Source organism: Columba livia, chromosome 2, assembly GCF_036013475.1.
Source record: "Columba livia isolate bColLiv1 breed racing homer chromosome 2, bColLiv1.pat.W.v2, whole genome shotgun sequence".
NCBI lineage: Eukaryota > Metazoa > Chordata > Aves > Columbiformes > Columbidae > Columba > Columba livia.
Genome location: NC_088603.1, coordinates 22,982,385 through 23,126,563, shown reverse-complemented (window position 1 = coordinate 23,126,563; position 144,179 = coordinate 22,982,385). Strand labels below are relative to the sequence as shown.

Genomic DNA, 144,179 nt, shown 5'->3' with positions numbered 1-144,179 from the left:
ACAAGACATGGAAAAAAAAGATGTAAATTCAGAAATTGAAAATCTAGATCCAGCACTTGATATTAGTTCCCTAAGACTTTAACACTACTGTTTCATCTGCTAGTTTTCCCAGTATATCAGTGAAAAGCTGGGAAGAGTGTGCATTAACAAAGCTCACATCTTGAAACAGCACTGTCTGAGCCTCAGCTCTTACTCTGGGCAGTGCTGGGCTGAGCATTATTAAATGGTGGTGGCTTTAGAGAAGACATCAGCCTCCTGATCTTGCAGCTACTACCCTCAAGCACAACCAGAAGGACCACGAGCAATACCAGTTCCTGGCCCGGGAAGTACATTGTCCAGAGCAAAACTTCTAAAAACCAAAACTAGTGATTAGATGGAAACAGCTCTCCCATGGTGGCATCTGCAGAACTGGATTTCACATGTATCTGTATCTTCAAAGACTTAAACAATGATTAGTGTCTGGCTTCACGACTATTTTCATGGATGTTTTATAATTCAGACACTGTTCCCCCAAGACCCTGTCAGATGGTGATCATGGAAACAAGAAGATGTATCTAAAAGCCTCTTTCTTTGTAAAGCACTGAAAATCATGTTCTGTGCCCTATAGCTCCTTTCAAATATTTCCTGGTCAAGTAAAACACATGTAGCAAAACCAAACTGGGTATGCACAATCACCTGTAGTTTCTTTAGGCAAGGCCACCTCAGAGAAGCAAGAATAGTAGTCTAGGAAACGCTTAAGAGACTTTTTTTCCAGCCAACATACACAAATCTACAGTTACTTTGTTCCCAGGGGCCAGTTTTCCTGTACCACATAATGAATATGGTTGCTTAATTTGGCCTGAATTTTGGCATATGTTTAACACTGCTTCCCTCGTGTTGCTATTCTTCTGAGCCTAATATAAAACATCACTTCTAGCTTGTTTCATCACCTGATTACATTCACTTATTTTTCATAGCACAGTTTTCTACAACAATTCAGGAGCCACCAACCTGCTAAACTAGACTGACAATCCAGCATGACCCTCCCCATCCTAATAGTCTTGATTTCTTTCTGTAGGGTTTCACCATCAGCTGTAACATTTGCAAATATTACCTATCACTGTTTTACGTAGGGAGTATTCAAAAAACAGATTCACATACATAAAATGTATTTTTTTTTGCTTGGCTTTGCTGCAGTTTCTTTCCAGTAGCAGAGGTAGCATTGATACTTCTCACAACTCTAAGTTCTTACGTCATTTGGAAACCATGCATTTGCAGATGGATCAAAAGTATCTCTATTTTAATTACAGTGTTTGCAATGCCTCCTGTGCCCCAAGCAAGTAAGTTTCATCTCATGGTATGTTCCCATAAAGAAGTGACGTTTTCATACCTATAGATCAGCCTTTACTTACTTGAGTTAATTTCTGATAGCACCTCCGGCATACACACTGTTGATGCCCAGTTTTTACCTCGCTACTGTAGGATCTGTATTAATGGCATTACTGGAGGCTACGTCAGACAACCCGGTTTTGCCCTTACCATTGCTGATGAATCCCAACAATTTTGCCAGGCAACAGTCCCAGATTTTCTGCAGTTACTGTCATTTTGCCACTTCATACTACCCTGCTTGTTTTAAGAGACCTACCTTGAGTTTAAACCTCAAATCCATTGGCAAAGCTCTTACTAGATCCAGGAGCTTGGTGCTAGGACCTTAGCAGCTCAGTTAATCAGGCAGCTAATACCAGGCAAGTCTAAAGCTAAGGATGAATAGATTGAATAGATGGGACACTAAGGGGACAGCTGCAGAGGAAAGACTAAGCAGAGGCCACAGTGGGCTGGAGAAGGAGCTCCTGGTTGTGGGCTGTCTGCAGCTCCTGGAGCCCTGGCCTTTTGTGCTTGTTGAGGAACTGCAGCTGCTGATACTGTCAATGGGCCAGAAAAAGGCACAGCTGCAAGGGAGGGAGGGAGAAGGACTGTGTAGGACCTCCTGACTTGACCCCACACTTCTCTAGTGCAATTTTTTCCTCCCTCTCCCTTGCCATATTTCACCCATTAAAAACTTGATTACTATGATTTCATGCAGGTGAAGTGAATTTCACTTTTAAGGCTTGAGAGTTGTTTCATTTTCAAACCCTAATGGTTTACAGTGAGGGAGTGAGAAATGAGCTCTGAGAGATCACGGGTGTGATTTTACATGTGTGGGTTTTTTGGGCACTCAGGCTCAGGAGCTGAGTTTTAACACTGAAAGAACCCCAAACTGGGGATTGCAAACTATCAGGTGAATGCCATAAAATGAAACACAATCTTTGCAAAAGGTGGTTTGTCTGTGTTAAATTTCACATCTGCCAGTTGTAATAGCACCCCTGTAGATCTAAAAAATTCAATGTTCATATTATTTTGTGTTTAAATACAAAACACTCATTAAAAACCTATTGTAAAGCCTGTCATTTCTTGATTCATGTCTTACAGAATAAGCTATGAAATCTCATCATATAGAGTAACTATAAAAGAGAAACTAATTTCCTATGTAGTTAAAATTTTTCCTGAGACCATATTGCTCATCTAATATAGTTTGGTCATCTAATTATTACATTTCCAAAGGAATGTGTTGTTTCAATAACTGAGCTCTTTATTGGAGGCAATTCAGAGCTTTCTGTTCTATATTTTTCCCTACAACATGCAACTGCATAGGTTGGGCATATAATTGGATGTATTCATGTTTTAGAAGACAAAAAAAATATGGATTTCAGTTTTTTCTCCAAGAAATTAGTGATTATTTTTATTATTTAAAGTATATGAAACATATTTAGTAGACAAATTTCCAGCTGATTTAGAAATGCCTGTAAAAAACACCTGTAGCCCTTTATGACAGCATTATGCTCTGGGGACCCCGTGGGAGTCTGGGGAATAAGAAGACCTGGTTGGGCTCAAGACTGTGGGTGACTGGGACTACAGGGCTGCTTGGTCAGACCTTGCTCCCACTGCCAAGTCTGTGACTGGCTCTTTGATGTAGGAACCCTACCAGCAAGATGAGAAGAGCTCAGTTTTGGTAGCTACTTTATGATCCAAAGCTAGATCAGGAGAGATGGATGAGTGGAGGTTATGTATCCCCTGACTGTGGAATTGGCTGGCATGCTCTAATATGGGCTTTAGTTTTCCTTCTTGCAAAACACACGGCGTGTGTCAGGAAAAAGAGGACAGTTAGGACATATTAATACATACACAGCTCACTCTGGTAAGAGACCTACCAGTCTGGATGCAGGAACTTTTTCAAGTCTGACTGTTCAGCTGTTGCCTAAGGACTATGAGGTCCTGGTGTTTCTTCCAAATTCTTCATTTTGCCCTGCATCAACAAGTTTCAATCAGACCTTGAAAATACATGCTGGAGTCTTTCACCCCAAGCTCTCCTGTGGCTCACAAGGGATGGCCACTGCTCTCTGGCTCACCAATTCCTTATCTAGAGGGAAGCTGTCCTGAAAGCTCTCTGCTTAATAAAAACATGCCATCTATCACACATCGTAAAAATGAAATAGAGGGATGTCAGGCAGCAAATATAAACACTCCCACAGACCTCTTGCCACTGTAAAATAATTGATGGGGTTGGAGCTACACTGGCATACTGTCCCTGACAATTTCCTACTGGCTTACCAGCACCTATAGTTTCCTCGGCTGTTTGCAGAACAATCCCAAACCTAATTCCAGGTCAATAAACGAATTTATTTGGGCTTGCCTCTTAATTAAGTCTCAGATGTGGCCAGCTCACCCTCACTGAGTGGGAAACTGTGTTCAGTTGTTTCACAATAGCCATAATTAAGCTCATTTTAAGCATTGTGGCTTTTTATAGAATAGTCCAAAAAGAAACAGTCTAACTGCTACCACCTCATTTTTTCCCTCCTCAAATGTCTCACAGCAATTACTATGAAAGGTCTAGGCAACAAAAATCCTTCTTAGACAAATAAGCCAAAGCAAAGCAAATAAAAATAGGCTATGCACAAAATTTAACACAAAGCCCAATACTCTTCTACCCTAAAACCTGTAATTCTGTGAGATCATGTGTGAAACTACCAACATTTCCATCTCTTCTCCAACAGGTAGCAATTTTCAGTGGGGGCCACATTTTTCTCGCCTTATGAGATCTTAATAACATTTTTATGGATCTCATATTCACAAGAACTTTTGTGTTAAGAATGCTAATAATAGGTCCCTAAGAAAGTCAAGTCTATAGGAGAAAACTTGAATGGAAAAAGCAAAGAAGAAGGTCTTTCATTACTGTAAAACCCTCCTCTGGGGAACAGCTCTGAGTCCAAATGAGAAAGCCTCAAGCAATAAGTAGAGGAATGAGTTTGCTTATACTGACTCCTATGAAAAATACAGCTAAATGCAGTGCCAAATATATGTCTATTATTTTCTACCAGACACGGGAAAAATGATGACAAAGAATAAAAGGGAGAAGAATGATACAGAAAGAAGGTGCTGGTGGCAGACTGGCACACCAGCAGAAGAACACTGGTGGTGTAGTCAGGGATTCAAAGTTGCACAGCAGGATAATACAAAGTATATCAAATTTTTATGCTAAATTTCTCTTCTGCTGTTTTTTGCGACCATCATTTCAATAGCCTTTTTACTCCCAAGGGGATGCAAAAGCATAAAAGGACTTCAGAATAAAAGGTCAACAGAAAGCACTTTTACAATTAAGTGGTAAGTGCTCTATGCTGAGACACAACTGAAAGGTAGTTCTCCTATGCAGCACAACATTGGGCTTTTATGAACACAAATCTGATGGATATATAATGCAATGTTAATTACAAAATCTACATCACATGAATGGGCTGTGTTTATCTGAATGCTCTTTCCTAGCTGTGCATTTCTCTTTATTTCACTATTAAAACAAAGTGTGTGGCTGCTCTGAGAAATGCTCTACTGCTGAAATGAACTGCAGTGTGTATATTACCTACTGCTGTATCATTGCACATTTTTCCAGCACCAGCAAGAGAATGCTAAAATACGAGTCTGAAAGGAATTTTGTTCCATTATAAACTCATAAACTTAGAAGCTCAATTAGTTCTCCACTCATTGAACTCTATTGCAAAAATAGGGCTGGATCCAGCGTGCTTTGGACAGAGGGGGAAATGCATGGGAAACAAGTAATTGCAGGGAGTGTTTGCTGCATGAGAACAGGCTGAGGTGGGAGGTGAGAACCACACCAGGTAAAGGGTCTAGGGAGAGGGAAGTATTTAAAGCAGTCACAGAAGTAATGATCAGCAATCTCACTACAAATAATGAAGGAGGTATCTTCTCAGTAAAAACTCCCCTAGTTAAAATCACCTAAGCTTGAAAGGAAAAAAAAAATACTTACTACATTCTTAATGAAAGCCAGGAGATTTGAGTGTAGTTACCTGAAATTTTGAAAGCCTCTGGTGCTAAATATAAAAGTCAGCTTGCAGTGAGCCAAAACCAGACTTTCTTGCTGATAATACAGTTAAACAAAGTAATACTTATTTGATTAAGTGTGGCCTGGAATTTTTTCTGTTTGCATCTCTCGAGTCACATAAAAATACACTGTAAGTTAAAAATCAGAATAATTACAGTAATGGCTTTATTTATAAAAGCTGCCACTTCTTTTGCCAAGGCATTTAGCATGTTTTGCAGCAAAATAAACATATGTTGAAAATATAAACACAGTAATATGAAAACAGTCTCTTGACATTTAAACAAGAGCCATTTGAGAAAAACCCCAAAAATAAAATAAAACATCAGAAAAAGGGAGAAGACAGAGGATAGAGACAAAAAATGATAAATCATGGCTCAAATGTGACGTAAGATCTCTGATGCAGAATGCAAGGACAGCCAGAAATGTCTTCTAAGATGCTGGTTTATGACAATGTGTAGGAGAGGGGGAGGGCAGCTACTGGGACCAATGCAGATGCCATGGAGGGCTAAAACTCATGAGAAAGAAACACCACAAGCACCTCCTTGGGGTGTTTCACCTCTGTCATTTTGAAAAGAAATGAGAAAAGATGATGGTTCTCTTCCTTGCAAAGTAAGCCCTGGCACCTGCTCTGCCTCCAGCCCACTAGCCTGCTCTCCAGGGATGTGTTGCTGCCCCAGCATGTGGAGAACCAACCTTTACAGGGCAAACTAGTCCCATCTATGTCCCATCTCCAAAGGAAAAAGATACCTCAAGAAAGGTATCATGACCCGAAGGGGACTGTTGGGCCCCTTAGTGCCATCTACTCTCTGTTCTTTCCTTGCCATAACCTGTGAGATGTAAAGCTGAAAGAGGGATCCAGAAAATATCTGATACGAATTCAAGACTACAAGGGATTTGGACCAGGTGCCAAAAGGCCATAGTACCCTCAGCAGGTAGGAAATCTCCACAGCTCCTAAGGCTGTTGAGGCTCTTAAAACAAGGCTGGGCTACCAGCCAGCTTAGCATTGTAAACTGCATGTGGAAAACCTCCTATGACAGGGAGCTCCCAGCATGACAGGTCTACCACCAGTCATGGTGGTGCCCTGGAGCCACCTCTGAACTACTCAAGAAACTACCTGAAATTTCCAGCTTCAGATGTCGGACTTAAAACGAGAACAGAAAACAAAAAATCCCCAAATTAGTATTTTCTCCTCTTACATAATTCTTTGGTTCTTTCCTCCGTATCTTCAAGGCTTCAAAATTAACTACAGAAAGTTCCTGTCCAGGAATAAGCACCAAGCTCTTTCATGACATTAAACGCCCTCAGCATCACTCATTCACCTTTCTTCGAAAGAGAAACAACACTTGTTTGTCTCTGCACTAGTTCTGTGAGGCCTGAGTGTCCCATCTTGCAAAATATTTATGCACTTGCTTTACTTTAAGCATTTAAACTCAGGGCTCACAGCAATAACACAAAAATGAGTGTGCAGAGTAAAATGCTACCCTTTGTGCAACAGATAAAACCCATGTATTGTTTTGGTAAAAACTCTGCTAAAGAATAAATTTTTAAAAGGAAAGGAAGGAAAGACTAATATTTTGAAATTAAATCCAAATCTGAGCTTGTTCAGATACACTTGTAAAACTCTAATGAAGTGAATAAATGTAATTAATGTAACACTGAAATTAAAAGACTGTGAGGAAATAATTTAACTGTCTCAGAAGAGAAATTGAGCAAGTGCTTCCTGGCTTTGCTCGTCAATGTGATCATTGACTAAACACAGATATAAAGTTATCCTCATCAGTGGTAATATTATACCAAAGCACAACAGGCTGTTGGAAGACGTCTGAGCTACAGGTAGAAAAGCCTGATCAATGACATTTTTATGGAAGGCCTTCGAGCTCTCATTAGAAGAAACACCAGGCACTAAGCATACTGAGGCCTCTACTGAGTGCAGAACTTCTGGCTTCAGAAATTTAACTCTTTATAAATAGTTAACAGCACTTTTTTCATTGGCAAGTACCTGAAAGAAACCTTGGGGTATTCAGAATAGTGTGCAGTATCAGAGACATCATTGTACTTTTTAAAAGCCTCGCTAGTCTGAACACACAAATTAGGTTTTCTTCCATTTACGCAATGCCCGAAAGATATGGTATTTAAATTTAACACAGTAAACTATCAATAAGAATTCTAGGAACACTGGGTGCTGCATATTCTTGACTGCCCTCATTATAGTTTTGCTTCAAAATAATTTCTATACCTTAATCCCTCTCCCCCTTTTAGGATGATCTATTTTCTCTCTCCACCCCTCCTAGATAACTATGGTTACCAAACATGTTGAGAAGCAGTGAATTATCACACAGTCTGAGGAGGCTTTAGCCATGTGTGAGTCCTGGGGGAGGAGCAGGGGGACACAGTTAACGGGGCTGTCCAGCCTCATCCCAGCTCCATGCCAGCTTCACCTGAAAAAGCACTCTCAGCTGTGGAGCTCCTGGACCCCAGGGCAGTATCCAACCGTGAACTGGTTAGTTTTACATACAATCTCTGCTGAAGAACAGTTAGGTGACTCCAAGAGATCGTGCTTTTCATGGTTTGATACAAATAGTGACATGGACTATAGAAGAGTCACCACACACAGGAATCCTAAAATCGTGTGGCCAAATTTATTCTCAGTGTAGCTGTATTGGCACTAATGAAGTTACATCTGGGATGAATTTGGCCCTTAGCCTGTGAAAATGGAAACCTTATGAAAATCTATTACTGAGTTAATGACAATGCTGAGCAGTAAGTAATTTTCCAGTAGGTTCCAATACACAGTGGTAATAAATTTCAATGAGGAAATAGTTTTCCTTCTTTATTGGCAGCCAGCCCTGTTTAATCAGACTGCTAGAAGGTGGGAAGTGTCCAGAAATCCTAGTTGCTCTTTGCTTCTTGAACACACTATCTTTTAGGGCTAGAAAACCTGACTATGTGCACCTGCAATGCACCAAAGGAGCAGCCTCCCCTGACAGGTCTGCTTTGCACAGCAGCATCCAGCCTCTCCCTCTGCTGTTTCCAAGAGGAACCCCAGGGACTGGTGGAGGAAACAAAACTGATGTCCTGGCAGAAGAGTGGAAAGGGATAGCTCCCTAATGCAGTAATTATTACTTGAACGAGATATGACTGCAAACAACTTTCAGAAAAGTCTGTAAGAAGAGTCCCACTGAAACATCACCTCTGCCTGAGATGGCAAAGCCTGGCAGAAAACCTTACCTCAGCAGGCAGAACAGGTGGAGAAAAACACCTCTTCCAGGTACAGATCCATTTTACCCTGCACTCTTGAGAGCAACAACAAATGCAGAACTAGCTTTGCAGAAGGACTGCACGGGGTACATCCCTGTTCACTATGTACTCACCTCCCTGCCTCACATTCTCAGTTCTGGTTTCAAGGGGATGCATTACCATGTCAGTGGACATTGTCACTGAAATTAATTTGCTCTGACTGCAAGACACTAGGTTTCATTGTGTTGCTGCAAAAAATACCAAGGAAGGAATAAAATACTTATTTTTAAAATGATTTAATGTAATGTTCCCAAATGTTCCCAAAAACACAATTTAAAAAAGAGAAGGAAAAAAATAATCCATAGAAAAAAAGGTATTCTAATAGCTTTTGCTTTCTAACCTCTTTCCTATCACTGAGAACAGTGGTCTCTGTCTAGCTTTTAACCTTTCTTGCACCTCCATGAAAACTTCAGCTAGAGGATGGAAAAGCTGTAGTCTGTGCTGTCACTTCACACTAACCATACTCACATTATGATACATGTGAATGTATTTCATTCACAGCAGTCATCATATCTATAAAGAACTCCAATAGCAGTAATATCTCTAAAGACCTCAAACAATATAATGAATTATAAACCATCTAACTTTCTTTAATCAGAGTGAAACCTTTCCAGGTGTTTTTTAGCCAAATCACTTAAGCAATGTCCAGATTTCTCTACAAACAATGTTCCATTTGCTAGTTTATAGTTTCCTGTCCTTTGCCCTCTTTAAAACATGGGATTCAAATCTGCTACTTCTTAATCTTCAGGAATCTCATCCTGACCCTTGTGAACTTCTAGAAAATGTCAGTGAAAGGATTGCAGATGTGCCACTCCTAAAAACTTATGGATATACATTATCTGGACTTCAGGATCTGTCTGCTTTTAGTGCATCAAGAATTTTTATAGCTGGTACTGCTGTTATCTCTGACATGAGGGCAGACTCTCACCCTCCCTTTCCTTTCTGCAGACAGCTACAAATGAGCTGTTTAACAAATGTGCTCTCTCCCATCACCCAATATCTATTCCTCATTATGATTTCTCATTGACCCTATGATTATCCTTTGTTGTATACATATATAAGATCATTTAACATTTATCACACTAACCACATATAAATTCCAGAACTGGACAGTTGTAAGAGATTATTTTACAGGGAACCAAAGTCACTTATCTGAATGCTTTGCAGATGTGATCTTGGAGCTGCCTCTGAGTGCAGTAGGAGGAATGTTTACTGTGATCAAGAGCCTTCCACTGCATGCTGGAGAGTGACCACTCTTTGCAGGATGACAGTCAGCCACGGCCTCTGTCCTAAGTGGTACGATAAAAAAGTTATGCAAAGTGGGCAAAAAGATCTTTTGATGAAGTAAACATGAAAACCTATTTTCGATTCCTTTAGGAAAAACAAATGAACAAATGCCTATTCTTAGACGACTGTACTCAGAAGAATATGGTGGGTTTAAGAAGCTTCCATTCATCACTCCTCTGTCACTTCACTTTGTGGTTCTCCATATGATTTCTGAAGCACTTTGGAAGAGCTGACAGTACCCTAATGGCTCAATAGATGATTCCAACGATGCCAGTGGCAATGGGGTTATTGTTTGTTTGCTTTTGAAAAGGTCTGGCATATTTTACTTTCCTCAATAGCTTCGTGGAATTCTACAGCCTGTGTTTTTACACAAAATAAAGTGTACTTTTTATTTACTAGCACCTTTTCTCATTTACTCTCAGCGTATTGCGTTCTCTATAACTATAACCTACAACATACAATGAGGATGGAGAATGCAAAAAGCGACCAATAAGCCTACTACCACTTAAGGCATTCTTTATGTTGCTTAACAATGTGCTGAAAGCTCCCCAAAATTTTGCCTATATTTTAAAAAGGTATCTTAAGATATAGTAGATATATTTAGTATACACTATAGGAATTAATCAAAAAATCACAATCAACAAGCAAAATCACTTCCGCTCATTGTGACATCCTTCTTTGCAGTAACCAGGCCCCAAACATCCCCTGTACTAGAACTACAAGTAATTATTTTCACAAAGGAATAAGCACCAAAAGCCAACACCTTTGCATTTATGCATTTATCACTCTACCTTCAGCAATGGATGTTAATTTGTGCCGTAGCAAACCAGAGTTTGCCAGTACGGAATGGACTGATCAATGCAACTTGTGCACAGCTAAACAGCTGCCACAAAGTAAACCCCAGGGGAAACGCTGTTCTGAAATGACTGACATTCACAGGGAAAATACAGCCTGTAAATGTTCAGTAGAGGTAAGGGGCGATGTCATCACATCTCTTAATTTTTACTTTTTTTTTCTCCATGGTTCTCCTTTGAGGTGCCCTTATATTGGGTTTGCATCATAATTGCAGAAGTGTTAGTGTCTGCTAAGTGTCCTGGTTTACAAATTAAGGGAAAGAGATTAGAATGTAGTAAAGTCAAGAGCTTTTGAAATAAATTGTTCTTAAAATTTTCTTATTATTTGATTTTCTGCAGCTCATCCAATTTTATATTCATGCAGTAAGCCCTGACTTTTTCCACAGCAAAACAGAGGCGAAACTGGTCACAGCCTATCAGATAAATGTATTTTCTCACCAGAAAAGCACACCTGCAACTTCATGTGGGGATGGCTGTTTTTCCCTTACAAATGTCACGTTAAGTTTGCAGCCTCTCAGAAACCGTCAGTTTATCTATAATGACAAAGATGAACTGAGATTTACGGTGTCACTGACCGATGGCGCGGGGCATCGAGGCCTCCCCGGCTGTGCAGCAGCTGCAGGTGCGGCGGTCCTGAGGGGGATCTCCGCCAGGACCGGGCGAAGGTTTATCCGGTACCGCTACACAACGCCGCCCCGGCAACACTCACCTCAGTGCCGCTCCCGCCGGGCGCGGCCCGAAAGCACGCGGGGGCAGCGGCGGTTGGGCCGTTCCCGCTCCTCACCGGAGCAGCGGCGCGAACTCGGCCCCGGGGCCGCCGGGGGGCGCTGCGCCACAGGCTACGCCGCCGCAGAGCGGCCCGGGGAGGGGAGCGGAAGGGAGGGCGGCACGCCCTTGCCCGGCCCGGCCGCCGGAGTCCGCGGGAGGCGGCTGCTCGGCGGGGCTGGGCTGTTGAGCGCCGCAGGGTTCCTCCGCTCCGCTCTACCCGGCGGCCACAGCCGTGTCGCCACGTGTCCCCGACCCCTCAGGCGCTCAGGGCGCCTGTAAGGCTCGGGGGCAGTCCCGCAGCCGCTGGCGGTCACCGGGGCGGTCCAGCGCTTCTCTCTGGCTTCCCCAGCCGCTGCGGATACCCTGAGCCCCAGCCCGGGCCATCCCGGGCAGGGCCCCACGGTGGCCGCTGCGTGGGGCCGGGGCCGTGTGGCTGAGCGGCGGCCCAGGGGCCGCCAGGCGCGGATCCGCCGCGCCCGGTGCCCACAGCCCGAGCCCCCGCACAGCGCGGGAACGGCGGGCTCCCGGCGCCAGGGCCCGCAGCCGTGCGGTCGGTTCTGCTTTACAGAAAAAAGCTAACTCTTTGGGCTCACTTGATGCTTGTTTTGTTTTGTTTTATTCCCCCTCTGCGTTTTTATACCTCGCTCCAAGCTTTCTGCATTTTTATTTCTACTCGCAAAGCAAACAGAACAAGTGCTTTCTTCTGGTTTGTGCGTAAGCATAAGTACCCTCTAGATATCATTCTAAATATGTTTATTTACTTTTTTTCTTTTACTTCATCAGATTTCATCTGCAACTTATTCGTAATGAAAACAAACGCTTTAACATTATGACAGCTCTTCTCAGCTCTGCTGCTTGACCGTGGTTACGCAGTGCTACCCGGAGCCCGGAGGCAGACAAGTGTCTCAGCAGAGCTGGTTACAGCCCCTGGCTGAGGCCCTGCCGCTCTTCCAGCTCCACAGCTCATAAAAACAACCACCATATGAAACTGAGTTTGGGATCGTTTGTGCTAGCACGTCTCATTCATCCTGGTCACACTATATTTGGTCCAGAATTAGGGAATTCTGACTTTCTGGATGCCGTATTCACCTCTGAGAGTGAGCTGAGAGACCCACCAGTTGTGGGCAGCTGGCTGCAGCTGGCTGCCTGACTTTTGGCCAAAGCTGTTGTGTAGCTCTCCATTTTAAATGTAACAATTAAATTATATATGTAAACATTTACTAGTTGTTTTTTGGTTTTTTTTGCTCAGTCTTTTGAGATATCATAAGCAGGTAGAAATGAGACTATGTTTTGCTTGGTATTTCTAATCTTTAGGAAGTTCTGCTGAGTCTTTTTGCTGTGCCAAGGAAGCACTGACTGGCACACCCTATCTGAGGCTGTGCTCACCTTAGGGGAAGACAGTGTCACCTACAAGGGAGATCTGTGAACTTTCTGTAGCTGAAATTACCTTTGATGGAAATAAAACATCTTTATTCATATTGTCTGTCAGCCTTGAATTACACTGTCAAGAGAGGACATGCTAAATCAGAGAAATAATTTAGAAATATCCAGTTCAGTGGTTCAATTCTGATTATTTTTGTTCTTCCACAACAGTCATAGTATAAAATAGGGAATCGTGAGAGCTGTCCCTTGAAAGAAATCTGAAATGTCCTGTAGCCACAAAAAGTTTTCTTCTCTACTTGTGTTTGACCTCAGAACACAAAGCTATATTTGCTCTCTTTTCATGGGAGGACTGCACAGGTGACTGGAGAGTGAGTAGGACTAAGCCTTGATAGGCAAGTGAAGGTGAGTCAAAAGAATAACCTCAAAGAGGTTTTTATTAAAAAATATTAAGACCTTTTTTCTTTTCCTAACTGAATACTGGCATACAATTAACCCCGTGATGCATGATGCTCATTTAGTTGATGGCCTTGCAAAGAAGTTGTAGCCATTTCCCACATTTGACTGGAGTCGTGGGACCTTACAGTGAACAGTATGTTGGCCAACAGGACCGAGCGCGGGCTGAGGGTTCACGTGTGGTTCGGCACAATGGCACGGCAATGCCACGCTGCAGCCTCTGCATTGGAGCTGGCTGCTTGCCTGCCAGCGCTGAGTGGGGGCAGAATAAACACGTCTGTCTGCACCCACCTGCCCTGAGTCCCCCTACGTCCCCAGAAGGTAAGAAAATGCACTATCGCACAGCACATGCAGATTGCCCTATGATTTCTGGTTCACATTTGTGCAAATGGAACTGATTTCCATGTATTCCTGATTAATCTTTAAAACAACAAATCTTCAGGGTTTGCTAGCTGAAGCTAAGCTTCTAAAATCAACTGCCTTGCTGCCGATATACTAGAGTTCATGTGTAATTTCCCTTATCCTGTAGAGTGTGGGGAACTGGTACTTAAGTTGTTTTGAAGAGGCTATTTAGGAACTGAGCAATAGTGCTATGGTGCTGGGTGCTTGAGCAATGCAGCATACGGGTTATGCCGTCTTGTGCAATGCACAACTACTTACTACTTTACACAGAAATAATCTGAACTGTAATTCCAGTTCCCCACACTCCCATCTGAGACACACAAACAAAGCTCAACACAAGAGGGTTTTACTCTCCTGACTGTACCAATAACCATCCCACACCCTCTGGAGTGTTCTTTCATAGTGCGTTTATGGGACAAAGTTTTCCCACTAAAAATGGCTGCAGGAACATTCTCTGTCCATCAAAACATGAAACCAAGTGGCTGCTGCTTCTTGAAAAACATGAGGGTGTTGTTGTGAACACTGCTCTAGTATTTACAGGGCAATGGAAAAAATAGCAGCCTTTTAGGGAGATTTAACTCAAATCCCCATGCGCAGCAGCATTGCCTACAGCCTAAAGCCAATGTAGTTTTTCATCCAAAGCCTTGCAGCCTGATGCTATCCTGTGGTTCTGCAGTTGTGTTTGGAAGATGCACAACAAATAAGAGGAAGGATATATGAGGTATCACAGAGAGCTATAGGGAAAGGGCTTGCAACTCCAAGGAGGGGAAAACTTTGTGCGTGTGGCCTCTGAAAACTAAAAAAATGTCTGCAGATAATATTTGCTTTTTCTACACTCCCTTGGGCAAACAAAAATAAAGAGCAGAGGGAAATGATGTGGTTGTTTTTTGGTTTTGTTTTTAAGCTATAGCCTTTGGTTACAAAGGATCTGATACTGTTTTAATCAGTTGATCTACTGAGGAGGGGAGCAGAAAGTTTTAGCCTCAAACTCCTAGAGAAGGTTGTAGAGCAGGCAGGAAATCTGCGCAGTGAATGGGAATCTGCTGTGAACTGGTTGAAGTGCTCAAAAGTTCTGGTCTGGGGAAGAAAAATAAGAAGCCATCTGAATTTGCTTTCATCTCCAGTTGGACTGAAAAGTCAAAATTCATACTCCCCTGTATACCAAGTATTCCCTGAAGTTGAATTTTGGGAATTCCAAAGTGGACTTGTCAGACCATTTCATTTGAGTGAAGTCAGAGCATTTTGTCTTGATAAAGTCAAAGGACTTTGTTTCAGCTTGTGATTTGGAAGCTCATTGACAGAGAAAATGCTGGAAGCCTGTTCTCCAGAGGGTGTGTTGCTCCCCGAAGAATCTCATGGATTATTTTGCCAAGCAAACTGGGGCAGAAGATGTTAAGTGGAATTTAACTCTGCAACGATGGCCAGCTTCATAGTAATTCCAAAGCCACTACAGCATTCCAGTAAGGGGCAGCTTAAAAATCCTCAGCACCTGGCAAGGATAATGGAATGTATCTCTGAAATTCAGTGAAAAAGATAATCTGAGATATTTGTAACTGAGGTAGAGGAGGACAACCCCTCATTGGGCACTATGAGCAGCCTGCCCAGTCTTTGTTAGCCTAAGACAGTGATATATCAAAAATGTTTTGACCACACCAAAATAAATGGCCTTAGTATAGTCAAATTTTCTTGTGTCCTTGGGAAACTGACAACATAGTTGAAGGCACTGCAAAATACTGAAGGCTCCTCAGCATTTGCACGTAGTGATGATTCAGATTAATGTTTTAACAAGGCTGTTTGAACAGCCAGCTTATCATGGTGAGAAAATGACTTGTCTTTACTGTGGTTTCTCCTACTTCAGGAAGTGGAGTACTTACAAGTTTACCTTGGCAACTAGTTACAACCTTATAATTACATATTAGAGTACTAATGGAGCTGGTAATGTCTTTTTTTTTCTTTTTTCTTTTCTTTTCTTTTTTTTTTTTTTTTTTTTTTTTTTTGGTGCTACAGTATCATGAAATCTATTGAAAAACTTCTGTAATTTTCAGTAATATTTAAAATGAGCAAAATTAGAGGACAAGGTCAAAGAAGATAGTTGTTAGTAACTGGGCACTTAATTGTGACTGGTTGTTAGTTTATAGTTGTAACTAGCAGTTGTTATCCTGAGGTCGGAATCCTTTGGTAAATGTCAGGACAGCCTTGCCAAACAAGCAACAACCCAGGCTTTGGAGGTAAAATAAAAGTGTTACAAGAAATAATGATGGAAGCTTTACAAGCAGATTAAATGTTTACCAGTCAGAACAATGAAAGAGGAAAGAGGAAACATTATCATTAGCCTCAAGGAATTATAAAGGAAGCAAACTAACCAACCTGCAAGCAAGGAGGAGCAGGATTTGGACTAAGGACAGGTGAAAACAAACACATTATCTTTGCCCAAGAAGTCCATCGCTGCTGACTTTCATGAAAATAAAATCAGATGCAGATTCCAATGTTTACTGATTAAAGAAGAATTTTTAAAAGTTATCTGACTAAATGCAAGCAAAATTTCACAGGTGAGTGGGTAAGGGAGGAGGGGACTATTGGCCACAGCTGGCAAAAAGCAAAGTGCACAGAACAAGCAAAAATGAAGAGGAGGAACAATAGTGATTAACTGCAATTGAGCTCTTAATGGAAACAGATTAATTTCAGGTCCTACAAGAGAAAGGCATGAAATATGTACTCTGTTATGTGATCTGATACTGAGGAGGAGGGCAGTTATTTTAAAGCAGATTCATATGGTTGATAAGGAGGAAGGAAATAAGGACAAGTTTAAATTAAGACATGGGAAACCAGGGAGGAACAAAACAACAAACACTATCAAGGAGATGGACTAGATGACCTTGCAGGTCTTCTCTGTCTCATGCTTCTTTGACTTTTTATGAAGACAGTGTGGGCTCAGTAGTGGATAAGTAGGATACCATGTCAATGGCCAACTTCAGCAGACTTGTCCAACTACACAGAGCCTACTTTTCTGCAAACTCTTTGTAATTTTAGAATAATGAAGTTACTAAAATGCAGCTCTGAGTTTCATCAAGTCACTTCTTTAAAATACAGGCAACTAGTAGAGGTGCAGCTTTTCTCCTCTTGCAGTCCAAGTCTGCTGGTATCTGCATTGTGAATTATTTTGGCATTTTTCCAACTGCTTTGTACTCTGTTGACAATAACCAGGATATTTGGCTGTGCTGATCTGTAGTCACTTCACATAGAGGCCACTCTGTTCCTATGCTGGCATGAATCCAGTTTGTATTTGTGGGTTATACTCCAGTAGTTTGCCATAGCCTTGTACTGGACCATACCATTGCATGGCACTTCATAGAATCATCGAATTACAGAATCATAGATGGTTTGGGATGCAAGGGACCTTAAATATCATCTGGTTCCAACCCTCCTTCCAAGGGCAGGAACACCTTCCACTAGACCAGGTTGCTCAAAGCCCCGTCCAACCTGGCCTTGAATACTTTTAGGGATGTGGCTTGCACAGCTTCTCTGGGCAGCCTGTTCCAGGGCCTCGCCATCCTCATGGTGAAGAATTTCTTCCTAATATCTAATCTAAATCTACCCTCTTTCAGTTTAAAGCCATTACCCCTTGGCTTGTCACTACACTTTCTGATAAAAAGTCTCTTCCCAACTTTCCTGTAGGCCCTTTTTAGGTACTAGAAGGCTGCTATAAAGTCTCCCTGGAGCCTTCTCTTCTCCAGGCTAAACAGCCCAAACTTTCTCAGTCTGTCTTCACAGGTGAGGTGTTCCAGCCCTTTGACCACCTTCATGACCCTCCCCTGGACCCCATGTGTCTCTTATGTTGGGGGCCCCAGAGCTGCATGCAGGACTCCAGTTGGGGCCTCATGAGAGTGGGGTAAAGGGGCAGAATCACTGCCAAGTCTCTCAGTTTTAGAGACAAGAATGTTGTGTGGGACAGGTAGATTTGAACTGGGCAGTCCTGGTTTTCCCAGCTCTATGGGGAAAAAGAATGAGAAAATACCAGTCCTTGCACTTGGAACCATAGAAGTGTTGGAAGGAATTGCTAAGAGAATGGCTTCCAGTCACAGGAATGCCATGCAGGGTTGAATTAAATCAAAAGGTACTAAGATGATAAACCCATATTTCCAGTGGCGCCCCCACTGTATTTAGATGAGTTGGACAGGATTTTTGCACTGGATACCAATATATTGAATCTGATTCTTGCAGAAGACATAACTGAGTACTCTCTGGTACTGGACAGATGTATATGGGAGCCCAGCTGAGAACCAGTGAAACTGGGTATAGCCAGCCTGCTCGAGTGCCTGTCATCTCCAGCCCTCACTGGCAGTCCTCTATCTCTGAGGACACGCAAGCTGAAGAAGCATTTCATTGGAGATAATTCTCTAGTCATCAGTCACAGAATTACAGGTTATAGTACATGTCTAGTGCTCATCTAAGTCCTTTTTTTTGGGCAGATGCAAGGTTGTTGCTTTCTGAGTTCTCCCTCCCAGCTGAACAAGAATGACCACAATGGTGGAGATGATGGTAAGGTACTTTCTAACAATCCATACACCAGTGACTTCCTTCCTAAGCACTTATTTTTTTTTCCTGCTTGCCTGTAATGTTCTATTTTTATTTGCAGTCATGCTCTGACTGTTAAAAAAGACAAGCAGCTGCAGGGTGGTGTAACAGGCATGACTTGTGGAAAGCATCTTTGCCAGAGCTGCACTTCATCCTCTATTTTCCTTCTCTCCCGGGGAACCCTCTCGCTCATACCTAGCCCCCAGCCCCTGCATAAAAGGCATTTGAGAATCCCCCGTCAGGGGTGGTAGATGGCCAGAAGGACCCTTAGCCAACTCCTTCTGGCCATGGTATCTTTTGGGAGCCAGAGATCCTTCTTCCTCCATCCCTGTCGCACATTGTGGTCAGGCCATTTCAGCCTCCAAGAGTTACTGTGGCAGCAAATGATATGTGTGAGTGGAACCAGATGTCAGAAGCTTTTCCACTGGAACATCCCATGTCTTCTCTTTCAAGTCTGCTCTGCTGAAAGAATATCTCTGTGTTCTAGGAAAATCATGGTATTTTTTTTTTGTCTTTTATTTTCATGCAAAGGTCAAGGTGCTTCCGTACAGTGGGAAATAATCACAGTCTTATTAAAATTCATGTCCAGCTCTGCACATGTGTGGATTCATCAACAGTAAAGAAAATGTTCTCTCTCATCTGCATTTGCACCAGCCAGAGTGAGGAGTGATTCCATCTCATGGGACATGGTCTCCCTCCATTTAGAGAGGAGATCAGCTGTTACAAATAGATTAGGTCAAAGGCTTTCAGTAGCCAACATAGCCCAATGGAAGTGCAGCTCCCAGACTGAAATTCACTGAGGTGAAAAAGTATGCAAAGCAAACCCTGCACTTCTTGGCCTGTGTTCTCAGAAAGCCATGCTCTTAGCGGTATCGGGCCTATGCTACACCTACATGACTCACACAGTGAAAGCACAAGTATGATATCAGTTGACATCAGCACTGCTGTGTGTTATTAACAGTACAGCAACTGTAGTTACTGAAACCATCCGCAGCAATTCTCTGTAGTTTTGCTAGTGTCAACATTGTCGTTGGAGGATCAAGTACCATAGATGCTTCTTAATGAAGGAGATCTGGGAAGTGTCTGACCACTGAAGGCCAACAGATCTGTAGTGCCATTTTCCCTCAGGAGCCTGTCCGTATTTTGGTTTGAGCAACAGACCTTGATGTTTTGGAAGCTGTATTTTTCTGAACCCTTTGGAGAGGGAGGTTGTGTACTAACAAACTCCAGACACTGACTCCAGACAATGTTTACTAGTCCTGAGAAAACTGAGCTTTCATTAATATTAGTGACTGCTTTGTGGTGCACTGACTTGCTGTTCAGTGTTTGTAAACTTCTCAGTCTGTTCTTCCTGGGTCTGTGGGAGCTGCTACAGGTCCCCCAGGGCAGCGATGCAGTTGACACTCAGCTCCTCCCGTCTGTCCTTTGCTTGGGCAAACCTCAGTAGCAAACAAACTGGAAAAGCCAGGATCAATTATCAGAAAAACTGTGAAAAGGGTGGAGGCTCAGGGTCATCAAACTCTCTGTTGAAGCTTTAGCTTTATGAACTGCATGTTCTCTACTTCCTACCTCTGTGTGAGCCTGTGAGAGACAGCGTGTACAAACACAACTGGAGAAGCCCACGATACATACTGTCTTTTAATTGAGCATATCCTAGAGAGGGAAAGAATAAACATTAGCAAACAATTCTGACTTTCCCCTAACCTTTGTAATGAAATCATCCTATAATTTATGGTTTGATTTTTTTAAAATGGCTTTTTATTGCATGAACAAGCTCGTGTGAGCTTGAAAGAGTTCATCAGTCAAGAGCTTATATACACAGCCCCTAAAGACTAGGCTCCTTCGTCCTCCCCCACCAAAAAAAGAGGAGGGAGTCAGGAAGAATGCCTTGAGTTGGAATCCAGATAAAAGTGGAAAAAACCTGCCCTTTTTGTGTTTTATGGCACTCCACTATCTTTTTAAAGTTATGTTTTCTGTGTCAGCACTCAGCAGATTTAAGGTGAGATGAAGTGTCCATTCTTTTTTTTTTTTTTCCCCCTTCTTTTTGCCCCATAGCATCTGGGATCTTAAAACCAAAAAAATCCTTGTGATTTATCAGCTCTAATTGTTTCACAGTGGAGTTTCAGAGGAGAGATCATTAGCACACCCAGACATAACGCAGATGTTCCAGTGATGACATGTCAGCAGAAAGAGTGTGTTTCTCTTTTGCCTGCTCCCTCCTTCTGATTCCTTATCTAATCTCATTCCCCTCAACACATTTGTCATTTCTGTCGGTGTGATGTTTGTTAGTGGTGGTGATGGGGAAGGAGCAGCTCCTGCAGCATGGCAGTGCCCCTGGGCAGGGCTGGTTCCAGCTGCCAGGGCGGGCAGGTCTCAGGGGTGGCTCCTGCACCCCTGTGCACTTTGAAACCACCTCATTTACTGTGAAGTGTCCTCTGCATGGCCATGGCTATCAGGACACAGCAGTGTGTGTCAGGATATGAGTAGGGTTAGCAGGGATTAGTAGGGCTGCAGGCAGCCAAATGGCTGTATCTGTGCGTCACACTGAGAAAACCATCCCACCATCATTACCTGAGTAAAACATCTCAACTGCTGTCCTGGCTTCATGGCACAGTGACGAGACCCTTTCCGTGAGGCTCTTCATTTGCAGGTTGCCTGGGTGAAAAAGGCTCACAACATTTCAGTTTCTGCAGCACGCTTATTTAAGCACAGTATTATTTATGAAGATTTTCCTTTAAAAATAAATGACCTCTGGCCTGAAGAAAAGCAATAAATGCTCTAAATTATGTTCTCAATCCAGAATTAATCTGGGTGACTGGACAAGGGAGTAAAGAAGGGGTGAAACAAGGGCTTAAATTTATAAAGAAGCAGTTTTCCCTCCAGCTGCCTGGCAATCTGTGCTGAGGAGTGGAGAACCTAGGGCACTCCTGAGCCTCAAACAGTAAAGAATAAAAATTGTGATTGTATCTAGAATTTTTAAACATTTTCTTTAAGGAAAAACCCTACAGAACAGAAAAGACAAGAAAGGTCCCAGATAGCCATCTTGATAAGAAACATTTCCCAAAGAAAAATGAATAGAAGCTTTGCCAAATCAGAATACTTAGTGCATGGTTATATATAAAGTCCTCCTCCTTTCCCCCTCAAACCTATGCTGCATGCAAGATTTATTTTATTCTTGTTATGGCAAATAATTCCGTGGCTGTTTTCCATTTTAGGAGTAAAGGCCAAACTGTTTAAGTACAATTGCACCCATTTTAAGTTTCAGTATATCTGTTATAACTCTTAACACATTTGCAACTGAAACGTCATACAGGGGCTTCATATCTCCTTCTGTATTTACTGTGTTTCTAATATGAGGAAGCCAGAAATGGGGTGAGAATGCTCATCAACTTCCAGCTTCCAGTTTCTCTTTCTGCTTTCATTAAGAAGGCTGAGAAAGACCTTGAGAAGGGCTGAGGAGATCACAGCTGCTGCTCTCCCACCCTGGTCAAGATGTCCATGAAGACACGATGCCCTCCTCTTTTCCACACTCCATCATTCTCCATCTGGAGAAAAGAAGGGAGGTTTTGGTAGCAGCTCTGACTTTGCAGTTGCAAAGGGATGCGATTTGGGCTTCAGTGCTCCTGAGACTTTTATAGTTGAGAATTACCATTAAAATCAGTGCCTCCAAACAGGAATTCAGTTTTACAACTGACTAACAAATCCAGAATTAACTTCTTGTGGCACAGATGCTCACATGCTTTTCCTGCTCTATCTGCACATCACACCACTTCCCTGAATTACGCTCCTCATACTGCACTCAGCATTGGTTTCAGAGCAATGCATTTCATGTCTAAGCACATTTCTTTAAAGCAGAAAAGACACCTACAAACGCAGGGCCCACAGATGACTGCCTTGGGCATGGGAACGGAACCAGAGAAGGAAACAGGGTTGTCTTTGTCACTGGGGCTGAGTGAAACCACTGCTGCCAGTGGGACGCATTTTGTTAGTGTGGGTAAAATATTAATGATTTGGGGTTAAATTAGTCCCTCAAAACAAAGTTGCTGTGAAATACTTCTGTGTGGAGCAAGTCCTATAGTTTCCTGAGTAACCCTGTGTTCTGCATGGCTAATGGCTCTGGCTTCTAAGCTGCTGCTAAAGAGCGCATTGTGTTAATTGTGCAGTGGAGTAACAGATATTTTATTTTGCCAGTCAGCATGCATTGGTGGGAAATCCATTCTTGTCTACCTGTATCTTGAAAATGAGACTATAAACTTGTTTGAGAAAAGCTGCAGCACTGATGGAAGGCAGGCTTCTTTAAAACATTTGATATTGTGGGATACTTCGGTTGCAAAGCAGCTTCAGTCAGAATCAGCATGGCCCACATTGAGTGGATTACCAACTAAATAGCCAATATGTGTCGAAATATGATTTGGAAGCGGGAGAACATTGGCAATGAAGTGTCATCACTGAGCAGGTGTATTTCTAGGAGGAATCCAGTTTTGCTCCCGTGTTATTTAATGTTTTTTTATAAATAATCCCATAGGAAACATGAGCATTACTCTAATATTAACATATATAATATAAAGCATTGATATTGATGTAGCGTATTGATAACTAACTCCCCATCCAAAGGAGAGGCATAAGAAGATGTAGCAATTACGTGCTGAAGATAAACGAATTTGGACTGCAAATGAGGCACGGATTTTCAACAGTGAGAAGAGCTAAATAGCTGGTAAATCACCTAATCAGAATATCTGTCAGATGAATTTAACATAGTGTGTAATTAATTGCCAGGTAACTAGATGTTCAGGAGATGCAGATAAGCACTCGAGTACGAAGAATGACAAAATCTGAGGCACAGTATAGTCTTTAGTTTTGTGATGACGAACTGTCAGGCCAGTGCGTAGCTGTCATGTCGGGACCAGTGGATTTGTTTCAAGAGTGAGCAAGGAGATCTCTGTGTCTCTGCCCAAGCTTTTACACAGTGTTTTTCATAATTTTTAAAACACAGTTGCTCCTCACATCCATTCTGGTGACCAGGAATAGTTACAGGACGTGGTGCAGGAAGAAGTTGAGCACACATGGGAATGTGTGGAAAGCCAGTTGCTAGATGCACTGCAGATGTTGCTCATTTGGAATACTGGTAGCTGTTCTGCTCACAATTATTTCAAAAAATACAATAAATACTGATATGAATAGCAAATTCCTTTCTTTATCAATACTTACACCTTTGTAATAGTTTTGTTCTATGTTAGACAATTGAGAAAGGAAAGAAAAAGTGACTGAAATAGAAGCTAGAATACCTCAGGTGAAAAAGAAGATCCATGACGGGGAAGGGTAGTTTCTGTTCTCCACTGAATAGCATTTTAAAAAACAAGTAGAGTTCAATGTTTCTTCACAGAACCCTGTCCTGACTCTGGCATGCTTGTGGGAAAAGCAAAACAGGATCAGTGTGCAGGATATTGTACATTACAAATACTTCAGGCATTATGAATGGAAAAAATATATTTATGACTATAGATGTTATTGCCTCACAGATTGTTTTTTCTCTTCTGACTTTCATTATTTCAAAATTAGTTTGTTTATAAACTAACAAACTTATAAATTGTCATTTTTAAGCATTTAAGTATCTGGGCAAGTTTCTGCTTTTTAAAGAGGGATTGAAAAGTAAAACCAGATGCAGATAAACACTTGAACTTCCGGATCAGAAAGTTTTTGTTTAAAAAATATTTAATGACAAACAACATCAGCCTGAGAAACAAGTGGTTTCTTGCCATTCACCTTCATCAAACGAAAAAAAACAACCAAGCCTTGAGAACTGCAGTCAGGCAGATATCCTGAAGAGATGCAGGCTGGATCCTCTGTACTTGTATTTCCCCAGGCTTCACATCACTAATTTACACCAAAGCAAAGTATTTTCTTTTTTTATCTCTTTATCCAATATAATCCTCAAAATTCAGAGTTGAGCATGAAGGTGGAATATGTCACCCTCCAAAGTAGCATCTGTAACAGATGAATGGATCTGTGAGGCTGCGGCAAACTCGGTACTTCTGAGCTCCAAGTCACCATTTATGCAAAGGGTCATTTTCTCTGCCAAGCACCCCCGATGCCAGCTGACTTCAGTGGGGTCTGCTAGCACTCCACTTGTCAGAAATGCATACCAAAAAATAACAGAATTGGCCAATTATAAAATTTGCTGCTACTATTATGACGGTGGCTTCTTATAATGAGCTTCAAGGGAGGTAAAGTTTCTGATGCTGAAATGCTCCTGCTGATGCTCATGAGGCTGAGTGGGTTGTACCGACGTAAATCACCATCCATGCTCTCAGCAGGGACGCTGTTGCAGTCCCTCACTGGAATTTGGACTGGGGTCTTGAACAGCAGCAGCATGTACCTCTCCTTCCCAAGAAGAGGAGAAAAATGGCTGAGAGGAAGAAACTTCCGCATTACAGACATTCCAGTTGTTCCTTTGAGCCACAGCCATAACTCTCTCCAGATGTAACCCTTCACTTCTCCCTCTTTACAAGTTTATTTTCCTTGTAAGGAAGAAAAACATGGGAAAGATTTTTGATGGGTATAAACCAAACTGAGGAGTACTGAATGTAAAGAATGAAGAAGGCTTTTTACAACATCTGACTGCAGACAGTGAGCACAGTCACACACACAAAGCCGTAGAAGTGCTAAACCCCATCAGCTGCCTCTGTCTGGGTGAAATTCATCTTCTTGGCTAACATTGCATGGGAGAGGAGTGTGTGTGTGCTGGTGCTTGCACAGGGAGGGAAATCCTTGACTCAATTTATGGCTTAAGTAAGAAGCTCTGTGGCCTCTGTAGCTCCTGCTGCGAACTCTTGGCCAGATGGAAGCCTAAAGGTGCTGCACATATCCTGCCTGCGAGGTTTTGATCACAGCAAACATGTACATACAAGGCTGGGGCAGCTCCACATCTCTCATATGTCCCTGTAGATGCTCTCTGGTGCAGGAAGAAGGTACACAGTGAAAGCACTCCATTTTCACATTTTTTAAGTGTTCTGGTGGGAGTACAGTCATCATTTTGGATTTCACTTTGTTTTGGCCATAGGCAATGCTCTTCCAGTCTTTGTGTGAAGAACACTTCCCACTTTTCATGGTTAGACAGTCACTGCAGCTAAACTTCTGCCTAGGCCTGACAAAACAGTAAAACACCTTTAGTTTGACAGCCTGGGAGCCCTATCTGACACTATGACTAAGGGCAATGGTGAGGGGACCACAGTCAGGTCTGCTATTTTGGCCTTGTAGGTAACAGCATCATGGTAAATATGAAGTGCCGATTGAGGTACGCTGTCTTTTAACCAAAATCACCAGCCTCTGCTCTCCACCCCAAGGAGTTGTGTCCATACCTGCTCAGGCACGTGTGCAGCTGTGCCCTTCCCCAAAGAACCAACCAAGCCAAGAGAGGAGCTGCAAGAAGGAAGCGTAAGCCTTTATACAGGGGTAAAGCACAGCTTGTCAAGGGACATTCAGGCAGATATTTAGCTTTTCCTGAGGTTGCAAGTGAGTCAATGAGCCTATCACATTGGTAAATTAAACAAAAACAAAAAACCAAAAACCCCAACAAACAACATTGACATGAAATAGCTGAACCAAGTAATTTCTGCTGCCACTGATACCTGACACCTCCTACATGTTGCCCCAAATGTGGCACCACACCATTAACTTTTTCTTCTCCCAGAAGCCCTCCTGAGGCTGTCAGTTTGCAAAGTGGGGCTGATGCTCAGAGATCACCTCTGCCCTTGGGCTGCTGCTCCTTCACCCTTTGGTGAAATGAGCCCCAAAAGGAAGCTTTAGAAGATGTGGACACACAATTCTCTTGTCCAGAAATAGTTAGACAATAGCATAGGAACATAAAACATGAAAACTTTTACTCATCAGCGACACCAAACTTCATTTTTGAGAAGGCCCAGGAATAGAAGTAAGGACATGGGAGCAAGTGAAGACCTTCTGGTGAGGTGTGATGGACACCTGAATTGCCACTGCAAAACATCTCAGTCTGGAGCCTGCTGGTTTGGTAGGTGTGAGGTATGGTAAATCTCTTCCAAGGACAGTCTGAACTACTGATTCAATAATTCACGTTTGAAAGACAAATCTGCATACACAGATGCAATAGGCAGGCATTATTCCATATTTTATGTCAACACGTAGATATCCTACAGAGTATTGTTTTTCTTTCTTTCCCCCCTTCTCTTTTACTTTGGTCTGGTTTATGTTTAGATTCTTATTAAAAACATGTGAAAGTATCACAAACATGAATTTGGCAGCCAAAAGTTAGGTCCCTAAAGCCGTGTGTAGGTATCTAGAGTGGCTGATTTTCAGAGTGTGGCAAAGCAAAGCATTGATTTAGGTGCCTACATACAAATACAGGTGCTTATTTTGAGCAGTCAAATCGGAAAAATTTTGGCCAGTATGTTCAGGAAAGAAACACAAAAATCGTGAACTTCTGAGCATCTGACAAGTTAAATGCTTAAATGATTAGTGGAACACAGCAAGGCTGTAAACTTTCCAAGGCATTCACTGGGAATCTCAAACAAAATATTTGTAATTCCAGGCTTCTTCAAGTTCATTTGTTATTGGCAAGGGACCACATGTAGACTGACTGTTAGCAAACCTAAGGCTGATTTAAGAGAAATCCAGGAGCCTTAGTTCAACAGAGCAATTTGTACCACATATTCATTGGGGCTGCCAGGCCACAGAGGTATCCAACCTTGACAGTGCTTATTCTACTGCAGCTTCCACTAGATGCTCACACTTTATTTCACATACTCAGATGTGCATCAGCATGAGCATTTCATTGCCAGGGTTTTTGCAACTGGTGCAGAATACCCTAAAGTCTGTGGGAGGGCCGAAGCCACTGAGCCTGCTCAGATCGTGCTGGACAATGACAGGCTCAAGAAAGGACCAAAGGAGAAAAGGATACTGCATGTGTAACAGCCTCTTGGCTACAGCACTCCACAAAGAAGAAAAAGTGGATACTAGGCTTTATTCAACCCATCAAGATATGAATAACTTATTTCTTAGGAGCAGAGCATAACTAGATGATGAACATGTCTGAGAAGAGACACAGGCTTCAGCCCCACCCCCATAGCATCAGTACCACTGGTGCAGAAAAGTATGCTGGACACCCAGGACCCTCAGGAGAGCGAGTGTCCTTCTAGCACCCAGGGAGAGGGGACCATCCTGGGGTGGGGAAAAGATGTGGCCTTGGGAGGGTGCATCCCAGTGTCACTCAGTGCCTCAGCCCTCCACGATGCAGGAGAAAAAGGCGAAGTTGGCACCTGCTGTTTCCTCCTTGGCACCAGAATCAAGTGTTGCCAGATGGGCTCATGGGAGTTGATGGAGAGTAAACCCACAGCTGTTGATTCCACTGCCTGTACAAGTCTTGGAGTAACCAGGAGAAATGCTCTGGATTGCCTTGATGGGCCAGATGACTGCTATTTAGGTATTAAGATGCCCTATTTAGGCATATTCCAGAATAGGAAGTCTGCTTATGGCCCTGGTGCACTATGACCATTGCTTATTATGCTGTTCATAATCATGTCATTGTTTCCGTACACTTCCTGTTTTATTATATCCATGTGCTGCTCCATATTTTATATTTGAAATGCAGGCCTTCCATGCCACAGATTCGCTCTGTGCTCAGCACACAGTGCAGGCATGCCAACACCCAATTTCTGCACTTCCCCCACAGCACCTCATGGAAGCACTTAACAGTTCAATGAAACAGTTGAGACAGTAGATAGTTCAAAAAAATGCTTCTTTTCTACTCTGAGAACTAGCATTTGAGTTATTTGCTTACTGGTGCCTGCTATTTATGGGAGCAAAAGTTCAGGACTTGGAGGCCAAATGAAGGTCCTGATTCTCTTACCAGTCTTTTTAAGGTGTATAAGTCATTGTCAGTATGCTGAGAAGACAGATTTCATGAAGGCTTTAAACATCATCTTTATATCTGTGACAGAACCCAGCTAAAACAAGAAAATACAACATTAACACAAAGGCCCAACTTCCACCCTCTTCTACTGATGGTGGTTTCATAGCAGCTTTGGATGCCAATATGAAGCGATCCTGCTAAGTTTAACGAAAGCCCTCCCTGGGCCAAGACTTTCACATGGTATCATATTTCCGACTGCTCAGCTTCAGGCAGGTCTGATTTTTCAGAGGGCAGCCAGGGATTCAGTGTCCCAGTCACTTTACCTTCAACTACTACTTACTTGAGTTAACACCCCAGCCTGCATGTTGCTCAGGGACATGTTTTACTTCCTCAAAATCCTCTTTGATGATCTGATTCATGGCTGTTAATGTATCTATGCTCCCATTCTGGGCTGTGCATCCCTTTTGTTACAGAGGCAAAAAAGGCAACACTCGGGTGTGCAGTAGAGCAAAGGCAAGGCTCTACATTTATAACTTGTTGCTGAAAAGCTCCAGAGTAACTTGTTGAGAAGTTCTAGAAGTTACATGTAATTCCTAGATAATTTTTTGTTCAAAAGAAAAGCAAGCCTCTTCCCTTTGGTATCCATGGATCCAAAGTCAAAAAGAGAAGTATTTAATGTTACTAGTTCTTCCCACCAGAATTGTTCTACACAACAGCTTGGAAAACTATTTGTATGATATTTCAGTAGCTTTATATGTGACTGGACTGATGATAATGGAATGAGCAGACTTTTTCAGCAGGCCTGAGAGGAATAAATAGCTTCAATCACAGTACTCACAACTACTTTCTTCATCAGTTTGGTGTTACTGTATTTCAGCAGTTATAACTTGTGCCCCTAATAAAGCAGGCATAAGCAGCTAAAAAATAACCCTATATGGTTTCACGGGTCTGTGGGGAAAGAAAAGGAGCAGTCACATTCTTCTCCAATACAGGCACTTGAACTTGCAGTAACTGCTCCCTCGAGGCTGGCATTATTCGGCATTGATACAGTATTGTAAGTCTGCTTCAGCTTTAGAGAAACAGGAGAGACCTGGTTTCCATTGGAAGAGTTTATTGTCTGCAAGACATATTCAGCACTGTTCTTTGGTGGCCCTGCTGCAGATGAGGACTTGAGGGATGACGTGCTCTGTCCAAAATTACATGAAGTTTGTGGCCAAGCCAACACACAGTGTTTGCCCAAGTTCGGCCCAGCACCCAAGCACAAGGCCATCCCTTCCCTCCCATATCCCTGATGGATGCTGGCAGCAGCGGTTGCCCCAGAGGAAGCTGTAGGGCCTGGGGTGGTGGTGGGGAAGATGTTAATAAAACTCCAGGGTACATATTACACGGGCAGTTTCAGAGATGGGGCCTGCATTAGCAGCCAAGAGGAGCAAGCAGAGCTCAGCTAAGGAAAGGCCACTGGAAGACATTGTTTTGATGGGTGTTCTGCAAGGAACAGGCCAGGACTTTGTCCTGAGACATGGGGTATGAGGAGCAGAAAGAAACATGGGGCAAGAGATGTTACATGGAGCAACAAGAGAAGACTGGAGAGATGGTTTATCATCAAGAAGGTGTATGTGTGTGTGAAACAGCAGGATATGAGTAACTTTGGGGATGCCGTTCCCAATATGCACTTGGGTATCTGTGATGACAGAACCATCGCAAACTGTTCCTCATGTGACCACTGAGCAGCCCTGTGAGAATCACATGGTGGCTGTACCTTCTCTGACAGGACTGGGCTCTGCCCAAGCCTCCCTGGGGAGGAGGTGGGGTGTTGCCATAGGGTGAGGCCAGCCTTTGGGAGACCTGTGGTGCCAAGCTGGGGACCCATCACATCACAGGGATGGGGAACAACTGGTGAGGTCAGGACTGGGGAGAGACCAGGGGAGCTGCTGCTGCTGCGATGTGGGCAGGACGGAGGGATTCATGGCTGGAAGTGCAGGGAGGAGCTGCCGGGCGGCCGGAGGGTGGGTGACCCCCAGACTGTGGGAAGGAGCAAGGGCACACAGAGCGAGACAGAGGAAGAGAGTGCAGGGAGGAAATGTGGACACCAAGCACAGAGTCCAAGCGAGCCCCATCCACACCAGGCCTGGGGCAATGCCATGCACTGGAGCTGATCCACATCTCTCTGGCCACTGCTCCTCCTCGGTAGCACTTGTACCCCTTGCTGCCACCTCCCCTTCTATGGACCTCCTATGGATGGTAGTTAAAAGCTTGCTGGCTCTTTGTCAGCATGCTTGATAAAGAAAACTCACATTTTTTTCCTGCATTTCATTTCCACTCTCCAAAAAAACCCACCTCTGAGATAATAAAAACAGCTAAACATAATGTACATAAGATCAGTATATGCTTGGCATGGCATACCAACTGCAGCGATGACACTGAATAGTCCACAACATGTTTTGCAGATTTGCTCAATGAGTCAATGTATCGGAAACCTAATGGCTTCACACAGATGTTGTCTGCTTAAAATGGCTGGAGGGTCAAGTTCAGGCTTACTTTGTTCTACTAAATTACAGAACAAAGACTTGGCTGGTTGCTTAGTGAAATAATGTGTAATAGATACCATAGGACTGACTTTTTGTGTATATATGGACATTAGAACAGTGGGGTGGAGACTAAATACCCCTTTCCCCCAAAACCAAGCAGAACGTATTCTCATCAGTCATGTGGGAATTACCGAAAAGTTGCAGATATGTTCATGAGACAGGAGATACCCTCAGTTTTTTAAACAAGAAGCAGATGGAAAGGAGATGGCATTGAATCTCTGTGATCCAAACCAGTTGAGTGTGGAGGAGCCAACGGAGCATATAGCATTAAGCAAGCAGCATCCAACAGAGCAGAGCAAGATGCTCCAGAAATTTTCAGGGCAGAGGGGATACATCCAAAGGACTGCGAATGATTATAGTGTCAGGATTTTCTGCTCTTGTGAGAGCAGCTGCTTCTTGCAGAGTGTGGAGCTTTCCCAGGCAGCCACAGCTGCTGTTGGAGTAGCCCAACCAAGGGAAGAACATGGTCCTTCCCCTTTGCTCTGTGCTCCTGCCGCATCTATCTGTTAGCGAGTGTCTTGTTTCCACAAAAGATTTAGTTTTCACTGGTTTGAAAAAAATGTCTTGCTATTAACCTTCGGATAGCACAGTGTGTACTACTCCAGTGAAAGATGCCATACAGCCTCAGCAAATACTGAAACAGTCACTTTGAAACAGCAGACATTGGAACAAATTCAAGTCTTATGTCTTTGCCACCTCCTTCCTTCTCTCAAAGTCAATGAAGTGAATACAGCCCTTCATTTACGAATGAGAGGGATTCACAGATAACTCAATAGTTCTGTTGCAGCTGCAGAGATATTTTTTCCTTTCATTATCTAATTACTAGGGGAATAGCCTTCCTCAAACTTTGTATGACCAATTAATCAGCTGGCTGGTCACTGTGAAAAAAAAAATCACTGTGGTAAATCGTTAGTCTTGTTACCTTCTGGGGTCACAACTTCTCCTCATCTGCTGTAGCTGAGCTTTATTTCCAATCCATCCGTCTTACTAATCAACCTTTTTGTCATTCCTTACCTACTCTGTGGTAACATTTGTGTGTCTAAAGATTTTATTTCTCCTCTAGAACCTCCTAGCCCTACCCTCTAAGTCACTTACAGTTAACGTAGTGTCCTGCAGCCTCCTTTATTCCTTAAGTCCCCTGTGCCCAGCCACCTTGTGTTTATACTTGTACCCGTTATGCTTGAAGGGCAGTGCTTCCATGGTGTCATGTTCTCCTCTACAAAAACAAATCTTTCCTAATTTTAGGCACTGAGAAAATTCAGAATTCAGTCTTTGTCCTTCTCCACAGGAAAGCTTCTTTCTGGTGTACTGAGTCAAACTATGAATGTCTCATCCCACTGCATAGTTCAATGGTACATTTAACCCATGCTCTGCCTGTTCTCATATACAAGGTATATAGCAGAGCATGACAAACTGTTGGATCTTTACAAATAAAATCTTCTGATTTTCACATTAGTTGGCATGGGAGTGTTTGTTATAACAAAGCCAATAGCACCCTTGGAAGACTTAGCAGGCACCTGAGTTATCTCCCGGTGCCTATTCTGTGCCTAAAAATGGAAAGTCTAGATCTAAGCCTGGGCCTCCTGTTAGACTTTACTGCTAGTTTAAACCTATTTTCTTTCTCAGCTTCTACTATGCTGACCTGACTTTTCCTAAATGATACTAAAATACTAAAAAATAACAAAAAGCCCAAATCAGCAAGGCTATTTGAAGAGTCAAGAGCTATCATATACACTTCAAAATGTAAAATTTCTACAATGGATATGAGATGAGATTCATGGAAACTCTTCGCAACTTCAGAGATTATTTTCTGATGCTGTAGGTCTAATGTGATAAATGGAAAATATTAACCTTCATGACTGGGAGAGCATCAGAAGACAGATGCTGTTTGTGCTTTTGCCATGCACTTGATTTGGTTGCCATTTATTTCTCTTGTGCAGGTTAAAGTGTGCCCTCCCCCTCCCAAGCTTTGCTGTCAGGATTGCTTGGTATTTGGTCTTTACAGTGACGATAAAAGAGGGCAGGCACAGGAGAAATGGGGAATCTAGGGTTGATGGTTTGTTAATATGACTCTGAATATGAGTTTGGGCGAAATGCTGAAAAGTAAGCTGGGCTTTGCAATGCACTGACCATTCCACATGGCATCCTGAATCCTGCTCTGCTGCTGTGATCCTGAGCTTGCTTCTGGAAAAGCAGTCCTGCCTGACACAGACCAGTTTTGGAAAGAGTTGCTGAAATCCACTTTGCAAACCATTACTGAAAAAAAGAACAATACACAGCAAATGAAACGTGGTGCATCGGTTAAGTAGATGCAACATGATTAAAGCAAATGAAACCATCTGAAAAGTGAGTTGAACAATTACTTCCATTCTTCTTTTCTAAAAATCACTGTGTACAGTAGGGTAGCATCTTGAATAGTTAAGTTCCCCACAAATACAACATGCAGGCAAAATGAGAACAGTCCTTCAATATTAAAAGCATTCCTGCTGTGTCACATCATGGCGCCTGCATAAGCTAAATTCAAGACTTTTTATTGTCAAGAGGCACTACCATTACACTACATTTTAATATGGATCTTTGCCAACAATCATAAATAAAGCGCTCACTCATAATTCCTAAAGGCAGTGTGTCAGATGGCATTTAATGAAAAAAGTTTGCTACAATGTTGTGGAATCCCATAGCCAATAGCTGGTTGGGACTTTCTCTCCCCTGCATACCTCTAGGTGTTTTATTGGTTCTCAAAAGGCTTTTTAGTTAATGTGTGCCATGCCCATTAGGAGATCCTTCTTGCTAATAGATGAAAAAATCACAGTGAAAGGTAGAGAAAATCAGTGCCATTTTTAAGAGATGTCTAATGTGGGAAACCTGGAAAAGCTGTCAGGGCAAAAACGTTGGAAAAGACAGAAAAATGGTAAATGAGTTACAGAATGGTGACAAGAGAAAATTCTTGTTAACAAGCTTGTCGTTAAATGTAAATTGTGTTTCCTAAATACCTTTAAAGATTAAAACTTTAAGTGGCAACATATCCAAATGTACTGATTCCTGTTATGTACATTCTGAAATTTTCATTAAACAGAAAACGTCACTTGACACTTGATACTCTTAAAATTCTGCTGTATGATGAAATAACTGGACAGCCTTTCTCAAACTCGGCAAGAAGCATGTGAACTGAAAGATGAATGTCTCTCTGTTTACTAGACTGGTGTGGTGGTCATAGCAATAAACAGTTTAAGAGGTTTTAAGTTATAAAGTGACCTGCTGTTTTTTCTGTTCTCCCAACTACTGCTGTATTCTCAGCAATTAGCAGCTCACGACATACATTTGGATGTGTAAGGCTGAATTACTTTTACAGAAAGCTGCATTTAGTAACTCATTACAAGGCTGACATCATTGAAACAAAAGTTCAGTCATGTAGGGATGTGGCAGAGGTTATCGTGCAGCACATTACTAATATACTGGGGGAAAGATTATGTCAACTGCCTGCTGGTGTCCACATCCAGGATGCAATCTCCCCAGGGGATAAACACTCTTGGCAAGCACTGAAACACAGAAATCTCCTTTGCAAAGCTGTTTGCAATTTGCAGTCAAAGCTATCCACAACTCTGGGACCCAAGACTACAGTCCTTGACAGCACACGGCTCCAGACATTTCCACGGGGGAAGTTTAATCTACAAGGATGTAGAAATATAAAACAAAGTTTTGCTCAAAGTAACTGTTTGTCAGATCATGTGCCTCTAATTTGGTTTGCAGTGACATTACACAGCTGCAGCCAATGGATTCCAGCCAGGCCCAGCAGTCACTGAGGTTCTTTTCTTTTTGGTTTAAATTTAGTATCTGAACATGTTTTGCCCATCATTGAAATGGAGAATAATTGCTCAAAAGTGAACCATAGATGCTACAACTGCAAAGAACTTATTAGGTCACCTAGTCCCATCCTCAGAGCAATGCAGGATTGAAAACACATTGCAACAAATACTAAACAGAGCTGTGGTGTTTGGTTTTTTTTTCTTTCTTTTTCCTATTCTTTGTTCTTTATTGTAATCATTAATCAGTATATTCAAAAGTTCAAAAAACAACCACAAATGCCAGTGTAAACATGCTTCAGGTATATAAGTAATATAAAGTATTGCACATATAAAAGTCCTATGTTCAGTATCTTCTTATGGTGCTATTGCATCAGAGTAGGAGCTGTGCAGATGATGTGACTGCAATGAGCTAGCTGATCTTATTTGAGAAGCTGCTACACACAACAATTCAATATTTACAAAAGCTAGAAGCTCACTGTTTTTTTATGAGAGAATGATTTTGCTAGGAATGTATGGGATACAGAGGTGCGCAAATGTGGGACGGGCTTGCTTTGTGGTGCTATTTATCAGCAGCAGACACTCCTAAAGCTAAAGAATCCATAATGGTCTTCTTGCAAATTTGCTTTAGATATTAACATGGAACACATCTTCCCAAGTTCCCTAGATCCCACTTCAATTTCACAGCTCAGACTGCATGCAAGAAATGGTAAAACTGTAAAATGTCCTGCCAGACTGACAGAAGGGACAATGTCTCATGGTTAGTCCTGTCCCCAAGTGTTGGGAAGCAGAAGGGCAGCTATCTAAAGGCAGCCAAGCAGTGGCAGAATGGATGAGCCCATTTGCCAATTAAGAAGCTGAGATGGATTGGAAAGAAAAGCAACTCAGGAAAAGAAAGTGTGGTGTTTGTTTCAGAAAATGAACAATCCCTCCTGAAGTTTACACAATGTACATAGTTCCACACTCTTAGCACTCTAAGACTCAAGCTTTCTGGCACAAATTTGCGCAGATCAGAGCTTAGAGCCTCTGCTGAGATAAGGATCATTTGCTGATGGAAGAGAAAGAATGAAGCCTCTCTTCCTTCGGAATCCTCAGTCCAGAAAAAAAAATAAATCCTAAATGTATATTTTTGCTCTTTACCTCAAAATAACTTTTCTTCTTTTTGTTCATGTTTGGCCTTCTAGCATAATGTTTTTCTGCATAAATACAAATACAGCCCACCTTCCGTGCAAGGCTTTGCTTAAGAAATAATTACATTCAGCCCTAAACTTTGTTGAAACAAACACTTTAAATAGGCTGGCAGCTTGTAGGCTGTAAAATAAAAGAAAAAAAAAAAGAGCAATGATTTCTTTAGATGAACAAAGCATTAGGGTCTACCACACACATTAAACAGAAGATACAATGGCAGTAGCCATTACATTTTAAGAGGCCATTTCAACATAGTAACAAAGAAAATTTATCCTAGCCCAAAACCCCCAAGCCTTCTTAAGATTAACAGTGTGGCTGTGATAATTTAAATCAGTGTTTCACAAGGGGCTGTATCCCATGCCATCTGCACAGATGTCAGCCATCAGCAATGAGGGGACAACTCTCCCCCTGTGCTACACTGTGCACGGATTTATTCATCTGGGTGTGATACTGCCAGCTTTGGGTTGAAAGAGATACAACATGAACTTGTTTATCATATGTCTTATCTTGTAAAATGCTGCATAAATCTTCTACTTTGCAAAACATTTTATAGCCAAGAAAGATGTGTTCTGTGTGTACAATGGGCTTACTTTTCTATTTACAGGCAAGGTAAGTACATGACTTCTATTTTTTTACTTTCTTGTCTCAAAATCTAAGTTGATGATTATATCAGATACTTATCCTGAAAAGGTGGAAAAATAAATTATTGTGTCCTATCTATAAAGTTCTTCATAGACTACCTTTGTTTTTCAGAAGTACTTTCACAGTACTGATATATTGCTTGTCTCCCTGAGACATAATTTCATAAAAGTTCTTATTCTTAGGGAGGTGTCAAAGGTATTCTGCATGATACAGTAGCGTTCAGAAGTTTTGTCCTGGTCCATCTTCTAGACAATACAGCAATGGAGGTGTTCTCTCCTTGGGAGATGTGGGCTTGTTCTGGAAGCATCTCAGTATACCACACGTGTTCAAAAGCATCTGCTGAAATGTAGACTGGAATTTGGGATAAACATTCTGTTTAGTGGTGAGTATGTTTGTAAGGCAGTGATAAAGCTGCTCTCTTTGGCAAGGATGGCCATCATGTGGCATGTTCTCAGAACGTTGCATAGATCAGTTTACGACACCACGTCACTTGCAGGTACAAAGGAAGACTGGTGGAAAGAAGCCTTCATTTAATCCTCATCATGTTTCTAGTCTCAGGCAGGATTCTGACTTGAACTGTCACTCTCTTCCTCTATGCATCAGTAGTCTTGTTATTTGTCAGCTGTTCCCTGTCAGCCATGTCATCTTGAGGAGGTCTAGCTCTGTCAAAGAAGCCACACTGCAGAAAACAAACAACAGATACAAAAGTGTCATGGTAAGACAAACCACAGGAAGACTCAGCTGCAGTTTCATTCTTCACTCAGTCAACCTGAAAGGTCAGGCACAACCCATGGCAGGCTGATAGACTGTGAAGCGTTTTTGTTTCTATTCAAATCATTCCCCATGAAAAATGAAAGTTTTAGGTGCATTGAGCTTTAAAAATTCAAATGAAAGCTGTCCTTGCAGGAGATGTAAAGTTGGCTTGAATGCTGATACTGCCTGACTCTAATGAGAAAACTGCTAATTACATATCAGCAAGACACTCATTCAGAAAAGATATTTAGATTGACAGATAGTAACAATAAAAGAGGTGGAAGATGTGCTGGGAAATGTGCACAGGACAGGGTTGTGACCTAGACTAATGATCACTAAAGGTGAGATTCCTCTCACCTAACTTAACTGCTTAAAAGTTACCCTTTTGGTCAAAAGGTCAAAATTATGTAGGCTTCGCGAGAGGTCAAAGGAGAGTAACACCAAAGATCATTTCTCTCATCCTCCCATGTTTTAGACATAGCTTTTTGCTGTTGTTAACTGTATAGGTGAATCTGAAAAAGTAGCACAGGCTAGACAGCTAACCCATAACCTGTAGGCAGCAAAAGGCAGATGAGCCATATCCCAATTTGAGAAGTTATTTTAACTTTTTTCTTTTTTTAACAACAACTGAGACTATGGCTGAAAACTAAGTTTCCAGTAACTTGTCTTAAAACTTGTGAGGGGGAGTGTAACAACCAACACAGGGCTAGAAAATTTTGAAAACAGAAGATATGACATCCTAATATAAAAGGAAAACTTCTGCAATCTAATTCTCAAAGCTGGGAGTGTTGTTACATGCTGACAAAAACTGGAAATTCCTGAAGTATTCAGAGAAAACAAAGTTAGAGTCACTTCTTTTTGAACCTAAACATCCTGAAAAAGAGGATCATAGGTCTTGGGAAACGGAGCCAAACTCTGTATGCCCATTTATAACCAGACTTTAATAATAAAGAAGAACTTTGAAAACAAGTTCCCTGCATAAAGGTCAGTGACACTAGCATGTCAGAATTGCCAAAACAAACAAGACACGTGTATTGTTGCTTTTGCTCCAAACTGTTAAAGATCACAAAATTCCGGCCTCTCTTTTTCTTATCTGTTAGTATCTTCCAGTCTCTTTCAGGGTTTTTTAATGACAAAATTAACAGTAATAATGCAACATACCTTCCATAAAGCTAGGGTCAACATTGCTAGTACCAGTAGTCCAAGAAGTATTGCTAGAATTATAACCCATAAAGGGATTACAAAGGAGACATTTGGAGTGGACCAAATGACAGATGTTCTGATCTGAAATGAAAAGAATATATTAAATGAACAAAAATCCATCAAGTAAAGCACATCTGATGGCAGAATACAGAGGTTATAAGCATTCACTTCAATAACATTTTGCAGATTAGAAACACATATTGCTTGGAATTGTTCCATGTTTGCTTCATTTACTACAAGTTCCTTCCCACTTGCTCATGATAATTACTAGAAATGGGATTCGCACATATACAAAAGTCTTGTATCAGACAAACAAATCATTTTCACTTAACGGAGAAGCAAAAAATACCCTCTGTGCAGATGCTTCGAGATTCAAGGAGGAAAACTCTACTCACACGTATGCAGGTACAGCCTAGGCTGCTACAACAGACTTACATTGAATTCCTCTGCGCCAGCGTTTGACTTCAGCCCAAACTCTTAATTCAGACCACAACAGATACCAGCTACATTATTCTCAATTTAATTTCTGTTGACAAACAAGTATACATTTTTTTCTACGACTTGCATTACAGCTAAGAAGTCCCAAATGAACCTCAAGCAGAGTGCATTGTCCCTGTCACAAAGCCCAATGCGCAGTACGATGTTATGGTCCTTAAAAGAAGCCAAGCACGCAGATTGTTACCTAAATGAGAAATAAGCATGAAACACTCCCTCTTATTGTCCGAGGCTCTAGAAAGCAGCAGGTGCGTATAACTTGAGTTATGAAGGATTTTAATTGACTCGGCAAACTTCTCTCTTTAGACCTTCATCTCAACAAAGAGTAGTAATAACCCTTCTGTACTTCTCCTTCTGGGGCCACCCATATGCGTCACCTTGTCCTCACTCTCCCTTCCACACCTTGTACCAAATTTATTCTACGCTCTCAGACTCTGCTTGGAAGGCTCCTCAGTTTGAGCTTTCCTTAGCCCCTCAGCCACAATTATGTCCCTTCAGTTCAGTTTATTTTGATGAACTTCCTCTCTATTATTAGCCTAGGAAGTTATTTCTCTTTGGGGTTTTCTGTTGGACCTCTTTCATTTACTCATTTACTGCTAGTCTCCCTCAAACACGGTAAGTATGTGACAGATGGAAATTTTTGTTTTCATTACAAGAATGAATGATCTTCCTTGTCAGTGCTCTAGGTACAGCTAGGAAATCTACTCTTCTTATTAAGTTTCTTGGCTATTTCCCAGTCCCGTTTTTGTTTTTGTTTTTGTTTTTGTTTTTGTTTTGCTATTCAGGTGCTATTTGCACTTGAAATTTAGCACAACACTATACTTATTCATTCATGGAACATCATCCTAAGTTTGAAGACTGGACATGACTCTGTAGTCCAGTTCAAAGTCAATTCCATTTCTCTCACTTTTCTCCTTGATCCTCTCTCACATTTTCTCATGATCAGCATAATTTCTCAGACATTTCATTCTGCAAGCACCAGCAGATCTGTCTCCCAGCTACTGTCATGCTGAACTGGAAGACCCTTTGGAATAGTCCTTTTCACTTACATCATCTGTGCAGCCAACCGTCCCCTACTCTGACACAGCATTTAGAAAGATGGCAGTCTGCTGAGGTTGTCTGATGAATATTTTTTATAGTATCCCTCACTGTTGTGGGACACAGATCATAATTGAAACAGGGGACAAACACTTACGTATGTAGGATACCACTTGCCTTCTACCAAAGCTTACACTGAGGGTTACACAGAAAATTCCAAGACACTGCCCAATCCTTCTGGGGTTAGCACTTTGACATTGATCTGTATCCCGAAGATGAAATACTTGCAGTGCTGGCCATACCATTGTTGATCTAACAAACACATTCAGCTAATATGTTTCTCTGATGCAGCTGTAAATAGTTATTACTCCAAAAGACTTCAAAAGATAGCATATACAAAGAAGTCATATGTTAGCCAATCAAAGCAAGAAAAAAATATTTTGAGTCAAAAAGAATTAGTAAAAAGACCCATAAAATCGCACCCCTGGGTCCCAACAGATATCTTGCTGGTGTGATCAAGTGATCAACTACGCCACTGCAGGGAAACCATTCCCATCCCCAGGCTCCTCTTTGGGTTGCTTCTTAACCACTGCAGAACTTCATAGACTCTCTGTATCATTAGCTTCAGCAAGAGCAGCACTCATTTAGTAAGGACAAAATGTTTTTGAATGGCTTTCCTTGTGTCTCAGAGTGGTACTGTATCTGCCATTAAAATGCAAGGGCAGAGAAAATGAGAAAACGATCATCTGATCTCTCTGCAAAGATTCTTCCCAGAGAAAAACTGGTTAGGGAAAAAGATGAATGCAAGTAAAAGGCTTATGTGGCCAGGGAAATCAGAAAGGATGCGGAGATGCATGAAGCCTGTAGCAAGCAATGAGCTCAGCCATCCAAGGAAGAAAGCATCTCCCTTCTACTGCCTGAAAATCCTCTTGAATGCTGCCCTGAGGCAAACCTTGAAGACCTGATCACATACCACACAAGAGTTAGAAAGTGCTGATGAAAATTTAATGGGCCCCAAGACAGCAAAAACTGAAATGGATTAAAAATCCCAACTCATCCACACCGTGCACTTCCTCTGCTGGCAAAGGCTGTGGTGCCACAAGCAAGATGGCTTGCTAAAATCTTAAAACCGTCTTGCCTCACCCACATCCTTTTCCCATGAATCAGACTTTGTCTTGGGTTTTTGAAAGCAAGGCAAGGGTTGTGCTAAGTGCTTGAGATTTATTTCCTGAGCAGAGGGTTTTTTGTAGTTGTCAGTCTCACTCCTGTCTGTGTGCATTATCAGTAGTATACAACGCCCCTGGGCTGCCACATTTTGTACTGTGTACAAAGACTCGCATGGCTACTAAAGCAATTCCCAGTGAACAGTTTGACACTGCAAGTCCTGAACACCCACAGAGCTGAGGCAGAAGCTGGAGGGAAAGAAAGAAACAAAGCATCCCTTCAGTTTTGCCTGCCTCATTTCACCATTTCTACAGAAAATTGTTCCTTCTCCACCTCATGCTGTCCACAACAGTTTTACATATGATTTTGATTTAACACAAGTTTGCATTATTTGGCTTGGATTTCTGTTCTTCTCCATGTGGTAGGTTTAGTAGTTCAGGATCAGAGCCAGGAAACGTTTTTGGGGGATTTATCTGTTTTCATCTAAGGCAGTCAATATGAAGAAGTGGAATTTTACACAAGTGTTGTGTGTTGGCACTGTACATAAGATACATGTTGGCTTTCCTCTCCATTCAGGGCTGGAAGACTTTCTTATAGTGAACACTGAAAACTGTGGTTGCTTCTCTGTCAGGGGTGAAAAGCACCTCATGGACTTGAGAGAACCCATCTGACTTTTGGCTTTTCACATTGCCGAACCTCTCACACCTTTTGTCTGTAAAGCGGTGACAAGGAGTGCCATCTGCCTCAAGAACCAAGATGAGGGTGAGACAAACTTCAGAGTTTGTTAGCCTTTCTCTGATATTGGAAATAAAATCCAAGCTCATCGTAGCATGGCCGCTGCCTAATAGTCTCACCTTCAGAAGCATTGTTGTGGCTCCATTAAAGTATTTCTACAGGGGGGAATTTATTTAACTTTTTTTTTTTTTTTTTTTTTAATGTGCCACAGTAAAGCACATTGCAAGTAAATAAAAGAAATCTTTTTTCTGCCACTTTTTTTTTGTACAGTTTGAATTTTTCTTCTGATTTTGGTGCTACTCAATGTAGCTTCACTATTGTCTTTGATTCCACTGGAAGGCAGCACAATGCTGACAGTAGCATGTGTGATAAGCTGCTTGTTCATCAGCAGGCCCTTGTGGATAGATGGGAACGAGGTTTTACTGGTGCAGACATTCAGAATCGATGGCCAGAATACAGTGTCTGCTGGTGATATTCTCACAAACCTATTTTTTCCCCTCTTGTCCTTTAATACACCCTTAAAAAGAAACTTACCAAATAAATTAGTTACTTGATAGATTTACTGCCCATGATGACCTTCCTCTAACCTTTACTCATTTTACCTACAGAGACTGAGAAACGGGAACTCTTTATACTCCTACATGTTCCCTTCCAACCTTGGCAGCATGATGTTCTTATACATTCTGAAAAAATGCTCAAAATAAAATGTAAAAGTGCCCTTGAGCTTGGAGTCATAATTAATATTGACATTTATGAATGTTTGTGCAAATCTATTTAATAAGGAATATAAGCACATTTAAAATGAAAGTCCCATCACCATGTAATAGCTAAAAAAGAGTTAAAGGCTTTAGTCTGACATCAGTTTTACTTACCGTAGGACAATGGTCAAACAGTTTATCCTAAATGCATCCCTTCTGAAGATCCCATCAAGCATTTAAGAAAAGCAATCATATTTTATTAAACTCCAATACTTAAGAATCATAAATTCAAATCGAACAAATTACTGCTCATTCTAACTGTATACTTTTTATAACAAAAAAGTATTATTTTATCTTGCACATGAAATTTATCAAATAGGATTGTATCATTTACCATAATAATGCCTCTAAGAAAAAACCTACAATTTTCTCTTGAATGATACAGCTATTAGCAAGGAAATACAACCAGTTGTACAATATGTAGTTGTAATTCCAAGCCTATCAAAAGCAACAGAAATACTTTTTTTTTAATTTTGGTGAATCTTGGTTTAAGCTCCACTAAGTTCCAAGCTAATTTTGATGTCATTTTCACTCTAATGTTCTACCAGAAAAGACTGAGACTTTCTTACGTTTAGGTAACCTTTCACACATCTATATATAATGACCCTCTGTTCAAATTATAGTCCTATATTCTGTCATGATGGAAATCAAGACCTCAGTGCTGCAAATGTGTAAGCATATACACATGACTGTGTAGATTACCAATGTGTATGGGATTCTTTATACAATTGACATTAAATATATATACCAGCCTGCAAAATTGGAACCCAGTGCTGTATGACTTAAATGAAGGTCATATGCTCTGTTCTTTTAGAATATATTCTCTTCACTGTATAAACTGTAAGTTGTTAGCTGATCATTTAAAATATATATTCTTTTGACAATTAATTTTAAAATATTAAAATCTTTATTCCACTTCCATCCTTGCATTGTCTGAAAGAAAACCATAAACTTCCAAATAAATCTTTGGAAACTTTTTAAAGCACAACCAGTGATCTTTTTCAGAAGGAGCGAAAATATTAAGCATTGCCCAACTTCAAGCAAATATTTCTTCTTGCAAGTGGAACATCAAAAGAGCTTGTGCATATAACACATCAAACTGTAGAGCTGGCAAGCATCCACTGCCATGTTCAGATATGAAACGACATAAAAGCGCTATCATTTTTCAACATTTTACAGTTGCCATTACAGGCATTTTGTTGTAAATCATCTGCAGCAAATAACAAGCATTATACTGGCTGGAGTAAGAGAATAAAATGCTTATCTGATCATTTGATAGATCATCTGACACTTGTTGAGAACAGCAGGCTATCACCTGGGGTAAAGCACTTCAGTCCAGATGAAGGCACCACTATCAACAGAGTTCTGCACAACATGTGTTTCTGGTATGGAACACATGCTGCAAGAAAATATTAATAAAAAGAGCCTGAGTATAACTGTCAGCTTGGAGCCTTTGAACCTTTCTGGATGAATACTGCCTTGAGCACCAAACCTCTCTGGTAAAATCATGGTTGTCCTGAGGTTGGAGTCACTGGGCATATAGGACCGAGAATTCACCTGTGTCTCCCCAGAGCAAGTATTAACATTTATCAACCATTCAATCTGTGCTTGTTCAAAACAAAACTTTATAGCCTGTATCCTCTAAAATATATCCATTGCAAGCTGTAAAGTGCTTTTTTATGTTGGTTTTCCATGTAAGAAAATATTCTGTTCCCTACTGCATCTCAACAGACTGATATGATGTACTTGCATCAGGATTTAACTGGGAAAAATTTGTACTGAGCTTATCTTTTAAAAGGACTATGGATGATAAATCTTTATAAAGGTGAGAACAAGTCTTCAAATTCACATAACTCTTATGGTAGAATCAAATTTTGCACTGATATTTTGCTTATTTCTATCAGTAGTAATGAAATAGGGTGAATTTTAATCACGGTATTAGACACCATGACAAGCAAATTCCTTTAAATTTCTCCCCAGACTTAATGCTTTCGCACTAGCAAACAATTAAATCAAACCTTTGCCTTCAAGATTATTTTTTCATATAGTAATCCATGGCCATGCAAATCGTTCTATGCAAATAAGGCAATTACTTTAGTATCGATCTATCAACCACATCTGTAGGGATCACCAGGTAATTTCATATTTGCAACTGCTGTGCTGTGACGTGGAAACCCTGGAGAGATATGCAGACCTTTCTGAAAATCAGGGTATCAAAGAAGCTTAATACAGATAGGAGAGAAGTTGCCATAGATAATCCATAAGTTTGTGTGAGAGAACTGCTGACCGGGAAAAGAGTGAAACCTCTAAACCTGACAGAAACAAGATTCTGGATTTTGCACAAAAAAATTCTTCCAGATTTTTTTTACTCTAAGCAAGGTAATAGCACACTTGCTTTCACAGTTTCTTGTTTTCTTCTAGGTGAAAAATCCATCCTGATTGCAACAAAGCAGTCTGCAGATTAATGCAGCAAGAAATTATTTTAAAATGGAATTAGTATCATATATCAGCAACTTCCACAGAAAGCAATAAAGGTATTTCCTTTAGGTATCATATCAGGAATTTACACCAGAAAGACAGGAAAGCCTGATCTCCATATTTTCATCTATAAAAACTTTCACAGCTGTGATCAGAATGACCAAATACATGTGCTTCACACAAAGATATCATTTTCAGTTACTTACTGCTATGCTTTCTTTGGGGAGCTTTGCTGGTTGCACTTTATATGGCATGCTCTTAACTTCGAAGGACACATTGGAAGAAAGAGTATAGAGATCGTTCTTTCTCTGAAATTACATTAATAAAAAGAAATTATGAAAACTCATGCTTACACTTAAAAACACTATGAGGAATAACAGAGAAAAAATACAGAGCACTGATTTCCTAAGGCAAAGGTGGTTCATTTTGGTAAATGATACGGCAATCCTGAGAATTGTATGTGTCCACAAGACAAACACATAACGCAGCTGAAACACAAAGACTGCATGTTTAAATGGGGAAGAAGGGTTAGATATGCAGAAAGACACATACAGTTGTTTCTCATATTTCTCTCTGAAACAGGAGACTGGTGATTTTGAAGCAGGGGGGGAGGTTTATGGGGTGTCTGTGTTTTAAAATCTTGCCTCTGCTCGTCAATTCCAACAACAAACACAGGTATCTTGAGAAGATTTCCAGGTCTACATTGAGGTCAGGCTGAGGCACTGATGGCCTCAAAGGAAGGCTGTGCCTTCTCATCAAAGACCAACAATAGGCACAAACATCTCTGAACTACACTTAGAGAGTGATCCATTTGCTATTGCAGCAGAGCTCAGAAAACCCAGAACAACTCATCTTGCTTTTTTACTATATTGTACAACTGCAACAGGAATGTATAGCAGTCATTGTTTAACTGCTGCCTAGTAAAATATCTATATAGCTCTCATTAGGCACTTCAACAAACCCAAAGACATGCAGGCAAAACAAAATGTATCTGACAGTTCTGTCTTACATTTGTTCTTGCTTGTATCTATAAAACATTATTAGACTAGATTAGATTAGATTAAGCATTACCTTCTCTGTTTTAGAATGACTAAAAACTGTTATACCATGCAGCTTATGCTATGACTTTTAATTAGTGTTTTCACCTCATTTGGAAGCTAGGTAGGCACTTACACACTATGTCTGACCAGTTGTGTGTCTCATCATGCTGTTCTGACCTTAACAATAACCTCCTGCTATGTGCAAACTGCCTTGAAGTGATAGTTAAGTGCTGGTGTGAAAAATATCTGCCTAAATCTGTTATAAACTGGTGTAAGTGCTGATGTGAAAGTGCATGTCCCTCAAAAAATTCTCAGTGGTTCCAACACTTAATACAATGCTTATAAATATTTTCCACACACATATTTTGAATCCTGTTGAGCTTTTGGCATCATTGGTACCTAACTGGGATTAGTTCTGAAGGCAAAGTACATCAAGTATCAAGTAAATCCTTCAGTTCATTTTGAATTGGACATCTATTTCACTGAATGTTATCTTGCTACAGAGAGAAGAAGCTGCACTGTATGTCCTCTTGTTGTTATCCCTGGGAAGGATGGCTGAGTGGTTACAATGATCTTCTGGAAGTCAACAAATGAGTTTTTAGTTCCCGCAACAGATTTTTTGGGTGATGCTTATCTTGTATATCTCATCACATGTAAAGAACATTTGGGCGAAGGATGTGGCTCTACTTCTGAAAAAGTGCTTTGATATGCACAAAAAAGCATTAGATAAGGGCTTGGTATTATGACAATGACTACATCCCCTTACATTAGGCTTCTTAAGGTAAACAGTTTTAATCTTCTGTATGAGAATGTTTTAGAAGCCCTTAATCATTTTTGCTACCTGTCTCAATCCTTTCTGAACTACAATGGCCAGAATTCAACACAGTATTTGACTACTGATTTATGGAAAGACAACCCTGCAACTAAAGCAATCTTTCATTTCAACACCAGGTTCTCACAGTCCAGTGTATTTGGAATGTCACCATCACTTCCTAAACACCCTTCTGCAAAACTCTTTCTCCTTCCTTCTACTTCTTGCACATTTAGAAGTTCTGCTCCATTGAAAAGACTCAGTTCCTATGTGATTACTCAATATCTTTTCCTCCCTGCTAGGTGGTGCTTTTCTCTGGAATGTCCTGTTGCATCAAAGCCAAAAACCCTCTCTAAAAAATGTTTCTCCCCTTTCAGTTGTTTTGTGGAGCAAAGACTGAGGTAAGAAGATGTCATGATGATTTGGGTTACTGTTTCTTTCCTTCACTGATGGAGAAAGGTTTGTTTGTGAACATGACCTGAAATAAGCATAACCTAAATCTTGAAACCAGCTTGGATGTAGTTGGATAACCATGGCCCAACTCAAAGTTTTCACAGAACTGATGAGGTTGGAAGGCACCTCTGGAGATCATCTACCCCAACCACATGCTCAAAGCAGGGTCAACTAAAGCAGTGTGCTCAGGACCATGTCCACTTGAGTTTTGAATATGTCCAAGAATGGAGACTCCACAGCTCTAGGAGTAATCTGTTCCAGTGTATGACTACGCTCATGGTGAAACGTTTTTTCTTATGTTTAAATGGAATTTCCTGTATTTCAATTTTTCATTCTTCCCTCTTGCCCTGTTACTGGATTTCATTGAGAAGAGCCTGGTTCTGTTTTTACTCCCTCCTATCAGTTGTTATACACACTGATAAGATCCCGCCTGAGCCTTTGCTGCTCCAGTTTGAACAGTCACAGCTCTCTCAGCCTCTCCTTGTATATCAGATGCTCCAGGCCCTCAGTCATTGTTGTGGCCCTTGGTTGGACTTGCTCCAGTATGTCCATGTCTCACTTGTCCCAGGGAGCCCAGGACTAGACACAGCACTCCAGATTTGTCTCACTAGTGCTGAGAGGAAGAGTCACCTCTCTTGACCTTCTGGCAATGCTCTTCCTATTGCAGTTCAAGAGGCTGTCAGCTTTCTTTGCTGCCAGGGCACAGACGGCAGGCTCATGTTCAACTTGGTGTCCACCAGGACCCCCACATTCAACTTGGTGTCCACCAGGACCCCCACATCCTTTGCTGTTAATAGATCACTGCCTACCAGCTGTTTGGTACCCAGCCTGTACTGAGGCATTGGGTTATTCCTCCTGTGGAAGGAGGACTTTGCATTTCCTTTGGTCATACTTCAATAAATTCCTGTCAGCCCACTTCTCCAGCCTGTCAAGGCCCCTCTGAAGGACACTACAGCCATCTGGTGTCTCAACCACTCTTTCCACTTTTCTATCACCTGCAAACTTGCTGAGAGTGTACTCTGTCCCATTATCCAAGTTATTAATGATGTTAAACAGTACTGGCCCCAGTATTGACCCCTGGGGTACACCATTAGTGATGAACCTCTGGCTGGACTTCATGCTACTGATCACAACACTTTAAGCCTGGCAGTTCAGTTAGTTTTGAATGTACTTCTCTGTCTACCTATCTTCATTCATTCTGACAGTGTCGTAAACCTTGCTAAAGTCAAGATAAAAAACAATAACTGATTTCCCCTCATCCACCAAGATGAACCTCATTTATCTCATTGCAGAAGGCTATCAGGTTGGTCAAGCACAATTTCCCCCTTGTAAATCTATACTGACAACTCTCAATCACCTTATTGTTCTTCAGATGTTTGCAAATGGTTTCCAGATTTTTTTCTCTATCACCTTCTCAGGCATTGAGATGAGGCCAACTGGCTTGTAGTTCTCTGGATCCTCTTTCTTTAAGATAGGTGTGACATTTGCTTTCATCCATTCTTCAGGAATTTCCCCCAGTCACCACAACCTTTCAAAGACAATTGAGAGTGGTCTCACACTGACATTGGCCATCTCCCTCAGCACGTATAGGTGTATCCCATCAGGTCCCTTGGACTTCTGTACGTGCAATTTGTTTAAATGTTCCTCTAACCTGATATTCCTCCACCGAAGGTAAATGTTCATTGCTGCAGGTTTTCTCTCTGGTCGCAGAGGCCTCATGTTACCCTATGCAGATTTTACAAGTAAAGACTCAAGTGAAGGAGGCATTGAGTAACTCAGTCTTTTCCATGTCCTGTTTGGCAGAAGACCATATTTTCCATAACCTTTCTTTTGCTGCTGATATAGAAGTCTCATTGACATCCTTTAAGTCACTTGCTAGGCTCAGCTCCTAGTAGGCTTTTACTTTCCTAACTCTGTGCCTGCATGCTTGGACACTGCCTCTGTATTCCACACACAGCCTCTGCACTGGGTCAACTGACTCTGCTTCCACCTCCTTTATATTTCCTTTCTACGTGTGAGTTTTACCAGGAGCTCCTTGTCCATCCATGCAGGCCTCCTGCCACCTTTCCTTGACCTCCTGCATGTCAGGATGGACAGTTCTTGAGCTTAAAGAAGGTGATTCTAGACAATCACTAGTTCTCCTGGACTCCTCTTTTCTTCAGAATCACCTCCCATGGAGTTCTTCCAAGCAGAACCCTGAAAAGGCTGAAGACTACTCTCCTGAGGTACATGCTTGTAGTCCTGATATTTGCCTCGTCCATTCTATCTTCTTTTTAAAAAACTAGTCAAATATGTGATTGTTTACTGGTGACATGAAGTCAGCACATTTATTGCCTTCTGGAACTCATTTGGCTATGCCATAATTTTGTTCTTTTAAAATATTGAAAGCAGCCAAATGTTTATTATCAGAACATTTAACCTCTTCTTGAGGGTTACACAGAGAATGAGCAATATGAAGAAAACTGCCTCAAATTACTACATAGGGACAGTCAAATCAGCTCCTTAATATAGATGGCATCTAATGAAAGAGAACTACCTTTGCTATCAACAGTGTTTGAAATGAAAAATTAAACCAATTTAATATTAGACTTGGGAAATAAGTATTTTTTATATGCTTTCATGGTACTAAATATCTAGGAAATGATCTTCAGAAAGATAATTTTTCCTTATCACACTAATTATTTTCCATTTTCAGACTCCAGCCATTCTTCATCTTCTGTTCTACAGCACTAGACTTGTCACACAAAGTCCCAGCATGTTTTGGTAGTTGTGCAACAATCTGCATTCAGAAAAAAAGCCTGAAAAAAAGCCTTGTCTTAAATTCTAAGTAATTCATATTAAGCAGAATTCTTGATACAATTTATATGATTTATAAAAGTAATCTGTAATAGAGACAGGAGGATACGTTATATTATTAAAGAAGTAGACATTAGACAGGCACTGACTGGCTATGGTACAGTAAAGGCATTAACTCTCTTGAAACATCATATAAAGGAAACACAGCACTTACAGAAAAATAAATCCTTTCACCTACTGTATGTGGTTTATTTCATTTTGAGCTTATGTCAGCAATAAGAACATCAGAAGAGGTACTTCCTGTAGATTAATGCTTGGCTGGGGTTAATAACCTTCGGTTGTGACCACAGCTATCAACTTTTCTCAGCCCTTCATTAGGCTCCTGGAAATGGTACACATTTCCATCGCTTTACAGCTTTAGAGCAGTGGTGAATATAAAATGATTAGAGTGTATTTTCCTGCATTCACAGAATTATGTGTTTGTGGCAAATGACTTTATAACAATGACTGTGGCCAGCATCAGCTGTGACCAGGATTTTTACTTGTACCAACACCTTGGAGATACAGGCAGCTGTCTCTCTCCTACAGCTTTGTTTATAATTCTCAAGGCATTTGTGAGAAACAGCATTTCTTTACTACACCATTTTTAAAAGAGCATGTATTTAAATATTCAGTGTTTACTGGAAGCAGCAGGACCTGTGGTTTGCAATTCAAGCTGAGGACCTCATCATGGCTCAGAGGACGGGGAGGAAGGAATTCAGTGTTAGTGAATGTCAGCAGCTAATGACCAACAGCAGGGAGCCCAGCCCCAGCTACACCAGCCTTGTGAGGTTCCCTTTGTGGCAGAACAAGCAGAGTTGCTCTTAGGTGCATCACTGAGACATTTGCCAGTATCCTGGCAAGCTGGCAAAACACGGCCATCCCCTTCATTGCTTGTGCAGTAGATCCCTACCGGTCTATTTATTAAGGCTTCTCTCTTTCTCCATGCTTTTGTTTTATAAATAGATTTTTGAACTGAAGCCTTTGCTTTGTTTAACAGTTGCGGGACACAGAAGCATCCAGAAATGAAGGAAAGTCTTCCCAATAAATATTCAGTGCAGTGTTGCCCTAAGTACAATTGACACAAACAGAAATAATGTGGGAAGTGCTGGAAAATCTTGGACAATTTGAAAGAGACCTCTCCAGGCTCCAGTGGAATGCTGGTGGTTCCTGCAGGAAGCTCAAAGACCTGAAGTTTCCCTAAAAGGCATATGGAAGCATTAGAAAGCAGACTAAAATGCAGGGGCAAATCTGTCCCACAGGTAGCTAGACTGAGGGTAGGAGGAACAAAACTTTTAGGAGCTTAAAGAAGTCTGACAGGTCATTGTTCTTCTGCAGGTTTGAAGAGTTTAACTACTGGAAACACTCCCTAGAATGACTTTGTTCCACTGCCACTACAGAGCATTGTTCATCTTCTCTGAAATACTTTTCTTCTGGTCAGGTGTGGCCCAGTGGAGCCACCCTAACTGAAGGGCATGCACTTTTCTCTATTGCAAGCTGCACGTGGCAGTGGAATTTTCCCCATAGAACTTATGCCTGCTAAATATAGATTCCAGTTCTGTTATAGCAATATTGACCTTTCTTGATTAAAACTTGTTTCCATTCATATATTCTGGAGTCTGGCACATTTTAGAGGCAAGAGGGTAAGCAATATGGTGTTACCTTCTAAATATATGCTTTGGGAATTCATTAGCTTGCTTTCTTTGACCCATACCTCCAAAAACCTGAACTACTGCCAATAAACAGAGTAGCTTACATAAATGCTGAGAGTAGAGGTCGCACAACTATTGGTACTTTTATTAATTTGTTAAGAAATGCATGTCTGACTCTGTGCATGGTCAAAAAGTACTTGTGCTATTTGTAACAAGAGGGTAAGTCCACCCAAATGCATCTGTGACCAAAGACAATACACCTCTTCTGCAAGTCAACACATCCTCATTTCTGTCACTAACTTCTTACACTTCAGATATTATACCTTTTACAGTCTTTTAAATAAACTATTTTGAATTGCAACAGAGGCAGATATTTTCTTGTGATTTCAGAACACTTTAATATACAGATTTTAATGGTTATCAATTTAAGATGTTTATTTCTTCATATACCTAATATTACCTATACTTTAGCACATCTAGCAAGAGTCTCATGTTCTGCTCATTAACATTTTGGCATTATTTTAAATAACAATGAATGAAAGCAAAACTAGCCCACACCCACGAAATGTCCAGCCAGTTCAGCTCCATGCCAAGGTCTCTTTCATTCTAGCCTTCATTCCACACAAACAATCAAATCCAGCATAATACAGAATTTTTTGGCCACACAGAGTTTTCTTTTTTACTTATTTTGTTTTTTCAAATAACAGTTGTTTGACATAACGGCAAATTTCTTTGGCAAATTCTTCCTTTTGTTATTATGTGTGGCTTGAAAGGCAGTGCCTCAAATTTATGGCTTTTAATTCCTAGTTTGAATTAAAATAATCTACTTAAACTTCCATGCATGGCTTATATATGACAGTTAGTGAGAGACCAAGATAATCTCTCTCATTAATATTTCTGGTGCTTTCCTACTTCTATCCACAGATAGGGAATTTATGCTTTGAAAAGACTAAGCAAGCTTCCCTTGATTGAGATATTTTCCACCGGGCACAGAAAGAGGTTCTGTGCTGAGGCTAGAAAATATTGTTCCTTGGATCACTTACAGACTGAATAATTGCTCCCATAGTAAAGAGGAGAGAAAGAAAAGTGATTGAATAAAGGAACCCGTACAAGAGCTAGATCTCTCACCTGCCTTGCACCACCTCCGCCGGTTCACCTCTGTTCTGACTTCCAAGCCCCTGCAAGCACACAGGTGCTGCACAGTCAGTGTGGTCCCACTGCCCTGGTCATCTCCATGCTGCCTCCAACGGCCTTGGTGCAGCTGAACTGAGCCCTTGACCCAAAAGCATTACCTGGCCTAGAGGATTTCTACCACACTAAAGAGTCTCTGAGTTCACCAGTACTAAAATATGGAGATTCTCAACAAAATTTCTCACCAAGGAAGAACAATTAAAACATGGACTCCAACAACAGGGTGACAGCTCCAGGTGCCAGGCAGTGAAGGCAAAGGGGGAAGAGAGGACTGAGGGGACTTCTAGCTGATGGCCCAAGACAACAAAGTATTACATCAGGCTCCTTCTCATTTTCTATACCCTTCCAGACCTATCAATTTCTTTTTATTTCTTTGCAGAGGTACAGCTTCAGCAGAAGGGAACATCACCATTCTATGAAGCAGGGATGTGGGGTCCCTGAAGCTAAGGAAGGAATTTAATTCATGTCTTCCAGTCATGAGTTCTCTAACCACTACTCTACCAGCTCTAGCTTCTGCCACTGAGTGTTGAATAAACAAAGTCCTCCTTAAGACTTGCAAGTAATGCTTTAGGTACCTCCTGAGTCATTTTTGGATTCTGCCTTCTGAGACGATTGAAATATTCCTGCCTAATCCTGACTGGGGTGCCTATCCCCCTGATAAGGGGTAGCCCTCATGCCTCACCCTGATAGTTAGTGCAAGGTACCTCATTGTCTCTGCATGCTGTATAAGAAGCCTAGGTGTTTCGTTTCAGGTTTTGTATTCCGCTCTGGGACCAGGCACCTAATATGTGGGTGTTGCAGCACTCATCATCTTTATTATGTTAAGCATATATTTCCATATTTAGGCATCCAAAAAGAAACAGGAGCAGCACATGTTCAGAAGCATTGAAATAACGAGTAATTAACAGAGAAGACAAAACACAGCTTTGTATTCTATGGAAGCATCCCATTACAGTTTGGCTGCCATGTTTCTGTTGCTTTTCAGCTTTCTCAGATTAAGATTCAGCTTTCTCCCTTCTAGCTAAGGGAGTTCATGCAGTCAGTGATGCCAAAATCAAATATTTGGATCTGTCTAAAACTCAAGAGAGAAACAATACAATTATATTCAATAACATTAAAAGAAATAAAATAATCTTCAAAACTCTTGAGAACCTCACACATCCTGTGTGTTTTGTTTTGGTTTGGTTTGTTTGTTTGTTTGATTGTTGTTGTTGTGGTGGCGTTTTGGTTTCGCTTGGTTTGTTTTGTTTTTTACACTACTGCCTCCCCAAGCTCTCACAGAAAGAGATTTTTTATCCTCGTGAGGAACTTTCAATACAGGCTGAAATAATAGTCAAGAATGAGCTGGGTTCCACTTCCCACAGTGCTCTAAGTGTCCAGAGAGCCTGGAGCCTGCAAGGATGTTGCAAATCATACAGATGGTTCAGATTCATCATTTAGAAATACTTTTTAAACCAGATGTTTTACTAGCCAACTCCTGAGTCTTATATTAGAAAGTACAAAGAACACCGGGCAAGATCCCCTTGGATCTTCCCCTGATGACTCAGAAACACCAGGATTAGACAAATGGGGACATAACAGAGCCCTAACAGAACACAACGTAACATAGCCATGTAAGGTTGTTACTCTTTTGCAAGAATAAGGCTATTATTTGCTTGATCAGCAAGTCTGAAACCAAAAGTCAGCTTTACTAGAGGGTTGATATTTACAGCCAGGCTTTGAAGTTAATCCAAAAAAGTCAGTGATTCTTCTTGGCCTTTGCACAATGTCTGTCTGTCTGTATCTTTGTTGGCTGGTTGGGAAATTTGGGCTGCTTTATTTACTCAAACATGTCTAATCATTGCACGTCATTTAACTGTTATTCGTTATGGGGTTTTGGGTTTTAAGGTGACACATTACAACTGTCAAGAGGCAAAGGGGTCAGCTCTTGTCAGTTAAACTAAGTGGAAGAGGAAGGAGTCACTCAATATATGACTAATCTTTTGTGGCAACAAAATATACAGGCTGATCTATATAACTTTGATGAGAAATATTATTTAGTTAATCCCAGCATTAATCAATCACTTTGAGTCAAATTCTTATCAGGTTTGCATTGGCATATCTAGGAGAAGTAAAAACATAATGTCAGTGTGTTCTCAGTTTTCATGAGCACAAACAATTTCTTCTGCAGATCATCACATCTTCATTTAGATTATAACACAGTTGAGGAATGTTGTATGTCACCATTATCCTTCTTTGGCATATTAAAATTTTGTACATTAACTGCATGTGCAAAAGAGTATGGGATGTTGCTGTAGAGACAGCAACTTCTCTTTTAAGTTTCTTTACAAAACCATGACCGTGGGGTTCAGTCTGGCCCTTCAGCATGCCTTCCTGGTTCAGAATAACCATATCTTGATTATTTTGAATGCATTTTAATCCTCAGTTTGAGTCTGCAGATTTCAGCCTAGCTAAGAGCAATTTTTTTTAAGGTTTACTTTAGTTTACTCCTGAAACAACCTTAGGAACTACAAGTTTACAGGCTTACTAAGAGCAGATCATGACTTTTTTAGGAAGCTAATTATGCTCTGCAGTCTTTTATGGTGATGGCTGTATAACTTAACTTTAAAAGGGGCTGTGAAAAAGGGAACTGTTTTGAGGTGAGTGGGAGGAGGGCAATCAGATCCCATCACACTATTTGCTCTCTCTTCTTAAGATATAAGCTTGCACGTGAAGCAGGGGTCATGTTATTCTGGCAACTTCTTAGACATAAATGGGAGGATGCAACACTTCTCTGGGGACTAGAATTTTTTACTTTGAAAAAGTTCTGTTGCTTTAAGTGGAGGTTTCTGAGCCTTTACAAAGCCTGTAAGTTACTATCTGAAGGAAACAGAAATGCTTCCTAAGGAGATACAGCTAAAAGGTAAAAATAAAAAGCTGTGTTTGATAGCAAGGGTGTGTAAGGGCAGTGGAGTAAGCAAAAGACGTACTTGTACGAGCACTTGCCATGAGGTCTCTGTACGTAGGGAGCCTACATGATGGCTCATCCTTGTGCCTGCCCACAGGCTGGTGTGAGGTTCCACCTCTGCCTTGAGCTCACCAAGTGAAGAGGTACAGGAACAGTAAACCTGTGTCCCAAGGCATAGCTGTGACCCTTCTCCACCATCCGGATCAGAAGGAGGGCAGAGAAGGGTATTTCAAATAGGCTGGATAAAGCATCCTCTGAAGACACCTGACCGTCTTGCTGCTGGCTACAGTTAGGCAACCAGCTTTGGCATCTAACTTGCAGATTACTCAAATTAGGTAAGATGAGTCCCACTGCTCCTGTATAAAACAGGCCACTGAATTTCATGCAAATATCCTTCTTCTGAATGTAAGCCAGGCTAAGTAAGCTTATATTCTAGAAAAAGATTCTGTCTTCATTAAGAGATACTAAGAAAACAAGTCTTCATGTCTTCTGTAGTTAGTTTGTTCCAAGTGTTACACATCCTCTGTCACAACTAAAAACTCAACACTCTCTGTTTCTCATTAAATTTGTTTAGTTTTAGCCTCTTATAGTTACTTCTTCTTACATACTAAACTGGACTTAGAAAAACTTTTAAGAGGCTAATTCCCACTGAAATAGCTGCAAATAGCCTAGAAATTTGGCATCTAAGGATCTGTGCAAGGGTTTCATGCATGTGTTTATTTTTTCACAAGACCTTGGTTTTGGCCATTACAGAGTTAATTAGATCTCACCAGCAGAATGGCAAACAGAATTACTTGACTGGATCCAGAATATGTCATGTCCAGATCCCAGTAAGGTAGCTAGCTAAGGGAGCTAAGCTTTATCTTCTGCTTGGTGAAGAAGATGGAGAAGGTTCACTGTGACATACCTTGGACACTGCAGTGATCAAAATTATCACAGATAATTTTACACATAGCATACCATGGACACATGGCCAGCTGTGAGATAACAGCTGACAGTGCGATTCCTCTGCCTTACGCAGTATAAATACAATTCTGAGAGCAGATAGAGTTGGAAATCCAAGAATTTTCAAAGAGAAGTTCATTTTCCCCATTGTCTGCACTGTCCCTTCTTTTTAGTGCTAAGTCGCAGACTGTCAATACATGAGTGTTGTATGTCATAGGAGCTTGACATATATGACTCTTCCCTAGATTAACAGAGAATGAATAACAATGAATTTTTAAGCTGGACACAATGTACGTCATCTACTGTTTGGCTCCAGCAAAAACCTTTCATCAGGAAAGATGTGATGAAAGCAGAGCGTATCATGGAGATCTAAGGGATTATTGATTTGGGCTGGTCCAGGAAAGCAGAAACAAAACCAGGAAAGGTGTTTAAAAATAATCTTGGAGTTTTCTGGTAGGATTCAGCACATGAATTTGAGAGGGAGTGATAGTTAGAAAAAGAAAAGTAAGCAGCGTGCATGCGACCCGAACAGGAAAGTGACAACAAAAAGGATCATTTAATTTCATCATTTGTGTTCTTAAGTATCTGGTTAATGCTGTTTAAATGCTCATGTCTTTGTGTATAGAAAGAGATTTTTGTGTGCATTACCTCCAGAAATGTTTGGGCCCATAGCCGGGATCTGATTTTTAGCGCTGCGCTCTTCCCTCTTTCCAGTTGTCCCACAGTGCAGGAAATGAAGACACACTTCACATTTGTACAGTTCTGTGTATAAATTATACATAAGTCATACCTATGCTTTAAAAAATGTATCCATATAATCACTTTCAAATGCTATAAATTTGCAAAACAAGTCAACTTTCCCTTAAAGAGTTAAGTAGTTTGAAATCAGTAATTTAATCTAATAGACACGAGATACCCCATGAATCATTGTGAGAACTACAAACCAAAGGGGAGATTGTTTTTGCACCACCAATGAATACAAACAACTACCTGTAGCAATGAAAATAAAAGTAATCATTGTTAACAATATCTAGTTTGAAGAACTCTTAAAATGTCCCGGTATTTATCAATCCTTAGAAGCATGTGCTTTGTCTTTATTGGTCATTTTGTGATTTCAACACTACTTCTTTTTTTTTTTTCCTGTTCTCTATGCCTGAAGTCTTATTGATATTCCTAAATGTTTCCCCTCTTCTAACTCTCCTGGTTTTCTTATTGGTATTTACATTATAGCAGCCAGAACATTTGCTGAGATTCATTACTTGCTCTACTTGAAATTTGTTGTCCATGAAATGTTCCTGATGAGCAGTGATTCTGGCTCATATACAGGACTGAAGACAAAAGCCAAGCCATGCAAGTCAAAACTATATACTCTGTTAAAATCTGCCAGAAAAATGCCACAAAAAAAGGTTGAAAGCTGACTGATGGCACTTAAGGGAATGAGCAGAGTCTCATGGGGTAACCACAGAAATTAAATGGTGGTTTGGGGCACAGAAAGGAAGAAAGATCTCATAGAAAAAATAATGAAAAGTGTGTGTAAAAAAAATTAGAGGTTTATATATACAAATGGGTTTATACCTGAAAAGTTTTAGCTTGATTCAGGAAGAAGGCTGAGATTTTAATTGACACATAGTTTTATAATAAGGCAGAGAATCCTTCTTTTACAGCTGCTTTATTGACACTCATGACAAAAGTTCTTGTGACCTCGAAAGCAAAGCTGAGTTTTCACAAGTACATTCCCTCAGGAGAGTGAGAATGGCTGCACTACCAAAGCCCAGAATTCAGAAAAAGAGATAATGATGTATGTAACAGGTCTGAAAACACTCTTAAGGAATCCTCTATCCTTGTAGACAGCTTTCCACACAAACCTCTATCGTATTACAAGTTAAGTAGAAGCTGTATGCTTAATCACTGCTTTCTAAATCTGCCTGAAAATGAAACTGTAAACCCTGGAACTTGCAACTATAAACCTTTTTTAAAAATGAATACGTCGAAGTATCTGTTTATTTGTCTTCTCAAGTTTAAACATCCTTCAACAAGATTTATTTATCTTGCAGGAAGGAGGAGAGCTGTTTTCATTAATCATAGTGACCAAAAGCACATATTAACAAAATAAATCATTAGTATGCAAAACAAGTCTACTTTTGGCTGACATTTTAGGACCTGGACACATATTTCTATTTTTCTTAGTAATGCATTTAGCCTGTAGTGATTTTCAGAACTCTGTAACATTAGAACTAATGGAAGAGAAACCAAATATCTAATAAACAGTATAAACAGAGTAAGAGGTTTGCAGAACATTTTCCCTCTCTGTGAAAAAGTGTTGATGAAAATGAAGTTAACTTAAAATTTCTGACAAAAACATACCAATTTTAACAAAAAATAACCTTTGGCTAATCAGTCATTTTCTAAAGCAACATTCACTTTCCATGTATACTTCAAATGTGTCAAAAGAAATTTAGTTTTTCTGGATCTGTAGAATGCAATGCTGAAGGCACAGAAAATTGGGACAGCTTTCTAATTGAACAAATGACATATTGCTTTTCTATGCCCATCCTGAAAAAGTCCTGCTATATATCCAGTGGTAAGCACTGTACCCAAACCTATCCCAATTTGTGCTTATCAAAAGCATATTGTACTAGGAGACTTCTCATCAAAGTGCCAATTTTATATTACTAACTATGTACCTTAATTACTGTCTACATCAAGCAGCTTTGTATTTTAAGATGCAGACACAGGATATACTTAAGAACTTTGTTAAGCACTTTTATTTGCTGCAGCAGTTTCTGTGTTGGCAGCATATGAGCCTAATCACTGAGAAAGATAGCTGATAATTAAGGTATTACTGAAGAATGGATTAAGTGTTCTGTGGTATTGACTGGTATGTCTTGGAAAGCCCAGGCATTTTTGCTTCAGCCCTGGTGGGATCAGATGCTTCCCAGGGTACTATGCTGATGAAAGAATTACACAGGAAACAACAGTGATTATTATTTAAAATGGGTTCATCTGTCATTTTGTTCTTAATAACATTATAGTATTCATTACTTTCAGATTCTATCTTCTTCCTGTTACAAAAATTGCCAAATTAACTCCCAGAAGCAGCATAATCATTCTGTTACTCGGGAATGCTTAGGTCTGCGAGGTTCTCTTCTTCCTACCAAATTCCAGTGATGTCAAGGAATTGAACCATGAGCTTGCAGTGAATAGCTCAGCAGGAGACTGGGCAGCATGGAAGAAACTCTGCCTGTGGTCAATAAAAATAAATGGAAAGCAGTAACTGCACGAATCCCACAGCTGACCTCAAGGTCACCGAGTCTGAACACAGCCTCTGAGCAAGGGAAGCTGACACCTACAATGCTGAAGTCTGCTGAAGACGGGATACTGAATGCAAGAATGGGAAAAAACAATCTCCTGAAAACAGGGCCAAATTCAGCTGCTCAGGCAACAGACTGACTAATCGGAACTGTTTTCCTGGGAGAGAGTTCTTCGCTCTTGCTGCTGCATTATCTGGAATATTAAAAAAAGCAGTGACCTGTCCCGTTTGCCTTGCTTGTGGTACTGTAAAGGGAAAGTCTTACCTTTCCATGTGTATAAGTACTTACCAAGGGGATCAAATATACTCCAAGCTATTTGTATGTCAGAAGTGTCACTTTACATGAAAATGTTAATTTTAAGTGTGAGCTACTCTTTATGAAAGAGCCAGAAAGCTGGTAGTCAAGTCAACAAGAAGAGACCTACATTTCAAAAGTCAGAATCTGAAATTTAATTCATGGAAGAGGGGCTCATTCTCTAAATCTATGCTGAAAGTCCCAGTGGTAAGTGTGCTGTTGGATGACCACAGAGGTTTGTCTGCAAACAGCCAGGAATTTGGCATGCAAGATATTTAACGTAAAAATCTGTCAAAAACGATCGGTAACTTGTGGCATGGTGATATGTAATAAACAGTATTTTAAACTGAAAGGTAGAAAATTAATCAAAACAGTATTTAAAAGTCTGTAAATTGCAGTCAATCAACAGCCACCTTGATATATTGCATGCATAGTTTATAGTTTTTAGATAGCTCACCAATATTTTTGCAGTATTTTTCCTGTGAGGTTCTGCCAGTGTGACATCCCTTCTCTTGATGTAATGAGAAATTGTGGAATTATATAAAAAAGCAGCAAGTTCAGGAGTGTCTTGTGGAACAGCAAACTGCAAAGAGAAAAAATGGTAATGATAATGACATAGTCATTCTAACATTTGTTCCCTTCTCAAGTGGTCTCAAATTTTGGATTAACACTGTTTTTTCAATTTAACAGCACAGCCATGAGAATATACAGTCTTCAACTGGAGGCATGACTAGCACAGCAAGATATTGCCCAGTTATAAGAATTACAGTAAATAACATTTTTTCCACTTTTTACTGGAGTCAATTTAATTGCTGTACTTGTTTTTGTTAGATACCTGGGGACAGATTCTGATCTCTATAACAGGATAAAGTTGCTGCACTGAAATCTGGTCAGTAGTTCAGATCAGAATCTTCCTATTGAAATTTAATGATTTAACCAGCTTTAGAAAGTAAGAGAAAACAAAATCTGGATTCTAGCAACACAATTTTTGATCATTATTTGTTGTAGATTTATCTTGGTAACAACTTCGTATAATGCAACAGTTTGTTGCTGTTTAATCTCATATTAAAATGCATTCTCTTTAGCTTTATCTGCACAGATTTTTTTCTCTGATTAAAAGCTATTTTTATTGTTGGCAGTTTGTCTTTTATTTCTACACAGAGTACTTATGGCTTCTTGAAAGAAGCCTCAGATAATGCCTGGAAACCTAATTGCTATGGAGGGAAAGATAAATTCTAATTTATGACAATCCAACAATGTAAAATCACAATAAAATATATGTGGAAGCTTGTAGTAAGGTCTGAACTCAGCTAAATATAGACAAGACGATTCTTTAGATTATAAAGAGCTACATCAGATCCATCTTATCAATTCCTTTAATCTCTGAACAGAAAATATCTTAAACAAATTCCTAAAGAAAATGTTTGTAATTGTAAGAAATGTTGTAGCATGAAAGGGAAGAGAATAGCTATAAACACACAAACCCTTCCACACACTAATGCTGTGTAGTAGTGCATTTGCAAACTTTGTACCATTCATCCGATTACAATTATAAGGCACAAGAAGGAACTGTTTTGACATTGTCTGAGATCGGCATTAAAAAAATCCTGCAAAGTGAAAGATACTATAGTTTATTAACAGATGAAAATCCCTTAAGAAAAAAAAAGAATATTTTATTTTTATGTTGCTTAATTAGGTTAACATTGTATTTTTGCACTAAAGGAACAGCTACATAGCTAGTAAATCTCTCCCTCAATGTGCTAACATGTGGGAATTCTCTTTCCAGGATTCTTTCACCAGCATATGCAGGCTTCTTTAATGATGACAAATTAAAAGAACCACAATATAATTATGTGCCTTTGAAGAAACCCTCAATATACGATCACAACTGATACATATGCAGGTCCACTTGAATACTAGATGATTTTTATATTTACTTTTTTTTTCACAGATCCTAGAGTGTTACCATCTTCAGTAGTGAATTATTACAGCAAAGGTTCGAAAACAGCCCCCTGTGATTAAGAGAAAACATATATATCTCTGCAACAATTTAAAAACAGAATTTCACCAGTGGCCTAGATGTTCAGGTTAAAGATATTATTTTAACCTTCCTGAACCATTAGTATTGAATTGTACAACTCTGTAGCTATTTTATATGCCACATATTTTGCACACTATGCCTTATTTTAAATGGATTCTCAAACGCTCCCTTTAACTACAATGGACTGTCTTGGTTTCCCCACCAGGAAAACCTGCACTGCTTTCTTCTCCTGAGCCTTGTCACCTTGAGCAGATTTCCAGGTCTCTCCAGTTCTTCACTTCTCATTTCAAAACCTGATTTATCTTTCCTCTTTTTCTAGCCAGGCAAAGCTCTCTGCCACCATGTGTAACTCCACCAGAAATGTTCTGGAAGAGGACTGTGTATAAAAGCTGTTAAACAAGAGGTGTCAGTGACCTTTCAAGAGCAATGCTTTGGATGGTATTATTTAGTCTCCAGACCAGGACTTGCACACAGTAATAATGGCTCTGCAGCAGGAGGAGACACTGCCTCTGGAGGAGGTTAGCTCCTGTCAGTCATGTTAGTATCATAGTTAGGATGTACCTTGCCCATGCGGTGGATTTTAGCTGCTATTTCACTGTTTCCCCAACAGATGCCTCTCTCATGGTATTCCAGTGCCCAGCTGTTGAAAATGTGCCATGTGTGTCACCCTCTATTGTCTACCATAGTTGGAAATATGGCTCCATAAAACTACTTTTTGCCATTAGCCCAGGAAAAAAACGCAACTCATCAGGAATAGCGGCTCAGGACAAAGGTCCATCTAGCTGAGCCCTCTTCTCATCAACACTGCCTGCAAGCAGATGTGGAAGGAAGAGTAAGAACAGGGCATGCATACATAATAACTTTCTTAAAACATACATAATTTCTTAATGCATACATAATAACTTTCCTAATAACTTTCAGCTTCCAAATGTTTTCAGCTCATGGACTTCCTTATCTGCACGAAATTTTTATTCATTTTTTAATCTTCACTGGACTTCTCTTTTGTGAATTCGTCCAGTTTCCTCTTAAAACCATGTAAACTTTTAACCCTGAGTACTTCCTTTGGCAACAAGTTCCAGACATCTAATACCTGTCGCATGAACCACCACTTCCTTTTGCTTGTTTTGAATCTGGCTCTACAGGCTTCATTTGATGCTCCAATTCCTGTGCAGTGAACACATTGCATTCCTGTGCAGTAACAGGCAGAGAGCCATCAATCCTCACCCACGCTCTTCCCACCACTTCTGATCTTGGAGATCATATTTGTCTATAGTCACCTAGTTTCTAGACTGAAGCATTCCAGTGTCCTAAGCTCTTCCAGAGGGGAATTTGTTCTAACCTTTGATTAGTACTTTTGCTGCACTTTACACCTTTTGCAAGATTCCTAATATTATTACCCCTTCACACCCACCACTGGCTTGAGAGAAAGATAAGCTACAGAAAACAAGAAGTCCCTAAATAAGTCTTCCCATATGTGCACAGGTTTGATTTCTTTGTGGAAGCACAAAGGAAACCTTTCTACAAGACAAGAAATTCAGCAATGGAGAGCAAGATACTGCTTTAACTGAAAATGAACAATCTGATTCATTTCAAAGGGGAGATGCCCAAACACCCTAAGAGAGCTGGGTCTGAAGTCCAAGACAAGCCAGGCATATAATGTCCTTAGTCTCATATGGAATTTTGACCCAGGCATCCTGCTGTTTATACAAAACCTGAAGGAAGCTGCCTCTGTATCCTCTTCCCGTCTGAAGCAATAGATAAGCATTACATATTTGAAACCTGATTTGTGTATTCATGCTGTTCAGTGCTTTGAAAAGCAGAAATAAGGAAAGGATGCTTAAATTCTTGCAATAATGATTGTGCATCTAAAGCCATATTCTGCTAAGACAGATGGACCATTATTTAATTATTACAGGAAGACTTCACACAAGCCTCACAATAATTTAGTCTTGCAGTCTTATGTAACAGATGTAATCATTATCAAGTAGGAAAAGGAAGAATGAACTCAAAAATCTTAAAAATAACCAACCAAACATTGCCTAAAAATGTCATTAAGAACTGTGGCACTATTCTACCTGGGAGCTTTGCCCATCTGATAGCTACACTCCCATCTTAGCTTCTTAATTGAAACTTAGAACATGGTGGCTAGGGAAGGGGGATGCTGAACTCCTTTTCACTTACTTGCAACCTGATCTGACCACTGTTTTTGAGATGCTAGGCTTGCAAATACAAATGCAGCAGCTCAGCTTCTTGTTCCTCTTGAAATATAGGTGGAAATGCGGTGAAAAAGATTAATAGAAAAAAATCCCCTCTTTCCAAACTTGCTGTGTTTTGGGTACAAAATCAAAACATTTTCTATCTTCAGTTCCTTATCACTTATTTCCTTTTTCTTCCTCTAGAGAAACTAATCAAAAGAGTGGAATCCTGACCCTGTTCTGCATTACTGGGTGAAACACAAAAATCAGGCCATAATGTATTTGGTATCCATCAGCTTTTCTATATTCTTGTAAGTATATATTCTAGTTCTCTCTCTTTAAGCTGAAGACTTGTATTGTAGTTTTGTGGTTGTGAACAATCGCCTTCACTAGAAAGATGTCTCCACTTTCATCCACTACCGAATTCAAACCCCTCCTGGTATGCAAAAGATGTATAGTACTTTTAGCATTTGGAACACAGCTCTCCCCACAAGATGTTTAACAGGCTACTGGTTAAACTCGAGAAGTGTTGTTTACTCCAGAAATGTCTGGAATCAGTTATGCTTGATAAATTGGATACCTTGTTTTTGATGGGATAATATGTAGAGCTGTGTTTTGCTAAATCTTCTGACTTCGAGCCAAACCAAACTCTTTTGGGGGGATCTGCCATCACAAACATAGATCTAAAACCAGGCTTTTAGGTACTGGCATATCAAGACTTTACTGAGGAAGCTGCTACCAGGCTTCCCCTTGTTAGTGTTTCCTCCAAACTCTGGGATCCCCAGCCCTGCCATAAATGAAGAACCGCTCTCTACAACCACCTGAAAGGATGTTGTAGTATGGAGGGTGTTGTTTTTTTCTCCCAAGTAGCAAGTGATAGGATGAGAGAAAATGGCCTCAACTTGTGCCAGGGAAGGTTCAGATTGGTTATTAGGAAACATTTCCTTGCAGAAAGGGTTGTTAGGCATTGGAACAGGCTGCCCAGGGAAGTGGGGAAATCACCATCCTGGAGGTGCTTAAAAGGTGTTTAGATTAGGTTCTTAGGGACATGATTTAGCACCAGAGTTAGGTTACGGTTGGATTTGATGATCTTAAGGGTCTGTTCCAACTGAAATGATTCTATGATTCTATATCCATGGAAAGGGAAGCAATTTGGATAGCAAACTTTACCTAGGAGTAACATTTGTGAAAAAATTGGTAGAGGGATTTTTTCCTTTCTGCTGGAGTGATAAAAATAAATACAGAATCATTTCCAAGTAGAAAAACCATAAACCTGTCATGTTACTGACAAAACTGTAACTTTTATGAGTTAATATTGATTAAGCCATAAAATAATTGTAGATCATAATAATTCTTTTATCAAGTGCCCATACATTAAAACTTCAATTTCTGGGGTACATTCCATGCAGAATTCCAGCTGACAGTTTAACTTCATAGGATATTCAAAGCATGTTCTTTATCTTATCATATACTTGGTGCATGGAAATGGTCCCGGGCAACAAAACATGCTAAGAAGCAGCTGTGCAGAAAGAGACCCGACTGCACATGAGTCAGCAGTGTCCCCCACCAGCAGTGAGGCTCAACACCATCCTAAGCTGTGTGACCAGGAGCAAAGGCCGTACATTGAGGATGTGATTACTCCCCTCTGCTCAGCAGTCATTAGACCACATACAACATCTGGTTTTGGAGCCTCAGCAGGAGACAGAGATCAATACACTGGGAGGAGTTCAGCAGGGGGCTCCCAGGGATGCTCAGGGCTGGAGCGCTCAGGGACCTGAGCTTGTTCAGCCCAGACATGAGAAAGCTCTGGGGGGACTTAAGCTGTCGAAGGGGAAGGTTATCACAAAAACGGAGCCAGGCTTTGCACAGAGGTGAGTGGTGGGATGATTACAGGCAATGGGCGTAAGTTGAAACAGAAGAGGTTCAGGCTGGGTGTGGGCAAAAAATCTTTTCCCTGTAAGGGCAATCAAGAAGCAGCAGAATTTACCCAGAGAGGTTTTGCAGTCTCTGTCCTTGGGTGCTTTAAGGACCAGACTGGACAAAGCCCTGAACAACCTAACCTGACCTCACAGCTAAACCTGCTTGAGCAGGATGCTGGACCAGAGTACTCCTGAGGTCTCTTCCAACCTGAATAAGCCTATGATCCTGAAAAACCAAATCACCATACAAATTAGCTGTAAATTATTTGTATTGGAATAAAAACTAAAATTGCCTTACAGTCTTTAGAAATACTTAGTGCTACGATACCTGGTGGCTGTCTATTAAATAAGCAGCTCTGAGTAAATGTCCTTCAATTTAATGATATTGCATTGTTGTGTGATAAAGGATTTCCCCCACTGCTAACAGGTTCAGGTATAAGATCTTTTGATAAACAAACCAGTGGTAGGTTGTATCAGACTCAACTGAGTGCGTTCCTCGACATAACAAAGGTTTACGTTACCTCTGGGAGTGCCTCTGCTAAGCACTGTTGTATACTTGACTTCCTCAATTAAAGTACTTCTTAGTCCACGAGAATTTTCAGGGTCCCATCAGAAATGAAAAACTTTGTGCAATCTATTCAAAGCCATGTTAAAAATGACCCTCAAGGAAACCCCTGCAAATTTTCATTTAAAAAATTATCTTGTATCTAATGCTGCGATACTTAATCAAAACAAGAGTTTCTTCTCATAAGAAGAGTACAGAAACCAAACATGTACTATGCAACACAACTGTCACACTAGAAACAATATAGACTATCTATATCTTGCTTTTTACCCAGGAAAATAATCTCAGGTTAATTGTGAAAAACTCTCCAAAAGTCCCATCCCATTGTGAAGGGCAGGCAGAAAAAATGAAACAAAATGCAGACATGGATGGAAATAAAAGGTTCTGACTTACCTTTATTTGCATTATATTAATAGGAGAGCTCGTTTGACAGTGCAATGGTCCATGTGTCTGAATATGAAGAACGTAAAGAAGAAATTCTTCTCGACTGGACACAGGCCAACCGACATGGAGAACTGTATTGTTGATGGCACTTGGTCCTATATTGTGCAGCTGCCAAACAAATATCATCAGTACTTTCCAAGGCAGTACATAACAACAGAAGACACAGCAACTACCACCCTGACACTTTCAATTTCTTAGTGTCCACAGCCTTGAAGTACTTTGGGAAAGATGTAGAGATTACTAATATCATTTTATTGATGGAGGAGCACTGACAGGTAGGGGAAAAGGGCCTCTCCAAGTTAGCTACAGAGCCAGTGGCAAATTTGGGAGAACAACCTTTTCTTATCGGAGTCTGTATTCAAGAAACCCAACACTTTTCCCATTTTTTTATACATATGAAAGACCTGAAATTACCTAGAAAAGTAAAAAAACCCAAACCAAAACACACTAGCAGAATACACTATACAAATATACACAATGAACCTTAACAGAACATACCTGAAAATAGTAGCTGAAACTTCAGGACACAAAGAATCACATTTCAGGGTGCAGGAATAGAAGGTATAGCAGAGCTTAAAACATTTTTTGTGGTTAAGAACTCTATTTTCAACACTTTTGAGTTCAAATTTCCCCAAAAGAAAAAAATGAACTATTTTTTCTAAAGGAACATGACAAGACATGATTCTTTTCTGGGGAAATGAGTACATAGAAATAATAGAAACAAAAAAAATCTGGGATTTTAAATAGTTTTCTTATATCAGTTTACAATTTGAAAATATCTGATGACCACAGGAAGTTTTGATAAGTGTTAACACTGGACATAAGAGCTGAAGAAGAAGAATGTCACGGAGCTTTACTCAAAGTTTCTAGAAATGTGAGAACATCTTTTTATTTAAATGTCTAGAATTATTGTGGCTGATAAGCTTTATTTAGAACCAAATAAAACCCGCTTTTAATCTTATATCTTCTTCAGTGAAGGGCTTTGGGTGGTGTTTGGGCTCTTTTATTCTTTGCTGATATCAATAAACCATGAAAGTGGTTTCTTTAATCACTGTAACTACTTAATCACTTTAACTATTTTAATAAATTTGAAGTCACATGTATATTTCTGCAAACAGCTCAAATGTTTGAGACAGGAAGTTTTTTTAGAGATTTTTCAGTTTAGAGAAATGTGTTAAGATGAGGAATTCACAAGAAATACTTTGTATTTCACAGTCTGCTTCATTATGGTTTAGTATTAGTCATGCAAACTGTAATCTTACATTGCTGATTAAGATCAGCTGCTTATATTTTCTTGGGCGCTCGTTTGTGAATCATAACCATATGTGAAGCACCCTGTTTTACCCCTTAGAATAAAGGTCATCAGCACATTCCAAAGATGGTCTGTATTCCGTATAGTTCACTCAATGCAATTTTTTAGAACCTGAACTCTTCTTTTTTAATCGATGAATCAATAGAAAAAAAACAACAATACAAGGTAGAAATATGTATACTTCAAACACTGAGAATTATTTTCAACAGAACATTTTCTAAGCAATGAGGTAACAAGCTGCATGTATATCTACAGGGGTTTGTTTGTTTGTTTGTTTGTTTGTTTTGTTGTTTGTTTTTTCCCAATTAGTTAAATGTTAAAAGAAACATATTTTTCCCTGTGCACAACAGTCACAGCTTTTAATGAGAAATCAATCAAATCACTGAAAATATTTGGCACTGACCGCAACAAGCTTTTAAGCACTGTTTTTTAACTCTTGTCAAACACTCAAAATGTTTATAGATGCCCCAAATGTCAAGGACAGACTCCCAGCATAAACTAATATCTCCACCACTAACACGGACAAATACTGGGGTTATGAATTCCCAGATTAAGTCTGGATGATGTGCTAAAGTCAGAATATTTATATTTGTGGCTTTATCTAGTTGCAAATAAAGACCATAACCCAAATTCATCAGGATTTCAATGGAAGCAGCATGAGGTCTTGTGGCAACATCTATAATTTTTACCTCATAAATGTGTTCTACTAAAGGACCAACTTCTTCTTCTTTTGTAGGTTCATCTTTGGGTTCCCAGTTGTGAAGCGGCAAAATAATTGTTGGGGGGTGAGACACTCTGTAATACATAAAACAGGTTAAACCAGTAACTGTTAACACATATCTGCTGCACTCCTTTTCACAAAATATTAAGACTGCTATATAAACGTGAGCCCTTAAGGACATTTTATTTGGGCACAGTCATTAGAATTAGGTCAGGTGAACAATACAATGCTTTCATAAAGTATTACTCAGTTCTTACACACTACTGAGGGTGTGCATTTAGTTTTATACTTCCTGTGGCAGATGGTCCATTCCAGATAAAGGAGTGACTCTTTCTCCATTTCCAGAGAGGAATGCAGCCTCTCAGGGACTGACATAATTCTCACTGATGAGATTAAGATCAGCTTAAGATCAGTCTGAATACGTTATCCACAAAACCAGAGTAATGTTACATAAATAAATGTATTTTCTCATTTCCATTTAAAGCCTGTGGACATTTAGTGCTATGCATCTTCCTTCCCTGCAATACATTTTTAGATATTTATTTAACTGCCCTGACTGTAAATTCCTTATAACCTCTCTTATTAATCCTTTAAAAAGTAGTCTATCTCATTTTACAGGTGGGAAACTCAGGTACAGATAGGGCAAATGACTTCCATAAGGTTGCAATGGAAGCTATTCTATCAAGAAGCTGAATTCAGGACTAGAGCTTGAAATAGCTCTCCAGGCTTCCCATTTGCTTTGCAAATGAAGTAGCAGCTAAGGCATTCCCTGATACACTGTTGCAACTTGCAACATGTAAATCAAACAAAAATGAAAAATATAATGACTTAATATTAACATCTTCCTGTCCATCTACTATTTTTCCTTCTCTGCCTGACCTCAAGAAAGGACCAAGTGCTCTTCTGTTAACATTACTCTTTGAATCATGAGCATTCTGTTTTCCAGAAAAACTGGAAGTTCCTTGGAGGAGTCCCATTCAGATGCCAACTTTAAGCTTATTCAGTTGCTGAGAAGTTGGGAAATCAGATCTCAAGAATTTCTTTCAGTATGGCTGGTGACTTCTGGCACGGGCATCTGTCACCTGCTAGCACTGGTGCTGTAATGGTAAGTATTGCCCTTTCTTTACAAGGGTCAGCTCTCACTCAGTTTTGCCGGTTTATAGAATCTTTACCTTAAAGAAAAGCCTTAAAACTTCAATGCTTGTTCAGTCTGCTGACAGAAAACTGTTAAAATAGAATTGCTAATTACTTTTTTCCAGAATGTAACATTTGACTGATAGGACGGACTTCTACCCACTGATGTTAATTCGCTTTCTGTTGAGTGTAACAGAGAAAGCACCATGCATATTACCCCTTCAAGAAGAGATTAGAAGACTGGATGTTTTTTGTTGCAAATGCTGACATTTTGAAATACTTTAAGAAGAAACAAACTGTTCCTGCTTCCAGCTCTTGTTTCATGTACAACACATGAAATGTCTGATAGAAACTTTGCTACAGAATACAGCTCCTCACAGCAGCAAGGGATTCTAGAGGAGAATAACTTAATATATCTAGCTAAAGTACAACTCTTCCTGAAATTCAGGGTATCCTGCTAACTCTCAATACTTGCCCCAACTTCAAAAGGCTGGCAGTTTGTATTGAAAAGTATGCCAGAGGACAAATTTACACGTCAAACCAAATAATAAAGGAAATGAAACGTATTTATTAAAAAGTCATTTCAGATGAGGTACATAGCCTAATTTGTTATCTTTCACAAATGGCCATGCATCCAATAAGAATTTTAATTATTAACAGTCGTTCGAGAATAGGAACTTTCCTGTGTGGTCACAAAGCCAAGACACAGAGACCACTAAGCCACTGCAAAAATTGGCAAACCAGAAAATGTACATAGGAAAAAAGAAGCAGGCATGAGGTTTCAAAATATAGTGTTTTCTATCATATTCCCTGTGCAGTGTTTTTCTTATCCATAGAAAAGCAAAATGCAAAGTCTAAATGTAGGCATTCAATTAAAACTATTATAAAGTATACAAGAATATTTCTTTTGACAGATTTTACAGTTATTTTTGAGGACTTCTGTTGACATGAAAATAGCAAAATCAGGTGAAATTAGACAGAAATCCTCTATTTGATGATTTTATTTTATTCTATTTTATTTTTATTTTAGAATATATTTAACATCTTAATGATTTACTAGACAATGACTTTTCCTAGACTTTTAGGAAACAATGATCAGTCAGACAAGCGCACTGAAAAATAAGGTGTGTTCTAAATGAAATGCTTATGTGGGATACACAGTAAGAATTTGACCAGCTGCAAATCCTCCCAGTCCAAATTACTTCCTTCCTGAATCCCACATTCCTCCAGTGCTCTTTCAGCAGTGGGAAAAAACAACTATAAAACTCTTAATTTTTTATAGAAAAAAAATAATTAAGCAGAATAATCAAATCTCAGTTATTAAAGCAAGTGCTCATTGAATGAACTATCTAAGGAGTTATCTTAAATTTATTTTGAATAGGATAATGAAGATTTCTTCCTGTCTCATAGAAGTAGTTTCACATGGGTCCACTGTGCCTGTGTGTATGCATGTATGCATATGCACAACTTGATAATTACTTACTTTCCCTCAGTAAAATCTACAATTATTCCAGTTCCACTTCACGCAACCCTGTGCAGAGCAGCAGGGAAACCAATACAATATCTTTTCCAATCCAAATGTGGACACGGTCTCTTTTTTATATTTATCTAGGAAACTGTGAGCAAACAGTTCCCTTGGAGCCGTATGCTCTAGCATCTCTGAGTAATTAGCAAAATCTGTCAACAAAGCTTTCGGGAATTTTCCTTTGTATATGCATGCTATAGCTAATAAGAAAACTAAGACATAAGAGAAACGGAACTGGAAGTCATTCAATTAAGTCATTCATCTATATTTAATGATCTGTTTCTTAGCATTGCAGGCAGTAGTTCAAGCTATTTTTCCACCTGTGGGCATGCTCTTTTTAAGAACGGAGGATGTTTTGTCCTTTTTTTGATGTCTATCTATTTACCTATTACAGAATTTTTCATTAAAAAAACGCACTATGGCACAGAAAGAACATCATGGAGGCAAAAAGTTTCCAAAAAGTTTTCAACTAATACAAAAAGTTTGTAAGATTTTTCTATGAAAGTGATGAGCAACCTCACTGAAAAAAAAAAAAAAAAAAAAAACCAACAACAAAACAACAAAAACAAACAACAGAATCCACAACACTGGAAGCAAGAAGCCTTACTGAGAAGTCTACTCTATGTGTCCATAACCATTTCACAGACATGCTGAAATTTGAGCCAGTCCTTAACCTGAGTGTCCACCTATGGCAACATCCCTGGGAATTCTCAGGTGTTCTTGGTGGGTAAGGCATTTGGAGTCATAATATGTCAAAAGATTCACTACATATGATTATTGTATGTGGAAAGATTCAATACAAAAAAGGAGTTACCATTATGAAATGAAATGGTTGAATACTTACCCTCTGATCTGTACTTGAGCCATAGCGCTGATGTTGATATGGAGGTTTACTAAGTTGCTAGTGGGATTAATCTTGTTAGAACTGGAAAAGATACAAACAAGGGTTACAAACGGTTATTTAGCAGAACTCTAGACTGTTATAGATACATCACTGAATACCACAAGGCCTACAATTAGGAAGCAACACCACTGGACATATTACAGCATGGGCTTGCTATTGCCACTCTTTACTCCTGTAGGACACTGCTATTTAAGTTTCATATTATTTGAGCCCATGACATGTTTAATAAATAAGCAAATAAATAAATAAGCAAAACAAGCAACACAACAATCCTATGCATGAATATGATGATACAAATTAATTTAGCTCAGAATATCATGTAAATTCCCTCATTCAACTTGGCTGTCTGTAAGGGTAGGAGTATTTTAACAGACTACAAGGGGTGTTTCATGCATTAGAGGAAAGCAGTGTTAATGAATAAGATAGGCTTTGTTACAACAAAATTTGCTTTTTTGACTCTCAAAACTTGTGACGTCTGCATGACAGACTCTCTGAAGAAAAATAACCAAAATAAACTGTCTTTACCTTTCTTATTTTCTCCCCTCCCCTATCCAGATTGTTTACACTCTTAATCCCACTTAGCAGTAAAAACAGATCCCTATGTTTAAAGCCTAGTGCTCTCACTCATTTTATTGTCTTTTCTTACTAGAAATTCTTAGTAGCAAAGGTAGTTTCTCTTACTACAGAAGGTCATTCCTATGACTCTAGCCCATTCATGAAAAGTTTGCAGGTTCAAATTCACGAAGATAGTGAAAACAAATAGTAATAGACTTAGAATTTATTCAATTATGGGATTAATGATACTAAATTTGGAGCTTTATCAAGCAAGTGTGGAAGTACTTCCTTGCTTCATGGAGACTACGTTTCTGTTGCTGACACAGTTTACTGTTATCACATCTGGGCAGCATCAGTCCAATGGAAACATTCAGAGGAGGCCAGCATTCCCAGCTGACTCCTGAGGAGTAGAGGGTAATACTGCTTTGATCCAGGCTTGCTGGTTACAAATTGCTAAAATTAGGAGCAGGTCTAATTTGTTTGTAAACTAATGCAGATTCCCCTCAAAAATTGTTTGAACTTTTGACGTAATCCTCTATAGCCATACCTTGGAGCAGAAAAGTACAAAAATTGCTTAAAGTATAAAAATGACTACACTACTGCTTTGTTAGAATAAGCTCCCCTCCCGAATTTGTATAATGGTAATGCTTTCTATAGAGTTAAAATACAGATTTTGATCATAGATATTTAGTATTCAAATATTGTTTGTGTTTTCTAGTATTTTGTAAATAAAATAGTTTAAATAAAAGTGCCAGGACAGATCCCTCTCTAAGGGGTCTATAATCGCCTAGTGAAATCCACATCAGACAAGCAATCACATTTCAGGACACTACTCAGCCTCTTGCTTATTTCCTATAAGTGATGAACTTCAGTCTTGCAAACCAAAATATTGATTTCCGATTGATGTTTTCAAGTAAATTAAAGGTCTCTCTTTCAAACAACTCAGACAAGAACACAAATTCAGACACGTTCTGTGGTTCCCTTTCCTTCCATTTAGGGAATTCCCTCTTTCTTCCTTATGGATTTCTGTTTCCTTTTTCTTTTGAGATTGTTTCACCTGTTCACTAAGGACGTAGAAATGCACCAACTATAGCGCTGCTTGAGAAAGAATTTACAAAGAGTGAGTTTTAACGGTAACATTCCCTATGTAAGACGGTTTTTGTTTCTTTGTTTTCTTGTTTTTGGTAGTGTTTATTTATTTAGGTTTGGTTTTCTGTTTCTTTGTTTGTTTTTTTAAGCAGTTGCATGCTTTTCAGCATTTTGATATCGGTTTGTGGAAACTGTCTTTTTGTGGCCCAGCAGATTTCCTCTCTTTACATTTTAGTGAGCCACAGTCATGGAGGAAGCATGAGATGTTGCTGTCTCCTGAAATTCAGACTTATTCCTCGGTAAATCCTTGTCAGTTTTTCTATGAACATGACCTACCCATAACTCTTATTACCTAGATACCTGGCTGCCCAAAAAAGCTCTGAACCTCCCCAATTTCAAAGCATGAAAAGGGTAGTGGTGAGAGTCTCTGATACCCATTTCAAACTGTATTGCTTGCATTAATGACCTGACAGTGAACAGTGGTACAGATAGGGGACCTACAAGCTAGATGTGGTATCTTGTATCTCTCTCTGGAAGAGTCCATGCCCAGGTTGGTATGGCCTCCAGCTTGCCAGCCAGGCTGCTTGGAGAGAGCTGAGGCTTGACCAGGTACCTCTGCGTCTTCTTTGGCTTTGCTGTGCCCTTCTCAAGTTTCTGCATGTCCTTTCTTTCAAGGGTTACATTAAGGAAACATGACTTAAACATTTTAAATGTCTCAGTTATATAGTGAACATGATCTAGGCCCTCATTAAAGGCCAGACACTAGCAATTAAGGCTCTGTGTGTGGGTCAGTGAGGGCCACATCAGAAGCTGCGGTGTGTATTTGATGAAGACAGATGAAGCAGAAGCCCTGTCACATACTGAAAAAGTCCCAGGTTTGTTCTTGCTGCTGTCCTAACCTGTGGTTTTTTTGTCCCTGTGGAGGATGTACTGCTCAGCATAGACCTGAAGATTCTGCAGCAGTAATATGTCAGCTCCACAAATGTGGAGGAAACTAATGGAAAAATGACAAAGGTTCCCTTGCATCAAAGTAAAACAGTTTTCTCTCTTCATGCCAGTAAATCAGTTGAGTGGATGTTAACTGATCTCCTTCTGGAAGTGACATGTCTTTATTTTCTTTCTTTTTCTTTTTCTTTTTTTTTTTTTTTAAATTTCATTTTCTAATTTACAGAGCATATGCCTTTAAATACAGAACTGTGTTACAAAGTGATCACACCCATTAATTCTGAACTGGAAAACGAAGTACAAATTTGGCAAATCTGTAGAAGATCCTTGGACCACTGAGCAAAATCAGTTAGCATGAATTTTAACAAAATGAAACCCTCAGAATAAATCTAAAATTGATTTTACTAAGAGATAACAAGGCTCTAACTCCACAAATCCTCCTGAATAAAGCTGCCATAGGTAAACCTATAAAATAACTATTGATACTGATTAGTTAGATTGACCTTCTTACATATTAAACTTCAGATCTCTATAGGAATTCAGAATGTAAATAACCATACTCTTGATAAAACATCTAACCTTTTTATTTGCAGCTCAAAATTGATGCTGAAATCTGCATTTTCAAAATGCTGAACAGAAAAGCGAATGCCTGTAGAAAACTGAGAAAGAAACAAAACAACAGGTTACTAAAAATGGTTGATCTCTCCATATCAGGAAAGCAGTACTGTTCAAGATTGCATTTCACTGACTTGTATAGGATACTGTTGCTTTTTAAAATTAGTATGAAATAATATAATCTAGCTGTTTTCAGGAAAAAATACCATCCTGCCTGTGTATGTCACCAGATGGAAAACTTGGCTGGACATAGGATCAAGAGGAACAGAGAAGCACATTCCCAGAACACAGCGGTGGGCCCGTCTTCATCCACACGGCCTTTGCTTTCCTTTGCCAAGCCAGAAGAACATAATGGCTGTCTGGCACCTCTCCTCCATGTCTCCATCCCTGCCTGCCTTTGTTCAGCTGTACAGAGTTTCCTGCTCCTCCCGTTGTGTCTGTAGCTTTAACACAAGCTGTGTGCTTTAGGTGTTTCTTCTAGAGGCTAAATTAGCAGCCGCTTGATGTTTTAGTTCAATTTGGTTTGAGTTTTATCATTGCAGCTTCTGGGAGCCACAGTTCAGTTCAGAGGAATACAACTTCAAAGTCACATTTGCGGTTCAGTTTGCCACAACTTGTGGTGTGTGACCACAAAAGATAGAGGGTAAAACACACAACTGCCAAAACTGAAAGAGATAAGGGCTTCCACTGGTGCTCCCTTGTGTTTATGCAGACCTTGCTTCCTTTCTCTGATAATTTCCATTTCGTTTGCAAGGAGGGCATGGAGTAAAGCAGAACAAGATTATTCAGAAGAGAGAATGGAACTGCAGGGCTAACTAAAGGAATATACAATACAGAAGGTCTCTGTGACCTTCTCATTGGGCATAGTTACAGTCGCTGTATGCGCAAGTGGCAGAGAAGCAGTGGGAGATGCCATCTGCCCTCCCTTTTAGATTAATAAAAATGTACTGCAATCTTTAAACTAATGTTTTTAATTGCCTCATTTCAATGGCATGTTTTGAATCTGGTAATGTTTGAAATATAAATTTTGCATTGAGACTGAGAGCAAAGTCTACAGACTGTAATTCTGTGCAATTTCTCACTCTCAATCCTGCCTGATGGTAGAATTTCCTGCCAGATAACTTGCACACTCTGCTTTCATTTTTTTAAAAAGAATGGTTACATATAACCACATTCTCCATGTGGAGAAATAATCTTCCTGATAAATTCATCAAAAGGCGTTAGGAAATGAGGACATCATTCCTTCATCTCTGCCAATATATGACTAGATTAGAGGGGAAAAAAAAAAGAAAAGAAGAAAAGTTGTCTGCTTGGCCTACTTTCCTTAACGTACGTGGGGTAGAATTGTCAGCAACGGGACAGGACACAACAATGCAGAGTTTATGTTTGGGACCTAGATTCAATATCACTGAAGAGGAGGTGTTTTCCTCTGTGGGTGTCATTTCAGACATTTAAGCAATTCCTTTATCCCAAGCATTTTTTTGTTTTTAATTTTCACTCAGTTCTCCTTCTTTCCTCATGTGCAGTGGTACTTCATTGAATCTTAATCCATCTCCAGAATGAGACTTAGCTAACATGTTTCAATTACTTCTTTCACTTGTCCTATGCTGAAAGCAATATTGTCATCATAAAAGAAATGGCAAGTTAAAATCTCTGAATTCAGACCATTTAAATTACATAGTTATTCATAGCTAAGCTCTCTTTTTAGACGTGAAATCTTTAAGATGAAAAGATAAGGCTCATTAGATTAAACAGAAGCCGAATAGCTAAATTGGAATAGAGATATAGGCTACTTTTAAGGCCACTTTTTGAAGATTATTTTAACAACTGCTTTGATATTTCATTCACCTTTAAAAATATAACATGATTTTTGCAAACTCTGAGACAAAAATTCCAAATATACAATTCAGCATTTCTCTTATTGTTGATTAATCAGTCTATATAAACTTGTTTCCACTTATAGCAGAAAAAAGATTTGATGAATCAAGCATAAATTTTTCCTCAGAGCAGACATGAACTCCAGTTTTGATAATCTATTATACTCCTGAGGCTTAGTCCCTTATTTAATACTGAAACACACTCCTACTGTATGAGTCTAATAAGCTGCAGATGTTGCCTTTGTATGGTCGTATGACTTTGTTAATGTCAAGTAGTCCTTGACACTGCTACTAATAATGGGGCAAAGATGCTCACATGCTCTTGCTGAAAATGCGCTGAGGCCAAAGGAGTTAAATTTGTTTGAGCTTATAACTTAGCAATCATTCAGCCTCCTTATTTTAGCAGAACATTCATTTTATCAGAATAGTTCAGTTTTACTCAAAATTTTCCAAGGGAAGTCAGTTTCATTAAAATTGCATTATTTTCCACATTAGTAACATCATGTATCTTTGAGATACATGACATTTCTGCTATTACCGATAAGCTTTAATCTGTTATTATGTTTGACGGGATCTACGAGTATGCTGGAAGAGAGAGGGTTCGTTTTAGGTTTCTTTTGGAGTTTCTTACAGTGCACCTGAAAGATGAAGCTTCTGTGCTCTTGGAGAATCAGTTTAGAACATATCAAGAAATAGATAAGGTCCTTCAAGCCCCCCAGTCTTCTAATTTCTGTTCATTTCTATTAACTTCCAAATTGTTCTACCAGAATTTATAATAAAACCTACATCTCACTTGCTAAGGCCATTGAACAGGCATTAGGAATTTTGTCAATATGATCCATTTCAGTGTCATAAATAAGTACTTTGAGCAATCTTTGCCAGTGAGATGGTATCACAGACACTTAGTTTGCATTCTGGGCCATAATGACAATGACGTGAAGATGGGAAGTGTTAGACAGCTCTGTAGAACACTGCAGTAATATCCCATGGGTTATATCACAAAATCCAAACATAACCCTCACACTCAGAAGATGATCTTAAAGAGTTCAAGAATTCTAGGATTTCAGGGTGCTGAAAAGTCATAACAGTGACTCAAGAGTTAAGAGTTTTAGGAATGTTTGATTTTGACCTAACCCTCCCTTCCCTCTCCCTCACAACTTCCACAAAGAGTCCCTTTCGGACCGAATATTTTGAGAATAACTGATCTCCTGCCAAAGCAGAATTGTTTTGCAAAACTGGAAATGGATCAGAGCAGCCTTTCGTGATTTACACAATTTGTACAAAGGGCTGGTATTTCACTGTTGGAAGTACATTTGCCATCATAAATACATTTGGACTGAAAATGCTCAAGTCCTTTCACCTTTACTAAGCTTCCAGGAGAGCTGGTTTCAAAGAAGATTCAAAGATGAAGTCTTGAAGCTTCCACTCACTATAATCAACCACTTTTGCCATCTGGCTTTGTAATGCTCTATCTTCATATGCCTTAATTTTCAGGGGTTGGATTTTTCTGTTATAAGCCAGAGTGTCATTATACATGTTATGAACCCTGCTGTTTTATTCTGCTACTTCTAAGTCTCTCTTTATGAAGTATTTTGCTCAGGAATATTTGGTAATGGTGCATTTATTCCAGCCCTAGAGCCGATTCTGAGGAAAACCGGGATTATTTACACTGTGATAACCAATAAGGAGGGAGGTGAGACTGGCACTACTTTAGTGGCTACCAAATAGCATTCCCAAAGTCTTCACAGTGCTGGCATTTCAAGTCAAGGATGATGTAGCAACAGGGCACTGGATTCACAGGGGGGAGCGTGAGGGGCTGTAGTCTATCTAATACCTTCATGCTCAGACCTTTCCATTGCTTCTGTTTATCACAGCAAGCAAATCACAAAGATTTGCTCCTAGCTTGATATACAATGTTAGTGTCTCACGTTTAGTCTTCTTTTCCTCTCCCTTAACCCATGGGGGTTTATGGTCTCCTTCCCCCCCACTGCACCCCAGTCATCAACATTCTTGTCCACTTTTATCTGTATCTTGAGAATTTACATCTGCCATGAGACTAACCAGAAAACCACTAAGCAGATATCTAAATTTGTTGGTTTTTTGGTACAAGAAATTATCTGCCTTAACTTGAGATTTATCTAGTGCTTTGGCCCATCATTGCCTCCCATCATCCCATTACGAAAACTCCATTCTTCAGAAAGATTTTCAAGTACTCTTACTTTTTAGGAGCTTCATTTAGGAGAATAAAACAAAAACTATAAAACCTTTTAGCCCTCTTCTCTATACTCATCCACTCCAATAACCATCCAGTCTGCCTTCTTTGTGCAATGTGTTTCTCAGAATATATTTCTAGTATCCCCTTCAGACTTCTAATTCACAGTAGTTCTAAAACAAGGATCCTCACCAGGCAGGTTCCTGCTCCCAGTGGATCCATTTCCTGGAGTTCATTTTTCAATGGTTGCCAGCTCCTTGTAATCCCAAAGAGTCTATCTGGGGCTGCTTGTGACCATGAAGGCAGTTGACTATGAGACTCCTGGTCTCACACTGTCTTTCTGAAGCTCTATGACTGATATGACACTAACCTAATCAGCCAAACAAGCTTGTTCTACTCCCAGTCTCCTATCACATGACCCATTTGGTTCTTTGTTTGAGAGTCTGACTTCAGTGACAGAGGATCTGATTCTTCAACATCATAAGAAGCCAGGAAAATATCCCTCCATAGAGAGTCTGAAGAGTGAAATATTGATTTTTCCATAGGACAAGCCTTAAGTTAGTAGGGGTTTTGTAAATATGAAGGAGATTTCATTTGTTTCTTTGCAAAACCCCAGGCCCAATACGAAATGCAAACAGTGGCAGTTTTCAATTAAAAGCTGTTGCTTATTCCTCAAATATGTTCATGCTGTTGACTGATTCACTATTATTAGGACAGCTTTTTATCTAGGTGTAAATACTTGGATTATTTGTTTCTAGTTAAATATTCATAGCACTTATGAATTTATAAGCAGTAATAGAATTCCTTTGCAAGGGTATCCATGACCGATTATTCCTGGGTTCAGCAGTTCTGGGATTGCTTTGAACTACTTTGTCATGAAATAGGGACAAGTGATGACAATTGTGGAACGGGTAGAACTGTTTTAATCTTCAAACCTATGTTTAATCATTATCTGCTGTCCATTGTCAGTCATTATTCAGTTTCTCTTTTGTCTAAAACCAATGCTACCCATGTTTCATTTAATGTGCAGTATGATTTATGAATAGCTGTCTTAGGAAAATGTTTAGAATGACATTAATAACTTGAAGGGAAACTTGACTCCAACCACATTTTCATGGATATGGATCATGATATAAACTTATAAGACAACCCTTATGCACATGCGATGAGAATGAGGCTAAAAACACTGTCATTTACTATACATATCTTAAGTAGAAAGAACACTAAAAGGGAGCGATAAACAGATCACATTATGGATTTGGATTATCTTCTCATTATACTAGTGTAAATTCTGTGCCTTAAACCGAGTCACTCTCATTTTCTCTAAAGTGAAATAAAACACAGGCTCTATCATAATTAATCTTTTAGAATAACAAATCATTAGTTTTTCAGAAGCACAGTTCTGCCTTTTATTATACCAACAATTTCCTGTCCAAGTAAATAATTTGGTTTAGGTGCTGCTTATTGGGACACATTCTGCTAATTGAATAGTTTTCCATTTTCTCCCCTTCAAAATTCAATTAGATAAAAATCAGTAAACACATCTGGTTTTCCCTTACGTTTGCGCCAGCCACCATGGGGTTCCCAAGATCACAAACCACCAATCTAGTTTCATTTTCCATCTTGTAATCACAGCTCAGTACACGCAGTGCCTGTAACAAAAGGACACCAACATGGAGGTCAGAGATCACAGTGAAATGTATCCAGTTGGGAAAGTGATGCCTTTTTGACTGTGACATTTCTTTTGATTTCAGACACCTGCTCAGTGCACTATCAAAACATGTAATTGGTTATTGTCAGACAATGGGGGAAAACTGATGCCAGGGAAAAACAAACAGGAAAGTTTCCCAGTACCTTAAGAGCGATGATGAGATCACTCTTTAGTTTTAACATACTGCTTTGCTGTGAATCATTCCTACAGCCGTAATGATTTGACAGAGAAAAACAAGAGTAGGAGGGGAAGAGGCCTCACACTAATTGCAATAGTTGTATTATCCATCATTAAAAGTCTCTACTGAAATTCTGGCATCGGTAGAACTTTATTATGGACTAAGTCTAAAACTTTATTTTCCAACCTATAGTAAAGTACTTAGAACATTAAATCCTTGTGTAAAAACATAAAAGCTACCTTTGTTTATAATTTAGCAATAAAGGAGATAGATTTTCACATTATCAGAAATTAAGGTGTTAGTTGTTTATGGCAATAGGTAAAATTTAACTATTTTGCCAGCAATTACTCATTCAAAGTCCAGTACCTAATATTTCTCAGGCAGTTTTGTTTGGTAGCTTTGGAGATACACTCATATAATTTCCCTCTAAAGCTCCTAATGTAAAATGTATCCTATGTTTAGGGATTTTTTGTTTTAACCTTTAGTCTTTATCACTAGTTGTTATCACCTGTAAATAAAACAGACTGTATAAAAGGAGAAACACCTATGTAACAGCTAGTAGAAGTTAGGAGACACACAGTAAGACAATGCAACAAAATGCTTAGTTTTTTTCTCTGTTTTACTCTCTGGCATATTAAATAAATTAAAATACTTCCATATATGAGCAGAAGTAAGCCAGCTTTGTAAAAGCAGGATGCAGCTAGTTGTTGCTATAGGCTCTCTCAGTACCTTTCCTCTCCCTTGTGATTCTCACAGATGAAGCAATACGTGCAGAGTCATGCTCTCTGTATAAAAAGATCTGGGCAGTCTCCAGACCACTGACTACCTGTTCATTCCTATCTGTAAAAGCCAGCATGGACATGCTGACCTTATCATTTCCTGAGATCAAAAGAAAAGATAGGGCATGTCCAAAAAGGAGCCCATGTGAAGCATGCCCTCAGTGCACACCTCACCTTCTACTGACACTTTTACAATTTGCTAGGAGGAAGCAAAGTTTTTTACACAGCATGTCCGGTGCACTAATAGCCTTCCAAAGCCATTCTAGGGTTGAGAGTGTGTGACTTTTACATTCTTTCCAGCTGGTTGATTAGAGGTGGGAAACACCACATGGGAGAAGAGAGGGTGTTAACACAGGTGAAACCAGGCTTGTCTGGAAAACTCTTCATTTTAGCATGATGCATGGGTTTACAGTTTTGATTTTGGTTGGGGGGTGGTGGTGGAACTGAGGTCTAAATGTTAGAAAATAAATATTCATCTGTATTTGATACTTTGAAGTTTCTTTATTAATGCTGTATCACACACACCACACAGAGTAAATCAGCCCTTCTCACACAATTTTTGTCCCTCAAAGGGTTAGCAAATAGAGGAGTTTTGCAAGTAGGTTTTCTGCAATTTGGAGGATATGCTCTTAGACTGAAAATTATTCATGGCACAAAACTTGTATGGGCAGAATCACAAAAGTAATTTGTGCCACCGAAAGATGTGACGAAGGGTCAGCTGTGGTAGAATTTCTTCAATACTGAGATTTATTGTCTTTGTTTTCTCACTGATCACCTTTTTTAGGTGCTTAAGTGCAAACCAGGAAAATTAAAACCAGGCAGGAATCAAGAAAAAGCAGAGACTTATATACATAGAGTCAGTATCACTGAGTTCATAAGTAGCTCAGCCAGATGGAAGGTTTAGTCACAAAACCCTTCTACCTGCCACTGGTAGCAATTTGTATTTTTATAGCAACACATGGTCTTTTTGGCAGTCTGGAGCAGAAGTAAAACCCCAACAATTAACACATGTGCTCCCAGGGTGCATTTTAACTAGAAAATGATTGGATGCTTTAAGTAATCCAGGCGGCCTACAAACTTGAAACCCTTTCTGGTGGTCTTAGTGATGAGTTAGTAATTGATGCCAGAATACTTAAGCACAACAGGCTGCAGAGTAAAACAACTCCTCCCTTTCCTTGATCAACACTTTCTGATCGTATTTTCTGAGGAAAAGTGGATGGATTAGCTATCAGGTGCCAGACTCCAGCTTCTCATCTAGCTGATGTACAAAGAACTAGTGTTTGTCCTTACAAGGTTCAAATCACATCTCATCTAGCAAGCCACCCTGTACATATTCTAAGAACTTTCAGGTAAGACAAGAAGGTTTCAGGTCTTTTTCCTATCTTAAGAGAGTGTCATGCTTTGGTTCAGAAAGGCGTGGGGACAATGGGTCAGAGCTTATCCACTGCAAAATAAATCTGGCTGTCATATGCAACAACTCTGCAGTTCCCAGCTTGAGCAGAAAGAGTTATGCCAAAATATATGTTTCTGGTGTGGAACGAATACCTATTAGGAGCTTGAATTTGCCTGATTTACTTCTACTAATTATTCCATGTGAGTTTTGGTTCCTGCCATTGGTAATAAGGCAGGATTGAGCTGTTCAATACAGGGAACTCTTTCCCTGGGCAAAGGATTAGTGCGTAGTATTCAGGCAACAGCTTGGGATTCAAACACAGTCATGCTATTATAGTGTAAGAACATACCACACAGCAAGTACATACTGTCTCTGGACCTACTGTTGCCCATGGAAACGTGAGGTAATATAACCAGGTTATACTTTTTTTGTTGCAGCTAATTCCAGTAACTCCACATCTACTGCACATGGACAGTTATTACAAGCCAGCAGGTTTCCAGTAACCTGTAAAGCTGTGGCAATTTACTCATTTACCTGGTCTCTGGAGCTTTTAAATGTTTCCACAATACAAAAAAAAGGAGTAACACATCTGATTTCATTGTAAGTCATTGTATTTCATCAATCAGCTTTTGACTGAAGGAAGTATCAGTAGGTGCAAGAATCAATGAAATTTCAAAATCATATCCTTGAGCTCAGACCACACACATTCACTTGGCTCTCCACTTGCGTATGATCATGTACATCTCTGCAAGATGCTCTCTCTTGATTTGGCTGCACAGTTTATGTACAATATGCTACAGAATGAAACCTGAGATAATGACAGGTGAGGCAGGTCAGACATTGTGTTCCACAAAGCTAAAAGGAAGAGGTAGAAGGCAAGTAAATTTTCAGTTAGTTGTTGACTTTAACACTTTCTGAGTGTAATTCAAATGATAGAGAATAACTCATGAAATTGTTCCAAAAAATCAGGAAGCATTCAAAAGATAAATCTGATTGTGTATCAGACAGACTAAAGCCAGAGTAGCTCCATAGTAAAGTAGCCTGCTATCCCATATGAGAGTAGCTACTTTGAAATGATGGCAGCATAACAGAATGATTTGATTCTAAAGATTTTGGTTTTCAGTTTCATCAGAAATGTACTGAGTTATTTTTTTGGGTCATTACATTTAATTTATTCTGCTCTCAGTCTACCTGTTTTGCTGGCTCTGAGGTGAATATTATCTCTGCCTCAATACAAGGAATTCTGCAGTTTGGAGAAAAACAACTACACAGAGGTCTGCAAACAGTGATGCACTGAACAGTCAAAGAAATCCTCAGATGCAGAGCTGTAAGAGCATAATTGCAACAGACTCTACCACAAACCCACCTGTCTGCTGAAAACACTTTGTATTAAAACCTCAAAGTACCCACAGACCAAGAGATCTTTTTTTTATACCTCAGTGTTTACTGCATACCAGTGTAATAATTTCTTCTGTGCTCTTGTCAAGTGGTTCAAATTGCCGTATTTTTTAAAGCCCTATAGGTTGAGTTAATTGAGTCTCTCTTTAATTTCTATTAATTTACACTATGACCTCTAAGAATTTTGTCATTCTGGTAACACATGGACCTCTGATATCAAAGATTCTGATGACTCTGAGGAAAAAAATGGAAAAAAAACCAGCTAATTCTTATTTTAGTGGTCTAATTACATAATTTGTACATGTAGACAGATTGAACTAAAGAAGAAAACAGGGAGGATATAAAAGAATGAGTTTTAAAATGTGGTTTTACATTCTAAATTTTCTTTTTAAAATACAAAGATTGAATATTCCTCTTTGTCATGTTCACAGAAGTTTTAGGTGACAAATGACAGTATAAAAAAGCAACTGAATACATACAAGAGCCAGCCTCCATCAGCAGTTAAATACCAGCAAGTTTTAGCTTCGTGTTTTTTAAGAAAACTCCAATATCCATTTCTTTTCCAAATACACTTAGAAATGATTTTTTTTGTTGTTGTTTATTTAATGCAACTATAATATCACAAAGAGCATAGTTTTAAAAATATATATTTAAAGTTTAAAAACAATAGAAAGAATAAACTTGCTTTCAGCACTATATGTAATCCTCGTGGAAAATGTACTGGCAAAGCATAAGGGAAGATACTAAGAGTGACATAGATAGTAGGACTAATGTCTTGATCCTTCTCAGAAGGAACACGATGACATCTCTTTGAATGGAATAAGTATGAAAAATAAGAGAATATGAAATAAAGTATGTGTTGTAGTGAACTAAACACATGAAGGCAAAATGAAGGCAATTTTTCTATAAATCCAGAAGGATTCAGAATTTGACTTGTCAAAAATGTGTTTCATCTTCTGCAAAAACTGAAGAAAATGAAAAAGTTGCATTATGTTTCCTGGGACTTTAAAAACTTGTTTTCAAAATAGAAAGAACATTAACACTCTTTGCCAATCCTTTCTACCTTCTCCTTATTCTTCCAATGCACCATAATCTCCCACCTCTTTTTTCCCTTCCTTTCCCCATGAGTACCATGCCGGCACTACGAAATACAATTTTTCCTAAAATAACGAAAAACCCTGAGTAACTTCTGTCCATCCAAATGATAGATATGTGGTAATGTGCGCTGTAGGGTTTGGAATAAGTGCCTCCCCTGACATCCTTGGTAATGGCCAAAAGAACAGCCAAAGATTTCTAAAGAGTAACACAGGAAAAATATAACCAGGTGTAGTATATCGAAGAGGAGTTAAGTTCTGTAGATCACAGTCCAAAAAACGAGAGGCTATGCTACGAGAAAAAGAGAAAGAGACAACAGAAAGTGGCTGATGTCTTTACTTATTTGTTTTGTGTATAAAGATATGCTCCAGAGAAGTGAGACTGCAGAAAATTTCCATATTCTCATCTTCTGTGACATCATTAATTCTTGTCATTGTTTTTTCAAACTGGGTGAAAAGCCCCTTAAAAAAGACACTGACAGAAGGAGAATAAGGAAATACCTTGTAAGTTACTTTCAGCTTCCTTAAAAACATTTGCCTTCAGAAAGGAAATTAACTTGCTTTCTCCCACTCTCACCCTTGAGGCCCTTCTGAACATTCCAGGCACTGACAGGAAAACACAAGCTCATGTTGCAGCAGCTTGGGAGATTTATGCGCAGATGAGGCGATTCAGACTTGCTGTCCAACAGAGAATACATGAACACTCTGCTTGTTTGCAGGATAGTGTTTCGTCTTTGCTTTTAAAAAACAAACAGACCCAAAAAGGAAACACTCTTTGTTCAGTACAGCTCAGCAGGACTTCAGTCAATATTTGTCCTTCTGTGAACATCAACACATTTTACAATATTACTACTATTTTGGCCTACCCATAAGATAAAATAATTGACTACAAAGGAAATCAACTTTGTCACATTTAAACTGCAATTTATGTTCAGCTATTCAGGATATCTTAATAATGGTAAAACACTGGAGTGCTGGGAGTACGAGACAGAGGTATCCAGGTGTCTGGGCTCCTACAGGGCTCATTAACTCTAATGAGAGCTGAGACCACAGGATCCAAGGCTGAGAGCACTCAGGGGATTCTGCACTATCACTCCCTGCTATTGGTAGGGTTTACTGGTTCAAAATCTGAATGATGTGAATACCTCTAGCCCTGGGACGAATGTGACAGTATTTGTCTAGTATTACAACTAAGTTAACAGCAAGGAGCTGGACCTGAGCTGGCTCTGAACACAATGGTCCTGACCTTGCCATCTTCTGGTCACACATCTAATCTTTAGCCTGGATTGTGTGAGGAAGGATAGCTGAGAGTTGGTAGAATCTCCCTTCCTAAGAGACACCTCTCTACTTGCTGCTTTCAGCTCGTATAGTCTACATAGGCTAACCTCGCTCTCAGTTCTGCTTTATTATTGCTAGTATTTTGATTTTCATTTACCTTGTTGTTGCGTTCAACCCCAGTGTAATCTGCTTCAGGCGGAATCCTTATATGTAGCTCAGCTTCATAGGCTCCTTCCCCATCGTTCCTTGGATTTATTATGAGCATGACAAAGTTTTCTTCTCCAATTATTAGCTGATCTTTATCTCTACATAGAACATACTACTTGTCAGGAGCTAAAACACGCACAATTATGATTTTTGTATGAATAAAGAAGAAGAACGCTTTGTTCTCATAGCATCTGTTCTGGAAAATATTTTGTGAATACAGAATAAAAAATTTTCCGTAAAAAGTGACCCCATGGAAAACTATGCCAGCACCATGGACAATCAGAGTGGACTACTACAGAACTCAAAAGTTAGATGTATAAAATTTCAGAGCCTGACTACTTTCTAACAAGGAAGAAGTATCTAGTGGAGAAATTACTTGCCACAGGGTTCCCATCAGCACTGTTTTCTGGAGGGCACAAAGGTGGTAGGATTCCAGTTTTCCCCTTGTGTCCATTGTAAAATGAACCACGACAGAAGATCTCCTGAGACCTGCAATGGCACTGTGTCCTTTCCTTTCCAACCTACGTCCTGATTTTGATGGCATAGACAACTGTCAGAAGTTCCACACTTGACCTGCTTGGTATATTTCTCCCTCCGCAGAGGGAGACTGTTCCCATGTTTTGAAATTCTTTCATTCTGAGATTCATCTGCTCACTGTATACTGAGTTCAGGAGAACTGTGTCCCAAGCTCAAAGTAACTGGCACACCAAAATAAACAAATTTAAAATCTCCTTTGAATAAAAATTTGTAGTATCTCTTTACTGAGGGGTGACATCATTGATGTTTATAAATATATAAAGGGTGAGTGTCACGAGGATGGAGCCAGGCTCTTCTCGGTGACAACCAATGATAAGACAAGGGGCAATGGGTATAAACTGGAACACAAGAGGTTTCATTTAAATTTGAGAAGAAACTTCTTCTCAGTGAGGGTGACAGAGCACTGGAACAGGCTGCCCAGGGAGGTTGTGGAGTCTCCTTCTCTGGAGACATTCAAAACCAGCCTGGATGCCTTCCTGTGTAACCTCATCTAGGTGTTCCTGCTCCGGCAGGGGGATTGGACTAGATGATCTTTTGAGGTTCCTTCCAATCCGTGACATTCTGTGAATCTGTGGCATTCAGAGAACTAGAATCACTCCTAACAAACACTTGCAAACCTTATTTTCTATGCTAATCATTAAACATCGGAATGTGTTTGACAAAGATACACTTCTAAGTGTATATTTCTCCACTTCTTGGTTTTCTAGATGAAATGGATGTGCAAATTAAAATCTGGAAATCAGGTAGGAATGAGTAGCTATATCAAACAACAGAACTGTGTTCTATATATTTTATTCTGTTAAAGCAGTTAGAAGTGTCTGGATTTTGTTATATACAGCATCATTTATTTTATTTAACTTACGGCATAGCAGAAAGCTGCAAGTCAGGAATGCACAAGTTGTCCTCCCCACAGTCAACCAGAATGTAAGCCTGTATTGTTGTAAAAAAAATACAGTTAGTACATGCTTCAAAGTCCAAATCACTTCATTAAATATCACTAACTTAAATATCTTAAATATCACTAGCCCTGCCCTGGTGAATTAATCTCTTTCTTCTTTCCACAAGTTCCTTTCCACCTGAGTACTGTTGGAGACTATTTAGACTGTCAACTATATCCTTAGCAGAACAATATCTTTCAGGCTCTTTCCCACATTAACTTGGTTTCCATATTCTACAATGCGATATTTTCACAGTTCTGTATGAACACAACAAAGTTTTGTAAATGCTTTAAAGGCCTGCCTCATTCTATACTTATATTCAATTTACATTTTGAATTAATTAAATCCTTGTTGTGTAATTTCTGGACATGATATTTTCTTTTAAGGAAGATGATGCACACAGAATTTGTAAATACTTTCACATTTATATATTGAAAATGATACGCAAAATTTGTACCTGTTCTGTTAACGAGCTTTTCTGGTAATAGTTCAATATTGGCTTCACAGTCAAGCTGTCTTCAAAACTGGATTCATCCAAACTATAATTCAAGTTTATACTGATGGGAGATAATTTATCTCTAAATTCTGTTTCATCCTGTGAGTGACAATCACATAATAAAAACCAATGGTTTAATATAATTAGTTCAGATTAGTATGGTATGGTGACAGATTCATACTTTAGGCTTTATTGAAGGTAAAGATATGGTCTTTGACAGCTGCTGGTCAAATTCTGGCCATATGTAACGTCATTAGGAAAGTAAAGTGACTCACCATTAACTGGAATGCCCAGAACACATTGCCTCCACAGCCCCACATCTGGAAGAAGCTGGTTGAGCTGAGTAGACTCAGATTTTTTTCTAAGCATTACCCAAAAATGAAGCTGTTTAAGAGAGACACACAGAACCAACTCCTATCAGCTACTGCCCTCCTTCCTTTTGGAATGGAAGGAGGACATGTGTGGATTTGTGGAGGTAATATTGTTGGCTTGTTCCATAACCAAGAATTTACATGGATTAGCAATGGTAAAACCCCACCACCTTAATTGCCTACAGACTCCCTTCCATACTGCTTAGACTCCTCCATTTCACCTCCCACGGTATTTCCAGGACCAGGCTTGGAATCTGCTTCAATTGCATGAGGTAATTCCAGCTGCTCCAATGACCCTTTCTCCTTCACAACTTCAGTTCCACAGTTCAAAAACCATTTTAAAATAACCTAAAGATATTTTTAAAATATATAATTTTTAGGCCAATATTGCTGGTGACACTCCTTTAAAATACCTTTTGAAACTGAATTGGCATGACATTTAACATGCTTAGTTGATTATCCCACTGTGAATACTATAGGGTGAGCAATCTTGCCTTTTTGTATCAGGAGATGCAGTATTTTAATCAGAGTTTCCAGAAGAGTGCCACATGAGTGTATTTGTACACAGAGGAACTGTATGCTCTTCTTCAAAGGAAGTCTTTCTTTTATGTTTTCTTTGACAAAAGATGAGCCAAAGATTTACATGGGAAATTTTGCCTGGTTAGAAGAATGTTCTGGACACCCTGGTGAGGCATTTCTCATCTCACATTTCTGTAATTTTGGGATCTAAGAACAATGAAAATTGTTCTTCCTTTTGCAGTGGCTCCTTTTTTTACTATTATCTTTAAATCCCTGATATTATCCAAATGATGGCGACAGTCCAGAATATTTTAAACAGCTTACTCTGAGATAAACAAGAAAGTCCTGGCAATGGAGCTGTTTCTGTCTTTCCATCACAATGGAGAAGTAATGATGTGACTGGTGATAATCAAATAAGAGGGTCCTCTTGACAGCTCCTTTCTGTTTCAATGAATCTAATTGCAATTCACCTTTCAGCACTAAAGGATACAAGTAAATAAATTATTTATTTATTTGATGTGGAAAGAAAAAATAGCAAACAATTAATTATATATTATAAATACTCTAACAAAGTCTTCCAGGTAAAACTAATTCATGCTTTAAGCGCCCCACCCTCCCCCGCTGCTTAGCAGCACACTAGTTTTTGATCCAAAGTATGGAATACATGTAATTTAAGCTTTCTAACTTCATTTACAGATCATACATGTATGGGACACCCATCTCTTTCCATTTGTTGGTGTTGTTTCAAACCAGAACATTTTTCAATGGGGTATGTTCTTGGTTTTATTTGGAAAACAGCTTAAACTGAATAAAAAAACCTCAAAATGAATAATACAAGCTCTATGTTATATCTATGTCTTTTTAACTGTATTTTCTTGCCTTAGGAGGATCTCACTCCTATTAACTTTCAAGGTGTAAGAAAAAAAATACATCTGAAATGGAGGGGGACATGGTAAATTATAAGAATATAAAACATTTCTTACCTATCTCATATGAAATACTTTGACCTTCAAAGTCTGCGCAGACTCTTACAGTAAAGCTAAATATAAAAAAGAAGTAGTAATTATTAGCAGAAAGAGATCTGACCTGGGAATCAGCAGTTCCCAAGTCATCCCTTCCAAGTTTTCCTTTCCTTTTCTTAAAAAGATGTTCACTGAGATCTGTGTTTATTTACCTAAGATATTCCCTGAGTTAGCAAGTCTCCTATGCTCCAATAATAATCAAAGAAGATGGAGAAAAGGATCTGTTCCCACTAATTCTTGAGATAACCTACAGAGATCACACTTGTAATAGTATCACCAAAGTTGCCTTCCTTATGTTGAGCTTCAGCAAACCCCCTTTGTGTGAGGCTGTCTGCAGAAGTCCTTTCTTATGCCATTAAACTCCACTTAACTGTAGCCTTCAAATGACATTATGAATGTTGATTCACGTTCCACGCAGAATTGTAAATTTAGTCATATTCCTACTTCTTTACAACTATGAGTTAACACATGAAGAACTGATTGTTTCCTAATACACAAGGACAAGAACAACAAAAATGAGAAAATCTTGTGTAATTGCACCAATGCAATTTAGACATCAGGCCTCACAGGCCAGTCTTGCATGTCATAGCATAAATTTCAAATGTAAACTCATGAACTGCCACAAAAAAGTAAGTCAATATACTTCTTTATGATGCTCTAATGCTTGCCAAAACTATGCAGGTAGGAAGGGCTGACATATTATTATTTTTGGATTTTATATTTTTGTCAGGACTTTGGTATTCAGCTTTTTCTGAAGTGTATGTAGAAATGCTTCCTTTACTGAATCTATCTGACTCAAGATTATAAGTATTTTATTACTGTTTTAATGATAACATATTTAGAGATAGAAGAATGAAATTTTTTTTTTCCAAATCCTTTTTTGATAGTAGGAACTTAAGGATCAGAAATGTATTGTGCAAGTTGACTTTTTATCATGATTGGACACTTGTGTGCTACTTGATTTTTGGTAAGTCATGTAACTTCTCTGACATCTTGCTCCTCTGCCAAATGGAAGCAACAATATTTGCACTCTACCTTAAGTCAGGGAAAGGTGGAGCAAATAAAATTTGCAGATATAATTCAAGCACTAAGTAGTAGCAAAGTAGCTAGTGGATAATCAGATCTCGGATGGTAATAAAAATACCCATGCAGAGATAAATTAGATCTCTTGATAGCTGGAACCCAGTCTTGGACTTAATAAATCCTATGATGTGGAAAGAGTTTCTGACAAATGTAAATGTTTTATTTATTTACCTCTTTTTACAGAAATTAAACTGTATCATTCACACCTTAAAAAAAGTGTTCTATCATTTTATTTCATAGCTTTAAAGTTTCAGAATTAGTTCCAAATGTTTAAGTTTTCAGAACTCATAAATAGCCACATTTTAAACATAGCAGAGAAAGAATTATGTATTTCTAGACAATACTCTTAGGACTACGCATAAAAATGACTTTTTGTACATGATTCCTCTGTGCTTCAGTGTTCCAATTTTTATCATGGCAAAAATAATATTTTTCTAATGCTCAAAAATGTTCAATAATCCACATTATTCATATACACACACTTCCTGAAACTTTTCTGGTAGGAGGTTTCCTTTCATTCTAACTTTGCAGTGTCAGCCAGTAGACACTTTATACAAGTTCCACAGCTGGCTAAGAGATACAGAAATCTGTCCCATGGGACTGAGGAATTCTTTGCCTGTTGGAGTTTCCCTACTAATTGATTTCATATGTACAATACAAGCTTATATCAACCAAGCAGAAAAATTACTGCATGGAAAATAGCAGTTTCTCTCCTGTCATTTTGTAATAGAAAGTAAGCCTTTAGGGAAGACTATTTTAGAATAAAGAAACAGAAATTAAATTATGCTAATATTAAAACTCTTGTAGATATGAACCAAACATCTTCTGGCTTATTGTAAAACAAAAATGAAAAGTAATGAAAAAACTACATGTTAAAGGAGCATACTTTGTTTTTTTCTCCCTTTTTTAAACAATATCTCACAGCAGGAATACTTTTTTAACAGAGATGTTTTTGTTTCTTTTTCTTGTGCAAAACCCAATTTTTTTATTTCAGTACACCAATGGTAAACATTATGGTTTTGAAAATTTTTCCATTGTGGCACAAAGCATTCTTAAAAGTGTTAAAAACTGAAGTTCTGAAAAAAACATAATTTGGAACAATGAACATGCTTCAGCCCATGTTGATATTGTAAACTCTTTATTATATCAACTATTAAAACAAAAGGCGCTTGGATTAAAAAAATCAGGACAGATCTTCCAAAAAGGCCAAAGCTTCATGCAGTTCTGGGACTGCATAGTCCTACTGAGTGCATTCCACATTGCTCTGTAGGTAGGTGATTTTCCACACAGGGCATATAAATGAGGAACATTATGATAAATACGAGAAGTTCTATAAAGTGTAAAAGAACAGAGCAATAGTGAAAACCTCTTAACAGCCTCATCCTAGATTTTCACAACTGGTAGATTTAGGAACTTCCTGGGTCACGAATTGCATCAAATGCACTGAAAGCCCATATATTTTGTGGTTGAAGTGCATCAGAGCTGAGTACCTTCCTGACTCTTAAATGAACTGCTTCTGGTCATGATTATGTTTTATGCTTCATATTTATCACTGTTCTAAAACCTCTTTTGCTGACTCTTACATTTGAGATGATTTTTAAAAGTCATCTCCTATGAAGAATGTCTCCAATGTGGGGAATCCCTCTGACCACCTCTGGTTTAGAAGCAGTGAAAAATTTCTGCAGTGACCTTATCTTCTGGAGTCCTCCTTTACACCTTGATATTCTTTTCATCCAGCCCAAGTCCTGGCAGGCTTTCTGCTTTTAATATGCTTCAATAAAATGATATGACTAGTTTTTGTCTTAGAAAACTGTTCCTCACAGTCTCTCTGGCAGGACTTACTGGTCTTTTATATTCAACTTGCACGTGTTTACGTTCTGTTTTGCTTTTAGTTTCCTCATTTGTTATGATTTCCACTTTTAAACAGTATCTTATGTATTTGCAATAGCCTCTTTTATCATCTGTCCCTGGGGTCCTTTCTAAGTGACGATTTTTTTTTTCTCTAGTGCAGTAAATGTGCCTTTCTGTGGTATTTTGTGCTATTAGATAGTCTCCAACTGTCCTGCAAGCATTTCATATTTGTAAATGATCTTAAATAGTTTTAATTAGCTTCTAGTTTTTGAATGTACTTTTTATTTTCAAAGTTAAATGCTACTGTGGTGGAGGGTTTCTTTTTTAAAGATATATGTAACATTGTCCTGTACCATGCATTGAAACAAAGCTTTCCTCTGACCAATGGCAGCCAGAAACAACATCCTGTGCTCTGCTCTCAGGATGGCCAACCAGAGATCTTCTCTCTTTCATGACAGACTGATCTTTCTCTTTCTCTAACAAAAACGGTGGGCCCACCAGCTCTTCGCATCACTTTCACTGTTACAACAAAGATGTACATTTTGACAGATCAGTGTTTCTATGTTTGATCTGTTCTAGCTGTTTCCTGTTTCATTCATCCAAATGCTGCATATGAATTTGCAGCTCAGTCCTGAGAGACACGGAGCACCCCTCCATGCAGAAGGAGACTTTTAGCTAGTTCATTTTGAGAATCTGTGAAGTACTGGAAGACTCCAAAAATAACTCTGTCCTATATAGGTTTTTCTGCTGTGCTCATAACATGTTTCAACTTTTTCTTTTAGCACATTGAACAAAAAAGTGCAAGAAAAGGTTAGGAATAGGAAGTTATTTGAGAAAAAGGATGAGGATGTGTTTTGTTTAATCATGAACTTACCAGGCCACCAAAAGCTGAGAGCCAGGGAGCTGACAAGTTTTATTGTCTGGATTCACAATCATGGGGTTCAGAATGAGCTGAGCATTCACTGTCACAACAGGTCTGGCTCTGGGGAACAGAAACAAGGTTCATTGCATACAGAAGGAGCACGTTAGTACCTAAGTCACAGCAGAGAAAACACTTTACCGAGGTGGCCACCAAAATGCTGGAAATGTAGTGTTACTTGGGAGAAAACGCTTTTACAATGCTGGTCCTACCCAAAAGAACTTTTCTCTTTTTTTTTTTGGCCAGGAACTGTGATACCTCCTACTATGACATTTTGAAAGTTCTTCACAGAAAAAAACGCAGGTTAACAGCATCACTGAAACAGTAGCCTACAAGTTAACAGTAGGTGTGTCCTGGGACAGAGGCATATCAGGTGCACTTCATCACACTGGGTTTTCACAAAGGGACAGTCTGCTTTTGAGGATTTACAGCAGCCCTTTGGCCATTATTTTATACTGACAGATTTGTTTTATACTGTCTCCATTAACAGAGACATCTTAGACTTGCTATCTCTGTTTAAGACTCTTAAAAAATAACATAATTTGGCTAAAGTAGAAGCTGATCCAGAACATCTTGAGCCAATAGCACAGTCAGCTCTGTCTGACATGTCTTGAGAAAATTGACTTTGGAAACCAGGAATAATCATCACAAAATTCTGCAGAGTATGTGAAAATATAGTTGTGGTGATGGGAACCATCCCTCTGAATAACAATCTGTTATTAAGTAATAAGAAAATCAATAGTCAAGAGCAACTTAGAAAACAAATGAAAACAAGAAAGGGTCTATAATTTTTTTAAGACCGCAGTACTATTTTACAGTAACTTACATAATTCTGGCAAAACCAGCTTCTTACAAAATTACTCTAATCATACTTTAATCCACAGCTGAGCTTTTATGAATACTGCTCTATATTACTTCAGCAAGACATTAAAAAATAAGATTACTTTCATTTTTGTCCAATAGGGAAAACCTTTTTTCTATCAAATTTCAGTGAATAAAATTCTGTTTCTCCAATATGACATGTTGCATATTTGATACACTCTGGCCAGGAAATGGAAAGACTGAGGGCCTCCTGCTATCCACCTTCTTAAATGAAATAGTACACACTAGATATAATTCTCCTGTGCAGTCCTTCATGTCACTGCAAAGTGATGCATCGCAAAGGATTTGCACGATTCTTCAATAAGGCAGTAGGAAAAGCAGGTCTAATCACTGCACCTACAGTGTTCACCAAAATGAGCTAACTATCCTGTTTTACAAAATTCTTATGCTTTGACAAACGTTCAGAAGGGAAGTAGAACATACCTTCTCTCAGTCAGGTACTGTTGGGAATACAGACAAGAAGACAGGAATCAAGAAATATGACCACATTGTTGCAGCAATGGATGGTAAATCTTTAGATGCAAAGAACTGTCAGCATGGCTGGACTAAGAAGGCAGCAGCAGATTTTTGTTTATATATTTGGTAGTTTTAATTTATACCCCTAATCAAACAGTCCATTTAGTGAAAATCCATAGTCAGCAGTAACTCTGAGATTTGCAAAATGGGATCTCATACATTTTTTGTAAACTGAAGCTAAAAGCAGCCGTCTTTATTTTCAATAAATAGTTCATGTCTTAATGTACATGACCTCTGAAGAGTCACTGGAAAATTTCCAACTAGTACCATTCCCTCAGTAAAGAAATCAACTTTCAATGTTTTGCTTTTTAAATTTCTCCCTGATGAGCTGCACGAACTTTTTGACTGTATAGGAATGTGTGTGACATGGCTTTAAAGGTAGAAAACATACCATTTTCTCTTCTTGTCTCATTTAAACTTAACTGAGAAGCCAAACATTCCAAAAGAGATTTCTTGAGCTTAGACTAAGCATGGAAATTTTCCTTGAAAATTACAAGTTTTGACCTTGGGAAAAAAGGATTTGTTTCTCACAAGATGCTGATTTTATCATCTGTAATGAGCATCTTTTACACATTGCACCAGGAAAGCACAGAAATGTGCGGTTTGTTTATTTGCAGATCACCCTCCAAAGCTGTAAAATGAAAAATCCATGATATTTACCACTTACCTATAAACAACTGCTTTTCCAGCTCCAAATGCACCTACAATTAAATCTGGAAAAACAAAACAGCTTCAGAAGAACTATATAAAATCCTCTCATACATTTTTTTTCCAGCCTAAATTAGATTATTTATATTAAGAATGCAGTAACATAAAACAAATGTCATAATTTCTACATAATTTTTTCATGAGTGTACCTGAAAGAAAACATTTCACATTATGAGAGATGGGCTTATGAATTTCTTCGTTGTATCCACTAAGTGCCAGTCTATTTAACACAAGCTCACCCGTACCACAACCCCACTTCTCTCCAACTTGCATTAAAGGGGAAAAAACCCTATACATTTTATTTCAAACCATTACTTGCCCATTACACACAGAGAAGCAAACCACTTTGTCATCACTCTCATACAGGTCATGTTGAAAATTTATGGTGTTCCATCCTGACAATCCTCCCCATCCTACTTTGTGTTTTGAGTAATTTTAAGCATTTTGTTCGCTAACTTCAGCATTTCATCTCTGTGTACATAAATTCAACACACAGGTAAGAGGGTGGCTGACTTCACAGTTTCTCATGTTTTCAGTGTTGCAGCAGCATATGCTAAGGCATTCAATAGTTATTTGTCTAAAGCCATCTTCTTTCCACCAGTCACCATCTGGAACAGATGGAGTCAACTACACAAACACCACACTGGACATTGGGCACATCTTTGTTACTGGACACTGGCCTGGTTTAGGAACCTACAGGCCCAAATGTTTTTTTGCCTGGAGTCACCACACAGGGCTCTCTGGAAAGCTGCAGACTGGCTGGTGGATCACTCAGGCCTGCTAGAGAAAAGCTGGAGCCAAGCAGTGAGGAAAAAAGATCAATGCTGGAAAGTTCAGGAAAAGGAAAGAGCTTTGTTTCATTTTCAAAGCCCGAAGTGTCCATCTGTCCCTTTCACTCCACTGTTGTCATCACTCGATTTGATTTACACATGTTCAATTCAGTGGATCGAGACTTACAACAGGCCTTGTGGTGGTACAGACTGGCAACCTAAATGGATCTAAATGAGTTAATTAAACCAGCACTCAGGGTTGTAAACAAACCATGACTTGCTGCTTCCATAGTCTGAGCACTGGTTTGCTTGTGAAGCCCTGAAGTCATTGAGCATGATGCAAATACAAAGCTTTGATGTTGATTAGCTGGGTGGGTTTGGGCCAGGTCTGGCAGCGAGTTTTCCAGTGCTCTCTCTGCCTTTCAGATGGTCAGGATTTCACAAGTTTAAACAAGTACTCCACAAGGGCAACAGCCCGTCCTACAATGAATTCCATTAAATGATGTCCTAATAGGAGCAGGCATGGACAGTTTATGGGTCTGATTCTCTTTTTGTACAACATTTACATTTTTCTATTTCCATTGGCCTTATGCTGCAGGGTCAGGAACACTTTAAATAGCAGAAGAAAATGAGTGTTGTTTCTCTCTCCTTTTTGGGACATTTATGAGTCCTTTTCATTAGCAGCTTTTATAGACAAATTACACACAGTACCAAACCCAAAAGATATTTTTTGCTTAAATAAACAACTGATTGAGACATAGCCATTACCATAAAGGCTCCACAGAGCACATGGTGGAATTTTCCCTGACAGCTCCCTGATAGCAGCACCCTCAGTAACAGATTCAATATTCTGTTGCGCTTTTTTTGGTAGTTTTGCTTGGTTTGGTTTGTGTGTGTGTGTTTGACTTTTTGTTTGTTTCTTTGTTTTGTTTTTGTTTTTTTTTGTGGTGTTGTTTTAAAGGAAAAGGAAACTTGTTATGAACAGAAGATGAAAGACAAGAAGGAAGGTGTTTCTACTCTGTTGTTCCCAGATGGACGCTCTTTATGAATCCTGCAACAGACTTAACTCACGACATGTCCTGTTTCGTACTAGACTTGATAACTCAAAAGGTTTCAGTGCAGGACTATGTTATGGCAGAGACAAACCAGGTAGATATCCAGCACTCATCCAGATCCTGGTCTTGTCATGATCTCATAATCTGATCTTTCGTTAAAAAGTAAAGCCCTCTGACTCTTCATGAGCACAAGGGAAAGCTTGAACACACAACTTGAGCATGCTTAATAAAATGTAGACTGTTTGAATCTGAAGGTAAAAATCTGTCAGACAGAACCTCACTAGTACAAGTGAACTTTTTTGGGTATCTCCAACTGTGCAGACTTAGGTCCCCGCTATCTCGGCATCCTCACTTTAATGTTAAAGGGGACTTCGTACATCTGCTTAATAGCTAAATTCTGGTTTCTTTGGGACAGAGGGTCTAGAGGAGCAGTGATAGGTCCCAGCCACCAGAATTATGGACTGGTTTTCCATAAGCAGTCTTTCTGCATTGCCACCTCAGCCAGGTTTGGAAACGCAGCAAAAAAGATGAGGTCAGTCACGGCACCATCACAAAGGCCTTATTTCAGCATAATCTATGGGCAGCCAGGACTGTGCTCATCCTGCTCTCCTTTGAAGCTTTTACTTTTCCCCTCACATGTCCACATGACCAAGTCATTATATATTCAAGCAGAGTATTCACTGGAAGATTCATTAGGGACTTCACTTTGCTTCTACTTGTTCTGTCACAGAGCAGTTTTATTTCTTCTTTCTTTCATTGCCTTGTGGGGTGCAAGCCCTACACCCATCACTGGAAAAAAAAATTCTGATATTGATATGAATACATGAGATTTGAATACATATCGAATCAGAGCACTTTTATAACCAGAAGTTTTGAATTTGCTGTGCAGAAGAAAGGTTACGAATAATTTCTGTGAAAAAAATGCATGAGATGTCTAAATTATCTGAAGTCTGGCAACTTTCCCCTCCCAAAAAGAGAGAAGTTGTCTTTATTCATTGCTTGTTAATGTTACACATGCAATGTCATTGATGCAAAGGTCACTAGCTGAAAAATAAGGGTTTAACAAGCAATTTGGAATTACATAGCAAAAAAGGCCAGCTTAACTACTTATAACCCTCCAAAACAGAGCCTGAAGGAAAGTGTATGAAAACCTTTGCTCCCCCGCATTTGTGAGGGCTTTTTTTCAAGCCCAGATGAAAGTGTGTGTAAATAGAAAATGAAAGAGAGAGAAGTATCAGAATCACAAAATTTCCCTCCTTTTCTCATAATTCATGTTTTCAGGAGGATGAATGACCTCATAGATTGAAGTAAATGACCACTTTGCCTGTGTCATCTCATTGAGAAGATCCTTTATCAGCTGTTACCCTTCAGAGAAGCAGATATCTGTAAGGAGGGGCTGGTGGCAGCAGCCGTGTGTTTCTGCCTCGTTACTGTTGTGGAATAAATGATCTGTGGGGTCACAACCACTCTGCAAAAGCTAAGAAAAGAAACATGGAGTGATTTTGAAGGAATTTTCAACTTGCATTTCAACACAGCTTGAAGGTCATGTGCTCTAATGTCCCAGTTGGTGGAGTTCACAGGGCTTAATCCTGAAACAAGTGTCTTTGGCATGTATTATACTTAACTGAAGTCAAGGGGAATTGTGAAAAGTTAAACAATCCTAATGCTTATTTTAAATTTTACTTTGCTCTGAAGGGAAGGCTTGCAAGATGCTTTTTGGTGAAGAAAATCCATTTTATGGGATAAAACTGTTATAAATAGTCAAGGAAAGAGTATTCATAGATGGCACTCAAAGGCACTCTGGATTTTGTAAGCTGGTCTCTTTACCTGGACCTCCTGCCATGTGGCTGTGCCAGACCTGAAACACCGTATGATAAAGGGCAGAAACTCACCACGATTGTGACTAAGCCTTCAACCAACTGGAAGAAGTAGGAAAATCAACCAAGTCCTCCCTCCAGTCTCAACAAGATATATTTGTTTATTAACTTGAGCAAATTCTTTGATCCCCTGGTATTTTTAAAGGACATCTCCATCCCCTGCAAGAGATGCAGCCGCGGGGAGTTTGAGCAGGAAGGAACATGCGACGTGCTCAGCACCCCACACTCGGCTGGAGTCTGTCCAGCAATCCCAAGAGCGGTGGCCAAGGCACGGTATCTCATCTCACTTCATGGGGTACAATGGCCAAGAACAACAGCCAGAGAAGGACTCCATAATTGGCACACACTTCCCTGGTGAGAAACCCAAAAATGAAACAATAGCTGAGTCACCTCCCCACTGCAACTCTACCAGGATATAGGCAGGGAAGTGTTGACTTTATGGACTCAGAATGATTTACTGATAGCTTTAAACATCACTTTGTGTAGTCTGTCAGTTTAATTGCACAATATACATAGGGACTGCAAAACAATTAAAATCCCGTCTGAGTACAGATACTAACAGAAATTTCATAAAAGAGAGTGAGAAAACTGCGTAACTGTAAACTGTTAAAAAAATCTTTGTGAGACTTTTTATTTCCCTCAGCAGACCAGGTGCCAAAAAGGCCCATGATCAGATTTCTATTTGTTTTCTAGGATTTCAGAGCACACTACACTCCCAAATCTCAGTAAGAAAGGTCCAGAATAAAATTTCCTTTAAATGGCCATGACTTCAAGCCTGACCATAATAAGGCACACAGAATTGTCCAGGTCAGCCAACTTTACTCAGGAATTTTTGTTAAATACTACAAATAACCACCACCCAAAGCAGAGAAGTTTTCTTCCAGTCCTACCATTCTCAACTGCCTTGACCCTTCTCTGTTTTTCAGCCATTCTGGTAGCAGGTCTGTTAAGGGTAGCACTTAGGGTGAATTAATTTCAATGCTTCCCTTTTGTCTGAATGAATCCCTTTCATAATACGTTATTATTCATCGTACTACAAACAAATCCAAAAGAGGGCAATTAATGTTCTACCACTTCAGTAAATCCCTACTTACTGGGATTAATAGCTTTATTCCTATATGCAATTGGACACAATATTGTGATTTCTTTAAATATCTCAAAGAAAAGCATACCTGAAAATTACACAGACAATAATTTGCCATAAAATTAAAACATTTGTAGGAGATTTTTGGCTTGTCACTACATTTTGGATTGACTATTCATGTGAAAACATAATTAGCTGGTAGAAATCCTTCAGCTTTTCTGCAGTTGCTGGCAGAACCCACGGCCTTGTCCTGGCTCCCATGCTCAGCAGTCCTCTCTTACCAGAACAGATGCAGCTTCTCAATGATTTAGTTAGTTTGTCTCCCACAAATCTCCTAGACCAACTTCATAATTTAATGATCACTAGATTATGATTTGTGATATTGTTGGCACAATGCCTATTGTTCTCAAAAAAAATTATGAATGTTGAATAGATCTTGCCTCTCAGAAAGAAACTTGAGGGTTTTCTTCCTGCTGTTTGAGTCAATGTACTTAGCTGATGGAGCTGTTAAATACTCCTATTTTAATAAGATCAGACTGGATTACTAGACTTCCGAGGACATTTTTTCCAATTATCACTACTGTTTCCTTCTTAAAACGTTTCTAGAATCATTTGTTTAAATTAACTACATGCTATTCTTAAGATAACAACTCAGTCCCAAATAACAAGGGATGAAGATGCCTTTATACATTTCCCAGTGCTGACAAAGGCTTGACTAAAAAGAACAACTGAAAGAGCAGGCCAACAGCTGTTGAAGATGTACCTCCAGTGGCACTGATTCCAGGGTGACTCTCAAGGTTAACAAGGAAGATTTACACAAGCATCTAAACAGGCAAGGAGTAGAAATTACAGGGCATAGTTTATTTGAGCAATTAAATAATTGACTAATCAACAGTCTTTGAATAGTGAATTCATCTAGAGCACTGCTCTGAATCCACCCACGCTGTTAAAAGAAACTGGTTACATTATCTGGGTTCAAGAACACATTTGAAGAAACCACAGTCTGCTGGAGGATATGCCACAAGAAGAAAGCAAGCTTAATGAGTTGAGTAAGTTATTCATTATAAACTATTTGCTCAGCTATTATCAGCCATCAAGTGACTGAACATATGCTGAAATGTGAGGGTGGACACCGTACAGCCTCCAAATGCCTGAGCCCTGTAGAGATAGATGAACCAGCTGGAAGTGCCGCACCATCACCTTGGTAATCACAGACTCCGAGCACTCAGTGAGGACCAGCTTTGAACAGATGCCCAGAAGCCAAAAGAAACAAATTCCTTTCCCATTAGACAGATTTATGGATTTCTTTTGTTCCTGTGAAAACTGAACTATGTTAATAGAAAAAGACAAAATTATAAATAAAATAAACTACAACTCAAGATACGTGCCTAAACCGAGTCTTCATTCCCTGCTCCAGGCCTTGATAACATGAATAAAGCTCAGGATGGAGCGAAGGGGCCGTAAAAGCCCCACATTTAGTGAGGAGTGGAGTGGAAGCTATGCGGAGAGTTATCATGACATTGCTCAGATGTTTCAGTATAGAAGACAGACAGGAAGGCTGTGCTGAGGCAGGGATTTCAGAATTTCTTGGGCAAACCTTGAAGAGCTGCTGTTACAGAGAATTCCACAGCTATATAAATTGCCTTATGGGCCTCATCAGTATGACCACAGATAAAGCACGATGCTGCTTTGCCATGTCCTAACTTTGGCACTGAAAAGTGCACCACAGAATCCTGCACATAATTCTTTCCAGCTGCCACTGTATTTGCACATAAACTGATGAAAATATCCCCATCATTTACACTTTTTTCACTCCATTCAGTGCTCCTTCCCTTTTATTTCTTTAACCCCCCCCCCTTTTTTTATTTTTACATGACTCTCAATCCAGTGTAATTGCATTAAGTTAGTAATTACTATAGCAGCATAAGTGAGACCAGATCCCCCTCCTTTGAATGTGACCTTAGTACCTGAAGAGTCAGAAAAGTGTGAAATTGATATCTGTTGAAAGATGGTACGATTATGTCAGTGTTAGTAAACTAGTGTTAGAGAACATGCCTGTGTGCCACATCAGCACTGCCCATGGTGGTGTCATTAGAATGGCCCTAAAGCAGCTGGCCCAGGACAATTATTAGTCTCCAAAAGACAGCGCAAGAGTCCAGAGCCAAAGAACAGCGTATTTAATTTACTAGTGTAGGTGCAGTTTAAGAGGACTAATTGGTCTTTTCCTTCAAATCCTGGATACATACTGTGTACTGCAGAGATACTGAGTATCTCAAGTAAATATGGTACAAAGTTTGCCAGTGTCTTGCCTGGAAGACTCGGAAAGCTGCAGATTGTTTGTTCTTCTGAATAGTCACATCAAAAGCACAGAAGTGGCTTGGTACATTCAGTCTATCTGACCGACATGCTTAATCTGCCACCTTCTTACTGCCTTCCTCTCACTGGCCTTATCCAACAATAAAGGTTGGTTGGGTTCTGCCTGACTCTTATATGACTACAGAGTCATGTGCTGTGGGTACCAAAAGTTCACGTAAGTTCATGGAAGAAAAGCTGGTCAAGGGCTACTGAATTTTAAGATGCCACCTCCGACTTGGGAACACCTTGCTCCTCCACTTGGTAACAGCTGGGTGAATATTCTGGGAAACACCACAAAAACTGTACAACTTCCTTGATAGCTGTTGTTGGCCACTGCTGGAGACAGGCAACAGTTCTAGACAGATCTTTAATTGGTATGAGTATGGCTGTATTATGTTCTCCCCTGCTTGCTCTGCTACCCCACCGTTAGTCCTGTCTGTGATCAGTTTTCTCCCATATTTACTATGCAACTGGGGTCCTGGGGGACAAAAGGGTCTTCCTCTGCCTTTCCTAGATAAATCCATGAAGCAGGAGGTCGTCTCTTTCCCTTTGCTGGCCAGGAGCTGGTGGAAGAAGAGGAAGGAGAAACCACACCTCCATCCAAAGGAAAGCTGAGGGATTTGAACAGCACTAAATATTAGAACTTTTTGTCTGCTCCCTGTTTCCTTCTCTGTTCCTTGACTGTGATTCAACCTCACTTTTTAGGAACTGTATTCCCTAACTTATAACTCAGTCTCGATTCCTGGGCTCAATCCAGCAAGCCCAGTATGAAGCTCAGCGGTCCGTGATAAGAAGTCACACAAGCAGGTGGTCTCTTCTGGCCTCCAGGTCTGTGACCTGCTCAGACATTAATACATGGTCTGATTTAATGAAGGTCTGAAAATCTAAGAGTCCGAAAATCTAAGGTCCGAAAATGCTTCACAGTGCAGTAAAAATGAAAAGGCAGAGTAACTCCCACCTCTCAGCCTCTCATTTCCCAGCAGGGATGTGCCTGCCTCATGAACAATGTTAAGCACAAGGATTTGAGTAAGTTGTACAAACACAGCTAAAATTATGAGTCCTCACAAACTGGTGCCAGTCCTTAACCTGTCACAATCATGATCCCTTTTTGAGCTCATTTACCTTCACACAACACTTGAACTCTAGTCATGGAAGACTTAATTGCCCAGAGAATCTCACCTTAGACTGTAACAATACACCTTTATACCTTTAGCCAGACACTACAACTGGCTCGCATTTCCAAGTCTTTGGGAACCCAACTTCTGAGCATCAGCATACTTTGGTCTTATTACTTTTTTCCTTCTATAAAATGGCGTTTTTTACAATATACAGATTAAAAAGCTTAAACGAAAAAGTAATTTTGAAGCACTGAATTAAAGGCCAGTTTCCTAGGCCTTCTATAGTCAGCAAAAACTCTGTCTCTCAGCTGACATCTAAAATAAAACTTCCTTCCTATTCCTTCCAAGCTCAGCCCCTCATTTCCTCTGCCCTTGAGCATTTCCATCAAGAGACAAAGAAGAAAAGCTCTTTGACACAAGAAGGGTTACTAACTGCATGGCCTGGACTTGCATTTCCCCATATTATTTCCTTTTTTTTTTTTCTTCCTTTTTCCTATAGGAAGACATTCTATTTTTGTGCTAATACTGTGCCATGGTTGTGCTATTTTTACAGCTCTCTTTTGGTACTTCAGGTCTTTGTGAATTAAGCAAGAGGTGGTTGACTGACAGTAAGGTTTTCTTCTGTCATTTTTGACAAATTCTCACCAGTACTCTGGACTGCTCATCCAGATATTTAACTGAGGGATGGAGGGAGAATCTGGTTACTAGAATGCAGAGGTGGTTGTGTTTTGTTTTGTTTTTTCTAAAATAAGTAATTCATGTAATAAAACCAAACCATCTAACAGAGTGGACTGATATCACAATGTGAAATTCTGCAGGTAGGATGTGTAGTGGAGCTAACAATGACAAGTACAATAACTCCAAGAAATCTCACAATTGAATCGATTACAGCAGTTCCTCAGTACACTTTTAGAAAGACTAAGAGCCATCACCCAAACTTTTCACCCATTAGCTTAAAAGGTGCTCCACATAAAGTGCACTAATAAACTAGTTAGACTTCTACTCTTCTTTCTTCCCCATGTGCCTCATAGAAGACCTGAAAGAATCTCTCCCTTCCCTCTCTCTATCTTTTCAATCTTAGAAATGTCAGGAATGCAATATCCTGTTTTCTTTGGTTTTGCTGGGGGCCTTATGGATGCTTTAGGAAATGTTTAAATGCTGAAACTTAATAAAGAGCTCCATTGTCTAAAAGAACCTCATTAGTCATGGACAATGAAAGACTATTAATAGCAACATCAACAGTATGCAAACAAAAAGTCAGAACAGTGTTTGAAAGCCCTTTCTTTTCTCAAATGCTAAAGATCGTCTCAATTCAGCCTTGTGATAGCCTCACTTTATTACTCCTCAGTCAGCTTCTCTGTTTTTAAGACCGCAATTTCTCTTGTAAACAGCCCTTCCCAGCTCTTCCGCTCTTGAAAAAAGGCACCTCTTTCAAGGTTTTTACAATCCATCACAAAAACTTAAAAGAGATTACCATTTTTGTCCCGTTGAAAATCACGATTTTCACTTTTGAAACAACACAACTTTTAAGAATACTTATCTTGAAATAACCGAGGCTAACTAAAGTGATTTCATAGTAAGTTAGGGAAGTAGAGACTATTACCATTATACTGTGGATGAACTTCTCACAATAACAAAATATGTAGTTTTACTGCACACCATTGCTAAGGCTTCTGAATTGCGATGAAAAGAAACAAACCAGATTTGCTTCTAGATAAGAAAGTAAATCCAAGCACATTTAAAAGGGCTCCACCGTTCAGACTACTTATGATGCTACGAACATGCCTCTTAAAATAATAAATACTTTCCCCAGCAAAACTCAACTAATGTTACAAACATGACAAATTTGAATGCATGTCAGGTATACTAATAAGGAAGAATCAAAGCTAACCTAAACCAGAAGAGTCCATATAGCACAATGAAAACATAAAAGCGATGAAAAGACCCAAATGAAATATCTGCCTTTAAGCAATGTCTCTGCTTTTTTGTAATGCGGTCAAAGCCAGAAAGAATTTATGTACAGCTCAGTGTCCCTTCAGACAGCAAAAAGCAACTCAGCAGCACAACCAAGTCAATCCCTTCTTCTACAACGCAATATGTTTTTAATTAGGAAAGAATGCCAGGATGAAGGCGACCTTACAAGCTCAATAAGCTGAGAGCATTCAGTTTTTGGAAGGGAGGGGAAAGGGTTAAGCTTTTTATTGTAAAATTCACATGTTTTATGTTAATGTAACCATTTAAGCCCTTTCTTGACTTTCTGATCATGTCTTTTGACAGGAAAGGGAGTATTTGTTTTGTCTGATTTTAACTCTCAGGAAAGCAAGCTAGAACTATCCAAAAATGTCTGTTCTGACCTCTGCCTCCCGAAAGGAGCAGATGCATTTTCCAGAGCATGGAAGTATGAAATTCCCTTACTAATGGAAAAATCTTACCTGGGTAATCATTCTTGTCTACATCTGAGTCTCCTCTTAGAGTGAAGCCAAATCCTGAGGGCATGGACTGTGAGGCCCAGGCTCCATTGAGAACCTGGGAAGGGTTAGGGTTTAACCCATTACTGTATCCATTGTAAATGAACACTTTCCCTCTTCTGTCTTCTCCTGCAAATGGTGCGCCAATAGCAATGTCTGCAGTGCAATAGAAGAATAAAAAGAATGAGTACAATTCAAATAAAGCAAAAAATGAAGTCCCTGCAGGAGAACAGGAAGCCTCTACCATGGCGTCCAGTTGGGCTGGACTTCATGGAGGGATTCCAGCACAACACAGTGAGGGTGTTCTCAGCAGTCACAATCTGGGTGCTTCTTCCCACAGGATGAGATTTGGATTTTGTGCACCCTGAACATCAATACAATCTCATGGCTCCTGATATGACTTATCCCTTGTACAGCAGCCACAGGTGAGCAACATTGTCCTGGAGTCTAGCAGTTAGAGCACCGTGAAAAACAGCCCTCAAGTCAAGGTGGAGCTAAGTACATTAATTTTTCCTTAGTGGATCAACTATATTTAAGGCTATTGTGCAAAATATCTCCTCCAGGAAAAACTCCTTGGGGCTTTAGATGCAGAGATGCCTGCTTTGCAATTCCCTAATACCCTGGAAATAAGAAGTAAGGAAATGCATGCAGGGAAAACCAGGGTGTTATTGACTATGTCTAGGAAGCTAAGTCTAGGAGCTCAAAGCATCCAGGCTATCTCAGATAATTAAGCAAGTTAGTTTACTTGGACCATTTTCTTGAGTTTAGGCTCCCACTTAACTTACATGAACATTTTGTTGTGTGCGTGTGCTATAAGAATTTGAAAAACGTCCCATTATGCACCTGTTTCTTTCAGCACCTAAGTACCTAATTCAATTCTCAAACTCATTCAAGCATTTGAGGAGAGAAAGAGAACTCTGCTTTTAAACATATGCAACATCTTAACTATTTCAATGTAATTATAGTCAGAAAACAACATACAATATTTTTATTCAAACGAACATGCTAATATTTAATAAAAAATAGTACTGTAGTCAATATGACTGTCCTCCTATAGGTAAGCTTTTAATGGTTTGGCCATCAATATCAGTTTCACTAGGATGAGAGTAAATTCTTGTGACTTTCAAGGTCAGTTACATGTTAAGAAGCCTTTTTCAGGCACTGCACAGACACTTCATATTCACTGATTAGCTATTTTTAATTTCAGTGTTATACAGAGATATATATTACTCCATTACACATGAATTACCGTTATATCCATCTTGATTGAGATCTCCAAGGTGCGTGATTGCACTGCCAAATCTACCGAACACTTCAGTGCCTGTCAGAATTTGCGCATCTCGGAAGAGGAAAGCACTTTCTTGCAGGTATAGATAAACTTGCCCAACTTCTTTAGGTTTGCTTTCAAATTCTCGTTCCATAAAGAGAGGGGCGCCAACTAGGATATCATCTAAACTGGAACAGTCAAACAAAAACCAGTGTCACTGAGAGATTGAGTGTAACCAACACAGTTCATGCATTTGTTAAACAGGAAGCTGATAATTATCACAGAGTCATAGACTAAGTGAGGGAAGAAGGCACTTCTGGAGTTCTAGTCCAAACACTCAGTCAAAGCACGGTCAATGAGGGAAGGCTGCCCAGAGCCGTGCTCACTCCTGTTTTTAATATCCCCATGGACGGAGACTCCACAACTTCTCTGTGCAACTGCTTCCAGTGATTGATCACCCTCACAGCAAAAATGTTTCTTCTTAGGTTTAAACAGAATTTCCTGTCCTTCAATTCATGCCCACAATAGATACTGAAAAGCTAAACTTTGCAGTTAATGATCCAGAAGTCAGGAATTTAACTCAGAGGGGATCCATGCTACTTGAACAAGTTCTGCAGATCTATCCTGCTAACAGCACTAGTGAAAGGCAAATTTCAGTATAAATCTAGTTTTAAAAAATTATCGGTAAGCGAACAACTGAACAGAAGTTGCCACTTTCCAGCATATTGTCGAAGTAATATACATAAAACATGTGTAGACATCAATTAATGGAGAATACCTCATCACTAATTCAAATGGAAGCTGGGAGACAAAGCCAAAACTTTATTTCTAAAAACACTTTCATTGAATGTTAGGCACAGGAGTTGTTGCAGTGCTCACAAAATTTGCTGTATTGAGTATTAAAGAGAAAGGACATCATAATATAATAGAAATATGAGGCTGAGAGGGAAAAGTCCTTCTGTCCATTCTGCTACTCCAAGAAGAATCAGTAAAAGAAGACAGGTTAATCAAAGGATATTTTGCATGTTGTTGTTCTAAGCAGCGATGTTTGAAAACATGTTACTAACATTCGTTCAGGGAGAAAAAAAGACCCTTTACTGGACAGTAAAGAATAAAATCAAGCAAGACTGATAGGGATATAACAAGCAGAAATATTCTTAATGGATTATTCTGAGATATAAAATGATAGCCGCGGATTAATTTCTGAAGGTTGCCCAAGCCCTTATGTACTAATAGTACAATTCCCATTATATAAAGCGGACATTGGTGATCCATATTAAGGAACTCTGTTACTGAAAACAATCAATACTACTTGATCCCAGAATTTTTAATTTGTAAAACATATTCCCAACAGTGATGTTTTCACAAAGGCTTTACCTACTAGTGAAATAATTAGTAAAATTGCACTACGTTGTTCTTCCCGATCTTGATAGAAAAAAACCCATATAATTTAGGAGCACCTCAGCTACTAATTGACCATAGATAAATACTAAGGTCCTAAGATATGTACCCTAGAATTTGGTACAGAATATCTCATCTAGAAGCCTTTTATATACATTGTAGAACTTACACTTTCTATAAATTGTGACAAAGTACTTTTAGAAACGTTATTTTTCTATTAAGTTTCATAATATGTTTCCATAAAGGAAACTGTAATTCAAAATGTCAGGTCACTTTGGTACAGTTGTTCTATTCTTTATATGTCTGATTTTACCCCATGGCATGGATAACTTAAAAAGGAAGGAAGCAGATGTTCACTTAACATCAAAAGTGGGATTTTCCTTCCACAATAACATCAAAAGGCCTCCTCTACTAATGGAAGATGTTGTTAGCCAGGACAGAATGTCAGATGAAACTGTTGCCATGAAGCAATAACAACAATGAAAATGGATCATGAATGCTCTTTTTTTTTTTTTTTTTTACAGGTTATTTTACACATGCCACGTACTAAAAGCATTACACAGCAGCACTATCACCAATTATTATTTTATTACACCACAGTCCAGATATTCTTGGTAAGACTGGGACTCCATAGTGTTGTGTACTGTATGAACTACTAAGTAAAATATAATCTTGGCTCCAATTAATATTTTACACATGAAGGACTGTAAAACTAAGGGACGATTTGTTTAGAGGTTGTAAGGAACCAAAATATTCAGAGCCAGAAAGTTCTCAGTACATCGATGTAAAATAATTAGATACCTAGATACCTTTGAAACTCTGGTCCATAGAGCAATATCCAGAGTGCCTAAAATGGTGAAAGGAGAGAGGCAGACTATTTATCATCCATAGTGGCCTAAAATTCTCTGAGAAGAAGCCTAACCCAAAATACAAGATGCAACAGGTGAGACAGAACACAAGCAGACAGGAGCTGGAGTCTGTTGTATAAGAATCACAGCATCTAAGCTGGAAGTGCATAGTGCTGGGTTGTTTTTCTAGGAAAATTTCTACTTTGTTAAAATAAATGACAATGATTGTACAAAATACATAAATAGTCCAGGGAGCAGGGATCAGAACCCCATAACTAAGGTGGCTCATCTTTTGACATGCTGAGAGGAAGCTGGGAGGAAGGCAGCCATCTAATCACACTAAGCTATTTCTAAAATAGTTACGAGCAGCAGAGATACCTGGAACACCCGCAGCCCTTAGTTTGCCTTCCCTCCAGGTCTTGGTCTGTCCCACCCACACCAAAGCCTTCCTTTCCTCACTCTCTTGCTTTTCCCACTTCTCTGTCAGTGCCAAGCTGCTTCAGCAAGTCCTCTGCAAGAATGAATTCTCCCTCAGGCAATTCTAGTATTTTTTTTTCTGTTGTTTGTTTGTTTTTCCTGCTGTTGTTGTACAGAGCAGTGTACTATAGCCAGAGAGAAAGGATTCTTCAGCTACCCTGCTCTCTCTGATCCTTATTTATTTATTCCTGGTTTACCTCCAAGCAGGTAATAAGTTGCTGCTTACACATTTTATAGTCAGTTTTACCTTTAAGCTCCTACAGTTTAAGTATTTAGACATCAAGCAGTCAAAGGGAGTCACTTGTTGGGTTACAAGCACCTATGTGATTTGAATTATTCAGGGTATTTTGTGAAGAAGGGTATTTCAATCGGCTTTTAAATCGTAGGAGTTTATATTTACAAAACTGGAGTTCTGAGCCAAATTCAGATTGATGTGATCCCTTTTAAAACAGTAATATTAAATCATAAACTGCAGTTCAGTGTGCACTGGTATTTTGAACTGGTTCATTAGATTCATTTCACTACTGCACTAAGATGTTGCAGTTAACATAAATTGTCTATTTTTTTTTTTCAGCACAGAAAGGTAACCAGCCAGTATCGCTTCCCTTCTGATGTAAAAAAACCCATAATCTTTAAAAAGCACAAGCTGACCACCTGCTGAGACTTTGCAGTTTCTTTGTATCTTGCCGAGTAATAAAAAGCAGGAGTATGGGAAATGTCAAGAGGTCAAACTATAACTATGGGAAGCTTAGATATAGGCCAAATAAAAGGCCAGTAAACAGTTTATTCCACTATTTTTATTGGACTGTTTCAGTCTAAATTGAAAGTGCTCTCTTTTTTCCTCTTTACTAGGAATGTAATCTGAAAATTGATGGCAAAGCTTGATTTGTTAAGTTTGATTATGGATTTTTCATTATTAGCTGTGGGCAACTAAACAGTAGTTCAAACACTAGCTTCAATTTCCACGTTCTGCCTGCAATCCTGATGTGGTGCAAACAAAAGTGCAGGAATCACCTGGAGCACCTGCAGAACTGCTGGAGTAGAAGGTCCAAAGAGGTTTTTTTCCTAGGATGAGCCTAATCTTTGAGCCACATCTTCGGTCTTGTTAGAGCAGAGCATCATTTCTATTAATCTTTTCAACATATAACTTAATCAGGTTTCCTGTACAGATCACTACCTCCTTTGTCTTTAGCTGCACAAAAACCCCAAATGAATTTGAAGTGGTCATTTCCCTTTTGCCCCTCTCCCCCTTTTTTTTTTTTGTCCTCTGTTTTACTCTCCCTTTCAGATAAATATTTCTACCAACTATATGTGCAAACCAGCAAAGACAGACCACATATCTAATCAGACATGTTTATCAAGTAGAGCTTTTTGTGTTTTGTTTTCTGTGGGATGTTTGGATCTCAGAGAGAGTAATTAGATTTCTTTTAAGATATAGACTGGGAGACCACACAGGCCTCAACAGCAGTTTGATTATATCATTGACATAAACTGTGGCCTTCGAGGTACACAGAAAATACGAGACTTGCCAAGTAACCCTATGATTCACAGGAAACAACCTGCAAGAGAAATAGTTTGGTTCAGTGAGAAGTTAAATAGGAAGTTCCCTGAAAGTCTAGAGAGTGTCTATTGTAACTTATTGAAACGTTTCTCTACCCTTTCACATTAGTAATGCATTAAGGTAAAATTAAACTAATCCTCACTCTGTATACCATAAAAATATGAATTTTCAAAAGCTACAGTACAAAGATAAAAGTTGGCCTTAGAAAACTGGAAAGATTTGAGCACTATGAAGCCAGGGCAGAAGCCATTGAAGCCTTTTTGGTTGGTTGGTTTGGAACTGTGTAACATTTTATCATCTTGTTACTTTTCTCTTTTCTTGTATCCTTCACTCTTTGAGGGGGCACTAGTGACTGATGGGAAGCAATGATTCAGCCCAGAGAAATTGTTCAATGCACTGTGTTTAAGAACCTGATGAGAAATACTCCCAAGAAAAGAACATGAAACAGACACATCCAAGATATTTTGCAAAAGGCAAGAGTATGCCACAGCACTAAATATAATCCTGGCTCACCTTTGTGCAAACTTCCAGGCCTCTGAGATTCATGGATTGTTATCTCCCTGCTAGAAAGCTAGTATCAACATTCACTTACTAAAGTCCCGTTCTTCTAATTTAATCAGACTTTACATTGGTTCAAAGTTAGCAAGAGGTTTTTTTTAACAGGGTCTGAAATGCCTGAGTGTCTTAGGCACGATCATGGGACCTGAGCAGCATTGTCCCTCAGACAAGCACAATACCTGCCATAGCAGCTGTCACAGCAGCCGTGGGCCATGGACAATATTTGGTCCTCTGGATGATGAAAATGAATAGCCAACCAGCAGGTGCTGGAATAAGGAGCTGATTACACTGGAAAGCTTTTAAAATTGAGAAGTAAGGCTACAGATGGTCCACATGTGAGACGACTTACCTGATTTTGAGAATGGGAGGAAGAACTTCTGAATTTCACCTATCCCCAGCAGTAGCTAGCACTGTTTATTTACACTTCTTCTACCTTGATCTGTTTTCTAAGGTTTTGGACACTCCTGTTCTGCCACACTGCTTTGTGCAAATGTTCGGGAAGATAAACTCACTCAATCTAGGCCTGCAAATACTTGTGCCACTGCGATTGCACAAAGATAAGCCTATGTGAAATATTGAAAATAGAAAAGCAGAGAATCCAAGAGAAGCATTTTGAGGTATGAAGCACCTGAAAACCTGTGTTTGTGAATAAATATCAGGCATTGCTTCTATGAATGTTCAGTGGAGCTGAATATATTTAGTAACCTACCCATCATTGTTAACATCAGATACTGCCACAGTGTAACCAAAATAAGACGCCATCTGGAAATAAAAAACAACAGATAGGCTTTCATATCAGATATCAATTTTTAAAAAGTTTTACTGATAATCCTCGTTGTTTCTATGGTTATTAATTCCAAAAAATATTTTATATATTCTTGAAACTTTTTAATTAAACCATATCCTCTATAGATATAACACTTCATCACATAGTTGCTCGGCATTACCTGTTCACCAGTGAAGTTCTGGATAAATGTCAGGTCTGAAGAATTAATAATTGAGACCTGGTAACAGAAAAATATGGAAAGTTTCAAGCATATATGGAGATGCTACAGTATAACATCACTGCAACCCAATTTTACACACCAAAGGATGGCCCAAGTGGCCAAGAAAAAACACCAATTATTTTGTTTCACCACAGTTTTCTTCTATAATATTGAACAAATCACTAAGATTTCATGAGCCTCAGGTCCCTTGTAAATAAAATGGGGAAAAGACTATTTTCACTCCTTACTGGACACTGTGAACAGCATCAAATCACAGACTATCAGCTAAACAGTGACTATACTAGTACGTGTGAAAACATTAATTTAAAACATAAAGAAATATACATATACATACATATATATATACACATCTACACACCTTTGCTCCAAAATATGGTATTAATAAATTCCAGAGACACAAGAAGTTTGGGGTCCCCAAAACCAGAGAAAGTATCTGTGGCTGGGATCTCTGTTTCACACTCAGGTTAGTTCTGAAACTTTTTCTTCCCATGGGGTAACAAGATGTATCTGCACACATATTTGTTTTCTCCCTTCACTTCTAACTGCATCTCACGACTCTCTGCATCTGATATTCAGAGTAAATACTTAGAGCACTGAAAATAAACACCGAGTATGAACAATCTGAATTTGGACTTCGCTGTGGACACAGGATTGCACATGAAATATGCCAACCTATGGGTAAGTTTAGGTCTGATAACACTCAGCGGGTGTAGGGATACTAGTCATACTCAAAACATGTTTGTAATTGGCTACTGAAAACAAACTTCAGAAGGGACTAAGTGCTTAATATTCAAGGCCCAAATGAATAAGGCATTTCTACACAGCCAGGTTAGCCTGAGGGTGAAGGTCAGTGGCAGTTTTCTCAGATTAGAAAATTTAGGATCAAAGAGAGAGAAAATATAATGTAGCCTTTAATCTTCCAAATGGTCTAACTGCATTCTCACTGCAAAAAGGACAAAATGTGGGTCCAGTACATACATAGCCAAAGTTCTGTGCTCCCTTTGGGACACCAGCAACCAGCTCTGAAAAGACAAAAGGTCAACAGTGAAATGGTTATGCTGAGCAGTGCATGCAACCTGTATCCCATGCCACTTAAATATTCCTTAACCCTTAGGATTTTGCTTTGTTATCTGTATCAGAAACATCTGCAGATCACTTTAAGACATTAATTTGTAAGATTTTAACATTCATTCAGTGCATCTAGTTTCATTAAATATTACATCTTAGCTGTTGAATACACTCATCCACAGATCTCTTTTTGTCTACCATTACTTAGCATAGCATAGTAAAATAAAGGTCTTAGTACAATCCAGCTCGTTACCTGACAACTGTGGATTGATGGAACCAGTTATAGTTGTGGCATCACAAGCTAGAGTACAGAAGCTAATCACAACTGTCCTTACAAATACCCCTTTTCTTTCTGGCTGCACATCATGCCATGAAAGGGCTCAACAAGTTCTGCACAGGTTATCTAAAAGTATTACAAGGAAATTTTTGTGAGAGGAATTTGGGGAAGCCATTGAACAAGAACATGAAACACTGGACCTTGCTGCTTTCTAGGATGTAATTCTGCTCAAAGGTGAAATCTTAAACAATTAGAGGAAAAAGTGGGAAAAAAAAGAAAAAAAGAAGAGCAAAGTCACAGCCTGCAGCTTTACTGTCTCAACCTTCCCTCATTAGGACATCCACATCAGAAGACAGCAGCAGGAACTTCAGATACCAGGGCACCTCAGACACCTGGCTGTAGTGGCCTAGCATTCCTCTGTTCCTCTCTGGGTTTATATCCTCCCCTGTGCTTGAATGTGTTTGGTCAAGGGGAGATGGAAATAGTAATGAATGACTGAACAGCACACAGGATGATTCCTAGGTCAGACAATAATGTAACTCTTTGTGCCAATCATTCACATGACTTACTTATTCAAGAATCATCAATTATAAAAATGTGAGTATGCACCAAAAAAAACCTAAACCAAACCAAACCAAACCAAACCATATATATATAGGTGGTTGCAGCCTTCCATTACCAAGCACACATCCACATTATCGCATTCTATCAAAATAATCTTTTCTTTTTTTTTCAGCCCATAGTAGCACAGGACAGGAAGCTCTACTGGGATTAAGCAGCAGCAGTTCTGAGGAGCTGAGTTCATTTCTAGAGTTGTACTATGTCTCTGTTGGCTTCAGTTCCTCAGTGCACCTCGCTCTACTTATCAAATCATGACTGTAGAATCCTGGAAGGTGGCATCTTATAGATCGTGAAACATTTCAGGTGAAAGTTTCATAGTGATGACATTTGTGAGCAATGCCATTAAGTCTGTGAGATGCCTGGTGCTTTGTGGATGACAGCTGCTGTCTAAATGCCAATTATTCTAAATATTTTCTGTATCAAACTTACTTGATCCAAGAACTTTTACAAAGTTTCAGTCATGATTCTATATTTGGACATTTATATCCATGTGCATTCAGCATATCCTAATTCAAGAGACGAACTGAACATTTCATCTTCTTGTAGAATGTTTTCTCTCCCTCTAAGCCCAGGTTTTAATAAAAGGAATTAAATTCTTCCATCTCTTGCTGTTAAGTATAAGGCTTGGAGTAGGAGCAAGAACACAGCTAATTCCTTCTTATTGCATTATGCCTGTGCAAGAAAATATAAAGGACAAAAAAGTTCAGCTAATGAACTGCCCCAGGCACCCCATCCTTAAGGCACATGTACTGGGACTAGAGAAGCTTTTATAGAGAGCCAAGAGCTGTTTTCACCAACAAGAGCTAGCACTCTGGTATGCACACGCGTCTTTGTCAGAAGCAGCTGAATGTTATCTCCTAGCATGGGCTGTGATGTTTATGTGGCAGTCAGAAGCGTGATTTCAGCAGACACAGACATTTCCAAGCCATGCTGCACGTGTCCAAGCAGATGCTGAGGGCCAGCAGCCTCTGTGCAGGTCAGTAACTTGAGTATGGGCTGAAGAATGGGACAGGACTGCACTGTTGGCTCCACTTGTTACTACTGGTCAGCAAACTGGCTAAATTAAGTGAGCCTGGATGGCTCCACCTATCATGCTGTCACAGCTCTAACATCCAAACAGATGCATGACCATGAGAACATAACAACAGATTCAGACTTTAGGGTTACTTAAATTCTACTCTGCTATGCTATAGCTTCTATGGAAATATTTGCCTTTGAGAACATTGGGTACAGATAGCTTAAGTCTCACCAGTGTTTCAAATGTATAAAAGGTATGTTCTTGCATAGAGATCCAAAATGAGGAATTTAATAGGTGCATGGCCATATGGTTTCTATTTAAGTGTACAGCTTCTTACCTTGTTCAGAATCTCCAGTAAATTCCCCAGCAGCCACTGAGTATCCTGATTAAAGATAAATTACAAGCAAAACACTTGATAAACCATTTCTTTCAAAAAATATGCAAGGACAATCAGATTTGTCTGTTCATCTGATCATCAGAATGCAAATTTTTTTGCATTAGTATACTAAAAATGTGTGGAAAAAAGGAATATAGTTTATTACATTGTTATGACTAAATTAAGTGTAGGTCTGAATGTATAATAAATCTACCCCTTTTCTCCAAAAATGAGCTTCTAAATAATTAATATTTTATTTAAAAAACCAGCAGCTACTAGGGTGGTTTGCTACTGACACAATTTAGGTCTTCATTACCGTACTTTATTGTGTGAATATCCTTATTTAGATGCAGTTAAGTACCTAACGGAGCTTCAGTAAACCTGCGAGGTAATTGCTATTGACAGAGTAAAGACTTTTGGATTGTATTGTGGACTGTAGTTTCAAGTCTGTGGGGAGAGACAAAAGGATACATCTTTGCCCTCAAATTCCACTGCATCTTTTCTAAAATTATGCAGAGAAAACCCTGTCTTACATGCAGAGAGATATGAATATCACGCAAATTCTTAGAGATCAGTACTAAAAAAAGGTATATAAAGAGCTTTTTTTTCCTATTTAATACATAATAGATTCAAACTGACTTCCATTATTGCTTACTTCAATTGTAACTTTTGAATATCAGTGAGAATAAATGGAGTATTTGTGCAGTGCTGTACAAAGTGCTGCAAACCAGAATTTTCTTTTATCTATTAAAAAATGAAATAGTCTTTAATTACTTTAAACTCAATCCATCATTTTGGAATAAAAGAAGACATAAATGGGAAAAATTTGTATTTCTGCTTAATTATTAAACAACAAATAACAAGGACCCTAATGAGTCATTTAAGATCTCAAGCTTCATACCCTGTTGCTGTGCATAATCTTAGGACTGTTCATAATCCCACTGAAATAACTAGCAAACTACGAATTTGCTGTTGTGCTTAAAGCAAAACATGTTTAAATCCTCTCACAACTGGGACATTAGTAGCTTAGGGCTTGTTTTCACATTTATATAAGTCTCACGCTTTTAGAACAAATCACTAACTGACACAGAGCTTAGCTTACCCATGTAATTGTCATCATATGAGGGTGGTGCCACTCCTGTTTGCTTCTCTCGTGCCAGTTTCCTCAGAATATCCTTGAAAGAATAATTTGCAATGATGTCCGCAATACTTGCAGTGATCACCTGACCTGGATTCAAACAATGTCATAAATGAAAGGGACATAAAGGAGAGACAGTTCCTACAAAATAGGGCTAGCAGAACAACAAAACAGAGCTGCAGGGGATAATATAATACAGATGCAAAGAGTAAACATCTTCTCTCAATCTTTCTCCATTTTTACCCTGAAAGTCTCAAGGGTTCACATAAATCAATACAACAAGGCATTGAGACTCTATTGAACCATGAGTTGCTTGTTAAGTAATTCTTCTGATTTATATTTGTTGAAAATAAGACCAGAGACTGGTTATCTTAAACTGAGAAAACAATGAAAATCTAGAACAACGTTTTCCACAATACTTTCTGTTTCATATCTTAGATCAAGTTAACCAGCCAGATGAACATACCTTGCCAATAAAAACTACCAGGCCCGCCTACTATCAGGTCTCCATTCTACAAAAAGCAGAATTGCATAAAATTACACAACAAAAGAACACAACAAAATTAGCATGCATGGGAAAAACAATTTAAATTACTAAAAGAATATCATAGTCATGATAAAGGAGAATAGCTAAATAAAGTTAAGATCACTCTATGCATCTTACTTGGATGAAAGATATATTTATTTTTAGCACTAATGTAGCATACTAAAAAATTGCTGATTATTTATAACAAAACAAAGCACAAAGAGGGTCTTCAAATTCAGTGAAGCAACAGCACTGTTTTATAGAGAAAAATACCTTTGCCTACCCAACAGTGAGGTCTTTACTCCTCAGCTAGTAATTATGTGAATAACAATGTAGCTCCAGAACACTGAAAACAACAGCAATGATTAAAGTTGTGTGGTGTCCTGGTGCTGTACTAATGGCAGAGATAATAACAATAGTTGAAAAGTTTATTCTTTGGCCTACAATATTATTTCTGGATCCTCTTCACATATAAGAATTTTCCCTTAAACACTGCCACTTTCACCTCCACAAGAGAATGTTCTTATACCCAATGACAAGTCTGCCTCTAAAAACATCCTTATATAAGCTATTTTAACTTTAAAAACTAGCTGGTGCCTGCCCACTATTTCCTGAAAGTCAGGTCTCTGGAAAGCATCATAAGCAGGACACACTGAGACAGAAACACGCACAATTTTTTGCCTAATTATCTGTGAAGACAGACCAAGCAGAGTCAGATTGGACTGCAAAGAGATAGATAAACTGGTGCTGACTGCAGTATTTCTTTTATCAGTGAAACCAAAAGGTCTGAAGCTTGCAAAGGAAGAAAGGACTTGCAACAATATCATGAAACTTTCCATATGCGACAGCACGGAAACAAACTTGATCACTGAGATGGTGTTTAAAAAGGGATATATCGAAATTACATTTGATTGAAGTACTTCAGAAACAGAATCTCACCTTGTAAAAATCTAAGCTGAAACCTGCTTGACAAAAGCCTTGTCCTTCAGGATCTGCATTGCCTGCAATTATGAAGGTATAAGTATTTTATTGATTTCACAGTGCATGGCATGTGGAAGACAGCTCACACACCTCTGGAACTGTAAGGCTGTAAATGCAAAATTACCAAAATACGTGAAAAGATGTGCATTCATTTTTAGAAGAGGCAGAACAAATCAAGACTTTCTACAGGACCCTGAACATGCAGCCCCCTTGTGAGGATTTTGAAAAACAGGACCAGTTACTTAGGACATCTCCTCTCATGGCCAAGGAAGGACGTTTGCAACAATTACCAGGAATTCAGTTTGAATGGGTCAATGTTCAAACAACATCCTGGTCATCTGTACTACGGCAAGGGAAAGGGGCACATGTCCTTCACATGGGCCAGCCCTTTAATGGAGACACATCTGCTCAATGAAGACTGAAGTGTAATATAATTTTGGATGCACATTTATACATGCAAAAACATCCTTCCTGCTTTTGTACTTTTTTATTTCTACTCTCCAAATCCTTATTTAATTGTACAAAGTAGGCTGATATGCATTTTAGGGCTTTCCTATGAGTACTAGAGTGCTGGAAGTCTGCAGGATCAGGAAACAGAGAGCAGGAATGGCCACTTGAACTCTCTTAAACTGGCATAAGCCTTTGGCAAAGCCCCAGTGAGACATCAGAAGTACACAAAGCAGATCTTATGGTCACCACGCCTTAGAGACTCAGGTTTTTTCTCTACCTATACATCCAGGGACAAGGATTAGGGTTTAAAAGAAAGACTTAGCACAAGTCAGTTTAGAACTATACCACAATGTGAGAAAAGGAAAACCACAAAGTAACACTGAATGTACAGGCAAATATCTCACGTTGCTTTAGGTGTGCGGATTTTCTGGCAGATCATGGAAAGCATTACTGGGCTGCACTATGAGACATCTGTCAGATGTCAGGAAAATCCAGTTATGTGATTTGATTCTATCTCTAGATCTTCACAGGAAAGAGATCTTTCAGTTATGTGAAGTGTCTAATTTTTCTGTAAAATGCTTGTTACTTTCTTGGCAAAAGAATCCATTAGAAACTCTAAGGTGGGAGTGCAGCTTGTGGTAGAGGAACATTTAAAAGGTGTGTTTTGAAATTCGCCCATGTGCACATGGCAAGAATGTCAGCTGCAATAGGAGGGTCTCATTACAAGGGGTATGACATGGAACTACATTCAGACTTCTTGTGTTATGGCAAGCACATACAGCTTAAAACTACTAACCATCTCAGCTAAACTGAACACCACCACAGCTTTGCTGTGAGAGTTTCACAGCACTGGAAGAGAAAGTAGCATGAAAAAAACAGATGTCAGTGCAGAAGCACTTGTGACGGGCACCTGAGAAAGTTAGATGACAGCTCGTGAGAGTGCTGGCTGAAAGAGGGAATTATGAGTAGGGAAAGATATTCCAGCTCTTAGACCCCAGAGTACCCAAGGTTACAGGGTTATTAGGTTCTTTGCCAGTAAACTAAAATACTTCACAAAAGGTCTGACTCTGTCACTGCTGCATTCTCTGAATGGGAATCCTCTACAATAGCCTGCATTTTGTTAGTTGCTCAAGTGCTGGAAGGGACAAGTAAGCCCATCACATTTGCTGTCTTACACACATTACCTTTAGAAAAGCAACTGAAAGAACAGTTCTCTGACCCGTGAGTGCAGAAACTGCCACAGACCAAATGCCAGTTTAAAATGTTGTCTGGCTTTTACCTAGATTTGTTTGCTACATTTTAAAGCCATTTAAATAATTAACTTCTTCTCTTTCAATTATATAATAAAGCATCCAGCTACAGGCATATAATTTAATGTTGATTTTTCTTTAAACCCTCATCCAATGCAATAATGCCATATAGTAATCTTCATACAACTAAGACTATGTGAAGACTGAAGGCAGGAAAACACTGAGTAAATTATCAATTCCTCCAACACAGGATTTTTCCTATTAATACTTACTGTTGCGACAAGGTGAATATTCAGCATAGGCACTGAAGTTCTGAATTGCTACATAGCAGGTGCCAACAGGGTCCTTCTCAGGGGTATCTTTAAGAGTTCTCCAATGATATAGGGGAGCACAAGCCTAACAAAACAGAAACAATATCACATGTACCTTTCACACACTCATGTGTCTGGCAAACGTAGTTTTTATCAAACAGTGTACAAGGATTCTCCCAGGTGTTGTATCATTCATGTAGTAATGATAATAATGTATTGACAGAAGAAAATGCAGGACCACTGCTTCTTATAATTTCATTATAACCTTGAAAGTGTAGTCTGATCTTTCACCTATAGCCCTTAGCAGGTGAAATCTGTCAGGGACTACAACTCATATTTAAGCATATAACTCCCTAAGCCTGCTTCACAAATAATAAGTTTGCTCTGTTACTGCTCAATGCACAGGGCTTGATACCACAGTTGACGATGTAGATCACATACATGTGGCTGTAGAGACTCCTTCCTTCTGTCCTGAGATGTCTTAAGATAATGACTGTTGCAGAACTGCTCTGATTCTACTTATCAGGAGATTTGTCAGGGTGTTGTTCATATTGTGTATCACAATCATCAGATTTCCTGCCTTCTTATAAACCCCCAGTTCAAATTTTTGGAGGGATGATACAGCTGTAATGCATTCAAAAGGCTCTCAGTGAAAAGGATTTTGGTCAATAAACTTTGTTTAGTGAACCAATATTTAATCTTCTGTGCTACAGTAGTTGTGTTACAAACGTGACAATATAAGGATAAAATACATAACAGTTGTGTTGAGGGAGAGATATAATATTTTTTGAAAGCAATTCAAATAATTGGAAACATTTTATAAAAGATAGGCTGTCAGGTATGCAAGTTGTTCTTCAGGAGCTGCTGTTCTTTGGAGTGGAGGGGTAGGGAGACACTACCTGTCCCTAGAACGTTGCCTCTGTAAGATACAAACAAATCCTCCATTCGTGTCCTCCCTTGTCTTACTTCTCCAAACAGAAACCTGTTTACCTCTGGCAAGGCATTGTTATAATTCACATTACTGTATAAGCCTCAGCTCTGCAATCAGTTCCAGCTGGATGAACCACTGGGCTACTCAGCACATAACATGAAAGTCAGAGCTTCTGGAACACTGGTTTAAGGAACACTGACTCTTACCATGCCTAGAAGACCTTACAGATTAAAACATACCAGAGAGGAAAACCAGAGTGTCGCAAAGAGGAGTATATGTTCTGTGAAGGTGATTTTAGGTACATTTGATATCAAGCAAAATAGACTGAAAGAAGAACTCAATATAAACATAAATATTGATTATCACATTTGTAGTTTAAAAAGAAGTTTCCAACAACTTGATGATATTTTCTTTTTCTCTCCTTTCAGTCTACAAAGCTTCAAAGACAGTTTTCTAGCTTTGCTGTTCAAGTTTTTACCTGAAAAGTGTTGGCTATATCTCTATTTCAGAAAGCCTGAGAAGAGTTACCAGAAGCAAAAGAAAGTTTTGTCAGTACAGACACAGGGTATCAGTCAACGATGAGGTTTTCTGCTCACTTGAAGATTCAGAAAATGGTGGTAAAGAGCTATTGTATTTCAGTTTGTGCACTGTCCTTTAGGAGAGTACATAAAATGAAAAATCTTCAGCTATTTTTAGAACTTTTTAGAATTTTTACATAGCTCTGAAACAGAATAGGTTGATGTTTTATTCATTACCTGTTTCATCTCAAAATCCTTCCCTAGGTTAACCACAAGGCATACTGTATAAAGGAAAGCATTTTCTTTGGATACTTCTTCCCTTATGACTACTTCTTAAGTAATAACTGGAAGTTTTAAATAAATCCCAAGACACAAATTACTGCTTTACAATCGTAAAAACTAATAAAACTAATGGCCATACTAATTATTCTTATCACAATTATTTCAGCAACATTTTCAATGTAAACCTGAGTGCATAAATTGTAAATACAAAATGTCTGTGTATAAGCAGCATCACCACTACTTTACTAAGCAATAAAAGTACTTGCTCCCTGCTGGGGTCCTCTATCAAAACAGGTAAAATGTTCAGTGAAAGTGGAAAACAGACATTGCACTTTGACAGTAATCTTGATTTGGAGTTTTTTTATCATGACTGTTTTGCAGCTGTTTTACCAGGACTATGACACAGCTTTTCAAAACAATATAAATGTGACAAGAGATCAGCACTTTCTCTGCTAACTGATCTTCAGCACAGGTTCTTGTCTTCCATTACATTCTGCATTTAACACTCCAAATAAAGCTTCATAATACAAAACATTTTATAGCACAGAGCTACTTTGTATCTTTAAAATATGCCATTATCTGTTTTTAAAAAAATCACCATTCACTTCCATAGCGATATGGCATTCTGCTATTTTTACCTGGCAGGGGGATCATCTTCACTTGATCAGTTCAACTTTATTTTATATGCTGCTTTCACTTCCTGAGTTATATGCACCATCTGTTTTATAATTTATGCATCATCATAGACTTGTTACCATAATCTACACATAGAGAACTATTAAAGATAAACATTTGAGAAAAACAAACATGATCTCCAAATGAATACCAAATGCATAAGACTTACCACAACTTTTTCTTTATGAGCTTTGACTGTTGCCCCAAACCACTGATTCGTCTTAAACTCAATAGGTTCCCTGGTGCCATTGACTTTAATTTTCCTGTTGTCTGACAAAGAAAGAAGCAGTATGTTGACAGCTTATTTTTAGAAGTATCATCCCGTGAATTACAGATACAAGTGAACACACAATTGGATATAATACATTGTATCCACTGTCACTGTCCTACCAGTTCAATATGAAATGAGTGTTCTGATATCATTCGAGGTTTTCCCTGGTCAGTGGAAAAGAGCTCACCTAAATCCACATGTGAAAATTCAAAATAATTACACTTAAACTTCAGAAAACCAAAACAAAACAGAAAACCACAAACAACAAAGATTTGGAAGAAGAAACCCTGCATTGCCCCCATAAGAAAGAAGAGTTTACTTGGATTCTGTGATGAAGACTGAACAAGAATCCACAAAAATAAGCGAAAAGCCCTAAAAACTTTTCTCATAGGTGGTAGAAACTTTCCATGTGAAAACAGCGTGTTCCATAATTCGTTTTTGTCAAACAAATGACATTTCTCAGCATGCTTATTCAACAACCAACACTACAGATAGCACAGGACTTAGTTTCTAACAGAATTACATGTGTACACACTGTCACAAGAGACAGCTTCTTAATGTTGCTTTACATACACTCTTGCAGATGTCAGCATAAGAGAAGCCATCTGGGCAAAGACTCAGGCCAATTATAATGCATTTCAGGTTTTAATAAAAAGCAGACATCCCTTCCTTTCACCCCAGGTTCTCTGAAGTAAACTGATTTCCCATATGTTCATGAGCTATGCTCTTTCCTTAAGAGTCATTCCTAATGAACTTCTCAATCCATACATAAGCAGGGCATTACTCTTTCCCCCTTGTATCTGCATTCCCTTATGTTCGCTTCTGGTTCGTATCAGAAGAGATTTCACAAGAATCAATCCTTTTTATTCACTCTAAGCAAAAATAAAACCACATACTGTCTAACTTGGAACACAAAAAACCCCAACAAAACAACTCCACATAATCTCAGGTTATACTGTATGGATTTACACAGTTGTTGTTGTTTGTGTTGTGTTTTTATTTTGGTTTTTTTTGTTTCAAAGCAGGAAAAATACAGCTGGTATAACTGTCACTTTTAAAAAGCCAACACTTCCTGGGATTTGTCTGACAGGAATAGAGGAGATATCTGAATGCTTTTCTGGAATGTTGGATAGCCAGTTACCTCAGCTCATGGTAACCTCACAAATGTGACAGATATGAACTGAATTAGACAGAAAAATGTATGATATCTGGAGAACAAGGGTACACTATCTCTGTATTTTTCTAATAAACATGAAGGAAAGTTGAATGAGAATGAATCTGTGAAAGTTTGAAAAGTCTGTGAGAAATCTTTCTTCATACAAATATTTGTTTCTGTGCAGCGCCAATTATGGGAGTTAGTATGGAAATCCATGCTTAGAGAGATAAGAGAGAGAAATTTCAGGAATATTTAGATCTTAAAAATTCAGAAATAAAAATTTTAAATAACTTTTTAAATATTAATTTTTAAAAATACATTTTATTTAAGTTAGGCACAAACATCAAGAGTGTGGGAGACAGCAACTTTGACACGCCGCATGGTAGGAGCTGCTCGCTTCTACTTCGCTGTTGGCAACACAACTTTTTATTAGTTTTTCCAGTGAAGTCAGACCCTTTTGAACTTTAAAGGTTTCTTTTTCCTTTTTTAATGCTCCAGCAGATCCAAACATGATCAATGTCCACAGATAAGGTCTTGATAGAAACAAAGCTTTTAAAGCTTGAAAATCAGCCATGGTCAGATTATGGCAGCCAATGCTGCCCTGGCTCTGAGGATACTCACGACCAGGATTCTAACTTAAGAAGAGCTTACATTTCCAATCAAAACAGCACACTTGTCTACTGGCAAAGTATACTAAAACTTGAAAAGATGTTACATTTTAAAAGTCAGACAATCATTTACAGGATTTATAAAAGGCATAGCTGAATTTATCAGTAAATCTGCAACTACACCCACCCACCCCACTTAGTGACATATGGTGTAGTATGAATCCTTCAACAAGCGGCATGGGATTTTTATTATAAAATAATTAGTAAAATATCACATACGCACAAATTAATAAACAGCTTTTTCCCCTAGATAAATCTCTTTCCACAGAAATTCTCTAATCACCTTTGTTTAGGATCATCGCTGGAGCGATGGAGTCATATTCCCAGTTTCTGAGGTTGTGCCTTAAAATGCAGTTTAGAGTTTTCTATCTAACAAGCATTCCGTATTTCAGATTGCTGTGAACCAGCTACTGCTTCCCCTATAACTTTATAAAAATTGAGCTATATACACAATTAACTTATCTGAATACACCTGGATTGTCATTACTGCCCCGTGATTGTGTTCAATTAGACAAGACTGAATGAAGCCACTGTAAATGTCCACTTTTGAGCTCATCATCCACTTCCAGCTGAGGACATGAACTAGGGTACAGTTCTTCTCATCCTAAAGCAAACATCTGAGGTCAGAAGAACCGTGGCTTAAAAGTATTTTTTTACCAATGCTAGGTAGCCACGGATGGGCAGCTTAGACTCAGACAAAAACTATTCATTTACTCAGATAAATCCCAATCCCATTTTTTGTTTGTTTGTTTTTGGTTTGGTTTTAAATAAAGTTGTTATTTCTGCCTTAGCTACATCCTTCAAAATCGTGTTATCTAAGCATTTCAAAAAATAACATGTCTGTATCCTGACAACACCCTTATATGACAGGGAAATATCTCTCCATGTGTTATTTATGGGGATCTGAGGCCCACAGGCTATGCCTACACTGTACCTTACTCACAGGTTAAGCTATATTTGTGTGAGCAGCAAAAACTTGGCTCGAATTCAGGTTGCATTCAAATGTCATCTTCTCTTCTGGAAGAGAATGCCTGGCCTCTTTTAGGAGGGAGTCCAGGCTATCTTATATCACGATACACGACACTAGGACAGCCAGAACACAAAGTAGCAGCTGGGCTGGGCACAAAACGCCTGAGCCTGTCCACAGAGCGGTCCAGGGAACACCCGAGTACCATCTGGATCCCTTCAGAGCCAGCCCAGGAGCTGTTCCAGATGGTCAATGGTCTGGATGACTCGCAAATTTGGCCTGAAACTCAGCCCTGGAGTCACTCATAATTGCGCTGCCTAAGACCCTATTGCAGATTAAGGCCCAGACAACCAGGAATATGCAATGAGCTGAGAGATGCGCTCTAAAGTAGAAATGTAGATGCAAAGACATCCTTAAATTGCATTTCAGCAACCCAAAAGCATCTCGTTTTCTACTGCAGGGTCCAAGACTCCTGTACCATGGTACTGCCCCACAATCCAGCTTCAGTGGCATCCCTGGAGATGTTGAAACATGACTCTCAAAATCAGTGTTCCTTTACCCAGTCTTTTAGACTTGAGGTACCCAGGGGCTACAAAAGGGAGAAAGGCCCCTTAAATTGCCAAAGCAGTAGCTTGACAAGTGGAAAAATTTGAAATCGGATGGTAAAATGCAAACCTATTTAAGAACAACAGTGTAGAGATTCATTTTTGGGAATCAAAGCCTGAACCCGGAGCAAGTGTTAATGCAAATCCATTATTTGCACACCAAATTTGGTGCTTTCTGTGGGGACTGGTCTCCTCTCAGTCACTGAATCGGCACATTAAACTGCTTAGCAGGCATGAATCAAACATTACTCTTATAAATATTTCTTTGTTGTAGTAATCAGGATCTGCATAAGAAGCAAAAATAGATGTATTTGCAAACACTGATAGTGGCTCATTGTGATTCATTCAGTTCTTGAAAACTAGAAATAAAAAATGCAGCATCTATTATAATTTGAAAATACTCAAATGAACAAAAGCAAATAAAAATATTTTCATCAAACTTAACACAAGACAACAATGATTTTAATCAAAGCAGCAAATATGTAAAACAGCTGCAGCTCTTTCAGGTAAGTTCTCACCCTTCAGACCTTTGAAAATTATTATCTTTACTTGTTCCATGTGTGTTTGCATGTATGTACTGTATAAATGCAGATGGCCCTTAACCAGGCATCTGCAGCAGGCTCAGTTACACTCCTCCCTCTAACCTGTACCTACTCAGACTACACCCAGGATGGCAAATCCCTTTCAAATACTTCTTTTGATACATGTATGTGTGTGTGTATGTATCTAAGCACATTAATATTATACATATAAATAATTACAGAAAATAAAGAATGTAATACATATTTCATATATTTATGTATAATGGTATATACACAGAGTGGAGGTGAATAATCACCTCAACCTGTCCATATTGATATAAAATTGGAATATTAACATATAAAACCAACAAAAATGTATATTTATACAAATATATACAGGTCAAGGACCCTCACATGGAGACAACACCTGGACTGCCGTGTACAGGTTTGAAACACCACTACAAGACTTGCGGGTGTTTGGTTCAAACAAGAGAAAGTAAAGGAAGATCTATTTGCACTTCATCCACTGTTCAACAGGTAGAGAGAAGAGAGAGCCAAAGGAAAATAGGCAAAAGGCAAAAGCTATGGCAACAAAATTTCTGATCAGATACAAAGAAAATACTCTTCACAGTGAGGGTGATTAAGCACTAGAACAGATTCCCCGGAGAGGCTGTGGCATCTCCGGCCTTGAGTAGTTTCATAACTTGGCTACACAAGGCTCTGGGTAACCTAATTTAACTTTGAAATGAGCCCTGCTGCATCATTAGGGTCCTGCCTCCCAGGACGGAAGAGAGAGGGAAGGATTTGCCCTGGCACACATGGTCCCAAATTCTAGAACTGAGAGAAGAGAGGGGGTCTTGTCAACCCTCTCACTATGGCAGAGTGATTTTTAGTATCACTATCATAAAAGTTTCCAATCATACCAGCCGTTACTAAGCAAAGTAAGTCAGTAACGTTCACAGGGTCATTGATATCAGAGCCTCAATAGAGAGACAAAACACAAATGCAGAGCTAAGTACTATGATCTGGGGAACGAAGCCAAGCAATTGCCTTCAATGTCAACACTGGGGAAAAAAAAGGAGTTTAGAGAGAGTAAGGACACACAAAGCCCTTGCATGACGAGAAGAGTTGCTTCTATTTTTAGATTTATCTGATTCTGCAAACATCTATTTAATTTCTGGTTTTTGTTGTGCTTTAGATGCTATTCATATGAGTTATTTTAATTTAATAGATCGTATCTAGAGAGCTTTATTTGGACTTTCATTCCATGAATCAAGAAAAAAAAAAAGCATCAAACCCAATAGGATTTTTCCCGAAGTACATTCTGATCAAAACCAAATTAAGACCTCAGGGCTTGAACTAACATAACTAAGGGTATTTTTCGCCTTCTTTAGATAAGACTGAGACTTACCAAAGAAATCCACGAGGGTCTATTATAAATCAGAATGCTACAAGTGAACCATGAGGCTCTAGATAGCGTCTTATTGGCATAGTGGACTGAAATGTGTCAACATTTAAAAGTACAAAAAAGTTCTCTCTCAGCATTTTCTCTTGAGATGCAAATTCTTTTTACAACAGGATTCTAAGTTTTCCCTAGAATCTTACCATCTTCACAGCTAATGATTTTTTCATGTAACTAAACCTCTTTAGTCCCACTATATATCCTTTCCTTATACAGTACCTGGATTCTGTTACAATCAGCTCAACTGCTGGCCAGATTAGCTCATGTTTTTTATCAACTGCACGTTTGGCCAGAACTGATCTACATTCCTCTTCCCTGTTCCTCTTCAGAGGCTGTTCAAATTTTCTCCAACTGGTTTAGAAAAATACAACCTATTTTACTAAAAGTAGTAAAGTTAACCAACAGCAAAGACAACACCCCAGTGAGTTCTGGAAACTTAGGGGAAGTGGAATCTAAAATTCTGCCTTTTGGAGCTAATTTAAAACATAAGAACTTGTTGCTGTCTGTTAAGTATTACAATTAAAAGTGACCATTATAACGAGTTTCTGAAATATGAACTATTAGCTTTTTACCAGATTTCAAATACAACAGCGCACTTCAGGGGGCATTTAAGTTTGCTTCTGGCTGCAAGATGCTTTCAGTGGTTCAGAAATTCCCCAGTTAATCAAGTGGGAGAAAGTTTTCTTCATGTTGCTCTCCTGCTACCTCTCCTGGCAGCTGAAGGGAAGAGCAACCAGCTTAAACACAAGGATTTGGTAATTCTACCTCACTGCTAAAGCAGGAATAGTCATTATGGAATGAGGTTTACAATGAACAAACTGAAAAGGAGAAGTTAGCTTTGTGTAGGTAAGAGAGGAAAGACAGATCACAGCTCTTTAATATAATGCCAGCGCCTGTTCTCATCTTTTCTCATTGAGTTTCAAAGGGGTTTAAAAAAAAAAAAAAAAAGTAGGGGTTGGATGAGGTCATCTTTAAAGGTCCCTTTTAACCCAACCCATTCTATGACTCTATGAAAGAGTATTACAGCCTTACACTGCAATGCAACAGGACAGCTTTACAGAGCAGGGAAACAAGGGAGAAGAGTCTCTGCCCCTTAGTCCGTATCTCCTGGAGTAAGGGGATACTAAAAGCCCTTCCACTGTAATTTATCTCAGTTCCTTGCTGCAATGAAGCAGGTTAAAACACCAATTGTGCTCTTAGGGCCAGCGCTTTCAGCTTCTTTCAGACTCTTCCCAGAGTCTTGGCTCCAGCACAGAGATTTAGGGAGCTTTAAAGAACTGCAAACATGGGACTGCAGAGTCAGTGCCATATCAGCAGCGGGAAACACACAGAGTTCCTGCTAAAGCCTCTTCTTGGCTGGAGGCCCTGTCACTGGCCAACCCATATGGGAATGTCTGGTTACACGACTTGTTCATGGATGAGTCTGCTCATATCCTACAGCATGTCAAAAATTCATCCTACTTCCCTCCTCTGCCCCCTGTCAGGAACAATATTTCACCAATAGGATTAATTACTGATGCCAGCTTGTAAGTAAAGCACCTCATTGCTTTAGAAATCTCTGGATTAGCTCCTATGAAGAACAGATATAGGTGACCTGAGAGATCAGTGACAACCTGGGACAATGGCCTGCAGAGCAAGTTCAGTTAGACAGTATGACTTTGAGGAATGGGCTGCAGATACTCCCGCACCCCTGTTAACTCTAACTAAGCCATCTCCTAAGGAGAGTAGTTTAGTCCACACACATTTCCACATTAACACAATTTATGCAGCTGCTCAGAACACACAGACCAGCTTGGGTATCCATAGAATCACAGAATCTTTTTGGTTGGAAGAGACCCTTAAGATCACAGAGTTCAACCATAACCTAACTCTAGCACTAAACCATGTCCCTAAGAGCCTCATCCTAACATTTGCACAGTGCCACAGAGATGACTTCAGGAGTAGTCTTTGCTTTGAGTATCAGTGCTAGTAGTAGGGAACCCAGACTACATTTGGCAGCTAGAACATGGCACTCAGAAGTAACGACACATTTTTCAAAGTGTTTTCATATCTTTCACTAGGAAAGTATTATGTTAGGAACCAATGCAATGCCTATGCCCTCATGTGATCTTTGTTTCTGAGAAAAAAGGAGAGATTCAGAAATCATAAGGATTTGTCTTTAGTCATTAAAGCTTACATGATACAAAGAATAGAGTTCAGTCCTGAGTGTCAGAGCCTGTGTGGTGGCTGGGAGGTTAGCTGCACCTTGCCAGTGACTCTGGGTGCAACGCCTGCAGTGTCAGACCTCTGGGGAACAGATCCACTGGGGAACATCACAGTTGTCTTACACCATCATCAGGGTGTCAGGTCCAGTTAGGCTTAGCAATTGTATTCCCCTTTCAGGACTCCATGGCACAAAGGATAAACTAAAACTTAAGTTATTTCAAAAATGGAAATATATTATTCACAGAGAAATACAAAAACTCTTCAACAAAACAGCCTTTACAGGACCAAAGACCTCCTGTGTCTGTGCTTACCACCATAATATTAACCCGAGCAAGCCTAAGTTTTTCACTAAAGTATCTGGCACTTACTTGGTTCCCTCAGATCACTTTCTGAACAAGTACCCCCTCTATCTAAGGCAATATATACTTTCCAAATTCAACACATTCTTTTTTTCCTCCTTCGCTGACTCACAAGCATGTTCTTGTTCATCACTGCCTCTTAACAAGCCTCAAGTGCTTGTGGAGAGAGATTTTGTTCCATTTTAGGTTGTTATACTCTACAGCTCCATGAAAAGGTATATCTATGCGTTCATTCAATAAGCATCTTGATACCCATAAAATACAGGATAACTATAAATTAATACAAAGCAACTCCACACCTGTAATACTGGTACATTTAAAAGTGTCCAGAATCTTGAGTGAAGCCATCACAGAATACTAGTCAATGTCTTCACTGTTTTCATTTAGTAAGACCAAGATATTAACAGTTGTTAATACAAATAACTTCAAAGCATTTGCAAATAAAGAAATCTTCTCTGAAGCTAGGTTTACTGTTACTGTGGAAACAGTAAAATAATCTGTACAGTTACGTATGAGTCCTACCAATTAAGTGTCCACTTACACACTCATTTGTGGCAGTAAAAGTCCAGATAACATCCAAGTACACTGTATGTTCTCTCCTCAATGGCAGAACATAACTTGCATTGAATGCAACATACCTGAGCTTCACTGGTGCACCCAGCCCTAAGAAACAGAAGACAAGAGCCCTCATGCTCACATGTAATTTAAGCCAGTGGTTTTCAGCCACTTGGATTTGTTGTTTTCTTGAATCTTTATGTTACAGTGGAAATTTCAGTTTCTGTGACCTTCCACAGTTTTGCCTATCTAACTTCAGATACCATACATGTGAATCTGCTCTTCTTCTACAAATTATTTAGAAGTCCTCTATTAAACTCCTGTGGCTGAAAAAGACTGATCTAGTAAATTCTTTCTGTATTTGTTGTGTCACACTGCCTTTTAATTGCTGCATTTTACTCTCCCTTTCTTTCTATTTCCACTACATTTTTACTTCTGATCTTAATTAAGAATGTTTTCAATTATTCAGCAGTTTGTTTTTTTTTTTTTTATTGTGCTTAGTGAATATAACCGAAAGAGATTATATTATCTGGTTAGAGTCAAGAAAAAAATTACTTAAAGAAGGAAGCTTTGTATGAAAATACATCAAATTAAATCTTCCAGCTCTGAAGCAGCATCTGTAGTTTCTCTGTTTTGTTTCATAAAACACTCTCAAAGTTCTCCAAGACTTTCACAGATCTCCTATGAGGCACGAAGCATTAATCTTTAAAATTAAAGCACTAGAGATGAATTACCAGTCTAACAATTACTGGGTGTTTTTGTTTTGGGAGAAAGGATAATCTTGTCCTTAAGGCACTGGAGGAAGAAGAAAAAATCCCAAGTCAGTTTCCAGTATCACCACCAACTTCGTGTATGATCTTCAACAACTCAGACTGACTTTTTTCTGTTTATCAGAATAAATATAAAAAATAAGAATATAAATACAAAATGAGACTAGCAGCATTTCTGAGTGATGTTGTAGGGAGAAGGCATAGTGAGTACAAGGTACCTGTACAAGAAAGAGACATAAACTGAAAATACTCCTCATAATTATTAAGGACTATCCACATCCCACTAGGGATACAATGGCCAAAGGCTTCAAAAGGAACTGTGTGTAACAGACTATTTGAAACAGTGTAATCTAGACTATAGCTCACATGGACTGCTGTGTTTGGGGGAATACTGGAAAAGATGGAAAACTCACTCCTCTAAGTAGCCTATTTTGGAGAGAAAAACTGACATGAAATACACATCCATACCTCAGCCAAGGGAGTCATTTAAAGTGGATTGAGATGGCCCTCATGTTGCTGGTGACAGGAATGGCTGTTGGTACAAGTTATGCAAACCTCCTCAGGGTCCCTGTCTATGAGGGCAGCTGGTCGTTACTGAATTGTGTGAAATGATGCTTTTACTACCCTCGGTACCAGAATTAGACAGCTAACGATAACATTGCTAAACCTGCCTATACTGTTGTCCCTGCTCCAAGACCAGTGCATTTATATCTACATAGTGTGCTCTATCTGGCATAACTTCAGCTGTCTACAAGTCACGCACCCACCCAGAGGACACAAACAACTGTCCCAGGCAGACGGAACCACAGTTTCCAAGCTGAAGAGTTGGGTGGCGCAGACCAAAGCCTTATTGATATGCTTACTCATCAGTCTCTGTTTGTACCTTTATTTGAAACACAGTATCTGCAAAAAGACATCTCTGACAAGAGCATGGAGTTGTCCTGAGTCTCTTTAGTCAACTTTTCTGGAGTTTCCCACAGGGAAGCCAGATGTCCTAGGTTTCATCACTAGGTTTTCATTCATTTTTCATAACACCCCTTTAAAATGTGTTCTATTTTTCATTTGCTCTGTAAGTTTTATATTAAAACTTGAAATTAATTTGTATAAATAATATATTCCACTTCTGTTACAGAATATTGTATACATGCTATGTCTGTACATTCACATTTATATATAACTATATGCTGTACATAGTATTACATGCCCAAGTAGCCTCATACACATATGCATACAGGAGCTACTTCTTAGTCTGTTTTGAAGAATGCCCAGAGTGATGGGAGAGTCATCCTGAGCAGAGCTCCTAGATACAAACATAATAATAGAATGTGTGGGTGGCTGGAGCAGGAAGGGGTAAAGAACTGCACTGCTGACTTGCTACATTTAAGTAAGCTCTTCCATTTTGTGTTCTCAGAAAACAACAAAACACAAAACAAAACCCCAAAAAACCCAAACCACCAAAACAAACACAAAAACACCCCCAAACCCCCACAAAAACAAAAAAAACAACACCACAACTGAATTGTATTGTGTTCGCATATAAATAAACCACAAATGTTAAGATTAAATATAACCTAAAGAATCATAACTTTTGCTTAATGATTAAACTGTCAAAGTCTGCCTAAATAAAGTCCTTGCAAACACTAGGTTTAAATTATTTTCAAGACCCAAAAAGAGACAACAGAAAACATAAACAGCCTGAATTGCTTAAAACGTGTGTTCTCTCTAATTAAATAAGAAACATCTGTGTTGGGATTTTGGAAGTGGATGTAATCTACCCACATTGTGCCTAAATCAGTTTGCATCTAGCTTCCAGTATTCTCAAATAAAATTCCTGCTTTCTGAAAAGAATTAAATAAGCATGTCACATGAGGTAATTCATCCGTCTGAAGAGACGGAAAATCCCTTGCTGAAAATAATAGCAAAGACTAGCAATCTGATTTCCAGGATTCAGAGAGAGAAAAAAAAAAAAAAGTGTTTTCAAAATGAGGAATCTGCCACAAACACCTTTAATTAAAGCATAGAAAAGGCAGTTATTAATATGAACTACACACAGATCCTGGAGGTCACACTCCCGTTATTTCTCCGGGGACCATTAAACCCCTCCCTGCGAGTGCCCATGGGTACAGACCCCCAGGAGCGGGATTCCTCCAGCGAACTGCAGAGACTCAGGTCAAAGTGACACAGCTCACTGCCGTGCCAAGGGGGACCCGAGCCCAGCCCAGTCCCGCACACACGCTGCCATTTACTCACTGGTGTTGTCAAAGGGAATCTGCCTGCAGCGGGCGGCGGGCCAGGCGCAGTAGTACACCGCTCCTCCTTCCACGATGTCCGGCTGCGTGGTGTTTGCTTTAGGAGCTCCCACCAGGACACTGACCCTGTGAAACACACCGGGGAGTCACCGGGGCGGCGGGGGCGATCCGGACCGACGGGCGGCGGCCCCGGCACGGCGGGACAGGGGCTGTCATCCCGAGAGCGGCGGGCGGGACGCCGCCGTCTGCCCACCGCCTTCCCCGAAGTCTCCCTCAAGCTCGTCGGCGCCCGCAGCCCCGGCCCGGCAGGAAGGGCGGCCCGGGGGTGCTCACTGGGGCACGGCCGGACCCACCGCCCCCCCGGGGCCGCGCTGAGGGAGAGGCCCGCCCGGCCCGCCCGGGGCGGCACTCACGTGCTGGGGTCGGGGATGTAGAAGTCCACCGAGTACCCGAAGTAGCTGCCCGGGGGCCCGCTGTACACCGTCAGCTTCTCCTCGTCCAGGTTGAACGCCACCAGCGCCGGCGCCCCGAGCAGCGCTGACAAGAGGAGCAGCGGGCACGGCCGCTGCCAGCGGCGAGGGCGGCCGGCCCCGCGCCCGCGGCTGAGGCGCAGCATCCTCGTCCTGTCGGCGGCCCGCTGCCGCTGGCGGAGCGGAGCAGAGCGCAGCCGTGCGGTGCCGCGGCGGTCTGGCTGCCGCCGAGCGCTGGCGGCGGGGCGGGGGGCTGGCGGGGGCGGCTCGGCCACACTCACCCGCCGCCGCCGCCGCGGGGACAGGCGCACTCCGGCGCCCCCTGGCGGCCCGCGCTCGGCACCTGCGGTAAGCCGCGCAGCGCGGAGCCCCGCGGCTGCCGGCGGACCCGCGGGGGCTCGGCGCGGAAGCCCCTCTTCCACGAGGCGGCATTGGAGCCCGAGGGACTCCCGGTCCGCCGGTCTGTGCGTGGGCCCCGCTGCCGCTGGGCAGGGAGAGGCTCTGGCGGTCGGTGGCGCCGCCTCACGGAGGGGGAAGCCTCCCTGAGGCAGGGGTCCCGCCGTCGCTGGTGTCGGTGCCGCGGCCCGGCCCCGCACGACGCCTCCGGCGTTGTCTGCGGGAGAGGACGGCGCTGTCGCTGCGGTGCGGCCATTGGGGACCCGGAGCGGCCCTTGTTCCCCAGCACCGCGGCCCGGGCAGGGTTTCTCCGTCGGGTTGAACATGGTGCTCGGGGTGGTTTGCGGCACTAACCAGGCTGTAACTGGCGAAAGCCATTTGTCTCACTAAAAAATTCCACCGGTGAAGCCGGGAGAAGAGCACGCTGAGCAGGACACCCCCTTCACTCTGCCCAGCAGAGTTACCGATGGCTACGTTTGCACATATTCACCAGGGAAGACAGCAGAGTTGAGACTGGTGGTTTCTACTTGATTTTCTCTCAACTTCCAGCATTTTCAAGAGTTAAAACTGAAGAGTCTGATACTTGAAAATCCCTTGTAGAAAACTGAAGTGCATGTGAAAAAAAAAACCCCACAGGGTGTTTTAAATAGATGGACCCAATTTGAAATCTGTACTGCTTTGAAATTGCGTCCATCTTTTTGAAACGCCCTGTAGACCTTCATCAGATTGTTATGTGAGTGCCAGCATGGCTATTACCAAAAAACCCTTCTAACCACAGGAGAGATGTAAACCCAGCCACACCGTCCAGAACACATTAGGAAATTAGTTCTTCTGCATGTTTCTCTGTTTGTGCTTGCCTGACTACATAAAGTATTCAATATGTGAAGGGGGCACCTTGCAGCCACACAGAGGAAAGCATCGCTGTAGGCCTTCACCACAGCTCCCTGCAGGAGCAAGTGTCATACCTCTTCTCCCACAGAAATAACCAATACAACTTTATTGGATGGAGCTTTGAATGGAGCTTTTAGAAAGCTGCTCTTATAATATCTTCATTAAAGTAATTTAAAATGATGAGGTTGTATAACTCCTGTCTTGAATTGTTCTGCCCCTGCAAGCCTCATAATAGTGTTCTAGCTGTTTCTGTTAAGAATATGCAAACACTGACTCTGCCTGAAACACTCCCTTCCCCTACAAAGCTAAACGGGGCATTATACCCCCATCTTGAGGGGTCAGTATTCATATTTGTATCTTTTCTGGCCAACTCAGAGGCAGGAAGGAAAGGAGAAATATTTTACTTTCTATTTAATCAACTCTCTTAGGAGGAAAAAAAAAAAATTTTTTTCAGCATTTATAATACAGATGTGTCCAAAACAATATCAGAGAAAGATCAGAAGAATAGAAAACCCATTTATAAACATGTAACAGTAGAACATACCTATGAAAGCAGCTGAGAATAGTTTGTTTTGTTCTGAGGTTCTGGTTTCTTTACTTGCATGTTTGTTTTATTTTAAGTGCTTTATGGCAAGATTATTCAGATAAGACTGACATTCCTGCTCACAAAAATAGAACCAAGTGTTTATTTCCAGCATTAACTGTGTGACCCTTAGCTGTCCCCACAGGCTTGTAATATTCCTTAATTCTTCTTGCCTTACATTTGTACCAACTTTACTCTTGCTATTTGAGTGAAATATCATCATTGACATCATGTCATTATTTTACCTTGAACAAGTATGTCTTAGAGATCTGAGCACCAGCAGTAAATTCAGAAGTACCTCAATGACTTGTAGGGTTAACATCTACTCTTAAAAGCCATACAGTTTTCAGGCAATTGAAGGCATTCGAAAGTTGTGTTGCCTTTTGCTTAATAATGATAATGATATAATGATAATGATAATGATAATGATAATGATAATAATAATAATAATAATAATAATAATAATAATAATGCCTTGCTCTTGTTCAGCACAACAACAGCCAGTTCCAGTGCTGTCACAAGTGAAGTTGCTGGGGCTCAGACGACACACCAGACCCATGTCACTCGGGAGTGAGAAGGCAGCTCATTCTAGTGTTGGATCCATCTTGTACAGATCTATGCAGAGTTAAAATTCGGTAATCAGCACAGTTAGAGATAGGTGAGTGTTCACACAAGTGAAAAACAGAAGGGGCACAGCAAGAACACAGGCAGCTGTCATGTACCTCTCTTCCAGTTTGAAATATATGCCACCTAAGCTGGTTGGTTTGACCTAAATTTAAAAGAGGAAAAAAAATGCTTCAAATGGCTATCAGTGCTAAAACCTGATGGAGAACAGGGCAAAATGAAAAGAAGGAAATATCTTTTAAGATCCTCTTACCCATAAGGTGTTAACACACAGCAGTCCCTCTCTCCTTACTCTTTTACCTTTTCTTCATATAAAGAAGAGAGACATGAATGTAGGATATTCCAAATCAAGTCAACACATTTCATTGTTCAAAGGATCTGCCGTGTTTCCATAAGTAACCTGGATCTGTTCTGATCACAGAGATCTTGTTTTCATTAGGCTTTAGAATTGTTTGGACTAGACATTGTGATCGGCACTGCTCAAGAGGTAAGCAGTTGTTGGTAGACTGAATTTTGGTCTTCAGCATACCTGTGTCCTGACACATTAACCGCTTTGAATATTGAACCAAAAAGTCTTAACAGGCTCGAGAACCTCACTTGGAGCCAGGACAGAAAACTTTTGTAAGAACATTCAGCCAAGAGTCTGAAAGTCATTACCTACCCTACAGAACAACTGGAAGGTCAAACATGGGACCAACTAGTTTATACACAAAAATACAAGATTCACAGCGTGGATTTCTACAGCTTATAGTATGTGCAGTTGGTGAGGCTAATATGTCATTATGGCCTTTCCAATCTTAAAACAGATCAGTCAAATCTTCTATGGGAAGTTTTGCCAAAGCAAAACTTAAATATTAGTATTTCACAGAGGCTCTATTATGAAAGCTTTAATCTTATTAATGCCATTATTTAGTAATGTATCTGTTAGCAGGGGAAAAGTATTTTGAAGAATCATGTGAGATTTTAAAATAAACCTTGTCAAAATTTATGGCAATTTTACTGTCAAATCTTTTCAAAATATGGCATAGACATTCATCCTCACAAGGAAGAGACAAGGGAATGAAAGAGCACACAGATGGATCTGATAAGCAGAAATAACTGTCTGAAAGTTAAAGCCAAGAACTTCAACAGAAGTATTCAAAAGCAAAGTGCCCTGCAAATACTTAAGTGATTCACAGTTTAAAGGGGTCTTCACATGGGTTATAACATGGACATTTACATTTGAATTTACATTTGAATTTACACTGGGTGGGATTTACATCGGGTGCTTACCTTGAACAGCTCAGGCTTTAACAAAGCAAAAATACATTTGTTAGCCTTCAAATATAACTCACCTGGGCTAAAATGAGGCACTGAAAGTAGTCTTTCCATGATTTATATAGACAATGTATTTACCTGTATCTAGCTGTAATATTCAGTATACATCAAAGTGGAAATAATCTATCTTTTACCACTCAACCAGCAGTTGATCCTGGGGCCCCTTTTTTAACTCTTCCCTTTGTTATAAAAGTGAATTCAGAGCAAAGATACACCAACACATAGCTGAAAAAAATTCTGTTTCAAAGGGCTTTGAGACATGGGAGGGAGGACCCAGTTTTCCAGACTGACTACCCAGTGGCCTGCTGACTGCTCCTGTTTCCAGCTAGGACACTAGTTGTCTCCCAGAAGATACTGATCTTTCCTTGGCAGTTAAATTGAACCACTGTGCAATATGTAAAAAGTCATTTGACTAGAGCATTAATCAAAATGTCATTTAATTGCATGTTTAGTTCATGTGCTCTCTTACCGTTGGCATTATCAATTTGCTCTGGTTAGTTAAAGCATGTACTTAATCCTGTAGAGTGATTTGGTATTACTTACCGACTAAGCCACAATTTGCAAACTGGAATATATACATACATGTATACACACATGTAGCCTGTGTATTTGGCACTTAGAGCAGAAGAACTTGTGAAAATTGTACAGGTTCCTGGTCATTTTTGTATGGAAGCAAATAAAAATACCAGACATTAACGCCCCACATATTATAAGCCTGTGTTCTAAATAAACGCTCCTTTAGGGGACAAGAGGTGGCTTTCCCTGAAGTCACAACATCTCTCATCTTGTTCATCAGGGAGGAAAGGACAGAGAGGTTCCCTTGGCCAAGGCTCTTGTGAGCTGGTGCAGTCCCGTTAAGCACTGTTGGTTCCAGCAAGCACCGTGAGCCTTGGCAGTCCAAAAATGTGAGAAAAACAGGCCCAGGCCTCAAATAACCGGGCAGTATGAAGGAAAGATTCAGGAATAAGAGTTCTTACACCACACTAAGCTGAGTTTCTCTGGAGTATGGCAGAAGTTTTTACCCAGAATAATGCTTATATATACATTTCACATCAGGTAGGCTTTACATTTTCTTTTTCTGTGAGAACATAAATTGTACCTGACAGTGGACTAGAAAAAGGCTGTTAGAATAACAGATTCAAGCTATGATTCAGTGCAAGCGCTGGTGTGAGATACTCTAGTACAAACCAAGACACACACCAGAACCCAGAAGGAAGAGCAAGAAAAGTGTGTTTTCATCTTCTAAGATGTCAGTGCAAGTCTGCCTGAAGA

The 144,179-nt window shown here is 39.5% G+C and overlaps 1 protein-coding gene across 2 annotated transcripts; it reads right to left on the bottom strand.

Annotated features, from left to right (window-relative positions):
* Nucleotides 1-34,894: 34,894 nt before the first annotated feature.
* ITGA8 (integrin subunit alpha 8) lies at nucleotides 34,895-139,833 on the bottom strand. Of its 2 annotated transcripts, XR_010469997.1 has the most exons (31): nucleotides 139,040-139,833; nucleotides 138,628-138,752; nucleotides 127,008-127,108; nucleotides 124,394-124,517; nucleotides 122,380-122,441; nucleotides 121,381-121,426; nucleotides 120,879-121,004; nucleotides 119,738-119,782; nucleotides 117,395-117,438; nucleotides 116,357-116,413; nucleotides 116,119-116,171; nucleotides 110,547-110,752; nucleotides 109,262-109,453; nucleotides 98,530-98,575; nucleotides 96,420-96,527; nucleotides 92,573-92,628; nucleotides 91,914-92,068; nucleotides 90,661-90,798; nucleotides 90,128-90,195; nucleotides 88,679-88,826; nucleotides 82,250-82,342; nucleotides 76,566-76,645; nucleotides 73,338-73,418; nucleotides 69,803-69,908; nucleotides 68,300-68,318; nucleotides 67,751-67,909; nucleotides 61,095-61,220; nucleotides 57,681-57,794; nucleotides 45,365-45,466; nucleotides 38,449-38,571; nucleotides 34,895-37,213 (listed from the first exon to the last, which is right to left on the bottom strand). XR_010469997.1 is itself a non-coding variant. In XM_065050920.1 (30 exons), the coding sequence occupies exons 1-30, from the start codon at nucleotides 139,816-139,818 to the stop codon at nucleotides 37,127-37,129; spliced, it is 3,750 nt and encodes a 1,249-aa protein (XP_064906992.1). In that variant the 5' UTR covers nucleotides 139,819-139,833; the 3' UTR covers nucleotides 34,895-37,126. The 2 variants fall into 2 exon arrangements, 1 of the variants encoding a protein (XP_064906992.1); XM_065050920.1 differs by lacking the exon at nucleotides 68,300-68,318.
* Nucleotides 139,834-144,179: the final 4,346 nt, after the last annotated feature.

Coding starts and splice junctions, on each gene's coding strand:
- ITGA8 (XM_065050920.1), bottom strand. CDS start 139,818: ATGTTCAACCCGACGGAGAAACCCTGCCCGGGCCGCGGTGCTGGGGAA. Junction 96,528..98,529: donor GGAAAAGCAGTTGTTTATAG/GTAAGTGGTAAA, acceptor TCTGTTCCCCAG/AGCCAGACCTGTTGTGACAG. Junction 92,069..92,572: donor AAGTATTTCATATGAGATAG/GTAAGAAATGTT, acceptor TGTATCCTTTAG/TGCTGAAAGGTGAATTGCAA.